The sequence below is a fragment of the Phaseolus vulgaris genome, chromosome 3 (assembly GCF_000499845.2).
Source record: "Phaseolus vulgaris cultivar G19833 chromosome 3, P. vulgaris v2.0, whole genome shotgun sequence".
Taxonomy (NCBI): domain Eukaryota; kingdom Viridiplantae; phylum Streptophyta; class Magnoliopsida; order Fabales; family Fabaceae; genus Phaseolus; species Phaseolus vulgaris.
This window is the reverse complement of record NC_023757.2, coordinates 3,352,402-3,461,723: the sequence shown is the minus strand read 5'-3', so window position 1 is coordinate 3,461,723 and position 109,322 is coordinate 3,352,402. Positions and strand designations below refer to the sequence as shown.

Here is a 109,322-nt window from a genome sequence, read left to right as displayed (position 1 = left end):
ACTTCCTAATTTGTATTATAGAAAATGGCAAGATGATAAAAGATGCTTAATATTCTCCAAAGTGAGTTATTTTAAGATAATTTTTAACAAATATAAACTAGATGTTTACTTGTAATTCTATTCAATGGCAAGTTATCCAAAATATTAACGATGTTAGACAAAAACTTTGTCAAGGTAATTTTTTTATAAGAGGTTTGTCACGGTAATTTTTTTATAAGGTAAATTTTTTATAAAAACATATAGATTTATACATATGGTCCAGTCATCCAGAGAAAGAGGAGTATCAATCCCTTTCTCTATAGAGAAAATTACTTTTGGTTGCTAATGTTGCATAGGAACCGTGGATCCTAACCTAACATGGAGCTTTGGTGAGCTTCATGAAAGATGACACAAAGTGGTAGGTATTTCTAGGTAGGAGTATGGTAAGGTGTTTCTTTTTTTCTATAAGGGTTGGATCACTCTGAAGTGTTTCCCATTTATTCATTTTTTATTGTTGATAAAAAAAAATGAAAGATGACACAAAGTCTTTAGTCTAAGAAAATACTAAAGATACCGGATTGAGATTCCAAGACCCTAGTGTTATGACTCTTCTCATATCTTAGAGTAAAGAAAAAAAGACATTCGTAAAATCATTTTCATAGAGGAATTGCTTTCCACGATCCAAGAGATTTTTAGGCAAGATCCAGCTTTTTGCACACGTCCATATGAGTAAGAGATTTTTCGTCTTTAAATAGTACTATTCTTCCATGAATGTGATTTTTACAATCTTCAGGACCTGTGAGATACATATCTTTATCAATCTGAATATATATCAAACATTCCTTAATGTAAGGAGAAGGCAAAAAGAGGGATAACACATTAAGGCTTTTGCAAAAGTCTTTTTTTTTGCTGCTTGAGTCATCACTACAAGAAAATCATGAAATAAAAACCAATTTTAGAAACAAAAAATAATTAGTTGTTATAGTGACTAAATTAGAGACAATTTTAGAGACAAAAAAAAAAATTGGTTTCTAAATTACTACTAATTAACAACCAAAATTTTAACTATCAATATTTGGTACATATATTATTGTTAAATGATTTCAAAACTGCGTTGAAACAACAACATCCTTTCTTAAAACCTAAACTTTGGCAATGACCAGCCTTATAATCAAAACTTGAAATTATGAACAATAAATACAAATCAAATTCAAACTATTGTACAAATAAATTCATTTTTTTAATTTTTTTGTGTTCATACCAGATGAAAATAAAACAATGAACATAGCTGCAAGGATCAGATTTAGTAGAATCATCTGAGAGATTTGAACGAACCATTCTTGTATCTGTAGAAGTCTGAATCTTGTGTATGGGTTTAGGGTTTAAACTTTTGTGTTATCTATCTCTCTATTTGTAATATATGTTTTCATATTAAATTTGTCTCTCTTTATAAGAATATCATTTGTAATTTATTAATTAACATTTATTGAGTATAATATCATATATTAATAGGCAATAATATCAATAATTATACATAATTTTTATTTACATTGATTAAGTATATAATGTATTTATTCACATATTTTTTATAATTTATTATTTTCATAAATTTTGTATATAATAGTTAAACATTTCTAAACTTGCACACTATAAATAATTACAAAAATTAGTATTAATTTTTTTTTATATAATTTATTAATGGACAGAAAAGTATTACATAATATTTTTAAAAAAAACTACCAAATTAGTATATCACAAGTAATTACAAAATTAAAGAATGTAAAAGTGTATATAATATTTTTTGAAAAACTTCCTAATTTGTATAATAGAAAATCGCAAGATGATAAAGATGATTCATATTCTAAAACGTGAGTTATTTTAAGATATTTTTTAAATAAATAAAGATTTAAAAGTTTATAAATATAAATTAGATGTTTACTTTTATTGTATTTAGAATTATATTTTGTTAAATGTAATATTACAAATTATTTTTTATAATTTATTAATAGACATAAAAGTGTTTATAATATTTAAAACAAAGTTTCAAACTTTGCATACTATAAATAATTACAAAATTAATATTATAATTTATTATTGGACATGAAAGTTTTGCATGATATTTATAAAAAAACTACAAACCTATTATAATAAAAATAATTACAAAATTAATATTAAAAATTATTTTTTATAATTTATTAATGAGTATAAAAGTGTATATAATATTTTTTGAAAAAATCCTAAGAAAATAACAAGATGATAAAAGATGATTAATATTATTAAAACCTAAATTATTTTAAGATAATTTTTAAATGAATAATATTTGAAAGTATATAAATATAAATTACATATTTATTTTTTTATTTTGATTTAGAATTATATCTCTATGTAATTCTTTATTCTAAACTCTTCTCAAGCCCGTGGTTATTCGATCATATTATAACATAGAAGAATAAGCGAGATAATATAATATATTAATTATAAATAATAATATCCATAATTTACATAATTTTTAATTAATATTTATTGGGTATATAATATATTTATTAAATGTAACATTAGCAGTTAATTTTTATAATTAATTTATTAATAAACATAAAGGTGCATATAATAGTTTTTTTAATTTGATATGAGATCTCTAACACATTAAAGAAGGCTCTGATAAGTCCAACAAATTGTTAGGATTGACTTTAAAAGACTTTGATACATATTATGAAATGAATTTTAAGCCTAACTCAATCTCATAAAATCAGCTTATGAGGTGAAGTTTGCACTCATTTATATATAATTAAATGTTTTCAGTAGTCGATATGGAATCTCCAACCATTAACAATTATTTTTTATGATTTATTAATGGACATAAAAGTATATGTTATATTTTCTGAAAAAAAATACCAATCTTTTATACTAAAAATAATTACAAGATTACAATAAATAACGATTAGTATTATAAAGCCTGAATTATTTTAAGATAATTTTTAAATAAATAAAGATTTAAAATTTTATAAATCTAAATTAGATTTTTATTCTTTATTCTATTCAAAATAATATCAATAATTACATAAATTTTTAATTGATATTTATTGAGTATATAATATATTTATTAAATTCATATTAACAATTATTTTTATAATTTATTAATAAACATAAAAGGGGATATCCATTTTTTTAAAAACTACCAAACTAGTATACTATAAAGAATAACAAAAATAATAATAGAAGTTATTTTTTTATAATTCATTAATTGACATAAAAGTGTTCTATAACAATTTTTTGAAAAAGACTATCAAGCTAGTATACTACAAAAACCTATAAAATTAATATTAGCAATTATTTTTATAATTTATTAATGGACATAAAAGTATATATAATATTTTTTGAAAAAGTACCAAATTTGTATAATAGAAAGTGATACTACAAATACCTACAGAATTAATTTAGCAATTATTTATTATAATTTTTAATGGACATAAAAGTGTATATAATATTTTTTTTAAAAACGACTAAATTTGTATACTAGAAAATAATTATAATTTTATAAAGGATTATTAATATTATAAAACCCAACTTATGTCATGAGTTCTAGATTTTGAATGTTTTAAACTTATTTTGAACTCATAAAGTTCAATTATGCTTAGCTGATAAATGTGTTTAGTCTTTGATAGAATTTGTTTAATGTTTAATGTGTTTTCCGAAAGTTGTATGTTTATATATTTATGTGGACTCATGTATGATCTGAATATATATATATATATATATATATATATATATATATATAATAATGTGAATGTAATGTATGTGTATAATGAAATGATTATATACAAGTTGGTTATGTTATAGAAAGTTTTTTTTTTAAAAATGAATTATCATAAATTTGTAGTATTATGTTAGTTGTCTATGTTTATGACCTGCTTTGAATGTATTCGATACATGAGCATGCAGGTTCACATTTAGAAGTAATGAACATTTTTTTTACAAATTACATTTTTCGTATTAAATTTGGTCATATCTTTAGAAACTCAAGGTTATGGGTTTAATATTTTTTGAATTTATGCCAGCTCATAGTCTTTAAGTTATTTAAAAGAATTGGTGACTTAAAAATGGGTAATAATGATTACAATAAAAGTTTAGTTTATTTTTAATAAAAACACTTCAATTTTTATTGTACTGGGACGAGATCGAGATGATCGAGACTCGACCTTCCTAGCCGATATGATCGAGATTCTCATGGACAACTTGATCGACTGACACATTTAATCATTAACGCTCAAACCAGGTCAGTGAAGCTAAATTACCATTAAGAATTAGGTAATGCAACCATAAGTTCCACTAATCAGGCTCAATAAGGTAAGTTTATTAAAATAATATAAATAACACATATTTCAAAGAATAAGGTATTACATTATCACTTTACACACCAGAGTGTCGAACACCTTCTTTACTAACTTAAGCATCAGAGTGCCTTCTGCACGTACCTCCCCCATTTGGCATTCGTCCGAGACTGAGAGCCGAAGGAGTAATGCGAAGACCAGAAGGATCACAGCAAAATCCTAACAATCTGCCCAAAGAAAAGAAGAAGACGAAACCTTCAACAGTTCTTCAGGTTTCATCTCCATAGTAGAAAAATTTATAGTTTAATTAAGTTCAATTAATTATTATTTTTTGTTTAATTTGTTTCAACATTCGTATCTACAATCTGAAGAAAGGGGAGGGGTGAAAAATAAAAAGGAATTAATTTTAATTTTATAGCTTGAAATAATTTAAAAAATAAGATTATTATTTTTTAGTTTTACTTTTTCTTATTTCTTTCCTAATTAGTCAGGATATAAAAAATGAACAAATGTGGAGTAACCTTAAACTTGCAACAGTCTTTAAAAAAGATAAATATTTTTAATTTTTTAAGACTTACTTAAACTCTAGTTTTTTTACTTACTTAATTTAATCTTATTATTGATAAACTAAATATTAATAATTTTAATTTATATATAATAATTTATAATCAACACAGTAATAATTTATAAAATTTAGATATATAAAAAGATAATATTGTTATTTTAAAAAACAGGGAATATGATTAGCCTTTTTATGATAATTATGTTACATTTTTTAAATTTAAAACTTGACTAGTTTTTTTTGGATTAAACTAGTTTATATTATATATATAATAATTAAATTATCAAGTCATTGTTGAAGGTAGTCACTGAAATCTGTACTTTAGAGCAGACAGAAGCAGAAGTCTAATTCATCAATCAGCCTAGCCACATGATTAGATAGCCACAAGACAAATACCTCAACCTGCTCCATGCTAGTAAATTTCAAAGCCTTAAAAATCCCTTCTTCACTCTGTGATGACATTTCAACATCTATGACTTCACCAACTAACCTCTCTTCCACTGTAGTTCATTTCTGTAAGATTATCCTCAGACCAAACCTTGCACATGGAATACTTGTAAGCATCACTACTTTCAAACTTCTCTTTTGAGTTAACTTGTAATGGTTCAAGTTTAGCACCATCAAATGATTCTACCTTAGTATCCCTAGCTGATTTTCATGAACACTATGGGGTTAAATGTATGTAGTTGCTTCAAATAAGATAATATTTGTTATTAGTTTTTACAAACTAAATCATCTCTTTTTATCCTGTGCATGGAAATGTACTATTTGTGCTCTTCATCTTTCACAAGATTTCTCCTCTATGGATACAGGGACCATTTTTGATAGATTTCTAGAAATGAGAGACTAAAAAGAAATATTTTGCTTTTGGAGTATGAAAAACTAAAGCTTTGACAAACACCTAATTAGCCTATTGTTGTAATAGGTAAAAACTAATTTGAAACTACCACTTTTGTATCTCTGCATCGTGGATATATACAAACTTCTCCATTAATCATATGTGTGAATTGATAAGAAAACTATTTGGAGTTTGTGTTTCTTTGTTGAGGTTGTCAATTTTATTATACATGCTAACAACACAATCTTTTTGCAGAATCTCCCAAAAATGTTCACTAGAAAACATGGAGATGGAATGTCAAATCCTGTGTTTCTTAGATCTCCTGATGGTACTGAATGGAAAATATACTGGGTCAGGAGTGATGGTGAGATTTGGTTTCAAAATGGATGGAAGGAGTTTGCCACATACTATTCTCTAGATCATGGCCATTTGCTGTTCTTTGAATACCAGGGAACTACTCATTTTCAAGTACACATATTTGACAATAGTGCCCTTGAAATAGACTATCCTTCCCACACTACTCATTGTAGAAAGGAAAATCTTGTCCACATTTCTGATGATTCTAATGAACTTTTGTTGGAGCAATTATCATGTCAAAATACTAGAGTGAAGCCAACTCTGTCTTCTCCCCAACCTTGTAAGAAAATGAAAAATAGCATAACTACAAATGTTGTGAGAAGCCCCAACTTGGTACATTTGCATCAGCATGTCCAAACTAAAAGTCCTAGCATTCAAGAGGAAAAATCTATAAAGCAAAAATTACATGGTATGTAGTTCATGATCAGATCATTTTGTGAATCCAATAAATTTTGGAGACCTATTTTTTCATTGCTTATACCATGTTAAATCTTTCAGAAGTTGAAGGTAAACACGCTTTTAACAGTGAATGCTCAAAAGTGGAGCAGTTAACATCTACGGCTTTAAAGAAAGCCATAACTTTCAGACCTGAACACCCCTTTTTCCTGCTTGTCATGAAGGAGTCATTGATTAAAAGATATTACCTGGTGAGCATCTTATTAAATATGTGCTTTGTTATGAGTTATCTTCTTTCATAAGGATGTTGCAGCAGAAGTGTAACCTGCAGTTCTTGTTCTTTTTTACATTGTAAAAAACTTCCAGAAAATACCACCACATTTTGTAGAAAAATATTTGAAGAACACACGTGAAGTTGTCAACCTTGAGGTATTGGATGGGAGAACATGGCCTGTTATTTATTCTGCTCCTAGAATTAGTGGGGGATGGAAGAAATTTGCATCAGAAAACAATTTGAATGTGGGGGATGTTTGTGTTTTTGAGATGATCAAGAGGATCCAAGGCCTTGCTTTCATAGTTTCAATCTTTCGAGGTGCAGAGGAACCAAGTTTCCCCATTTCACAAGGTAATAATCCATTTTTATTTATCTTCACAATGAGACTTTAGACTTAACTCATCATTCATGAGGGATTCATAGTTTTTTTACTTTTACTTTAAAGTGAAGAGTTATTAGGGAGTTTACAATTCTGATGCAATTTCACAAGGTACTGAAATGATTTAAAAGTCATGTCACTTTGACATCACTTCTTCATACTGAACACCACTTCTTCATACTGAACACCACTTCTTCATACTGAACGACTTATGCATTTTGATAATTTTTAAAGTTTTATCCATTTTGTTAATTAAAAAGTGAGATTACATCAGAATGGTAAAAATATGAGTTATTGACTATTTTTCATTATTTATAATCCGTTCCTTTAAATGATTGGTTGAAAAAGAGAATCCTCTAAGTTGAATCTATTTCTTAGGTAGCAGTTATTATTTATCTCTGAAAACAGCTAAAACTGATCTTTCACAATGCTGCTTAGTGTAATCCTTCAAGAACTAACTTGACATGTGGAAGTTCTAGTCAAAGATTTTCAGTTGGAAAGTGACTTCAAGTCAAAGATCTTAACCAGAGCTCATAAAGAAGCTAGCAAATTCAAATCAGAAAATCCTTTTTTCATGGTTACTTTACCATCAAAGGAAAACACAACCAGATACCTGGTAAGTTAGGCACCTAAATATGTGAACAGGTGTAAAGTTTTTTATATAATACTAGCTAGCAAGTGTTATTATTCTTTCATGAACATTTTGATTTTGTTCTAATAGTGGTCTACATCTATATACTTGACTTGATGCAGTGTGTGCCTATCTACTTTGCAAGGAAGTATCTTATAAAGTTTAATCAGAATGTGATGATGATACAGTTTAGAAACAAATTGTGGCCTGTGAAGTTTGTGTGTAATTCTTCATCTTCAGCTAAGTTCAGTGCTGGTTGGGCCTTATTTGCAAGAGAAAACAACCTGAAACCTGGAGATATTTGTGTCTTTGAGCTAGTCAATAGAAAAGATGCAACACTAGTTGTTCATGTTTTCAGAAGTCATGGTAATTAAGGGGTGTAGATTTTGTTTTATCAGTTTATGGCTTTTGAATGGTAGTGTTGATGTATTTGCTCATATGGCTTTTGTTCTTCAATGTTCTTAACTTCCTAGAAAACTTTTTTTTTTCATTCTGCAGTTTTATTTTTCTTTAATATTTTAAGAAATATTAAGAGATTTTAAGTTAAAAAGATTCAAATTGTGTTGTAGTTGAATTAATGATGTAGGGAGTCCATTTCTTTGGCTGCATTTGACTCTCTTAATTGTGAGATTTCAACATAAAACCAATGGATACTAAGTACACCACTTTGAAAATAACGTTGACTAATTAAGAATGATGAGAAAATCTATCTCAATAATCAAGATTAGACAAATATTTTGAATAAAAAATTATTTAGATAATTTTTATTTAAATTGGTATATTTGGAAGAAGAAAAACGTATTCATGGGCCCGGTCTTCCAAATATTAGTGGCATCCTATAATATTCAGATTGTTCTTAAATGGAGTGTTTGTGATGATATAATATTCAGATTGTTCTTAAATGGTATGTTTGTGATGGACATACGTATCACTGTCTATATTTGTATGATACTTGTAAGACATTTATTGGTAAAGTATTTAATTCAAAAAATATTTGTTGGATTTTTGATAATTTTATCATGGTTCTAACACAATTTTAAGAAGGATAAATACAATAATTTTCTAAAAATCAAATTTATTGTATAAATTCTTTTTTCTAAAAAATAACTTTCAATATATATATGGGCTAAATAGGTGGCATCCTAAAATTTTGAATCAAACAAAATGGTTATAGAAAGTGTCGTTTCTATTTTTCTTCTTCAATCAATTACGAAAGTTAAAATAAAAATATAATATTAGTCAGATACAACAATTTAAATTTAGCCTAAATTAAATATATATGTATTATTAGTAAATTTTATGTTAAAAACAATTTAAAACCCAACATAAATTACTTTACATATATTTAAAAAATATTTTAACTAATTAATAGTATAAAATCATCTTCATTATAAAGTAAATATTGATTATTCTTTATTTTAAAATTAATTAGCTTTAATTATTAACTTGTATATAGTTAACAATTTTATTATTTTAATTCTTATAATTAATTTTCTTTTTAACATTTCCACAAAAAATTTAGAAGGCAAAACTAACATATTCTGTTATAAATTAAACTGGTGTTATTTTTTTATCAAATTTAATGTTTAATATCAATAATATGTGAATCATTTAATAAAATACAAATTATGAAAAAGAAAAAATTTCGAATTTTTTTTTTTTAAATACCAACTATACCTATAATAAAGTATGTTAGTTTTGTACTCTCTTTTTTAACTCTTTTAATCTTTACTTATATTATTGTAAATGAGAATAAAATGGAATAAAAATAATATCTCAGATTAATAAAAAAAAATATTGTAACTAGATGAACCAAACCACAGAGTAATTAATTAAGCAAATTGTAAATCAAATCACCTTCATTACTCTCTTCGTGCTCCAGCACCTGATGAAGTTAGAATTGGACACAGCTGCTGCATAATCGCCATAGCCGCAGAGAGAGAGAGAGAAATGGGAAACAAAGAAAAAGCTAAGGAACGAAGAGAAAAGCGATTGCAAGAGATACGCCTTCAGATGACCATTCCCTATTCTGATCATCAGAGGTTCATTTTTCCTTTTCTTTTCCTCGTTTTTCATTTTTCTATTTTGCAATTGTCTTTCTCTTTTTTGTTTTGGATTTTGAAACCCACAAATTTAGTATCAACTCGCTTGTCTTACGCTACTAGCTCACTTCATTTCTGCAAACAGAACCCGTTTTGTTTTTGGTTTTGATGTGCATTTTATTTGCTTCTCTTTATTTTATTGAACTGAAATGTAACTTATCCTACAATTTTGACTACTCCTAACCATTCTTCAAATGTTGAAAAACCATTTTGCATCCAACTCAACTTTTTTTTATCATAATTGTGTTTGTGCACCATCTATGGCGACACCTTAATCTTGAGGGGAACCATGAATAGAAAAAACAGTAGCTTTAGAGTAAACTATACCTACTACTTTTGAAATTTTGTGAATTGCACAAATTTCTCATGCACTTTCTTTCTACGGGATCCAAGTATGAGTTAGAGTCCTATATTGAAGGTATTGTTATGCTTCTTATATGGGTTTAATCATGGTTTATTCGCGAAAGAACATAACAAGGAGTATTAGCCTAGATAGAGTATCCCCTCAAAAGAACTCAACATTTTCTACCCTTACAGGGAGTGGCAATCTAAGACTCAAGATCAGTGGGAACAATCATTTAAAAAATAATAAATATTATTATTTCATAACATGAGTTTGCATACTCTTATATCAATATATAGGTCTGTCACTTGGTAGTGAAATCATGTATGAATTAAAAGAGTGCAAAAGATAAAACTTAGAATATTTAGTTGTAATTTTAGAAAAAAGAGAAGGTGTAACAGTACCCTATCTCCTTAATTGTTTGAAAACATTACATGGACTCCTCCTTATGTCTTACGCTAACCCCTTATCTTTATAAAAATATTACACTGAGCTCTATAAGGAAATTTGTTGTTAATGTAAAAAAAGAAAAGAGAGTTTGTATAATTTCAGGATCTCTCTACTCTAAAGTGGTTGGTGTAATTTACTCTGCTCTTTATTGTTTGGTGCTATAACAAGTCAATCTCACTAAATGGGGGTAGAACATACACTAATAAGTGTATTTCACTAAATAATAAATTTGGTGCTAGAAAAATGTGTTGATAGTGTTCCAGAGGACTAGTTACGAATACAAAAGTTGATGCTTTTTTCAATGTTTTGGTGCATGCCAATATGTCTAGATGACCTTTGCACAGACCCCTTCATCCATGTCTTCATTTTCATGCACCTTCAGACCAGTGAGGAGAAAAACTGGTCTTTGGCTACAAGTGCAGGTCCAAATGTTAGATAAACGAACACAACCTGAGAGTGTTGCCACTTGGCAAGCATTTAACCCTCAGCATGTGTTTTGATGACAAATTGTTGTTTCAGCCTTTAACCATCCATAGTTTATGGAATTACAGATATTCTTCTGATCTCCATAGCTTGTTCTAATTGTTGTTTATTTGAGTTTTCATAGGTGGTGGTCTAAGGAAACTGTTGCTGTTGTTACCGGTGGAAATAGAGGAATTGGGTTTGAGATTTGTAGACAACTTGCCGTTCATGGATTGACTGTCATACTGACATCAAGAGACTCTAGTGCTGGTATTGAATCTATTCAATCTTTGCAAGAAGGCGGTCTTAGTGTGGTTTATCATCAGCTTGACGTAACGGACCATTCATCCATCAACCAATTTGTGCAGTGGTTGCGGGAAAATTATGGTGGTTTAGATATTCTGGTCAGTTTGTGGCATGTGCTTTCAATATAGTTGGTCTGATTTTAACTAAATTAGCATGTTCTGTTGGGATCTATCCTGCTGTTGCATCTTCCTGCGCTTATCTTTACTGTTTATATTATCAAATTATTTTTGTTTCAGATTTTGTTCATTGTAGATCTAAATATGCTAAACATGAAATTAAACACAATAAGATGGTTAAAACTTTACAAGGAAATACGCATGTAGTTTAACACATTCTTATTTATGCTTCTAAACAATATCATTGACCTGTAGGTAAACAATGCTGGTGTTAATTTTAATCTTGGGTCTGATAACTCAGTCGAAAATGCTCATAAGGTTATTGAAACAAATTATTACGGCATCAAGCACACGATTGAAGCTATTATTCCATTGATGAAGCCATCCCTTGCTGGTGCTCGCATTGTAAATGTAAGCTCACGTCTTGGTCGACTAAATGGAAGACGGAATGTAAGTAAAGCTCTTTATTTATACTGTTTGCTAAAAAAAAGGCTTTTTTTTATCTTAGATTCTCTCCCTTTCTAGTACTCTCATGTCTTCTTATTGGGGTTAAAATCTTTCCATGATTTTCACACATAAATCATGTTCTGAAATATAAAATGCGCTATGTATTCCTTCTGGGGTATTAATCAAGATTGCCTGCTGACATAAATTGCTTAATTGTTGTTTAAGTTGTTGGTTACAGTAGCTGAACTGAAGTGTGAATTGCATATTTTGGATCAAAATTCCTGTGATCAGACCTATATATCCTTCCTTATTAATAAAAAATGAAAAATACTTTGAATTGCTGCAATCCTTGTTGCCATAAACAACTTATGTTTGTGGTAAAATATTTCTCTTTTTATCTCTGAAATTGTAATGGACAAATGCGCCCTGTATGACTTCTTTTGGATATAAATTTGATAATGTTTGGTTGAGTGACAGAGAATCAGCAATGTAGCCTTAAGGGAGGAGTTGAATGATGTGGAATCCCTTTCAGATGAGCTTATTGACAGGGCTCTATCTACTTTTCTACAACAAGTTGAGGATGGAACATGGACTACAAGTGGGTGGCCTCAAGTGTATACCGATTACTCAGTGTCCAAACTGGCTGTTAATGCCTATACAAGGCTTATGGCCAGGAAGCTTTCTGAGAGACCAGAAGGTCAGAAGATTTATATTAATAGTTATTGCCCAGGTTGGGTGAAGACAGCTCTTACAGGTTATGCAGGGAATAACACTGTTGAGGAAGGGGCTGATACTGGAGTGTGGCTTGCCCTTCTTTCTGTCCAAACATTCATGGGAAAGTTTTTTGCTGAGAGACGGGAAATTAACTTTTAAGCTGTTGCTTCTTCGGATTAGAACAATTAACTTTTATACTGACTTTTGGAAAACTTCAAAGGAATATAAACATGGAATTTTTCTGTTGGCATTAGTTTGATAGCAGCTGTATGTAAGTTACTCCTTACCCATGTAGCCACTTTAAAATTCGTATCTGCACATTGTTGATAATTTAAAAAAGAAGAACAGATACACATTCTGAATTCTCAATACATTTGGGCTCACTTTTCTTCTTCCTATATTTGAGACGTGAAAACTTTCCTACTATTCCTGCTTCAAACGTGCTTCCCTGTGAGGCAGAGCTCAATTTTCAGTTTCTGGATCATAAAATGTAACTTTAGTTGATAAGCTTATTATTTGGCTTAATTAAATTCTTAGTTAGTCTCCATAATATAGGTATCTTGACTTTAGTTCCTACTTTATATGTTGTTTCGGATTTGTCAAATCTACACCAAAAAAACTTATATTCTACTATTTAAATTTTTTTAAATATAAGAATAAATTTGTAAACTTACATTTTATTTTTTTTTAAAAAGTTTAAAAAATCCTTCAAAATTATCACATTACTGATAAACTTTAATAATTTTTTCTCACAAATCCAGTTTAGCATACTCCAATTTAAATACATTCATTTTCTTCGTATTTTTCTCTTAAATCCTTACAGACCTACCTCTTTAAATCTTCGTACATCTCCTTTCCAATTTAAACACAATCTTATTCTTCTATTTTCTTATAAACTTAGCTTTCATTATCTCTCCTTTCCAATCTAAACACAACCTTATTCTTCTATTTTTTTTATAAACTTAGCTTTCATTATATAACATGTCCAGAAAATTATCTTATTAATGATGTTATGAAAGTGTCTCATTAATGATGATGCTTTGAAAATTGTGGTATGGATATATGTAGTCATTAATGATTAAATTAAGAAAGTGGTATATTTATAAGATTGGATGCTATTTGTGGAGACTAAAATAAAAAATATTTTAACTTTTTTATATTTACAAAGGTTGATGTGTGATGGAAGGAGTTAAATAGATGAAGGATTATTAACCTGTATAAAGAAATACGCTAACTTTAGAAATGGAAGTTAAATAGTTTTAAAATATTTTGCAGACTTTTCATGAATAAGGGTCTTGATGGGAACCTAAACAAATCTTTGTATGGTCTAAAACAATCCTCAAGACAATGTAATAAATATAATACTTGTGTCTATTTCAAGTTTATAGCGGATGTTATATTATTATTATTATATGTAAACGATATTCGGATAGCAAGTAATAATAAGTTTGAGGTACAAAAGATTAAAACTAAGTTAATAACAAGTTTGAAATGAAGAATCTAGGAGTTGTTACGAAGATATTAGGAATTAAAATCACAAATGACGTGACTTATTTGAGCTTGTCTCAGGAGAGCTATCTTAGAAAAATCGTTGATAAGTTTAACATGACAAACTTAAAACATATTTTTACATTAGTTGCTTCTCACTACAAACTAAGTAGTGAACGGTCTCCTAAAACGATGTAGGAACAATACTATATATAGAAGGTCTTCTTATGTTAATTTCGTTGGTTGTAGCATATTGTTGGTTGTATTATATATGTTATGGTTTGCACACACCCTAAAGTGTTGTGAATGTTATAAGCATATTTATGTTTAACCTTTTATAAGAGCATATTAACAAGCTCTTAATTGGATCTTAAATTGTTTGAAGTGTCACTAAGAAGAGTCTTGGTTTATGTCACAAAATTAAAGAATTTCCAATAGAAATTTTTGTTGACTCAAACTTTACTAAATGTTTAATCCTAGAAAGTCTCTTACTAACTGTATTTGATGCTTATGGTCTAAAAGTCAATCTACAAACAATAGTATTTTTGTCAAACAACCGAAACAAATTACATAGCCATTATAGAAGGGGAATTGGTTTTCTGACTTTAAAGTATAATCAAGAAGATGAAGACAACCAAACTGTCATATAATAAGGTAGCCAAAAGATTTATTTAATAACAAAATGATAAAAATGAATAACTAAAAAACAATGGTTTCATCGTTAACCCTATTTGCATTCTGAATCCTCTTTCTCTTATTCATAGATGCAAACAACACAAACTGCAATACCTTTTCTTCCTCTTACTCTCAAATCAATCTCAGCATTAAAAGTCAACGCCCTTTTCCTCTTATTCACTCTCTTTCTTTTTTTCTAACCTCTTTTCGCGCTTCACTTTCAGTGCTAGATTAGACGAACATGAATCTTTTACCCGGTGCTGTAGCTCTCCTCGTTTTCTACACGCTGAAATTTCTCTACACAAATTTGTGGGTCCCACGGCGAACGGAGCGTCACTTCAAGAGGCAAGGGATAGGAGGCCCTGGCTACCGTCCGATCGTGGGGAACTCATCGGAGATCCGGCGGCTCTACGAGGAAGCGAAGTCAGAGGCGACCCCTTCGTTCGAGCACGATAACATCTTGAGACGCGTGGTTCCATTTTACGAAAGGTGGTCTCGCGCGCACGGGAAAACTTTCTTGTACTGGTTCGGTTCAACGCCCCGGTTGGCGATAACTGAACCGGACATGGTTAAGGAGGTGCTCACCAATACGCGCGGTGAGTATGAGAAAGTTCCGTTCAACCCTCAGTCGAAGTTGCTCTTTGGACAGGGCCTTGTGGGCCTGGAGGGTCAACAATGGGCTTTGCATAGAAGGATTATAAACCTGGCCTTTAACGTTGAGCTTGTTAAGGTAACTTATTATTCTTCGGCCACTTCCATACCTATTTTTAGATATTTATAAATTGAAAAAGGTTAAATTGCTCATAGATTATAAACATTTTAATTGTATAATTCAGATATTTATTTTGAATTATTTAATTTAAAATTTAAAAATATATTCTATGCTATACAATTCAAAATATATTTTACGGCTGAATCCATTTTGAATTATACAATAAGAATGTATTTTTCGATTATTAACCTGAAATATATTTTGGATCTCTAATCTAAAAACTTAAAATATATTTTTTAAAATTTGTAACATATTTTGAATTATATAATTTAAAATTTATTTTTATTTTACATTATTTGGATTCTATCTTCATATCTAAAAATATATTATAGATAATATGAATATTTTAGATTTTTTCAACATTCAACATGAAAAAAGTATTATTAAAAAAAATATAAAAAAAAATATTGAGAGACTATACCAAAATCCATATGTTAATAAAAACGATACATAGGTATACTATACCTATTTATAAAGAATTCTAATAACATATTAGATAAAAACCTATTATACCAATAAAATGATTCTCACGTATTTCCTTCACGGAAAATATGATTAATTCTAAACCTGATTTTCCAATTAAGACAAATATTATGTGAATTACAAAGCATGGAGCATTAGTCCTAAACTAAACATATGTGAAATACTATAAATACTTTTCTCCTTCATTTCCAATTAAATTTAGAGTTTTGCTGCTAACTTACATTATTAAAAATTAACACGCATCAGTGATAGAATAATAATGTCAAAAGTGTGGGTATGTGTGTGTATATAACTGTACTTTGGTTTTTGGTGATTATGAAAAAAAGGAGAAAACAGTTCAGTGTAGGGAATAATAAGTAGTTTGAAGTGATGAATCATGAAAAAGGAGAATATTAATTAAAGAGTGAATGATGAAACTGTTGCAGGGATGGGTGCCAGATATTGTGGCAAGTGTGAGAAAAATGATGGAGAAATGGGAGGAGCAAAGAGGGGGAAGAGATGAATTTGAGATAGAGGTGCACAGAGACCTTCTTGATCTTTCTGCTGATGTTATATCAAGGACTGCTTTTGGCAGCAGTTATGAAGAGGGTAGGCATATTTTCAACTTACAGGAGCAACAAATGCACCTTTTTTCACAGGCAGTTAGAAGTGTCTATATCCCTGGATTCAGGTTACTTTCCCAACACTTTAATTATATATATATATATATATATATGCTTGTAAGATGAAAATTACTTTCAATTATCTTTTGGGATCTCCAACACAATTTTTAAGTTGTTCCATTTAAAAGCTTGCTTTAGCTGAATTTAAGATGAGAAAAAACTGCATATAAATTTATTTGTTCCACGCCATAAATATTTGAAAACACAATTTCGTTACAGATGCCTCCAAAATGAAGTTTATGTTGTAGCTGGTATTTTTCCCTCTTCAGACATAATCATTGAGTTTAAGTGTTTGACAATAGGTATTTGCCAACTAGGAAGAACAGGGAGAGGTGGAGACTAGAAAAAGAAACACGTGAATCAATTCTCAAGCTTATTGAGACCAAGAACAATACGAGAGAAAATGCAAGAAATGTACTGAGTTCTTTGATGTGTTCCTACAAGAATGATGTTGGTGGAGAAGAAAAGTTACGGGTGGAAGAAATTATAGATGAATGTAAAACCATCTACTTTGCTGGAAAGGAAACTACAGCTAACTTGTTAACTTGGACACTTCTTCTATTAGCAAAACATCAAGAATGGCAAAGTAAGGCACGTGAAGAAGTTCTTCGTGTCATCGGACACAATCAACTTCCTGTTGCAGACAATTTAAGCGACCTTAAGATTGTAAGTTCATCTTTTGTTTCACTTGCCTTCTAGAGAATCAGTACAATGCATCTCTTTATTGTTAAAAAGAATATTATAATGCATTTACTCTGTTAAATACTGGTTAAATCATAGATGGTTGCTCTTTAGTCAACTGATCTACAGTCAAGTTTCAATCTAGATGCTACATAAGCATTATAAACTGAACCAGAGATGCAGAAAAGTTTGGCCATGGAGATAGAAACAAAAAGAAACATAAAATGAAAATATATGATTTGAGTGCAATCAATTAGGAATGTAGCTAAGATCTGCAAAATAGTGTAGTATATTGCTGGAAACAGAATGAACCAAACAATTAAGATCATGGGATAATTGGTATCCTTGAGAGCAAAATTCTGATCCATTTTCATTGATTATTGTTGGTTGACATTTCCCAACAGGTTAGCATGATAATTAATGAAACACTTCGGCTCTATCCTCCAGCAGTGATGCTGATGAGGCAAGCCTCTAAAGAGGTGATGCTTGGAAGCATTAATGTTCCTGCCAAGACGCAACTCTACTTGGCATTGACTGCTGTTCATCATGACAGAGAAATCTGGGGTGAAGATTGCCATAACTTCAATCCAACAAGATTTAGTGAGCCTCGGAAACATTTAGCTGCATACTTTCCTTTCGGATTAGGCCCTCGAACCTGTGTTGGGCAAAATTTGGCAATGGTTGAGGCAAAGATTGCTCTTTCTTTGATCATTCAAAATTACAGTTTTGTGCTATCTCCAAACTATGTGCATGCTCCTGTACTTTTTATCACTCTGCAGCCTCAGAATGGTGCGCAAATCATTTTCAGAAGGATTTTAGATTGATGATTGTTACTTCGTTTTCCCTTTTCTTTCCTTATGTGATTTTTAACCCTGCACGTGAGAAACACTGTAGCTGTAACATTTTGCTCTTTTGACTTGTAAACCTCATGTAACCAGCTTTGATAACCAGTGTGTTAGATATTATTAGATATAATTAGATATTATTTGATATTATGAGATATTATAGATATTGTTAGATATCTCATATTTATGTAATGGGCTTAGCCCATATGTTTCTTTTTCCTATATAAACATAACCCTATGTGTTCAATATACACAAGGGATTTACCCTATTCTTTCTTTTCCTTTAATATGGTATCAGAGCATAAGGTTAGAGTTTAGGGTTTAGGGTTCAATTTTTATTGGTGAATCCACTATTCACTGGAATTTTTCCAGCCACCACCCCTACCTTCGCCGGACCTTCGCCGGACCTTCGCCGGACCTTCGCCGGACCTTCGCCGGACCTTCACCGGAACTTCGCCGGACCTTCGCCGGAGACACCGCCGGAATCGCTGTCGGAGCCTTCATCTTTGTTGCTCCCGCCAATTAACCGGTGACTGGATTTGTCCTTATCTTTTATGGCTTCTTCCGCTTCCGCTGCCACTATGGCTTCTTCTTCCGTCATTATGCCGGATTCATCTATTTATACTAATTACGTCAATGTTCATCTTTCCATTGACAAATTGGATGGAACCAATTATGACACTTGGGCATCAGATATTAAATTATGGCTTAAGAGTCAAGGTTATGTTGATCATCTTACTCATCCTACTCTTGCTGAAAATGAGGTTGTTCGTTGGTCGAAAATTGATGCTCAATTATGCATTGTTATCAAATCGACCATTCACTCATCTTTAAAACAAATTTTTCGTACCTATGAAACATGTTCAGAAGTTTGGGAACAAGCAAAATTATTATACACCAATGATACTCAACGTCTTTATGGTGTGTGTCAAAATCTTCTCACAATTATTGCTCCCAAACGTCTTGATGGTACAATGGCAGAATATCTAGGTAAACTTCATGCTCTTCTTCATGATTTTAATGAGTTATTACCTCCTGCCTCTACTCCTTCTCAAGAACTAGAACAAAGATCCAAGTTCTTCATGTTATTGGGTTTACATGGTCTTCCTGATGATTATTCTCACGTTCGTGATCAAATTTTGGGATCTCCTATTGTGCCCAATTTTACTTCCACTTGTTCTACCCTTTTGCGCGTGCCAGGTAAACACACCGCTGATATAACGTCTCATGTTGATGACTCTTCTGCTTTAGTATCTCAGCATAATGATCGTACTCGCGCTCACAAGCCGGGCAAAGGGCGTCACAAGTGTGACCATTGTGGCAAACTTGGCCACAAAATTGACAGATGTTATGCCTTACATGGTCGTCCTCCTAGATCTGTTGCGGTTGCTCAAATTACCCCTGTGCAACCTTCTACCATGGACCATACTTCAATTGATACCCCAAGCCAGCCTGCTATTTTCAATGAATTTCTTAAATGGTATGAGGATCGTCAGAACCCTAGTTCCACGGCTTCTGTTGCACATTCAGGTACATCTTTTGTTGGCCTCACTCACTCCACTTCCCATGGCCCTTGGGTTCTAGATTCAGGTGCCACTGATCACATTACTGGTAATAAATCTTTTTTCTCTTCCCTATCTACTACGGGTTATTTACCTTCAGTTACCATGGCCAATGGATATAAGGTACCATCACATGGTGTTGGTACTATTAATCTTTTTTCATCTTTATCTATTGATAATGTTCTTTATGTCCCTGGGTCTCCATTTAACTTATTATCCATTAGTCGTCTCACTCGTTCCCTTGACTGTGTTATTTCTTTTACCAAAGATTCTGTTACTTTACAGGACCGGAGTTCGGGACGGATGATTGGCACCGGATGTGAGTCTCATGGACTTTATCAACTACAGATCTCTGCACATGTTGGCGCAATTATGGATTCTCCATCTCTCATTCATGCTCGGTTGGGTCATCCTAGTCTTGCCAAGATGCAACAGCTTGTTCCATGTTTGTCTAATGTGTCTACTTTATCGTGTGAGTCGTGTCAGTTAGGGAAACACATTCGTAGTTCTTTTCCTCGTAGTGTCTCACAACGTGCTTCATCTCCTTTTGCCTTAGTTCACTCTGACATTTGGGGACCAAGTCGTATTAAGTCTAATTTAGGATTTCAGTATTTTGTTACTTTTATTGATGATTATTCAAGATGTACTTGGGTATTTTTAATGAAAAACCGTTCTGAGTTGTTTTCTATATTTCAAATATTTTACAATGAAATTAAAAATCAATTTGGAATTTCCATCCGAATTTTGCGCAGTGATAATGGACGTGAGTATCTTTCTCATTCTTTTAAAAATTTTATGGCTTCTCATGGTATTCTTCATCAAACTTCATGTGCTTATACACCTCAACAAAATGGGGTAGCTGAGCGCAAGAATAGACATCTTGTTGAAACAACTCGTACTATTTTAATCCATGGTGATGTTCCTCAGCGTTTTTGGGGTGATGCCGTTCTTAGTGCATGTTATCTCATTAATCGCATGCCATCTTCAGTTTTAGATAACAAAATTCCTCATTCTATTTTATTTCCACATGACCCTCTCCACTCTTTACCTCCCAAAGTTTTTGGGTCCACATGTTTTGTTCATAATTTTAGTCCTGGTCTTGATAAATTATCTCCTAAGTCACACAAATGTGTCTTTTTAGGGTTCACTAGATCACAAAAAGGATATAAATGTTTCTCACCGTCTTTAAACCGTTATTTTATTTCAGCAGATGTCACCTTCAGTGAATCTTCCCTTTACTTTAAGTCTTGTCCTTCTCCTTCAATTTCTTCATCTAATCAAGTTAATATTCCTCTTGTTGTGCCTAGTGCACCTAACAATTCACCACCGCCGCCAACTCTTCAGGTGTATAGTCGTCGTCAACCGTCTCATCGTCCATCAGCAGACTCTATTCTGGTGCCAACACCTCATCCCCCTCCGGCTCCTATAGTTGAACCTCCGACTGTTGAACCTGATCTTCCTATTGCTATTCGTAAAGGTATACGTTCTACTCGTAATCCCTCTCCACATTATACTGCTTTGAGTTACCATAGACTATCTCAACCCTTTTATACCTGCCTTTCGTCTATTTCTTCTGTATCCATTCCAAAATCTGTAGGTGATGCCTTAGCCCATCCTGGTTGGCGTCAGGCCATGCTTGATGAAATGAATGCGCTTCAGAATAATGGAACTTGGGAACTTGTTCCTTTACCATCTAGGAAATCTGTTGTTGGTTGCAGGTGGATTTTTGCTATCAAAGTTGGTCCTGATGGTACTATTGATCGTCTCAAAGCTCGTCTTGTGGCTAAGGGTTATACCCAAATTTTTGGTTTAGACTATGGTGATACTTTTTCTCCAGTAGCAAAGATGGCCTCTGTTCGCTTATTCATAGCTATGGCTGCTCTTCAACAATGGCCTCTTTATCAACTGGATGTTAAAAATGCTTTTCTTAATGGGGATTTGCAGGAAGAAATTTATATGGAGCAACCTCCCGGTTTTGTTGCTCAGGGGGAGTCTTCTGGATTGGTATGTCGTCTTCGCAAATCCTTATATGGCCTCAAGCAGTCTCCTAGGGCTTGGTTTGGAAAATTTAGCAATGTTGTTCAACAATTTGGTATGACTCGCAGTGAAGGCGATCATTCAGTTTTTTATCGTCACTCGAGTGCTGGGTGTATCTATCTTGTAGTATATGTTGATGACATTGTTCTTACCGGCAGTGATCACCATGGCATCTCACAAGTAAAACAACACCTTTGTCAACACTTTCAGACCAAAGATCTTGGCAAACTCAGATATTTCTTGGGGATTGAGGTAGCACAATCCAATACTGGTATTGTTATCTCTCAAAGAAAATACGCATTAGATATTTTGGAGGAAATTGGGTTGATGAATTCGAAATCTGTTGATACTCCCATGGATCCCAACGTCAAGCTTCTACCCAATCAGGGGGAGCCTCTTTCAGATCCTGAGAAGTACAGGAGATTAGTTGGAAGATTGAACTATCTCACTGTTACTCGTCCTGATATTTCCTTTGCAGTCAGTGTGGTGAGTCAATTTCTTAATTCTCCATGTGAAGATCATTGGAATGCAGTCATTCGTATAGTGAAGTACATTAAAGGCTCTCCTGGAAAAGGTTTGTTATATGGTCATAATAACCATACCAAAGTCGTTTGTTATTCAGATGCTGATTGGGCAGGATCTCCATCTGATAGAAGGTCAACTTCTGGTTATTGTGTCTCCATTGGTGATAACTTGATCTCTTGGAAGAGCAAGAAACAAAGTGTTGTGGCAAGATCTAGTGCAGAAGCAGAATATAGAGCTATGGCCTCGGCTACTTGTGAGCTTATTTGGCTTAAACAGTTACTTAAAGAATTGCAATTTGGAGAGGTTACTCAAATGACACTGATATGTGATAATCAGGCTGCTCTTCATATTAGCTCAAATCCAGTTTTTCATGAAAGGACAAAACATATTGAGATTGATTGTCATTTCATTCGAGAAAAGATTATATCAGGAGATATCAAGACTGAGTTTGTTAATTCAAATAATCAATTAGCAGATATTTTTACTAAACCCTTACGAGGACCTAGGATTGATTACATTTGTAACAAGCTGGGTACATATGATCTATATGCACCAGCTTGAGGGGGAGTGTTAGATATTATTAGATATAATTAGATATTATTTGATATTATGAGATATTATAGATATTGTTAGATATCTCATATTTATGTAATGGGCTTAGCCCATATGTTTCTTTTTCCTATATAAACATAACCCTATGTGTTCAATATACACAAGGGATTTACCCTATTCTTTCTTTTCCTTTAATACAGTGAAACTTTTTCAGGTTAAAGCAGCATAAATTTAGTTGCATCCTCAAATATATACAGATTTGACTTGTGTGTTTACTCTTTCATTTCATTTTACTTCTTTGAAAATCGTGCATTGGGATGTGAAAAGAACAGGAATAGGTCCTACTTGAATTGCACAAATTCTGCAATCTTTGAATTTTGGATTAATTTTCTATGTTTTGTCGTAGTTGAGTAGTGTCTTGTCATTTTTAAATTTGGTCATATTCTTGTCTCCTTCTCATTGTATCAATGTCTCATAGTACTTTAATGTTTTGTGGGTTGACAATTGGATAATCTCAGATTTTTTATAACTATTAAACCACATAGTTGAAGCATAGCAGTATAAATTAAAATTAGAACGATACAGATTGAAGTATTAGAAACCTTTAACTAATCTATGTGGCTCAACCAAAAACTAGATAAATTACCCGATTGACTTTGTGCAAGCCATGACAAACGTTGAACATGTCACAACTAAACTTGGACACTTGTAGGAACACCATATAAACTCTTTGTGAAGTAAGACTCGAGAACTTGGTCTTTAAAAGAATGAAAAATTCTAATTTAGTTTAAGACTTTTAAGTGGGAGATGGAAATCTTACAGTGTAAATAAATAAGATAAACAATATATAAAGAAAAAAAATAATCTTAAACTCATTATTTTAATGTCTTTATTAGAGGTCGTAGTCTTTTATAAGAATTTATTCATGACTCATTAGTGTTGAATTTACTTAAAAACTAAAAACTTAAGACTTATCTAATCAATCTTATCATATAATTTGTATGACTAGTTACATTAAAACATTAATTATTGTATTTGATAAAAAAAAATCAATTCTACACCATGTAATAATTTGAGATTAATAAAACAGATATGTTTTAATATATGTAATGTTGGTAATTCAAGTGAGAGTAATATTGGTCAAATTTGCACCAAAGGATACAAACTAGTCAGACAAGTGAACTTCACAACATATTCCTTTTCACACTTCCTATTTCTACATAATGAGAGACTCACGCTCACAATTGTGTTGAAAATAGGAGGTTGATCAAGATAATCAAGATCAAGTGGGTTGAATTATTGAAGATGTTTTGATGATGAATCTTGATACTATTGAAAATCTTCTATTGTATGTTAAAATTGCAGTCCTTAAGTGTGTGTTGCATGTAGAAAATGTATGAATTTAAGTTCTAGAAAGGAAAAATGAAACAACCTCAAGTGATTTGCAATTTTTTAAAAAAAATAAGCAAATATGATGTGTAATACTAATTATCATCATGATGATAATCAATTATCATTAATATTAATTGATTATGGATAAGTCAACACAAGTTATTTCAAAACCATACTTTTATTACATAATTGATTATCTTTCTAAATAATTAATTAAGTGTTGATTTTGTTGGATAGTTTTAATTAAGTGTTGATTTTGTTGGATAGTTGAAGCTGAAGCTTGCATTTGATGAATCCAACTCACTTGAAGAATAAAGATCAATCTTTTAGAGAAGATGTTCTTATATGTGTTTTTGTACTTTTGTATATGTCTATTTATGTTTATCAAGGTAAATAATCTATGAAAATCCAAGAATTATATTTTGAAATATATTTTTTAACTGTTCAGAATTTAGTGTTGGTATGGATTTGAATTTTGTTTTAATATGTTAAAATTACTTAAAACCTCAAAAAAAAAATTTAGAGATCTTTAATCTATTAAAACTTTTTATTTAACTGGTTGAAATCTCTTTAAAAAAAAATTGTAGAGATCTTTAATCTATTAAAACTTTTTATTTAACTGGTTGAAATCTCTTTATTTTAAAGATGTTGTTATCTTTTATGTTTTTAATATATTAAATTTTTGAATTAATCCATTGTTTTCACTTAAGTGAAATCAAACAATTGAATCGAGTTTTTAATCATTAAAAACAGCAAAATATAGTTTTAAAATATTTTTCTATGAGGATTATAAAATGTATGTTAAAAACTTTTCTAAAAAGAATCTTTTAAATTTTCATAAAGAGAGAAAATTAATTTTTTGATAGCACAATTTACTTTGAGTGGATATTTTTTATTATTGGAGCTTTCTTTGGTTACTTTCCTTGATTGTAGAAAATTTACATGAATTTTCAGAACCTGACTTTATTTGTTGTAATTCAAGTGTAGTTGTTCTTTAATTCAATTGTTTATGAGAATTTTGTATAGAAATTGGATAGGGTTTCTTTGTTGCTTGTTGTAAATACTTTTTTTATAGTGATATCTCAACTCATGTGGCTAAGAGACTGGATGTAACTTTTGAGGAAGAGTGAACCAATATAAAAATTTGTGTGTGTTTCTCATGCTCTCTCTCTTTACATTCATGTAATCAAATTTTAAGTGTTTCTTGTGTGTTAATAAATTTAATTGATTAATTGAATAATATGATAAAAAGTAATTAATTAAAATTTCTAATTTTTATTGGTTAAAAATATTTTCAATTTATTGTATTGATTTTTCATAAGATTCTCATTTTAGTTCATATTTTAAAGAAAATTTAAAAATTTCAATTCACCCCCCCCCCCTTGGACTCAGCCTACATTTCTAACAAATTTATATTGGTTGCACGTTTAATGGATTATCACTTAACATAATTGATTATTCTTTTGAAAGTAGAAAAACTTTTCTTGTGCATTTAATCAATTGGGAAGGAACATAATCAATTATTTTGTTCAAATCTTATTTCTAGATCAAGCGAAGAACAAAATAATAGATTATCACTTAGCATAGTCGATTAAGTCAAAATTAAAATGTCTTTATAGATAGCTTTTAAGATTGCCTTTGGACAAGAAATATTTTTCAAAGCTCATACACTTTGAGATATTCATAAACATTGTTAAGAAAAGCTTCAAGAACATCATTTTCTAATAAATAATTGAAAAACTCTTGAAAGGGTTGTGGATTCAATATTTTTCTTAGACTCAGTTGATTCAAACCTTAGTACTAATCACAAACAAGTGATATCTTTCTAGTTTCTTTTATTGATTTGTATTTCACCTGTATTGTTGTGTTTCTAATAAGTTTATGCACAAGGTATATAGTATCTCTTAATGGTTGTTCAAGAGGTTGTTAGTTTCATTATTGGGAGTTTGCTTGCATGTTTCACAATTGTGTTGTAGTTGTAATATTAATATTTCTTAATAGTGAAAGCAATCATTCTAAAGTTGAGTGATTGTTATTAGATGTTGAATCAAAGATATCTTAACTAGTTTAAAAGATATTGTGTAATATCTTTATCCCTATATTTTTTTTTCTTGTCCAAAAGATTTGAAGTGATTGCTAATGATGTCATCTTAATGGATTTGATGTCGAAATATTGACATTTTCCGTGAGATTCGAAACAAGGTTCCGAAGATGAAATCTCGTTCCTCTGACTTCGTTTAGGAGAATATGTTCCCCTCAGACCTCGATTAGGGGGCATGTTCTAGTACGTCAAATAGTCTCACATTGCTTAGGAGTTGAGGTTAAGGGCAATTTAAATATACATTTCTCCTTTAACCCTCTAAGCCGCCTTTTAAGGACTAAATCATGACAAAGTTCCAAAGCAGACAATACTTCAGATGTGGTGATTGACCCTAGTGATGACATCTCAACAGACTTGAGATCAGACCATTAACACACTACAAGAAAATCATTAAATAAAACTAACTTTAGAGACAAAAAAAATAATTATTCATTATATTGATTAACTTAGATACTATTTTAGAGATTAAAAAAATTATTGATATCTAAAAGTAGTTTCTATTATTAATAAAATGTATAAATTAGTTTCTAAATTAGTGTCTAATTAGCTATGAACTAATTTATATTCTAAAATTATTAACTAATTAGTATATCTTCCTCTCTTAATTCTCTGAGACATCTTTTAAAAACAAAATCGTAATGAAAATATGAACTCTAAAATAGACAATAACAATGATATATCAACGAAATTAAAGTCGGAATAATTGTATTGTTATTGAATGTAATGTTTTAACTAATACTTAAAGCAAACAAGTAGGTAATCTAGTCAAACAAGAAATAATTTAAATGCTCATTATAATTTTAAGAAATACATGATATAGAGTATAAATAAACATTTTTATTAATTTCGAAAACAAATTTGATGAAATGTGTGGGACTTGGAAGAAGCAAAAGGGCATTTGGAGGGTAATTTCGTATAAAACATTTAAGATGATGACGTGTGGTTTACGCGCGAGAGTTGAAGTGAAATTTGTTGGTATTCCCACCTTTGGACCTTACTTAATAAAGCTTTATTGCATTGGAAAGATAAAATAAAAAAAATGAAGAAATGATGGTTGGATCCACAGAAAGTCAACGGGTTCAGTGGTGGTCCCCACTGCTTTTCTTCCTCAGTGCTCTCTCCGCGTGTTCTTCTCATTGACTGTGTCACCATCGGCGCACTTTTTGCTATCTTCCGCCCCACTTTCATAACCTGCACTCCACCTTATTTTATCCCTAATCACTTCCCCCTTTCAAATTATCCTTTTTCTATCTTCCAACTTTTTTCTTCTCCATTCAAAAACTTAGATCATCTTTTTCGTTTAAGTGTTTATATTTTTTCAGCTATTTCTTAAATATAAATAAATAAATAATTGTTCTAGGAAAAAATATCTTTACTATTTTAGTTAATTAAGATTATTCTTACCGAATATAACTTGGAGTATGCGGATTGTACAATTTTTTCTATAAAGAATTGCTGAGTTTTATGGTTATAAATTGAGTAGTAGTACATTTTTTTTTTACTAATCAAGAATTAAGAGTTATAAGGTAATCGAATATAAATATAAGTTAGTGAAAAAGTAATTAAACAATAAGAATATTTTTTGAAGGTATTTATAGGCATGTATAGTATTTAGGTACTGAGTTTTACATTAATCAGGTAAGTTAATTTTTATTACTAGCGACATATATCATAAATGTACACGGTTAAATATACAGATGGTGACTAAATGCTCCATGTATTTTAATATTAGGTAATACAAATATTTTTATTATCTTAGATCTTAACCAATTTTATTTGTACTTGTAAAGGTCCTAGACGGTACCTATTAATGATGGGATAATTGGTTCTTCTCCTTTGGTCGTGTTTTTCTTCTTCTTCTTCTTGGGTTCAGGTCTTCAACCTGCAAAATATTCTCCGACACTAAAGTGGGTTCGATATTTAGGTGCAACTAATGTAGTAATAAAGATGTACATTCGTTCTTGTATATCATGCTTATTTATATAGTTTGTAATACACTTTCATTTAATGTGTTTCATCATAAAATAGAATTACTTGATTTGTTGCATATCCTTTTTTTTATGTACTTACATTAACTGACTTTGATACCAAGTATTAATCGGTTCATCTGATCCGACCAATACATTATTTATTTTTTAAATTTATATTTTTCCTAACAATCTTCATTACTCATCTAAATTTTTTTACTTATTTTTTACTATTTGTTCTCCTAAATCTCATAAATCCTAGATCATAAAGTGACTTGTTTAATCCCTTAAACACAAGAGATGTTTTTAAAGTATAAAAAAAAAACAATTCTCCTGTATTTTGATAAAATTACACAAATTAATATGATTATTTAATCCAAGTTAAGGATGTAACTATCTATTTATGTGTTTTGGCCATATGTTTTCAACAAATCACAAAATCAGGTCAAATAAGTGACAATATGCACAAGCTATAAACACTAATTTCTTTTATGTTGTGGAACACATTTAGGTGACGAGTATTTAAACATATATAAAGTGATTGAAGCAAAATAAATCATTTTTATTTTTAATAAAAAAATATTAATACCAAGACTCATTATTTCATCATCCACAAATATTATTTATTTTACCCTTTTATCCATTTAAAATAATTAAATCTTCAAATTAAGTATGATTTGTCGTCCCCTTCTCTTTTTTAAAAAACAAAAACAACTCTCAAATCAAGTTTTTTTTTTATAACTATCCATAGGAAGCCAAAATCCTTTCACAAGTTTGGATCCTAAAGACGGGTTATAATAAGACTTTCTCATTTTTCACAAGTTTTTCACCCTCCTTAATCATTCACATAATTAAAAGGTAAAATTTTAAGAATAAGAAAATGTTTTGAATTTTAAGTTGATATATTTAAACTAACTTTTATATTCTATTACTTTTGTTCATACATATATATATAATTAGAAGCAATATTCATTTTAAACTCCATTTTACTTAAAAATGATATTTCATTTCAATAAATGATGTTCTTCTTTTCAACTAGTTGAGTTAACTTAATTTAATTCTTTAACTCAAATCCAAACACACATCAAATTTCTCTTAATAACTAACTTTTTGTTTGTCATTGTTCTTTTTACAAAATTAAAAATAATGCAATTTACTAGTATATTTTACAGCATATTCTAGATATCCAAATCACAATCATTACATTTTAAAAGAAGGTTAAAAACCATTTTGAATGAAATTGATTCTGCAAGTGATTATAGTTGACAATACAATGTATTTTACTTACATGTTTGATCATAAAATAATTATGCACTAATAATATAAACCAATTATTTTCAATTATTAAAAATAATAATTTATATACGTTTTAAGATACCTTTTAATAAAGTCAACAAATGTATTATTCATCATAATTTTTTAATGAAAAAATATAAAATTATTATATATTACCAGTGAATTATTTATTATGTTTATAAATAAAATTTTCACCAATTCTTTTAAATTGTGATTTAAAGAGAATATTCACATGGATAAATTTTGACTCTCGTATCATTTCTATTACAAGAGTAATTATATGATATTTTAATTTATTTTGTAGTTTCATTATTACATTCTTTTTAATATTTTTTGGTAACTTTCAAAGTAACAATTTTATTAAATTCTATTTTAACAATATTTTTTAAAAACTTAGATATAAAATTATTTTTTATTCTGAACTTTAATAAATAAAATTTTAAAAAATTATTAAAATGAGAAAATTGTATTACATCATCATCCGTCTAATCAGATCTTAATTAATATCGAAGTAAATTAAGATAATACAATTTCTATTAATTCAAATACACTTAAATTATGTGAATGATTTTTATTTTTTTTTAACGTGACACAATTTATCCATTCTAATAATTTTAATAATTAATTTTTAAAATTATTCTAGGGTAAAAAAAGGGATTGAAGCATGGTATAATTGGGAAGAGCACATAGGAGAGAGAATAATAAAATGAGGGATTTGGTGAGAATTGCAAAACTCCACTTTCCCCTTTTCTCATACCACTCTCTCACTTCTTATCATTATTCTTTTCACTCCCATTTCCTCAACGCGCACACCACCACTCTCACTTCTCTCTCTCTCTTCTCACTCTCTCACACACACTCCCCAACAAAAATCAATAAAATACAAAAGGTTAGTTACTCTTCTCTTCCTTCCACCATCTTCCAACCCCAAGCCATGGAGGGTCTTCCACAAGGCTACCGTCCCAACGTTGGTGTCTGTCTCATCAACTCCGATGACCAGGTTTCTATCCCCTTTTTTTCATTGTGTTTTTTTTTTTGCCAAATATTAATGCATTCCGTTAATTTGTTTTGGTTGTTAAATCTCCTGTTTCGGTGATCTCTACGGTCTATGGAGATTAGTGTCATAACCTTCGGTTATGGAGAAAGCTTGTCTACAGAAAAAAAAAATATCGTTTCTTAGTTGTGGGAGACAGTGGTGTGTTTCTGATCTTAAATTTGTGTTATGTTCATGTGGGTTTTTTTTTATGTGGATTTAAATTAGCGGTTTAAGAGCTGGAAGAGTTAAATTTTTGCTTTTTCTAAAAAAGGATTTTTTGTTCTGATGTTAATTTGTGTAATTTAATTCGTCTACCGTAAAGAAGGACCCAAGTTAGATTAATATCTTAGAGAAACACTCTCCGGTTGATTTGTTTTTATTTTTAAATTTTTTAAGCAAAGTGTTTTCGTTTTCTAGATTTGAAAATTTTTGAGTTATTCCTTGGAGGAACTAAGATCCTTTGCTTTGTTCTGTTTTCATTCACACCCTTTCCTTGTCTGATGAGCATTTTTAAAATGAGCAAGTGAACTGGGATTTTGGATTTGATGTTTTTGTGGGTTTTTATTGTACCTTTTTGGGTTTTGTGTATTTAGAGATTTTGCCTTCAGGGTTTATTATACTGTATGATTTTAGCTTGTTCAGTGAGTCGGAGACAAGAATGTTTTGAAAGTAAAATACTTTGTTTCCTTTCCAACATTGTGTTCAGCAATTTTGTTACGTGATGGTTGTGTGTGTGAGCAAGGGGAATTGATGTTTTGTTTTTGTTTTTCAGATTTTTGTGGCTTCTAGGTTGAATGTCCCAGGAGCATGGCAAATGCCTCAGGTGAGCTTAGGTTATGTACTATACATTCTTTTTCCTTTGCCTAACATTTTTTTTTCCTTAACATTAATTCGTGTGATTTGTATAACTTGAAGAAAGATCTTTGATGAGAAGGCATTGTGTAGTGCAGAACCTTATTTTTTTGGGGGGAGCATCGTGTAGTTTTTATTTTCACATATATACTAGTCTGGTCATGCTGGTTTTTTAGTAGATGAGTACTGTTGCGAGCAATCATTACTGTTACCTTAGTGGTGAGAGCTTGCTAGTGCTTCTCATTAATATCCCTGTCTCTCTCCTGTTGAAGTTGACAACATAGCAATGTTTACAATGCTAAAGACACTGTTGTGTCACATTCCCATATCTCTTTACCATAAAGGAATCTTTCTATATGTGCTGTCATATTGCTTACATAAAAAAAAAAAATACTTAAATGCATTATCATTATCAGTCACCATCCATTTTTCACGATACAAAAAAACTCCTTATGTATCTAGGTTTATCTTGGCTATGCAGTATACTGAAAATCTTGCTTCCAGAAAGAACTTGTATTGTACTATTATTGAAATTATAGAATTTCGGAGGATAAATTAGAGTAAAAGAGTAAAGGGAGACTAAATAGTTTTCTCAATTTTTTATATTAGGTTGATATGATGCCCTTTAACTTATTACTAATAATTATGCCATGTACTACTGTATAAACCCAGCCCAATAAGGTTAAAAACTTAAGTGCTCTAAATTTTTTGGTTTTGGCACCATTAACCGGAATTCAAAATCATAGTCTAGTGGATTCTATGTGGAAATTTTTAATCTTTGCAGGATTATTAAAAAAGGACCTTTCTACTGCTTGTAATAAATAAATCATTTTCTATCACTTTATGGTATTAAAATTTTCAGTCATAATTGACTGTCTTTGGGGTTCTTAGGGGGGAATTGAAGAAGGCGAGGAGCCCAAATCTGCTGCCATTAGGGAGCTTCGAGAAGAAACTGGCATAGTATCTGCTGAGATCATTGCTGAGGTTTGTGCAAAATCTTTCCTTTCCTCATTTGGATTTAGTTTTTTCTGCAAAAGCATCAATTCATATATTACCTAAGCTTTATGTATAGGTCAGTGATATCTTAGAACGTTCAATTAATTGAGTTGAATGCAGTTTTACCATTGTGTAACAAAATGAACAAAAACAATGTCTGTTAAAGCATGAAACAATTCAATTTAAACACCCATCATTTTGATAACTGGGTGAATTTAATTTTTCCTTGCAATTGACCTAGCTTGTGCATTGCAGGTTCAGAAATGGTTGACATATGACTTCCCTCCTGCTGTGAAGGCTAAAGTCAATCGCCTTTGGGGAGGTGAATGGCATGGACAGGCGCAAAAGTGGTGTGTATTTCATTTTACTTATTTCATGTGCTTAGTTCAGTGCTAACTTCTGAAAACCAGTACTTTCTATTGGTTCTTCAGTTGAGTGTTTCAATGCATATATCCTTTCAAAATTATTCTTTTTCTGACATTGGTTATGAACATTGGATAGGTTTCTTATGAGATTAACAAAAGATGACAGTGAGGTCAACTTGGCCAATGGGGAAGCAGAACCTGAATTTGCAGAGTGGAAATGGGCAGACCCTGAAGAAGTTATTGAGCAGGTTGGTTAGAAAAAAGCTAGATTTGAAATAGGTATAATTTTTCTTCATTTTGAAAAACTAACTACTGATAACTGATTACAGGCAGTCGACTACAAGAGACCAACCTACGAAGAGGTTATAAGAACCTTCAAGCCTTACTTTCAAGGGAGTGCAATATCTGGCAAATGTAAATCAACAAAGTGGTGAATGTTATGAGTGTGCATTGTAGTTCAATCCATTTTCTTATCTAATTTCAGAGTTTCGATAGCACTCAGCTATTTGTAAAGGGGGATGATAGTTAGAACTGTCTATTAGGTACTTGCCTTCTTGTAATAATAAGCTATGTGCAAATGCCTAATTTCTATTTTAAACCTTGCTGCAAGGAGGATTGTGAATGTGTATAGAATAATTGTTCAATAAAGTAGGAAGTATCGTGCGGCAGAATAGTGTTCGTGACTAAGTGTCAAGGTATTACCAGTGGTTTTATGATTTCTACTTTGTACATAATGTAAGATTTGGTTATGGCATAAACTAGTACTGTTTAGGTTAGTTTTGGTGTTTAGATTGGTTTAATGTTCTGGTTTAGGTGTAGGGTACTGGTTTTGGTAGCCATGTTCCAATTTAGTACTGATTTGGTTTAGCTTTCTTGTTTAGTGTCTATAATTTTGGTGTTGTTTTGGAGAGTTTTTCTGCTTTAATATTCGTTTTGGGAGTTTGGACTTTCTCCTCTCCTAATCAATCAAATTACGAAAAGGTCAATTGAGTAGTTCATTCATGAAGAAAGCCAACGAGTTATGGTTAAACCAACTGTACCAAAAGTGGGCAAATTCTTCTTGCACCATACCAATACCAATTCGAACCTGTACCTTGTCATTTTTTCAAAATTATCCTCTATTTCGAATTTGAAAATTTGAAATTCAAAAAATACAATTTAAAAATCAAAATTTTATTCTGGAAAAGTAAATTCAAAATGCAAAAAATACATTTTGGAAAAAAAAAATCCAGAATACAATATTTAGAAATACATTTTGAAAAAAGAATTTTCAAAATTCAGAAATATGTTTTGGAATGTCTATCAAAAACTTTTATAATATATATATATTGGAATTGTATTCTCAAAAAGGGGTTTTGCAAGTATTTTTTTTATTCACACTTTTTTTCTTTCTTTCATTTAAGGTCATTTTCATCATTTTGTAGGGGTTGTTTAGTCATTTCATTGACAAATTGGGTGGATGGTTTCAATTGATATGGTTCAGGTAGAATTTGCCCCCAAAAGTGTCACAATGTTTTGAACATTTAAGCTCTCAAACCCTTCTCCATAACAAGTATATATTGCATTTAGTTTTTAGAGAGGGTTATCAAGTAGTTTATAGTAAAAATATGGTCTACCATTTTTGCAAATCAAAGTAGATAATGTTTTGAATTTAAGGTTTAATAGATTGGACACTTTGCATTCCGTCAGTGATAGAAACAATTAGGTCAATTTTTTTGGCACCTTAATACATTTTCCTCATTATAAATGTGAAAAAAAATTAAATTGTCAATGGATTGAAAATATTAGGAATTGCATAATCTTGAACTTTATATTATGCAATCTCAAATTCAAAAATATATTTTGATTTGTAAAATCTAAAAATTTATTTTAGATTATAGATTGAAAAAAATTCTAATTTTACAATTTGAAAAATGTATTTTAGATTGTGTAATGCAATTATATGTTTTCAAATTATTTAATCTTAAAATGCATTTAAGATTATGTAATGAGAAATGGGTTGTTTGTTCCTGCACCTCCCTATTGGCACTTCCATAGGTTACGCAAAAAGACAATTTATCCTTAAAAAATACATTTAGGATTCTACAATCAACATTTTTTTTTCTATTTACACCTCCCATATTATAGAATCTGAAATGTATTTATGGATCTGAAAATATATTTTGGATTCTATAATCTAGAGTATCTTTTTCCTTTGAATAAATACATTATGGATTATAGAATCTAGAATGTATTCTCAAATCCATAAATATATCATGGGCTGTACAATTCATAACATCCTCTTACTATAATGTGTATTTTAGATTGTAAAATTCAGAATGTAATTTTAAAATGTATTTCGTATTGTACAATCCATAATACATATTATAGTAAAGGATATTACGAATTTTACAATGAGGTATACACACACAAAAAAAGTGTATGAAAAATAAATATTAAAAATACCACAAAATTTATCTTAATCACCAACTGTTGACCACTACCAACCATCGACTACCACAACCAACTAATACCACTTGAAAAATGAAGAAGTTACCACACTCTCCCAAAAACCCTAACATACACTCATAAGGATAAGATTGAAATTAAAAAATAGAGATATAAAAAGAACTTATATATGAGACGTCGAAAGAATTTGCCTGAGAAAACTTAGAATTCCAAAAATAAATTTTGTATTATATAGTCCACAAAATAATGTTGGATTATACAATATAAAAATTTATATATTTAAAAATATATTTTAAATTGTATAATCTATAACCTCTTTATAGCCTCTTTTAGAATGCAACAAATAAAAAAATTTAAATATAGATGATTTTAACTTTTTTAACACCCTCGTATAAATGCGTGAAGAAAACAAATGGGACTAGAAGAAGAATAGCCTTCTTCTCATTCTATTTACCTTCTTACTATAATGGTGGTGAACCATGCTAGTGAAAAATTAATGTTTTTAGACATTTAACCAAATATTTTTTCAACTTAATAGGAAAAATGCGCAACTTGCTTCACACTATTGTTTCCAAGAATCTTCTTCAAAATTGTGTAGAACTATAATTGTGTTGAAATAGAACTATGCAGGAATAGGATCATGCAGAACAAAATTATGCAAAAATATGCAATAGCTCTTCCTTAATATCAAGGAGAAGAAGCATTTTGCTACAGAGTTTTTGGGTTGTGACAGAAAATTTTGTAGGTACTTCAACCAAGTGATTCCAAGTCTCACATAACTTGGAATATGTTAGTTATGTTGGTCTTGAAGAAAGCGTTAAGTCTTAAGTGATGATGTTTTGATGATAAAGATGTTGTAGATTTGTTTAGAATTTTTTAAATTTTACTGTAATTATTGTTTAATTTTTTCACACAAAGATATTCAAAAGATCAACAACCATTTTAAAAATGAGTTATGAAAATAGAAAAAAAAATGTTTTAAAAGGTTTTAAGAACAAAATAATTGATTAAGGTTTTTAGATTAAATTATTTTTGATGATGTTTAAAATAGTATAATCAATTATTTGTTGTTTAATCGATTAAAGTAGAAAAAGTTGGAAAATTTGATATCAAGAGTTTCATAAACTAAAATGTGTCTTAATCGATTAAACCACAAAATATTGTAACTATTTTTCAAAAGGATAATCAAACAATAACTTATACAATTGATTAAAAGCATTAGTTTTAATTTTAAATTAGTATTTTCAAAATTATATAAATAGAGTACTTGGTTTATTATTTTTAATATACACTTTTACGAACAAAAGTAATGTTAATTGAGTTTTCTAAGCATTTTTCTCATACTCATTTGTGCTTTCAAGATTTTTAAATTAAGATTGTACAATTGTTGAATCATATGTGCTTTTCCTGTGAAATTGTGGTAATATCTTTTTGTATTTTCTTGTTGTAACTAGATTGTTCTAGTGTTTTTTCTTGGTGATCAAGGGTTGATAAAATATACATCCTCTTATGTCAAGGTTTTTTGTTTGATATCCTTCTGAAATTATCCAGGAGTTGATTCTTCTGTGATAACTTTGTGAAGTTAGTGAAACCAACAATTTTAAGGTTGAATTTTTTAGACTGGATGTAGGATCTTGTTGATATGAGTTAGTATAAAATCTTTTGTGTAATATGTTAGAACAAAAGTTCAACACCTTGCATTTTTTATGAAGTGCTTAACCTAACAAGGTACGTAGCTGCATTTAATAAGATAAATATTAGATTATACAAGTGCATAATTTGACAGATGATCAAAGCATTGAGCAAACTACCAACTGCATCTAATAGAAGATTGATTAATATTAGACGATAAGTAGAGACTAAGACTATAAGATGACTTAACTCTAAATATTCCTGGAGCTTAAAGTATGTCATTCAGAGAATGTCTTCAATGTTTGTCATCAAGATGGATCGCACTAAAGCAACACATCTTTCAAATATCTCTTAGGTTTCGATCAAAAGTTACAATATCTGCCAACTCTCCTGACACGAGCTATTTTCTCCTGACATAGTGTACACTTTTATCATTGTTTAATGTATTGGCTTTTATGTATTTGCACTTAGAAAAAATTGCAAAATTTTTAGGACTACTTATATGAAGTTAAGAAACATATAAATGGACTAAGCAATACTCTAAATAACTTAGAAGATTCATAAAAATCAAAGCTAAGTAAATCTTTGTAAAGACCAAACCAAATTGGTAAAAAAATTCAAGCAAAACATGTTATAGAAATGCCTAGAATATTCAATTGATTCAAGAAAATTGGAAAAAGTAAATGAATAAATTAAGAACAAAATTAGGAATATAACATATAAGGAAAACAAACTAACCTAAACTTAAAGAAAATATGAACAAGACGAAAATTAAGACAAGAAAGAAAAAAAAGATTTGATGTCTTGAAGAACTCCAACTAGGATTTGATACTAAAATGGTGGAAGACACATTCTCCTCCAAACAACAAAAGAATCTTGGAGAGCAGCAAAAGACTTTTGGAAAGTAGCAAAAGAATCTTAGAGAGTGGAAAATTCTTAAACTTTCCCGAAGTTTCTTAAGAAATACAAAACTTCTTCTTATAAGGAAGAATCATTGAAGAAGAATCAAGACAAGGTTACTCCCATGTTTGACCTAAAAGAATAAGAAGAATGCAAAAAAAGCTAATTTAATTCTTATTCAATCAAAGGTAAGTGTTACACGAACCGATGAATCTTATTTATAGATGTCTTGCCCCTTGGTACTCTTTGACACAAAAAAGGTGGGACTTAAGATGCACAAAGTGAGTGTCCCATTATAGCTCACTAGTGTCTCAAATAAGCCTAATTTTGGCTTCTCTCAAGTGATGCGAGACTCCATGCTTCATGTGCCTCCTCTCCATGACTTAGTTAATTTCGCTAGGGCTCCTCCATTATAGCTCACTAGTGTCTCTACAAATCCTACACAAATACAAGGGTTTATACACCTATACAATTTGTACAAACTAAAAAAGAAAGAAGAGAAATCCCAGTAATCTACACTCTAAAGTAGGAGAGTCAACTTCTTCGAAGGTCCTTCTTTTTCTATTATGGACCTCGTCAAAGGCCCAATATATTGTCTCACAAATGGTTCTCCATCAAAATGCATTTTCAAAGTATCGAAACACTGCAAAATTATTGTGCTCAAATCCTTCTTTTCCCTTAAGTTTTGTAAGAACACTATTTGTGTTCATTCAACAATCTAAAGACAATCATTACATTTGTCATAAGGCATTATCTACCTTTCTAGTGAGCAAAACCTATGACCTTTTAGACTATACCTTTTTATAAAACCTTTGTGTTTTAGCTAGAAGTGGTTGCGTCCAAAGAAAACTCAGTTTTATCTAGGAGTGAATACATTTAGTCTTAGTCAAATGAGAGTGTTATATAGAATACACAATCTTAGCTATAAGTGATTGTTGTTCCAAATGACACTCTGAGTTATTTTACAAGGAATGACTAAGGTCTAAAATAATACTTGGATTGTTATCCAAGAGTGGTTAAATTCCAAAAAGTACTTTAGTTGTTTAACCATGAGTGACTAAGGTCTAAAACAATACTCAATTTGCATATTTGTGAAATTAGTCTACTTAGTGGAACTCGATCAGTTGATTGACATAATATGCTTTTATAGGAAAACTAGTATACAAATATCAAGAGTAAAATACTCTATGTTATTTTTAAAGGAATGACTAAGGTCTAAAACAATACTCGAGTTGTTATCTCAAAGTGGTTAAGTTCCAAGAAGTACTTGGTTTAACGAAGCAAACACTTGTATCTTATACACAAACATGATTATGTTTTATACTTTGTCATTTTTAGCATTTAACCAAATTACAAGAGTTGAACTTTTCTCTGACAATCTTGTAAGAGTTATGATTAAGATATGAACAATAAATAATGTCAAAATTAGATTGTCACTATAATAACGAGTTAATTTTTTATATAAGAATGCTACTTGGATGTTGATTGATAAACTTAAAAGAGAAAACTTGTTTACAAAAGTCATTCAATGATATCTTAAAAGCCATATCACTTTTAAGACTTTCTTTACAAATTTTATTTTAATACAAAAGTCTTAAAAATTCATACTTTCATTAATATTTTATTTCACTATTGATAAAAATATATGTATAAAATAATAAAATAATATTTTAATTTTATAACTTATAGTCTTAATTTTTTTTTTGTCATATTAGCATATTTTAATGAAAAGATCTTATAAGACTAAAATATTAATTTTATAACCTAGAGTTGATCCCCAAATAAAAATACTTTCATAACGTCGGAAAAAATTGTTAAGAAAAGTATTATCCTTGTTAGATAAGATTTTATGACAATAGAATTTTTGTTTTAACACATTGTTCTTAATATATATATATATATATATATATATATATAAATTAACAAATTTAAACTAATAAAATAAAATATTAATAACATTTGTCTAATTTTTGTGTGAATATTATATTTTTTAAAATAAAAAACTTTTAAAAATAATTTTTAATATTTGTTTTCCCGTTCGCTCAGTTTCACAACAGCTAAACAATATACAGACACTACAATGTTTTTCTTGCAGTTCCGTTTTAGTTTCTGAATTTCTTCCTCACCGGTCAGGTCCGACGCTGGACGCGACGGCTTCGACAACACCGCAATGGTAATTTTTTGGTTTCGCATTCTTATTTCTTTCATTTACCTTCGGTATACACTTCGTTTACATCGTGTTCCTGAAGTCACTGATTCCTGCGTCTTTTCAGTGTATTTGTGGCAAGCAAATCGCAACTGTTGTGGTCTCTCAAGGCACTTTCCTCAATAGAAGAATGAGGTGCGTTGCGTTATTCTTCGCATTTTAACCTTTTAAAGGCTTATGTTACCGAAGTTGAGGCATGTGTCCTTGTTGTTGCAGGTGTTGTAATTTTCTACCTTGGAAGATGTGTTACCGGCTAAAGCATAAGTTCGCAGAGAAGAAGTTTGTGCGAGGTGTCGGAAGCGGTTCCAAGTTGCGGAATAAAGTAGGAATTATCCAATATGTAGTGTTTCATGAAATTTTGAAGTGATTTTATTATTATTTTCTGTTGAGTTTCCAGTAAGTAGATTTTGGTAGAATGTGTTTTAGTTCTCTGTATCTTCGGTTAAAATTGGTCTAAGCTTCTATTATACTTTTAAAATGGTGATTTTGGATTTCTTATAATTGTTGAATTTTGTCTCACTTTATGAACCTAGAATATTAGGTTGAAGGAGGAAATTCACACATTACAAAAAGTAAAATAATTAAAATCGAGGACTAAAATCATAGTTTCTAAAGGACAGGGATTAAACCTATTTTGACCAAAGATTGAAGGACCTATAATACAAATTATCTTTGAATTGTTGTTAATGCAAGTTCAATTTGATGTTATCTGATTGATTGACATTGAGATGCCTGAAGAAGTCCTCGTGCGTATAATACATTTAAGGATTTTTTTTATGCCGATTTGATAGTTTACTACTTTGAATGTCTCACTTGATAAGATATGTTTATAATTTGTTTATCAATGCTTATAGCTGCCATATGAATGTACCATTGATTGAAATTAATTATACTTACAGGTAGTTGCTCTTATAGAGTACAACCTTTCTGACCTAATTGGTAATGGAAGTGGTGAAATGAGTCCGAAAAATGCATTAGATGATGTGGACATGTCCTTGATATGTAAGAGGTTTCCATCAATTACTTTGGGTAGTGCTCCTCGAGTGGATTTGTATGATGGGACTACATCATGTTTTGAAACAATGAACACTTTAGCAACAGAAAATTTTGAAAATTGTTTTTCTGATTCTTCAGAGGCAAGATGGGTGCAAAGTGCTTCTGAAGAATGGCCTTCTCTGTATGTCAAGCATTCTACTGTAGCATCTTCCACATTAGGAAAAGATAATTCTTTTCCTTCTTCTTTGCTTCCTGATTTAATGCCTTCAATACAAGCAAATAAATCGGATCAAATAACCAGGGAAGATTGTCAAATGAAAGTGGGGATGGAGTCACAGCCAAATCCTACACTGAGTGAGTTATTTCTTGACAAGTCTATAAATTGCATACCTGGATTAAGTAAGAGGCATTACCAGAAGCTGGAGAACTGTGGGTTTCACACGGTGAGTTCCTGAAACTGTGGATTTTGGAAAATGTGTAGTTCTTTGGATTTTCTGTTTTGAAAGGCTGGCTTGGATTCACATCAATGCCTCTCTTTATATGTAGTTACGGAAATTGCTGCTCCATTTTCCACGATCATATGCTGATATGCAGAATGGGCATGCTAAAATTGATGATGGGCAATATTTGATTTTTGTTGGAAAAGTCTTAGCTTCAAGGTGACTCTATTTCATTCATTGACAAGATTTATGATAATTTGTATCCTTTTCTCTTGGTATAGGGTTCTCTTGGTGCTTGATTTGTCACTTGAATTAAATATTGTTGTGGCTGATGTATGCTCGCACATTTGTCATTATTCAATTGTTTTAATGTCTTTGCAGATGCTTATAATGTGTTGACTTGATATAAAGTACTTTTTATTCCATGTGTTCCATCTTCCCTCATTTTATCTGCTTAAACAATGATTGTAGTTAGGATATTGTTATAGGACTAAAACATTCTGCAGTAACCATAGGTAACTTGATCATGAAAGTCTTGATTTTAATTTGATGCTAATATGCTATTAAAACATATGGTTTTATCATGCCTTTCTAAAATGGTTACTTATCACATATACACCTGCATAAGGCTAGGGAACCACTAAATCACCTCTTCTTGCTTTATTCCTGTTCTGCTTAAGTGGCTTATGCATCTTCATATAGTGAATTAGTTAAACTGGTTTCTTAATCATACTTTGCAACTTTGAAATGTTAAAACTTATAAATCGTTATTTTCATTCTTTTTTGTTAGAGATGGAACCTTTCAGCAGCCTTTACCTTAGTTAGTTCATGACATGGTATCAGGTCAACCTCCTTGACCAAGTGATTAAGATTTTAATCCTTGCTCTGCTTCTGAATAACAAAAAATGAATTTCAGTATATTGTCAAAAAGTTGGTTAGCACACTGTCTATTCTTCAAATCCAAATGGCATTTGTGTGAGGGCTGTGTAAAGGATGACATAATGCTGCTAATGTGCCTTCACCTAGCAACTTAAGCTTTTGAGGCACTAAGGCGTTGGGCTCATGACATCACTGAACTGAGTCTTGTGACCTTCATTTGCTTGTTATCATGTGAAAATTACATTTAGAAACAAGTGGGGATTTATAATGTTTTAAGTTGATAAGTTTTAGTCCTTCCTTTGCAGGGGAGTCAAAGCTAATTATTCATTTTCATTTCTTGAGGTGGTTGTGGGCTGCCAAATTGCTGAAAGTGAATGTGGTTTTGAACATGTGACCAATGATGCTATCGATGTGCAAGAGAAGACAATTTATTTGCATCTGAAGAAATTTTTTCGTGGTTCACGTTTTACCTTCAAAGGTTTTCTTCAAAGCCTTGCAGAAAAGTATCAAGAGGGAGACATAGTATGTGTTAGTGGCAAGGTGAGTTTGTTCTCTGCCTCTTTCCCATCTAGTTTATTTCTTTTTTTGTTAAAACTTATGCTAGGCATCACTAATCCACCGGTTAACTTCCTTTAAAAGAATCTTCTTATTATTGCAAGTTTTCAATATGTTGAGGGATGGTATTCCTGAACTTCTTACTGATATCATTGATAAGGGTGTTGAAGAAGGTGATGATGTATGGACTATGTGGTATAAGCATCTATATTCCGTTCTTTGTGTGGGAGTATGTTTGATCATGTTTGGTTGCCTACCACCTCATTTGAAATAAAAAAAAATTGCTTAGATGAAAGCTTTGAAACTTTTATTATTTGGAAGGACTTATTTACCATCTTTTTGGACGTATTTTGTGGCATAAATACTTGTGTAATTGTGTGGGAAAACTTACGAAAATAACTTATGATGTGTCATAATATGTTATTTTAGCTTATTTTAATAAGTTATCCTATATAACTTATAAAAAACAATTTACAACTTATATGAAAATAGTTTAACCCTATTTTCTCTTTGATTACAAAAACAAATTATACATAAGTGTTTACATGATTAGTACTTAAGCAAAAACTTCTTAATGAAGTTGTTTACCCAGACAAACCCTTAATATTAGATTTCATCTTAAAACAAATTATCATTTCTTATTTACCCTCAACACCCTCTCCATTGATACCCGTTAAAGTATTTGTTTTGATAATGTTTAGATGGAAGGGTTTTGGGTAGAGGGACTAAAATATTCTTTTGTCAAAATTAAAGGAGTTAAAAAATTCAATTTTAATTTTGAAGGACCAAAACAAACTTATCCCAAAACTGAGGGTGTAGAAACATATTTCAGCCTTTTTTATTAATTGAAGTTTTTTCATTATTATTCTGAAAATGGGGATAGGTGGAGAATTATCTTGAGGTGGGGAGTAGTAACACTGATAGGGGATAAGGGAACATTGGGAATGTGAATATGGGAGCTGGAAGGAATCCTTGACCCTGCCTTGCATGGGTGACATACCCTGGTCATGCTCAAATATCTTGATGAATTTAGTAATGGTTTAAGTAACGATGAAGGAAAAGATAGTTTTTAGATATAAAATAATAGGATATTAATGGGCTTTGTGCATCATGATTTGTTATGAAAGACAAAGCATGAAGTCCTGTTTATACTAGGAATTAGATTAAACTCTAGACTCTGAACCATGATCAAATACAAGAATAAATAACTTATTAAAGATAAAATGAAATTCTCTAGAATAAGGTAAAGCTCTAACAAGATAAGATCCCTAAAAATAATTATTGCCAAGTAACCTTAATTATTATGCATCATTCTTGTACTAAGATGTTCAATATATATATGTGTGTGTATGTGTGTGCTTGTGCATGTGTATAAATCTATATTCTAACCTGTCTTATTTTTTTTAACTTTGTATTATATTAATTAATATGATTGAGTACATTTTTCTTTTGTCTCACTTATTTGCATACTTGCACGAAGATAAAACCTTATTCCTTCACTTGTACAATATACATGAATATTCTGTTTTAATTTGATTTTGGAATTTTGTAAGATTGCACATGATTATTGCTTTTTAAAATAGGTCAGGACTATGCGTGCTAAAGACCACTATGAGATGAGAGAATATAATATTGATGTACTTGAAGATGGAAAAGATTTGTCCTTTTTTGCAAAAGAGAGGCCATATCCTATCTATCCTTCAAAAGGGGGTTTGAACCCAAATTTTCTTAGGGACACAATTGCAAGGTTTGTGGCTTCCAAATTCTTGTTAGTCAGAATCTTATTTGTAATTTCTTTTATAGAATAATGTGTCTTGTTTAGGAATGATAATTACTCAACATGATAAGGAATTTAGCGTGGGTCACTTTTTTAAGTGCTTAATTTTTTAGTTGTTCATATATAGAACTATTTCTACCAAGATTTTTTTTTTTTTTTATAAAACTCAAGTTAGGATATTTCTACCAAAATTATTTATACTATTTTTAATCTATCAAGATATAGTTTGAATATGCTATATCTTTCACTGTTGAAACAGAGAAATATATGCAAGAAATATTGAGACCATGTGTGTGCACTACACATCAGAATTCGTTTTATGTGGGCTGATTACAACAGATACTTATAGGATATTTATTTTGCTATATACATGAGATGCCTCTATGTCAGATTCTAAATATGATTCTAATAAGATATGCATTACTAATATCCTAATTAAATAAAGAAACAAATCATAAAATATAAACAAGAATAAATCTTAGAGATCATCTAGGATATTCTGAAATATTCTAAGGCTTATATTATGTCTAAAAATTCAAATAACAAATACATAAAATCAAAACATATAAGAGTATAGAGAGAAGGAGAGATTGAGAGAAGAAAGATAGAGAATGAGTAATCTTTATTATATGATTCAGTGCAGGATGTACAGGGAAGGCTGGGTATTAATAGTACCCAGTGCAGTAGTAATACAAAGTAAATGTAAACAGTTAAGACTGTTATATACAGTTGATACTGTTATACCTAATAACAGTTACTACTGTTATACCTAATATCCCCCCCTTAAATTGATGGTTTAGGATACACCATTAATTTATGCGAGAAGGCTGAAAACGGGCCAACACTTAAAGGTTTCGTAAAGACATCAGCGATCTGTAGTGTAGCAGGGACATGTAGAAGTTGTAACTGCTTTTTGTTGGATAGCATCACGAACAAAATGAAGGTCAAGTTCAAAGTGCTTGGTCTTGGAGTGCATAATGGGATTGGATGCAAGGAGAACAGCGCCCAGATTATCAGATCGAATGGTGGGAAGAGTAGGAGGAAGACGAAGTTCAGTGAGCAGATTCTGTATCCACTTGAGTTCAGCAAGCGTGGCAACAATGCTGCGATATTCAGCTTCAGTGGAGCTGCGAGAAACAACCTTTTGTTTCTTTGAAAGCCAAGCAACAGGATTCGATCCAAGATAAACAACAAAGCCTGAGGTGGATTTCCTGTCATCAGGGTCAGAACCCCAATCAGCATCAGCAAAGGCATTTAGCGTGAGTTGGGATGGGCGCCGAAGATGAAGCCCATGAGTGGTACTGCCAGCAAGGTAGCGGAGAATACGTTTAACAGCATTCCAGTGGTGATGTTGAGGGTTGTTCATGAACTGGCACGCTCTGTTGACGCTATAGGCGAGTTCTGGACGAGTGATGAGTATATATTGAAGCGAGCCTACCACTGAGCGATAGAGGGAAGGATCGTCTACAGCAGTGGTAGCGTCTTTTGTGAGACGAGTTGTGGAGAGCATGGGTGTTGGTTGAGGCTTGGAGGAGAGCATGTTGGTTTTATGGAGGAGATCTTGAATATATTTGGTTTGAGAGAGATGTAAGCCTCCATCCAATGTCCAAGTGGCTTCAACACTGAGAAAATAGTGGAGAGTGCCAAGATCTTTTAGAGGAAAATGTTGACTGAGGGAGTAAATCAGACGCTGAATGGCAGTGTTAGAATTCCCTGTAATTAGAATATCATCAACATAAATTAGGACAAAAAGAGTAACGTTATTGTGGAGGTGAAGAAAGAGGGAGGTGTCACTTTTAGTGGGATGAAAACCAAGAGAGATTAAAGTGGTACTTAGCTTGTGAAACCAGGATCTAGGTGCTTGTTTCAACCCATAGAGAGCTTTGTTAAGTTTGCAAACAGTGTTGGAGTCACCAATTTCAACGCCAGGAGGTTGAACCATGTATACAGATTCCTCAAGATCACCATACAAAAAGGCGTTATTAATATCAATTTGATTGACAGACCAGTTTAATTGAAGAGCTAGAGTAAGGATAATACGTATGGTGACAGGTTTTATAACAGGACTGAATGTTTCAAAATAGTCAAAACCTTGTTGCTGATGAAAACCTTTGGCGACGAGGCGAGCTTTATTTCGCTGAAAAGAGCCATCAGCATTGTATTTTATTTTGAAAATCCATTTGCAACCAATGGGTTGAACCCCAGGAGGAAGAGTGGTGAGGGTCCAGGTGTTGTTCGTGGTTAGAGCAGCAAGCTCTTCCTGCATGGCAGAAAGCCATTGGGGAAGATGTAAGGCTTCTTTGGTGGATTTGGGAAGAGGCAAAACAGGTGCAGCAGTAAAAGCACTTGGACCAAGTAGAGCAGTTTTCGCGCATGTAAGCATGGGGTGAGTGTTTTGAGGAGCAGGATTGAGGGGAGTGAAAGTAGTGGAAGACAAGTCAGAGTTAGATGACATAGAAGCAGTGGAATCAGGATGTGCATGGGAAGAATCTGAGGTGGTTGGTTGTGAGTCAGGAGGTGCTCTTTGAGATACAGAAACAGGCGGTTGCTGAAAAACAGTTAAAGAGGGGGAAGAATCGGAGTGGGGGCTATTAGTGGGTGAAGAAACAGAAGAGAAAGGGTTAGATGAAACAGCATAGGGAAAAACAGATTCATTAAAAGTAACATGACGAGTAATATACATACGCCCAGTTGGAGAGAGGCACATGTAACCTTTGTGATTGGAGGCATAGCCAAGAAACACACACAAAGATGAACGAAAACTCATTTTATGTTTATTATATGGGCGAAGAAGAGGATAACACGCACATCCAAAGATTTTGTAAAAAGAATAATCAGGGTGTGAGTTAAACAACAGATAATATGGACTTTGATTGTTTAAAACAGATGTGGGTAACACATTAATAATGGAAGCAGCAGTAGTGAAAGCATAGCCCCAAAAATGCATGGGTAATTTTGAACAAGCAAGTAAAGTTAATCCTATATCAACAATATGCCTATGCTTACGTTCAACAGAACCATTTTGTTCATGAGTGTGAGGGCAGGTTAGACGATGAGATATGCCATTAGATAACAAGAAAGATTTAAAACAGAGAAATTCTTTTGCATTGTCAGTTTGAATGCTTAATAGAGGAAAACCAGTTTGTTTTTCCACATATAATTTGAAAGATTTGAAAACAGTAAGGGCTTGAGATTTAGCATGAATTAAGTAGAACCAAACATATCTAGTATAGGCATCCACAAAAGAGATGTAGTAAGTAGCACCATTAGTTGCAGGGGTAGCAGACGGCCCCCAAATGTCAATGAAAACAAGCTGTAAAGGTTTAGAGTATATAGTTTGAGAAGCATTAAAAGGAAGCTGATGGGACTTGCCAACAACACAGGACTCACAGAATGCACGTTTAGCAGTAAAAGGTATATTACAAATCTTCATAATTTGGTGAATCACTCTTGGTTGGGCATGACCAAACCGGGAGTGCCACAAATGATAAGCAGAAGAGCCAGTAGTAATAGCAGTATTGTGAGCAGAATAGAGTGCAGTTTGAACAAGATTTGGAAACATATAAAGACCATCTTTAAGCTTGCCTTGGAGCAGGATTTCGTTGGTTCCCTGACGTTTAACAAGGCAAACATCAGCATGAAACTCAAAGTAAACGTGGTTATCACTTGCAAACCTAGAAACACTTAACAAATTTTTAGAAATAGTAGGCACATGCATAAGATGTTGTAAGGAGAAGGTATTATGGGTATTAAGATCTGTAAAACTGGCAGATCCAATAGAAGTAATAGGAAGTTGGAAACCATTACCTACAGCCACCTTTTCCGAACCTGTGTAAGGAGTGGTTGTGGAGAGATTGTTGCTGTTGGCAGTGAGATGGTGGGAGGCACCACTATCAGGATACCAAAGCGGGTCATGGAGAGTATTGGGAGTTCTGAGGATCGAAGGTTCATCATCACCAAGAGATCTAGAAAAATGGGCAGTATTAGCAGTAACTTGAGATTGGGTAGAAGAATCAAATCTATGCCAGCAGTGAAGAGCAGTGTGGCCATATTTTCCACAAATTTGGCACTGCACCTGGGTTGAAGAAGAATTAGATGGTGTTTTGGGGAAGTTCTTGGATGGTGTAAAACGTGGTTTTGAATAAAACCGTTGTTTAGCAGGAGCAGCGGGGCGGAAGGAGGAGGGATAATTTGTAGAACTGGAGTTGTAATGAGAGAAAGAATGTGGGACAGAAGCAATATTGGCCTGCAAAATGTGATCAACCGATTGTTTATTCCTTTCAATACGATTTTCTTGGGCAAGAAGCAGCGCTTCAATGTCTGCTACTGTGTATGGGTCAAGGCGAGATGTGACAGAGGTGATAAAAGGGTCGTATTCGTCAGATAGCCCATCAAGAACAGCTTCAATGTGATCTTCTGGAGAAATTGGACAACCCACAGCAGCCAATTGGTCCACGGTTTTCTTGATATCAAGAAGGTAGGCAGAGATGGAGCGATCCTTCTTGGGTGTACGCAGTTGCTGTTTGTGCTTCTTTATTTGAGCACGAGTTTGAGATGCATAATGGGTCTGGAGTTTTTCCCAGACTTGGTTTGAAGTGTCCAGTCCAACCATCTGAGTTAGGATACCTGCAGTCATGGATGCCAATAACCAGGCCAAGATTGCCTGATCTTGACGATCATAGTGGATGTATTTTGTATTAACAATTGGGGAAGAGTCTTCGTCGGCAGAGATGAAGCGCGGAGGAATGCAAGAACCATCCAGAAAATAAAGAAGGTCAAGGCTGCGAAGGGTAGCATTAACCTGCTGCCGCCAGACAAGGAAATTGTCTGGATCCAGTTTCAGAGGGATGGGGGTATGAAAGATATGAGGGAGAAGAACCTCGGGCTTGGAGGAAAAATTTTCAGAATTGGGTTCAGTGGTAGATGATGAGGCCATTTTTGGCTCTGGATACCATATAAGAGTATAGAGAGAAGGAGAGATTGAGAGAAGAAAGATAGAGAATGAGTAATCTTTATTATATGATTCAGTGCAGGATGCACAGGGAAGGCTGGGTATTAATAGTACCCAGTGCAGTAGTAATACAAAGTAAATGTAAACAGTTAAGACTGTTATATACAGTTGATACTGTTATACCTAATAACAGTTACTACTGTTATACCTAATAAAACACCACAAATTTTAAGTTCAAAACATAAAATAACAACAAAACATAAAAAAATGGTCTATATGTATTTATTGTATTTCTTTCGACCGCCATGCTTCCACCATAACCCGTTATGGTTTCTGTTATAACTTTATAGAAGATTTCTTGGGTCTCCGATATGATCCATTATTCAATATCGATAACACTGGTCTAAGCTTTAAAGATGATGTCATCTTGTGTTTTCCAACCAAAAAAAGGGGTTGCAGAAGTCTTAAAAAAGATGGAGTAGAATTTTGGGAGTGTGAAATCGAGGGTAAGAGAAAGTCAAGGATGTTGGGTCCACTGATATGCTGGAATCAGAAACAAATATAAAATCAGAAGTAGTGGCATCAGAGGACTAAAAAAGGATTGCTTCCCATCAAAAACAGAAATTTCAAAAAACAATTATGCTTCAGTGCAAAATATAGAAACAGGGCATTGTAATGAGGGAGAAATGGAAGAGATTGTAGGTGAAAATGCACAGGTTTAATCATGGTAGGTAAATCAAATTTCATCAGTCACTACGGGGAACAAATGTTGAGGGTGGAACATAATGGGCGAACGGATGTGATCACTGGTTTGCGGTGGCCACAAAACCTGGTATGTCAAGTTGTCCAGTCAAGAGACTGCTACCAAAGGCATCAAATAGTCTTCCAAAGATATGATCATACTTTTTGTACTGACCATAAGAAGATTTAGAGCCAATAGACTAAGATCTTTACAAGGAGGAGGGCAATGACGGGAGAGTGACCAATGGAGGAGATGAGAATAAATTTCTGAATCTTTAGTCAAACTCAACCCAATTCAGACTTTGAGTACCAAGGGGAAAGTTGTCATATTTAAACTCATGATCTGCAATCATGTGCAGCAATAAAGTTCACAAGGTAGATAAAGGATATGATTACTATAGCAGTGGTGATGCTTTGTTCATGGCCAAAAATGACTCAGAAAACAAAGCATTAGGGAATAATGGAGGCATCCCGAATAGGTACCCATTATTGTATCCTATTAGCACAACAAACATTGAATTACAACAAGCTAGGATAATCATCTTATCATATCCTTCTTGGCTACCAAACGGGTCCTAAAGGGATTGTTTAGGACCATGTTGTCTCTTGTACATGTGCAGGTTGTCCAATGGGTTGACTTTGTCCTACCTCTGTTTAAAACCTTAGTCTTAGATAGACCTACTATAAAATTCAAAAATCTCAATTTTGTTCCGTTCTTAGTTGTTACTTTATTTTCGCATCTTTGTGGTCTTATTACTAAATTTTTCCTTGTAGATTATGAGGGCAAGGTTATTAGATTGGAGAGTCTACATGGACACATGGGAGCTTTGTAGACTCCAAAGGGTCTACTTCATTATAAAAATAATAATTATAATTATAAAGAACAAACCAATTCAAGTCTTCTAAAAGAAAATAATTAAGAATGCAAAATACATCTTTCAAAGTTATTCTTTGAGTACCTTGACTCTTGTCTCTCTCTTTATATACATATATATTATAGATTATATATATATATATATATTATTACATATTGTTGAAAGGATTAGTGACAAAATAGGTCATGGATGATGATACCACTCGGGCACCATGTCGAGAAGAGACACAATCTGAGAAGAAATATAATAAATTCCATGTATTGTATAGACACATGAGTATTCTTATTTATAATAAAGAAGAGATACAATAATAAGGAGCAAAATTAATGTCTAGTAATGAGAACTATTTGCTAAGATATATCATTATAAAATTATATCATATCTCCCTATTTAATATAATAAAATCAATTCTATAACATAATTAAATTATATCTCTAACATAATTAAATTATATCTCTAACACGTATCATATTATTATATATATATATAATTGTTTAATAATATTTTATATTCTTTTTATTTCTTCTTCTTATTATTATTACAATAGCATAATTTAATTATTACATTTTTATTTGTGTATATTATATATATACACACATATACCCCGTTTCTATATTCTTATATTTTATTATATTATCTGTCATACATTTATCTATACTACATCATGTATAATTAATCATTAAAAAAACCTCCCCAGCAAAATAATATTTATATATATGATTAATTAACTTTGTCTGGGTTGGACAGTGGCTAATCCAAGGTGCTGGTCCCACTGTAAAGTCTGACCCAAAGAGGTAAGAAGTCCTAGTCTTTTTTTTCCTCTTGCTCCCATCGGCTGGCACCTATCCACAATCTTCTTTCAGAAAAATCTCATGCCCAATCTCTCTCTTTGCCAAAGTTGTCGCTAGTAGCATAGTCAGAAGCACAGCTGGAAAACCTAGGAGAACAAACACAAAGGGAGAATGGAGCTTTCCCAAATCAACCTCTTCTCAGAGGGGAAAAATGCAGTGGCCAAGTCGTAGAGGAGAACTCAGTATAGCTGTGATGCAAAGGCTTTAATGCAGTTCCATCCTCTTGTGAAAGCATAATCACCGATGCAACCACCTGGAGAATAAACGCTGTCCCCCAAACCAATGATCTTCCACAACAAAAATGAAACAGTGTTGTTTTGTTAGTTTTTTTCTCACGTGGACTTTGATACTAACTTGCAAGTCTACGTGAGTTTGACCGAATAAGCTTGAGTCTACCTCAGAAGCAAGTTTACATGCGAGTTGACCTGCAACCAACAAATAGACTCGTGAACTTGTCTATGTCTATGAGTTGATTCTAAAGTTTGATAAACATGATGAGGGCATGTTTCCACCTAAAACAATACCTTAACTTCTTTCATTTCATCTGCCCATCTTGAATCCTATAATTTACATATCTCTTTTTATCCGTTGCTCTGTATGGTAGATCAAGATACTTGGACAATGTGACTTGTGATTTGGTATGATCTCAAATTCTTATCTCTAAGTGGTTGTAGCGTGTCTCTCATAACATGCATTCTACACAACCTGTTTTATTTATGCTTATATGGAAACTATGTCATCCAAAACTTTTCTCTATTTGGAAATATGACATGTGGATTTGTTTCTATTTCTATTTTGAGTTCCAGTTTTCTTAATAGTATGGGTTATAACAATCCTCTTGTCTAAACAAAGGAAACAAAATGCAGTATACTAATTTGTTACTCTTTTATCTTCTTCAGAGCTTTACAAGCCTTGCCTGGTAATGTAGATCCAATTCCTAAAGATATCACTGAACAATTTGGACTACTAAGTCTTCATGATGTAAGGGTCTCTAACTTTAAGAATTCTTTATTCTATTTATGAAATTATTTGCCTATCTGCCATATGAAGCAGTCACCTATGTTGATAGTATAGACTTTTTGTCTGCGATAAACATTAGTGCCTACTGCTTGCTGATGAACTGCAAAAGTGTTGGGGTGTTAGGCGAATTTGAAATTTAGTGAGTATCTGAGTTAGAAATAATTACAGAGAAAGAGGATTGAAAAATTAAGGAAAGAGTACACTTGCAAATAAACTTGCCGTGGCCAGTTATGTGCTCTATATTTTAAATCTTTTATATATTTGTCTTTTTTCTTTCAAAATTTCTCTGTTTCTGATAGTTCCCTTCTCCCATGTGTGCATTTATTAAGGGGAAGTGTTCTACTTTATATTTTGAGGTGCAAAGTTGATTTTTGAAGTAGAACTGCACAAATAAAGGAGACGGGTTGGCTTGGACTTGGTGGTTGTGTGCATTTATGATGTCATGATTTTTTTACAATTTAATTGCAATTTTAGTATAATTATTTTCTGGTTATTTCACTTGGTTATTAGGACTTGGAACTAGCATTGGACTTTGGAATTGTAATTATGATGTTTGAAAATCCATGATGCTCATCCTAGGTCTCTGGAATTAGGCATGTTTTCCTGAACCTAGGAAGGACTTCTAACTTCCACAATGCCCCTGCTTAACGGTGTTATTTAGCCTTGAGTCTTTTATATCAATCTGTTTAAACTGCACTTGTGAATCTACGATAAAATTCTCTAATAACTATGTTAAACTGTGTACTAGTTTTTGTGCTTTATATGCTGTGTTATGGTTTTTTTGGTTGGATCACATTGAGGAATGCCCATATGGGTGGTCTCTTTCTCTAAGATATAAAATGCTCTTTCATTCCTATTTTTCTGAAACTTTATCCCAACCGCGTCTGCATATTTTTACTGAAATTTAAAATTTTTAAATGATAACCATGTAGGCATATTTTGGAATCCACAAACCGAAGGACATAAGTGAAGCTGATTTGGCCCGCAAGAGACTTATATTTGATGATTTTTTTTACCTGCAGGTGAGTTATTTCAGATTTTATTTGTAGTATCATCAATTGACAACTCTAAAATTTTTCCATTGTGAGAAATACTAGCAGTACATTCTCTAACACTCTTATAAACATTATTATAGGTGAAGTTTTTGTTAAAATTTAATAAATTGTATAGGCTCTGTGGAACCTGGTCGAAGAATTTGTCCAGATTCATTATATATTTTTTTATAACGATGAATATGCAGATTCATTGTGTCCTATTTAAGAGCAACAAATCTATCTGAATTTTCAGACAGGATCTTCCACATAGGTGGTCACTGTTTCCAGAGGTGGTCATGCTTTCCAAGGTGATTCAAGAGCCTCCATCTACTTCAAAGACAAACCCGTTCACAAAGAAACAACTAGAGCACTTATACAGACCATCTTCTCAAATAATGACAATCAACTCTTCTTGCTCCTTGGTCCCGAAAGGTCTTTATTTGATTACCACCCTTTCCACCTAAAAATTCTCAAAATCCTTGGATTATGGTCTCAGGAGCAACTAATCACATGACAAATTACTTAAAACTGTTTACCTCCTTATAGTCCTCCTGCAGAGAATAAAAGAAATCAGAATTCTTGATGGAACTCTCTCTACTATAGCTGGAAGGGGATCTATCCACCTCTCTCTCACCTTTAATAACTCTCCAAAATGTTTTTCATGTTTGTTAGAGATCCCATATTGGCTAGAGATGTAGGCCAAATTATAGTATATAAGTTAATGCAAACCTCACTTTACAAGTCGGTTTTGTGTAACTGATTTAGACTTAAAGTTTGTTTTCTAAGAATGTTCCCAAGTTGTCTTGTAACCTATTGTAAATAAGGGGATTATTAGGGTAAAAATATTCTAATATCTCTAGTAGTTAGAAACAATATCCCTAGAATCTACACATTCATTTTAATTGATTTTTGCTTTCTTTTTTAAGAGAATGTGGTTGTTACAAATAGTGTTGAGAATGTAATTATTATGATTGTAATCAATAAAATATTTCTTTTCTCCCTCATTATTCAAGTTGGTATCGGAGCTCCCGACCTTGGGGCTCTGTTTTCATTGCCGCTGTCGACCTTCCCCTGCTTCCGCTGTTGCTGCTTGCCATCCTTCGCTCACTACCACCCTCCACCTGCCACCCGCCACTTGCCACCCACCACCCTTTGCTCGCTTTTTGCCCGTTGCCGCCACCCTAGAAGGTAGTGGTGGGACAGAAACTTTTCATTTTTCTCAATGGTTGACGCGAAATGTACTCACGTAGGTCCTAATGATCTTCCAAATTGGTGGGTGCCTACTTGTTTGATGGCTATAATTATTGCAGTGTAACTACTACATTTGGAGGATTCTAAAAGGATTGTCAAGATTAGACCACATTGATGGTGGAGGATCTGGGTTATATGACCCTAATTTTGAGATTTGGAATAATGAAGATTCACTAATCATGACCTAGATGTGGCTTTCCATGGTCCTTGAGATAAGTTGAAATTATGTTTTATTCCTCTACTAAAGAAAAATAACATTTTTTTTTAAAAAAGGATTTTGCTGCTTGTTATGACAGTGAAAGGAGGGTGTTTAATACCAAACAAGGTTCTCTCTTTATATCGGTATATCATGGATTTTTGAATGGGTTGTGGATTGAAATAGGTCATTACCAAAATTTGAAGATGTGCAAAACAAATGCTGTCACATGCTGAAGCCATTGAAAGAGGAATAATCTTTAAATTTCCACATGGTCTGTACCATGAATATGACCCATAAATACTACCTTAGAACGTAGAAGCAAATCAATCTAGTAGTCTTCCTTAACCATTTCTTGATATCAGAGCTATAGGGGGGAACTTGATTGTTTAAGAACAACAAGGATTGAATCAATGTCCTTTGGACTGTATACCTTGTCCATGAGAGGCAAGAGTTCATTCAATATAGTTGGGCATGTTTCTAAGGATGTTTGAATTCTTTATTCAGGAGCAACAAATCACATGACTCCATTTCCTATGTTTTTCAATTCATATATTAAAATGAATAAAAGAACAACTCATTACAGTTCTAAATGGTGATAAAATATACCCATATTTGGATCTAGAAATATAATGTTAGAATCATCTATTGAATTAAAAGATGCTTTTATCTCTCACAATTGACCAATAGTTTTATCTCTATACAGAAACTTACAAAAGACTTGAACAAGTCATTAATGTTTTTCTCATCTTACTGTGTCTTTCAGTACCTTGCCACGAGGAAGATGATTTTAATTGCTAAGGAGTAAAGTGGGTTGTTTGTGTTAGAGTCCAAACAAAACAAGGGAAGTCTTAATGTAATAAGCAACAACAAAACCACGGGCAAATTCCCAAATATGGCTTCGTCATAGAAGATTTGGATATTCCTTATTCAGCCTTATCAAATCTTTGTACCCTTGTTTGTTTACAAAAGAGTATGTTGAGTCTTTCAATTGTGACATTCGTCAATTCTCAAAGCAGCACTATGCATCTTATCCAAGGAGAAATAAAAAGAATAATTTCCCCTTTAATTGAATTCAATTTGATGTTTGGTGACTTGTTTTGGAATCTCTCTCTAGGGTAAAATGTTTTTTTACCTTTATTGACGATTATACCCATGTCACATGGACATATGTTATGAAAAGTAAGTATAAGGTATTTTAAATTTTTGTTAATTTTTTTAGTGTTGTCAAAAATCAATTTGGAAAAGACATCAAAAGAATTAGGCCTGTTGTCAAAAGTGTTGTCTATTCCCAAAACGTATTGGGGAGAAACTGTTAAACTGCCACAATCTTGTCAACAAATTTTCCTCTCGTGTCTTAAATGAGATTAGTCCTATTGATTCTCTATTGTCTTTTGTTCCATCTTCCTCCTTAGTGTTAAGTGTAGCTCGTCGAGTCTTTGGTTGTGTTGTTTTTGTTCACTCTTATAATCCTAAATGTGTCTTTATTGGTTGTCCTTTACAAAAAGGGGTACAAGTGGATATCACCCTTAAATTATGTCTGTATCACAATGAATATCACTTTTCTTGAATATGCATTCTGTTTTGTTAGCTCTTCGCATCAGTTGGGAGAAAGCACTTGAAGCGGAGGAACTCTCCTTTATGTCATTACCATATTTGTCTTTGCAAGATAACCAAGTGAGTGAGCCACCACAAATGGGATAGAACCAATTGATAGTAAAGAAGGAGACAAATTCTTTGATTTTTTTTTCAAAGAATACAACTCACTTTGACTTCGGAGCAAGAAAAGTTGTCTGACATGGAGGTGAGCAGTCCTAAAGGTAATAGTGAGGAGTTAAGTGTTTTAAGAATTTACTCATTGCATTGAGAAAGGGAAAAAGTCTTCCGAAGTGAGAATGCTAAAGAATATTTCTCTATTGAACTTTCTTCCTTAACCTTGCAAGGTATTTACACCAGTCCACTTGTCCTCACACAGCACAACAAAAGGGCATGGTAGAGGAAGAATACGTCTCATTGAAATTGAATGCTCTGTAATGTCGAATTCAAATGTTCTTGTACATCATTGGGGAGTTGCAGTTCGCAAGCCTGTCTTTGATAAATAGAAAGCATTCTTACTCTCTTGAAAATCAAATTCCTCACTGTACTATTTTTCCATATGATTCTTTATCTCATATCTCTCCTAGGGTTGTACTTGTTTTGTTTGTAATGTCTCTCCATGTTTAAACAAAATCTTTGCAAAGGCTATTAAATGTGTTTTTCTAGGATATTCTCACGTTAAAAAAGGATACAAATGCTACTCTCTCAGCTACAAAAAGATACTACATGTCCGTTGTTGTCACCATTTTTAAGGACTCACCTTTTTCTTGTCCTCTATGGAAGTTCCTAATATTTCTTATGCAATGGGAGTTGTTAGTCAATTCATGCATAATCTTCACATTAATAATTGGAATGTTAAAATTTTGCATTCCCAAATATATAAAAAAGGATTGTTGTATGAGGACAAAAGAAATACTCAAATTATAGGGTATTGTGATGCAGATTGGGCTGACTATCTCATTGACAGAAGATCCAACATATGATAGTGTATTCATTTGAGGGATATTATCTCTTGGAAGAGCAAGAAACAAAATGTTATAGTCTGATCAAGTGCAAAAGTTGAATATAGATCAATTGCACTGGCTACTTGTGAACTTGTGTGGATTGAACAACTCTGTATAGAGTTGAAATTTTATGAAGTTGTATTGTGATAATCAAATAGCTCTTCATATTGCTTCTAATCCTGAGATTGATTGTCATTTTATCATGGAAAAGCTGCTTTCCGAGGAACTGTACACTGGATTTATAACAACTAGCTTGCAGATATTCTCAATTAGTCCTTGAAAGGGCCTAGAATTCAATTAATGTTCCAAACTTGGTGCATACAATTTATATGCTTTAGCTTGAGGGAGAGTGTTCAAATTATGTTTGTTATAATAGTGTACAACTTACATTAAGTTGTTCCTGGGTAGTGTACCTTGTTTGAGGATAAGGTACATAGGTTTTAACCTTCCTCTTTGAGACATACTTTTACTCATCTTTTTATATATTTACATGTCAGACAAACTGTTTCTGAGAATACTCATAGAAGAGCAATGGATCTTAAATAGAATGCAAAAACTTCCTAATTTATGATAGACACTGTTGTGTAATTAAGAGATAATTATTTCATAATTAGTGCAGATTCCGTTTTCTATTTATTAGGACAAATTTGATATCTTTTGGTGATTTGATTTGATTTGCATAGCTTTAATTACCTATTATTTCTTTCCTTAATTAGGTTGTAAATAGTCTATAAATTTAGACGGTAATCACATTTGTAAATACATTCAGAAATCCATTCAATCTTTTTCTTTCAACTGACACAATCTATCCCTGTAATTTAGGATGAATGACCCTGTACAATAAGTATAAAATATACTGTCAGCCTATTAATCCTCCTAATTATCCTTCTATTTATGGAGTCACTGGAGTGTAATTAAGTCTCGTAATTATGTAATTAAAACTGTACAAGGAAATATTCTTTGCAGCATAAATTAAGGGATTACGTAAATTCAAGCTTATTATTTTCATCATGTAGACCATTTCACAACCAAGCCATGGCAAGTTAGGGCCAATTGGCTTGATGAATACACAAGAGGATAATGGTAGCTGAATAGGACGATAGTTTGCTTGCTGACTATTTTGAGGGGCAGAGGTTGGTTATAAGCCATTGCAACTGAACAGAACAAAAAAGAAAGAAGAAATGAATGAAAATAGGATGCAGAACTGGATTTTTTTCAGCATCAGAAGCTCTGCTTGAAATGTTGCGGAAACATGAATGTTATGGTTCCAGAGTAATGAAAGAAAGATTTGAAACCTAAAACAACACTGATTTGAGGCTTATTCTTCAGTCCTTCAGGCTACACTGACTTGCATATCCGAATGCAGCAAAACAGCAAAATTGTGCGTGATTCTAGCCTCGAAAGATGTATGATTTGGGGCTTTTTCAGCCCTTCAGGTTACAAGCCATTGATGACAGTGGTGTTAGACTGGTTGGATGGTTAAGCCCAACAACAATGGACGGGGGACAAACACAAATGTGGCAGTTAAGGTGGTTAGGATTTACATGTAGAAGTAAAGACTAGGATAAAAAAACATTAATATCATTTTGAAATATTTGTAAAGGCATTGAAATAGTATAATTTTATTTCCAGTGTACAAAGGGTATATTCATACAGCCTTGATCAATTGGTCATTAAAATCATATGCTCTATGGGCATCAAGTCAAACCTGATTACAACTAACTCTAAATGTCACCACATCAATCACAATAAGGAATAAATTAAATTAAAGGGATAGAAGAAATAAACACATTAAATACATGCTGTGCATGTTAACATAGTATATTTTGGTTGATGTAGCTCAGTCAGTTTGCTTGTTTGGGTTTTAGATTTTGAACTGATGTTTAATATAAATTTAGATGAAGTTGACAACTTTTCTTATAAGCCTAAGTTTATCTTTACATGTTCCGGATTTCTAAAATGCTTAAGTTTTACTTTTGGAAATTTGAATGCTGGGTGTGTGCATTGTGCAGTAACTGTTTGACCTTATCACAAGTGGTTTATTATCAGGTTTCTTGTAATACTTTATCACCCTTTTTAAATGCTTCAATAATTTTCTAACTACATCTCTACTGTCATTTGTCAGTTAGGACGCTTATTCCAAATGCTGGAAAGTCTTGGTACACAAATAGAAAAGGATGGATTGCTTGATAAGTATAGAAGACCAGAAAATAATGCTGTGGGCACTGAGGAATGGTCCTCTCTCACCAAGAGGGTTATGGAGGTCCTTCCATATACTCTTACAACCAGTCAACAACATGCTGTTTCAGAAATTATTTGGGATCTAAAACGACCAGTTCCAATGAATCGGCTTCTTCAGGTTTGGATTTGTGTTCTCTTGATGTGGCTTTAGTGCCTCCTCTAATTTTTGTAGAGATAGATATGGTCTTCAACATTACATGCTTTCTTAGTGGGTTTTGGTTTGGTCTCCTAACTTAGATTCAGGTTTTGGTTTCTTAGTGGGAATATTCCTGGTTGCTATAAATGTCCTTACTCCTTAAGATCATGGTCTTTTTAGTGGGGCATTGGGATGCAATGTGACCTCGGCCTAGACATTTAAAACATTTAATGTCACAAGTGTGAGTGAGTGAGGAATGCAAATCTTTTTTCTTTCTCTTTCTCTCTTGCTAGGCTCTTAGAGGGTTCTTCCTTATACTTTCCTTTTGAAAAGCCACCCTCTCTTGGAACTAGAGTATGAACTTTCCCTTTTGCTTGATCGTTTTTTCAAATTTTGTTGCTGAACTCTAATGCACAGTTGGACACCTCATGAACCTAACAATGATGGTACTCTCTACTTCCCTGATCTGGAATCTCATCATGTACAAGTCCATCTTCTGCCTATGCTTTTCTACACTCATGTTTTTCTGATGAAGTCGTTAAAGTGTATCCATAAGCTCCTAGTTATTGAAGGATGAGACATTGTGACACCTCATGGCACTCCTCAGTTCATTCCAATATTGGATGGAAGGGTCATTGTAGAGGCGTCTCTCTCTCTAGGAAAGTCCACCAGTACATGACATATCCCTGAAAATTTAGGGTAGACAATGGTACTTTCCTTTCCTCACTTGGTGGAGGGAGAATAGTTGTTCTACCTTTAAGCTTCAACGACAACTTCGACGAAACCTTTGGCGACGACTGTGGTAGTGTGGTTCCGTTTGATGACAGATTGTGGCGGCTCCAACAGTTGCGGCAACCGTCAACAATTTGGGTGCACTTCAGGTAACTCCAATAATTAAAGGAAAAGGGTGCACTTTAGGGAACCCTAAAAAGAATCGTAACTAAGACGGTAAATAAGAGATGCGGAAGTTGGGCTCCCAAGATCTGGAGCTTTGATACCAACTTGAAAGGATGAATCTGATAGAAAGAAGATTTTCATTCAATTGATTAATTTGAAACATTACATCAACCTCTATATATAGAGAACTCTTACCTTGTACTAATAATTATAGAGAGAACTCTAGAATCTTCTAACAAGTTCTAATAGGTTCTAGTAGTACACATAATACAACATCTTTTAACCTGGCCAACTGTTCTAATCCCAAAACCACCTCAGCACCTCCCAATCCAAATGGATAGACATCTTGTTGGACTTCAACACCATTTAAGTCCAGTTGATCTGCTTTACAAACTCCACTATAATGCACCTTATGTCCATCTCTCACTTCCACAGAATAACTTGAAGTTTCTATCACAAGTAATTGCATCTTATCTGCCACCTTGGTTGAAATGAAATTATGGCTAACACCGCAATCTATTAGAACCATCACCTTACAATTCCTCAGCTAGCCCACAACTTAAAAGATTTCTTAGTGGTGAAAACTATTGTGTTGTGCAAGGACAAGTGTGCCTTTACTACTTCATCAACTACTTCTATTATGCCTTCCTCAAACATCCTTGCTTCCTACTCCTTCCTAATATCATCACATTTAGCTACTTATTCTTACATTCATGTTTAGGCCCGAAATTTTGATCACAAAGGAAACATTCCCCCTTTCTCACTTTTTCTTATACCTCTGCATGAGTCAACCTTTGATATGGATTCCTTAACATTGTTAAGAAAAGTCTTATTATTAACAAAGGCTTGAGGTGCAATAGTTCTTGCCTCCAAATTCTTGGGTGTGGCAGATACCCATTCTTTTGTTACAAATCTTTCACTAGGGTAGGTTTGGAAAGATCCATTGCTTCTTCCTTCTTGAATCTCTTCCCTATTATTTACAAGCCCAATTATTCAATTCTCCTTGCTTTGTTCATAGCTTCCATAGTTTCTGAATTTCATACAACCTCTACTCATCTTCTTTCAACCCATTTATAAATATTTATAGCAAATACTACTCTCCCAGACCTTGAACAGATCCAACATATTTATCAAACTTAGTAACATATTCTTGCACCAAATTATCTTGCTCAAGTGCTAATTAAGATTGGAAGGGGTTACTCAGATGCAGGTTGCAATCTCACAATTGATGCCTCCTTGAATTCTTCCCAACCCTAATGCATCACCTTCTAATTCCACCATAACTGCCTCCATTATCCCAGGAAGAACGACTGCTCGTATACGAAAATCATGTTCAAGCTTTGCTACCCACCTAAACACATCTTCTCCCTGAAACGTTGGAGTGTCAAGCTTCGACCATTTTTCTCTTCCACCTGAATCTGCAGTTATATCATCTCCTGATCTCTTAATGTTATTTTCACTTGTTGATTCGTTCTCATTTATTTATTTTATCTGAGAGCGCCTTTCCCATGTCCCCAACAATTTTTGCAACATCAATTCTAATGTCATTAATTGTGATTCTTGTTCTTAAAGTCTTGCTGATATGGTTGATTGGTTCTCCTCCATGATTTTCTCTAAAGTTAACTTGTGCATGATTTTATTTTAAAGGGAGAAGATTAATTTATTTTACCTAATTCATTTTACTTTTTTCACGTATGTGTTTGTTTGTTGAGATGTTTATTAAAATGGGTCTTTTATATTGCTACTTTAGGGCCATCCTGTATTTCTTTCTGTCATTTATTGGAATATTAAATGAAATGACAAGGAAGCCTTTGAACTTCATTTGTTTCTTAAACTAGTTTACACAATAGAATGTGTACTCTAAATAGTAATAGCTCATTTTCTTGTAAATTTGATTTGATTTGTTTGATTGGTTCTCCTCCATGATTTTCTCTAAAGTTAACTTGTGCATGATTTTATTTTAAAGGGAGAAGATTAATTTATTTTACCTAATTCATTTTACTTTTTTCACGTATGTGTTTGTTTGTTGAGATGTTTATTAAAATGGGTCTTTTATATTGCTACTTTAGGGCCATCCTGTATTTCTTTCTTTCATTTATTGGAATATTAAATGAAATGACAAGGAAGCCTTTGAACTTCATTTGTTTCTTAAACTAGTTTACACAATAGAATGTGTACTCTAAATAGTAATAGCTCATTTTCTTGTAAATTTGATTTGATTTGTGGTTTTTTTTTTCCAACATTCATTTTTCACTAAAGGACTAATATTTTGTCAAAATGGAAGCACTATATATTGACGTGTTGTGGTGAATAGAAAAACAACATGACATGTTACAATCTGATGTTATCTTGTGACTTCTTTAGGGTGATGTTGGATGTGGGAAGACTGTTGTAGCTTTTCTTGCATGCATGGAGGTTATTGGCTCTGGCTATCAGGTTGGTGTGCCTACCATATTCTGGTTCCTTTATGTGTCTTTATTTCCTTGATTTCTCATTAATTTTTGGATGTTTAGCATATGGTAATTGTGTTTATTACTTATCATTAGGGGTTTTATGCATTACACAATTGTTTTAGCGTCTATTTTATATTATAAAAATTATGAACATCTATCCCATTGGGAATTGTCCACCCAATATCCATTCATATAGTTAATCGTTATTAGATGTAACAGGCTTAACCCATATCTTTGTATTTTCATATTTATAATTACATAATCCCCATGTGCACATAACACACTAGGGGGTTAGGCTTGTAGATGCCACATTACGTTGATGCACAACATAATAAAGTGATATTCAAAGGACAAGGGTCATCCTTGTTAACACTACCATCATCTCTATCACAGGGCCAATTACTATCACCTTCATTGTTCCAACAACCACAACATATGTTAATCCATTTTATACTATACTAGTGGATCAAATTTCTTAAATATGATGTAATTAAAATGGTGAATTTTGTAAATACATAATTGTATGAATTATGTACATGATTATGAACCGAGAAATATGTATATAAATATTGTTAAGAATGAAGAAAATAAATATAGGATTGATATCCCTTGTGTAAAATACACATATAGGGGTGTTTATTTATAGATGAAAATAATAATGTAATAACAAAAGAATATAAACTATGGACTAAGCCTGTTACATTCAACACTCCCCTTCAAGCTGGTGCATATAAATCATATGTACTAAGCTTGTTACAAATATAATCAATTCTAGGCCCTTGTAAAGGTTTAGTGAAAATATCTACTAATTGATCATTCGAATTAACAAATTCAGTCTTGATGTCTCCAGACACAATCTTTTCTAGAATGAAATGACAATCAATTTCAATATGTTTGGTCATTTCATGAAAGACGGAATTTGAGCTAATATAAAGAGCAGCTTGATTATCACAAATGAGTGTCATTTGATTGACTTCTACAAATTGCAATTCTTTGTGTAACTATTTAAGCCAAATAAGCTCACAAGTAGCTGAAGTCATTGCTCTATATATTCCGCTTCAGCACTAGATCTTGCCACAACATTTCAAGTTTCTTATATTATACTAATATTAGGTTGTCTTGTCTCATGATAGGCTGCTTTCATGGTTCCAACTGAGTTGCTTGCAATCCAGCATTATGATCATTTGCTTAAATTGCTTGAAAACTTGGATGATGGCATGTGCAAGCCAAATGTTGCTTTACTCACTGGTTCAACCCCACTAAAACAATCACGAATAATTCGTAAGGTATGCTTTACTAAAATGAATGAAATGTCCAAATGATGTGAATCCAATTATTCTGTTCTTGAACTTGTGTGGTATTCTTTTAATTTTATCTGTCACTGTGTGAAGGGTATCCAGACTGGAGAAATCTCTATGGTCATAGGAACCCACAGTTTGATAGCAGAAAGTGTGGAATTCTTAGCCTTACGTATTGCTGTGGTGGATGAACAACATCGCTTTGGTGTGATTCAAAGAGGAAGATTTAACAGTAAGGTGATTCAAAGCTTTTTCTTCAAGATCTAAATATGGTTTTATTATGCTGCATAAATGATCATACTGTGAATGTCACTAGATGTGATCTTTTGCATCGGTTTTGTCATTGAGCTGTATCAAAATGATGAACAGAATGAAACAATTTAATTGATAGAAAGGAGTGAATGCAGTGCACAATTTGATGTTACATCGAACAAAGCAATAACAATAGGTCACACTCCATTCTGCATATCTAATATGCAGCATATTCCCTTACATTAATTAAATATTGATGTGGCTATATTTCAATTCTAGTTGCATAATTATATGGAATGTTTTGAGTTAGTAGCTTCCTTTCCAATGTTGGTTATATTATGATTATTTATGTATGTTGTCAGAATCCCTTGATTTATGCTGCAGATAATATTTCCTTGTACAATTTTAATTACATAATTAGGAGGATAATTAGGAGAATTAATAAACTGACAATATATTTTATATTTAGTGTACAGGACCATTGACATTGAATTATAGGGATAGATTATGTCTATCATAAATTAGGAATTTCCATTATTAGGTTTTTTTTATTCTATTTAAGAGCAATTCCTCTTTTAGGAGAAATAGTTTTTCTTGATATAAAATTTTGGTTTTCCCATTAATAATTAACTAGAAGGATTTGCATAGTCAAGTAAATATATAGATTATACCCATCATTAGGTTAATCCAAATGACAAAAGACTTATATTGTTTGAATATTTTGAATAAGGTATATGTTTTTTGAAATATTAGATATATGTTGATTAACTAAATTATGTAGTCCATTAAACAAGATATTTACTAAATTTAGTTCTTTTGGAATAACTCTCGAGAGTCCGATTGATGATCATACATGAATCTTCACAAGAGTTTTACAGTTGGGTAGATTAGAGAAGTGTATGTAACTATGTACATTCATGTTATGTTTTTGTGGAAATTGTGTGTTACTTGCCCCTGCAACTTGCATATGGCTTACATCTTTTATTCCTGAAATATTATTGCTCTTTTCTCTTTTTTATCTGAAGTTTTTAGTAATGTTCTCGATGTGGTCTCTTAACTTTTCTCTTCTAGTTATACTATGCATCATCAAATTCAAACATGGACGAGACCGTTACAGAGGATTCATCAAAGAGTGATGCTTTTATGGCCCCACATGTTCTTGCAATGTCTGCTACTCCTATCCCAAGAACACTTGCACTTGCTTTATATGGTGACATGTCATTGACACAGGTGCTTAATTTTTCATGTCCATGGTTTTGATGCTAGACAACTTTTAACTCCTTCTAGATGTGTTCTTTTTCCTTGTATGTTTTGAATTTGTGTCAACCTGTGCATTGATTTCTACTTTGCTTGGGAGAAACAATTATCAATCATCTAATTTATATTTAAAGGAGGTCACAACTATGGTGAGTATACAAAACTGTGTCACAGTAGATTCTCCTATATAACTGTAGGACTGAACCAAACGTCAACTTATTCTTTACCTTACTATTGGACGTGCTGACTGGGCTTATCAAAAGCTTGTATCACAATGCATGCCTTTTTGTAGGTCCATAGTTTTAGTTGGAGAATCAATAGAGGAAATAAATAGGAAGTTAGGGATGTGGAAACGAGCTTTGGAAGTAGGTCCACTAGGTAAACTTAGATTAATGATTTCCTCTCATTAGGCTCTATTTATCATGTGTAGAGAAAAAAGAACATAGGAATGAACCTGTATAAAATCATGTGTAGAGAAGTACTTCCTTGGGACAGAAGTTTGCCTACTCAAAAAGGGTTATCTTTGTCTTCCATATAAGATATGTTTTAGACCATCTTAAGAGAGATTGATAAAGATTGATTTTATGGCTAGTAGAGCTCGTATAGAACAAAACAATAGAATTGGGAATGATAAAGATAGTTCTACAGTGAACAAGGGCCGATATCAAAGACTTGTAGGGAAGCTCATTTACTTAGCTTGCACTAGACCAAACATAGCTTATGATGTCAGCGTGGTCAATCAATTCATGCATTATCAAATGGAATGACATTTACAAGCTTTTAATAAAACCTTCAATATTGAAGGCAAGGCTAGGAAGGGGATTATTGTTAAAAAAGGATGGAAAATTAAATATAAAAATATATACTAATGCAGTGTATGTTGGGTTTTATTACTAATAGGAGGTTTGTCTCAGAATATTGCATATTCTTGGGTGGAAATTTGTTGAGTTGGAGGAGTGAAAAACAAAATATAGTTGCAAGGTCTGGTGTGAAGGCTGAATTTTGTGTTATGGCACAAGGTGTGTTTGAATTATTATGGTTAAAAATTGCTTTGAATGATCTTAGAGTCAAATGTTAATAACCTACGAGTTTCCTTAGAGATGATAACTAAGCTGATAGTATTGCTTCCTTTCCAATTAAGCATGATCTGGCCAAGCACGTAAAGATAGATTGACATTTCATTAAAGAAAAACTAAATAATGGCATCATAACTACTTCCTACATCCCATCCGAATTTCAGCTAGTTTGTTTGCAAAAGGACTTCCCACAGAACAGTTTCATGATGTTATATGCAAATTGGGAATGATAGATATTTATTCACCAATTTGAGGGCAAGTGTTGAATTAGAAAGATATTACCAATTATTGTAATTATTTCGTTAAAGATATTGTAGAGATACATAGATTTTTTTTTAATTATTGTTTTTATTTGTAGGGTGGTAGAGTTCTATATAATGTAAGTTCTTGTACTAATTGAGAATCAATTTTCTTCTGCTCAGGGTTAATATTCTCAAGTTTGTTCTTCCTTTCCTTTTATTATTAGACCCTTACCTGAGGTGGTACCCCTAAATAAATCAATAATATGCCTTTTTAATTCCAAAGATTATAATGTTGCTTTAACTTCCTCCATCGATAGTGAACTTCTATAAAAAGTTGTATTGACAAATTTTCATAAACTTTTGGTAAAGAACTACAAAGAACAGCAAGTTGGTCCACTAAGAACAACTTGGTTGAAATTATCAATATGTTTGTGATTGGACTCACCTTCATGCATTTTGATAGCATATAACTTTATCTTCAAGAAGAAACAGTTATGTAGAGACTTTGTCAAGTACCAACTTTCAAGCTTTGCCCAAAGCTGGTTGAAAGTCTTTTCTTTTGAGACTTCTCTTAAAACATCATCACCTCAGATTAAAATAATGTGATATCTATCTTAACCACCCAAATCTTCTAAAATAAAGGAGTATTAATCAAATCAGATTTTTGAAAATTTTGATTTTGATATTTTCTACCTAAATGTACTTGTATCCTTAGTCAAAATTAAAAAATATACAGTTGTCATCGATCTCTCCAATGTGAAACCTGAAGGCTTGGTCAAGATATGAACTGACTTATAAATTATTTCTGATGGATCTGGATTACAAACCCCATACAGGTTACTGCAAGTATTCTATATTTCAGGGATTGTATTAACTATTTATAGCTACTGCCTGGAATTCGTATAGTCCAAATATATACTGACAACCTGATTAGAATAGACAAAGAAATATGGTACTTTGGAAATAGGGAAATGTCCACATTCATCGAACATTTATCTTTTGGTTAGATTTGACCTTTTTCTTATGAATATTAATCAGTTTCTGAAATTGCAGAGGGATCTAAACAGAGTTTCTGTGGAATATCATACTGACTGGGTCAAAGGACTCCTAAAACTCAGTCATACTTGTTTATGATATTATATTGTCCTTCCAGCTTTTCTGGTATTTCTTTTTTGATTTTATTTAAAAAAAAATGTTGTAAAAAAGAGAAGCCTGATATTATACGTTGACTGTTTTCCCTTTGATTTGTTTTTACCCATTTTCACACTTTAAATGTGTAAAATCATTTTTTGTGTTGCAAATGCTTTCTTCCAACACAGATAACTGACTTACCTCCTGGAAGAATTCCTGTTCAAACTTTTACCATTGAAGGAAATGACAAAGGATTTGAGGATGTCTACAAGGTGACCTTCTGAAATTGTACTTCTTTACGTCTTTATCATTCTTTTTTATGCAGTTTCTTTCCTTTCTCTTAAAAGTAATTGATAATTTCACCATATATTTGATGAAATCTAGATAATGGCTTTAATTAGGTTTGCTGAAAATGTTTTTTGAGAAACACTTAAGGAAACAAATAGTGGATGTGTACAGAAATATTCTCTTATTGAATAAATTCAAAAAACAGAAGGTAAAACTTGTGTTTGTGCAGATCAAATCCGCTACAAATTAGGAAAATAAATAACATATTATCTGGAAACAAATCTCTTATAAATAAGGTGGGAAAAAAAAAACAGAGATCTTTCTAAAGTGAGTCTGATCTGTTGTGATTCAGATCTATTCCCCTTAACTTGTTCTTACAAATCTGGACATGTGTAACATTATTAATTTATCCATATCTCCATAACTTATTTTAAATCATAAAATCCTAATATTCCTAATTAATTCACACTTCCCTTCAAGTTGGTGATAAGATATCAATCATGCTCTACTTGGTGACTTGATTTTCAAAGGGCTGTCTCAGTAGACCCTTTGTTAAAATGTAAGCAATTTGCTGATTGTGTTTTTCTAACTAACAAGACTCACATTGAAACTTGATTTTCAAAGGGCTGTCTTGGTTGGACTTTTTTCCGCAAATGGCACGATTTTGGGAATTAATTCCTTGGATAGCACCATTTGAGATTTAATTCTTGAATAGCAACATTTTTGTTCATGGTGAGAATTTGGCGAATTTTCACCTTTGCTTCTTATTTCCGCAAAAAAAAATTCCCAGAATTTTAAAATTATAATTTACACACTTTTTCTTTTAAACCTAATGACACACTTATTCTCTTATTTTTTTTTATCAATACATACCTATCATAATGAATAACTTCACTTATATTAATAATTTTTTAAACCATTCAATTAATATTTTTTTATGAAATACCCCAACAATTTTATTTAATATTTGCTATTAATTATTTTGATATGTTTTTAACAAACAAAAAATACCAATATTTAATTCTAGTACCAATATTATAATTTATTATAATTTTTTAAGCCAATTTGAATTTTATTATAAAACTATATTTACAAATTTATTAGAATTTATTCTCCACAATTCAAGTTTATTATATTATAACAACTACATTCCTAACTTGTTGAGTTTGGCACTAGATCTCAAGGTTAGACTTAGTGGGATAATGTTTCTTGCTTTATTTGTCCTAGGATTTTTGGGAATAGATTTGATTTACCCTTTTATGGGGTTAGGGATTACTGTGTACTTTTGGACACCCCACAATTCTTTGTATTTTCTTTCTTATGATATTTTGAGGTGTTGTGTATGATTGACATTGTTTGTGGTGCCAACATAGTGATGTCTTAGCATTCTCATTTCTATTGAAAAAACACAACATAAACCAATAGTTATGACTAAATTGTAACTTATGTATTTTATAGAGAAATATCATGTTATGTCAATTGATTACCTTGGCCTTCGATGTTTTCTATGTTTTAGAAAAAGGATTTATTTTTTTCAATTTTTTTCTTATGATATGAATGTAAACAATGTTTTTTATGATACAGATGATGTTGGATGAGTTAGAAGATGGAGGAAAAGTTTATCTTGTCTACCCAATTATTGAACTTTCTGAGCAGTTGCCTCAGCTTCGTGCTGCCACTGCAGATTTTGGAGTTATATCACACCGATTTCAAGGATATAATTGTGGCTTATTACATGGAAGAATGAGAGGTGATGAAAAAGAAGAAACATTGAGAAAGTTTAGAAGCGGAGAAATACATATACTACTTGCCACTCAAGTAATTGAGATTGGTGTTGATGTTCCAGATGCATCTATGATGGTTGTGTTGAACTCTGAGAGGTTTGGAATTGCGCAACTGCACCAACTCCGAGGACGAGTAGGACGTGGTACAAAGCAATCAAAATGTATATTAGTAACATCAACAGCCAGTAGCTTAAATCGTTTGAAGGTACTAGAACAATCATCAGATGGGTTTTATCTTGCTAATATGGACCTTCTCTTACGGGGACCTGGTGACTTGCTTGGTAAGAAACAATCTGGACATCTTCCTGAGTTTCCTATTGCCAGATTGGAAGTTGATGGAAATATTTTACAAGACGCCCATGTTGCTGCACTGGTAATAACACCCTCCGCTACTCATAGTTATTCTTGATTTATCTATTAATTATTTGTGGTGATTTATTACTTTTAATTGCACTGGCTGTCCAGATAGTGAATTAGTATTTGGCTGAAGTGCGTTTCATTAAACTTAATTTTAAGAAATAATCATTTATTGCTGATCTAAAAAATTCTTACTGCAAATCTTTCATTGAGCTAACTACCACTTGAAATTGGCTGAAGATATCTTCTCCAATAGCCAGACAATAAGAAATAGAAAGTGCAGAAAGAGATAAGAGGCATAGGTAAAAGAGAGAAAAATACTCCGCCAAAGTCAAAGCATGATACTTTGGACTTCCATTTTTATTTCCAAATTCTCTATTATCCCCAATTATCTCTTTCCCCATGTAATAGAAATGTTTTGTTTCTCACTACTCTGACTAACTTCCACTACCACATATCCATCTAATCACTAGTCTTTGTTGGTTTGGACCTTCCGGAATTCACATTATGGGGCTGTCCCATTTAAAGAATATATTCCTATCACTACCACCCCTGAGGGAAGTTGTCTTATCATCTAGACAAAAGTCACGAAATTCATGTTGTCAGTTCCCAAGTACCCTTTTTCAAAGGCTGAGGACACTTGAAATTTGTAAGAAAACAAAGAGTTATTTTATTGATAACTGTTGTTAATAGGATATTAAGTGTACTGTTAGAAGCTGTTAGAAGATCTAGAGATCTCTTTGTAATCAATACTTTAGGACTAGAATTCTCTATATATAGAGGCTGATGTACTGTTTCAAATTAATCAATTTTATAAAATCTTCTCTCATTCATATTAATCCTTTTCAAGTTGGTATTAGAGCTCTCAATCTAGGGGGCTTTGCTTCCGCATTTCTTCTCTACCGTCTTAGCTGCTTTTCCTTTTTTTTAAGGTTGCTTGAAGTGCACCCAACTTATGGTTCTGTAACTGTTGTTTCCAGCTCTAGAAATTAGTCGTTTGGAGAGTTTCTTTTATATACAATATTAGAGGAGACAAAAACAACCTAACCTGGTCCAAGAACAACTCCAATCATCTGAGTCATGGATAAATGTGCTTTCTCCTCACACCCTTGAATCTTTGGAAAATTCCTTGAATAATTATTGTGAACTTGTTCTTGATGACCTGCCCATTGCTTTGAGAAAAGGATCTCGGTCCTATACCAAGTATCCTGTTTCTCATTTTGTGACCACTAATCACCTTTCTATGTACCACTACAGTTTCCTCTCGGCCATTGATACAATTAGAGTTCCCACATTAGTTCAAGAAGCATTAAAGGATGAGAACTGGGTTCAAGCCATGAATGAAGAAATGGGGGCCTTAGAAAAGAACCACACATGTGAAATTGTTGACAGCCCACTCGATAAAAAGGCAATAGGATGCAGATGGGTTTATAATGTAAAGTATAAATCTAATGGTACATTAGACCCTTACAAAGTAAGGTTGGTTGCTAAAGCATATACTAAGACTTATGGTGTTGATTATAAGGAGACATTTGCTCCAATGACAGATAACTACTGTTAGAATCATTCTCTCATTGGCAAATTATCTTGGTTGGAATTACAACAATTTGATGTGAAAAATGCATTCATGCATGGAAATTTAGAAGATGTGCAGGTTGAAGAAAGCCTTGTAAGGACTTAAGTAGTCACCCTGTGTTTGGTTTGGTAGACTCACTCAATTTATGATCTCCATGGGATATCAACATAGTAAAGGTGAGCATACCCTATTCTTCAAGCATTCCCCAGAAGGTAAACTTACTCTAGTCTTAGTCTGGTGATATGATTGTTGCAGGAGATGATGAACATGTAAAACAAATCTTGAAAGAAAGGCTTGTTGCTCAATTTAAGATGAAGGATCTAAAAAAGTTAAAGTACTTCCTTGGATAGAAGTTGCTTACTCAAAGAAAGGCATCTTTATCTCCCAAAGAAAGTATGTTCCTGATCATCTCAAAGAAACATGTAAGATTGATTGCAAGACCACTGAAGTTTCTATAGAACAAAACCATAGAACTAGGAGTAATGAAAGCTTTTCTACTATGAATAAGGGTTACTTAGCCCACACCAAACCTTACATAGCCTATGTTGTGAGAGTAGTTAGTCCGTTCATGCATGATCCAAGGGACAAACATAAGTAATTAACAAAATCCTTCAATAAATGAAGACAAGTCCAAGAAGGGGATTTTTGTTCAAGACGAATGAAAAATTAAAATTGGAGGTATACTAATGCAAATTATGTAGGGTTTGTCATAGGTAGGAAATCCATCTCAGGATATTGCATGTTCTTTGGTGGAAATTTGGTGACTTGAAGAAGTAAGAAACAAAATGTTGTTGCAAAGTCTAGTACATAGGCTGAATTCCGAGTGATGACACATGAGGTGTGTGAATTCTTATGGCTGAGAATTATTCTAAATGATCTTAAAGTGGCATGTGAAAAGTCTATTATTCTTTTTTGTTATAATACATTAGTTATTCCCATTGCTCACAATCCAATTCAGCATGATAGTACCAAACACATAGATATAGATCAACCAGTTATAAAAAGAAAAATTGGATAGTGGCCTTATCACTATTCTTATGTCCCATTTGGGATTTAGTTAGCATACTTGTTTACAAAAGATCTTCCCATTGAACGATTTCATAATCTCATATGCAAGCTCGGAATGATAGATATTTATTCACTAGCTTGAGGGAGAGTGTTGTTAATAATAGGATATTAAGTATATTGTTAGAAGTTGTAAGAGGATTCTAGAGATGTCTTTATAATCAATACTTTAGGATTAGAATTCTCTATATATAGAAGTTGAAGTACTGTTTCAAATTATTCAATTGAATAAAATCTTCTCTCATTCAGATTAATCCGTTTCAAGTATAACAATCAAACTAATTACATTCTCTTCTTCTCTATTTATAATAGTCAAATCTTAAAAATAAGGAAATAAAAAATATTCTAAACTGAATTGGAGGATTCTAAAGATATTTTTTCTAATCATAAATATTGAAATCTACTATTTACAACACTCAAGTTGGTAAATGAATATCAATCATTCCCAACTTGCTTACAAAATCCTTGAATTTGTCCCAAGAAAGTCTTTTAGTGTAAATGTTCGCCATTTGAAATTCTATAGGGACATGGGTGTTAGCCACTAGACTCCTATCAAGATTATCTTTGATAAAATGCGTGTTGATTTCAATATGTTTGGTCCTATCATGTTGGACTAGATTATGGACAATGCTCATGGCTGACTTGTTATCATAGTACAATTGTATATGGATGCTAATCTTTATTTTAAGGTCATCAAGTATGATCTTCATCCTAAGTCCTTCACACACACCTTGGGGAAGGGCTTGAAATTCAGCTTTTGCACTGGAACGAGATACTCTGACATGTCTTCCACAATGAGAAATTATTCTCATTGAACTTCTCTATCTCATATTTTGTTGTCATGGCTTTAAAGCAAACTTATGCTCTTTTCACTATGAATAGTATTGTCTATTGGTGACTGTGAACCAATACACCATGTAAGTTCCCAAGAAAGAAAGGTGGATCACAAATAAACACACTTAACATGTATTTCCTTTGTTAGAACTTTTCTAAACATGCACTTTTACACTACCACACTCTGCATAATAAGAATAATTCTTTTTTATGTGAAAGATCAGACTAGCTGCAATCACATGACATACTTCAATTTTTTGTTTTGTTTTCTACAACACTATTCTAACAACAATAGAATTAGGAACCAAGCTTTGATATCATTATTGGGTATCATAGTAACAGTGGAAAGAAATAAATGAAATATATTTCTGAGATATCTTACAAATGTGATTACAGTCTCTATTTATAGACTGTTTTACAACCTAATTAAAGAAAGAAATAATAGGCAATGAAAGCCAGAAATAATGAGTGTTTAAAGCTGTACAAATCAAATAAAATAAAATCACTAACAAATCTGTCCTAATAAATATAAAATGGAATCTGCACTTAATTATAACATAATTCTCCTGATTATGCAACACTCCCCCTCAAGTTGGTGAATGTATATCTATCATTCCCAACTTGCAAGTAAGATCTTCGAATTGTTTTGTGGGAAGTCCCTTAGTAAACATATCTGCCAATTGGAGTCTTGAAGGGATGTACTCAGTGGCTATAAGATCATCATCCAACTTCTCTTTAATAAAGTGTCGGTCTATCTCTACGTGCTTTGTTCGATCATGTTGAACCGGATTGTGTGCAATACTGATAGCGGACTTATTATCACATGCCAAACCCATAGGAGCTTCATATTTTATTTTTAGGTCATCAAGTATGATCTTCATCCATAAGAGTTCACACACCCCTTGAGCCATGGCTCTAAATTCTGCCTCTGCACTTGATCTTGCAACTACATTTTGCTTCTTGCTCCTCCTATCAACAATCGATCCTGCATAGTCAGCATCAGTATATACTTTCATGGATAAGTTTTCCCCCTTTTTGAATAGCAATCCTTTTCCTGGAGAGGCTTTTAAGTACTGAATAATTTTATCTACTGCCTGCAAGTGTCTTTCTCTTGGATCATGCATAAATTGACTAACCACACTAACTGCATAGGCTATATCTGGCCTAGTGTGTGAAAGATAAATGAGTTTTCCCACAAGTCTTTGATATTGTGTCTTCTCCACTTTTGGGTTTTCCTCATCATTCCCAATCCTATGATTTTGCTCTATTGGCACTCCAGTGGGCTTACAACCCAACTTACCAATCTCTTTGAGAAGATCAAGGATGTATTTCGTTTGAGAAATAAAGATGCCCTGTCTCGAGTAAGCAACCTCTATCCCAAGGAAGTACCTCAGCTTCCCAAGATCATTCATTTCAAATTGAGCAGCTAGTCTCTCCCTCAAATTTTGTTTTTCAATCTCATCATCACCTGTAATAATCATATCATCTACATAGACCAAAAGTAGAGTGAGTTTACCATTCTGAGAATGTTTTATAAACAGAGTATGGTCACCTTGGCTTTGTCGGTACCCCAAAGATACCATAGCTTGAGTAAACCTTCCAAACCAAGCACGAGGTGATTGTTTAAGACCATATAGGGCCTTCTTAAGTCTGCACGCCTTATTCCCTTCATTAACAATACCATAACCAAGTGGAATCTCCATGTATACTTCTTCCTCCAAGCTTCCATGCAAGAAGGCATTTTTAACATCAAATTGATGCATTGCCCAACCAAAGTGTGCTGCCAGGGAGAGAATAATCCTGACGGTATTCATTTTTGCCACTGGAGCAAAAGTCTCCTCATAATTGATCCCATAGGTTTGAGTGTACCCTTTTGCAACCAACCTTGCTTTATACCGATCTAGTGTGCCATCAGACTTATACTTAACTGTGTATATCCACCTACAACCCACTGCTTTCCTATCTTTTGGTCCCTTTACAATCTCCCAAGTCTCATTCCTTTCTAACGCGCTCATTTCTTCATTCATGGCTCGAATCCAGTTCTCATCTTTTAAGGCTTCTTGTACCGATGTAGGGATTTTGATAGAATCACTAGCTGAAAGAAAACTCTGGTGCTGCATAGAAAGTTTTTTTGTAGACACAAATTGGGATATAGGATATTTGGCACAAGATCTTTTTTCTTTTATCAAGGCAATAGGTAAATCATTTAGGTTAGGTTCAAAAGCAGTATTTAAGGTGTCCTCAAGAGTCTCACTGGTATGAGTTCTTACCTCCGGTTCAGACAATTGAAGTTGTTGTTCGACCAGGACGGGTTCTTGTTGCCTTCGCTGATATTGTTTTCCAAAATATTTGTCTTCATTATTCTTCTCTGGTAATGATGTTGGTGCAGGGTCTTTGTCATCCTCCCTAAGAACGAAATCCTGCAACAAAGGAAAAGGTGGCAACTCAAGGTCCTCAGCTTCTTGAATACTCTCCCCCTGAAGCTGAGAACTAGGAAAGAAAGACTCTGTTTCATGGAATGTGACATCTTTGGAAATATAAACTTTACGACTTTGAGGATGATAACATTTGTACCCCTTTTTGTTGGGGGCATAACCGATGAAGACACATTTGATGGCACGAGGATCTAACTTACCCCGATTAGGATTATGAACATGAACAAAAGCAGGACAACTAAAGACACGATTCTGAAGACTATTCAACATGGGAATAGAAGGATAGAATGTGGTCATAACCTGAATAGGAGTAACACCCTCTAGAACCCGAGAGGGTAATCTATTAATCAAATAAGTGGCAGTCAGGACTGCTTCCCCCAGTAAGATCTAGGAACAGATGTTTGGAAAAGTAAAGTTCGAGTAACCTCAAGGAGATGACGATTTTTCCTTTCAGCAACCCCATTTTGTTGAGGAGTGTCCACACAGGTTAATTCATGAACAACTCCATTTTCCTCAAGGAACTTGGAAAGGTTTTGGTTCACATATTCTCTTCCATTATCAGAACGCAATCTCTTAATTGGACTTTCAAATTGTGTTTGAATCATTTTGTAAAACTTTACAAACAAGTGAAAAACTTCAAACTTATCTTTCATGAGGAATATCCAAGTAACCCGAGTACAATCATCAATAAATGAAACAAACCATTTTGCACCCGAGATATTAGGAATAGGTGAAGGTCCCCATACATCTGAACTTTTATTACCATTGGGAGGAAAAGTTGTCCGATGGTGTTTAGCAAACTGACAAACCTCAACCTCATGAGCCGGTTTTATGGGGTTGAGTTAGGCTTAAAGTCCACTTTGTAATAAGCCTAACTCAATCCCATAAAACCGGCTCAATGGGGTGAGGTTTACACCCACTTATATACTATGAAAGGCTCTAATCTCTAGTCGATGTGGGATCTCCAACACACCCCCTCACGTCGAGACTGCCAACTCGTGCGTGGGACTATATATTATGGGTGGTCCGATAGCGGCCCGATAGCGGGTGGCACGATAGGCCCAACACAAATACTCGCTAGGATAGGCTCGAAATGGCTCTGATACCAAGTGGAAAGAAATAAATGAAATATATTTCTGAGATATCTTACAAATGTGATTACCGTCTCTATTTATAGACTGTTTTACAATCTAATTAAAGAAAGAAATAATAGGCAATGAAAGCCAGAAATAATGAGTGTTTAAAGCTGTACAAATCAAATAAAATAAAATCACTAACAAATCTGTCCTAATAAATATAAAATGGAATCTGCACTTAATTATAGCATAATTCTCCTGATTATGCAACAGTAACAAAAGGTGAAAAGAGGAACAAGACAAACAATAAGCAATAATGTAATCTTACAAAAGAAAATTACGATACCCTTCTCTCTAACACCAAAAAGAAAACAATAAGATTCTCTTTTGAAAAAAAACAACCACCATAAAATCCTTCCTTTAAGAGAAATTATTTTATTTTTCTCTCAAACACTAAAGCAGTAGAAAATAAAGGAAAATATGCACTGTTTGTTTTTAAAACAAGAAACATCAAACCTTCTCTCTAACACCAAAAAGAAAACAATAAGATTCTCTTTTGAAAAAAAACAACCACCATAAAATCCTTCCTTTAAGAGAAATTATTTTATTTCTCTCAAACACTAAAGCAGTAGAAAATAAAGGAAAATATGCACTGTTTGTTTTTAAAACAAGAAACATCAAAATCACTTTGATGGTCTATGTCGACATGGGTTTCAGTTCATTCCAATTACCAAGTCCCACTGTCCATTATAAAAGGTTTTACCAGCTGAACTAGTTTATGCTATATTTCATTGGAGCTGGTTATAGTGATATACTTTTCTTTTCTTTTAACTATAACAAAATTAATTTCCATTTGTCCAAAAATGACTGATTGCAGAAAATTTTAAGTGCGTCCCATGATTTGGAGCAATTTCCTTCACTTAAACTGGAGCTTAGCATGAGACAGCCACTTTGCCTACTAGGTGATTGAATCTTGATATTCAGAAGTCACTGTGCAATCTTGATAATGTAATTAATTACTGGTTGTGTAAACATGATTTAGCTATGTGCATTTTGTCCTACATCACAAAATGAATCAATTGAAATCTCTTTTCATTCCAAAAGCAGCTACCTTTAGCGATCTTGAAATCCCGTTGTTGGCCTGGTCAAGTGGCCATAGTATGCCTCAATATAGCAATCTTTGTAATATTAAGATGAAAGGAAGAAAAAAGGATTTAACAAAATCTTAGAAAGCTCATCCTTATTTCTCTATACTTGTTTTTTATCTTTCTTGCCATTTCATTTCTTGCTTTTCAACATTTTACAATTGCAATCTTATTGAGGAACCATGCCGTTAGGGGTGTAGTAGCATTTCTTATATCTACTACTCATCGTTACCTCTTTTAAAAGTGTTTTACATGCAGAAGTTTGTCTACTTGCAACGTTGTAAGATTAAAGAATGCTAGTTATTTGCACCTTTTTCTAAATTTAGTTTCATGTGGAGAACTGAAAAGCTACTGAAACCTACTAACTAGAGCAAGAGTTGAATAATTTAGAGAGTTTCAGATGAAATTGATCTACTAAGAGAATATAAATATAATTAGAGAAATTTCTTCTACGAATTTTTCTTGTTTAATATATAATATAAAAAATATTCTTAAAAGGTTTGTGATTATGCATAATTGTTGTGATACATGCAAAAAGGAAGACTTTTTACTTACTGCATTCCCAATTCTTATCTAATTATAGAATTATTATATTTTACAATAATTACTTATAAAGTCATTTCCTGAATGATTAAATGGGTCAGTGTAAAGTTTTACCCAACTTAAACCTAATGTTTACTTATTATCCAAATATAATTTTTTTTTTCCAAAAAATTGTTAACCAAAATAAAAGCCATAAAAGTAACTTGTATAGCTTTTGAAGAATTAAATTCAAAATTCAAGATTATTCTTCTTATTTCAACATGACTCAGCGGAGAAAATATGTTGGCTGGGTTTGAATTTAGGATTTTCCTACACTCTTAGAAGCAAAGTTGTGGATATATTCTCTTTATTAAAAGGAATAATCAAATTACTTTTAACAATTTTACAATTATTGTTTATTTGTATCTTTTAATTTGACGATAAAAAGAATTATTTATTAAAATCATTATATTAAAAGAAATTAAAAATAAAAATAGACTAACTACTTTATATCTTCGTATTTCATTTCAAAATCTACCTTAATTGAAAGGTTTTATCATGTAAGTCATATCTGCATGTTTTATTAATATATAAAGTTATTTTATACTTCAATAATATACATTAAAAGTAATATAATATATACTTTTAAACATTTAAACAGTGCAAAATTAAGATTTTTTTGTCATAAACTTGTAGTGTAATTTGAAAATAATAATAACAACAACAATATGTAGACTTTTGCTTCCTACACCCATAATTTCTAACTGCATTCCATAACTTAAAATATTCATTTTGACCTTGTGATTTTATTTGAAAGTTGCAAAAAGATCTTATGTATAGTAAAGCACCCAATTTATGAAAATGTCGTTAGATAAAACGGAAGTATATATAAAAATACATTCTCCACCCCTTTTTCGGAATATGTTCCAATTTTTTTAAAATTTTTTTTATCTTACAGAATTTTTTATTTAGAATGGAATTTTGATTTTTATTTCCAGATTTTTGTTTCCGAAATACAATAATTTTTAATGGATATAATTTTCTGGAATGTGTTGATTTCAATTCTGAATTTTTATTTTAAAAAAATGATATTTTTAAATTTTTTAAATTATATTCGGTGCAGGTTCAAAATGATTGGTTGTAAGAAATATTTACCAGAATTGTAATATTTGTTTTTGCAAAAAATCTCTTAGGAAAAAGATATTTGTTTTTGGATTTTTTTACTTTTTTTTCGTATCCTTTATAAATTTGTTTTGACTTTTAAAAAAATCATTGCTTTCTTTCATTTTTAATAGTTTTTTATTAAAAAAAGGTAGATAATTTAAATAGGTAACAAATAATAAAATAACAAAGATTTTAAACATAATTGTTAAATTTTGATAGAACGTATTTATTTGATTGAATACTACATTTAATCAAATTATTTTGCTATATACATATTAATAAAAAATCAATCAATTTCATTAAAAATAATGATATATTATTCAACCAATAGAAAAAAAATATGATCTATTATTCAACAACCAATAAAAAAAGTATGATTTATTATTCAACCAATAAAAAAAGTATGATATATTAGTTAACCAATAAAAAAAGTATGATTTATTATTCAAGCAATAAAAAAAGTATGATCTAGGAATTTAAAAACTGCAAAAGATCGATATATTTATTGACTAGTTAAATTTTCCTAGTATTCTTTATAAAACTGTTATATTTATTAATATTTTTAAAACTGTTATATTTATAATAATAGTAATGATACTTAATAATATTAAAAATAATTATGATAATAATTATAATTTTATTATTAATTTTTTATGAGTTAAATATATTTTTTATTTATCTAAAATGATCTGTTCTTGCATCAACAATGCAACTTCTGTTGCGAGAAGCAATTTGGAAGTTGGCTCTAAGTCATCTGGTTAGTACTTTGGATTTTGTTTTGCTATCATGTTTTGTTTTTGTTTTACCTTTTCCAAAACTATGAATTTTATAATATAATGTATTCTTGAATTTTCAGAAGCATTCAATCATTCTCTTGACTCGAGTAGTCTCCAAAATATAAAGCAAGATGAATACCAGAAGCAGGAATCTCAGGAGAATTACAAATATTTATTCTGAGTCTACTCTTCCAGCTCTTTAGATAAAAAGCTTTACAAGATTTTTCCACGGGGAAGATTATCAAATATTTGCACGCAAGAGTTGTACAGTGGCGTAGGCATTGAGACTATCTAAAGTTTACTTATAGTCTTACCATTTTCATATACAAAATGCACTCGTAGTGAGCCACTCATATTATATATATTATATATTGTATTGTAAATTGAGACTCTTAAGTATGTTAAATTTTCATTTGTTACCATGAGAATCAAAGATTAAAACCAAAAATTTATTCATGAGTGATTTCAAGATGTATTTTAAATGGCACAATTCAAGATATTTTTTTAGGAAAAAATTCAACACCCATAATTTTGATTAAGTGCTAAAAATAATTAATTGTAAAACATGATCATGTTTCGTTTGTCAACGATAGTTTTAGTTCAACAACAAATCATTGAGATGAGACGTAAGGATTTTGTTTGTCAGTATGTTGTCTTCTTTTACGTCTAATAAAACATGATAATTCTTAAACGATATGTACATAGATTTAAGTTAACTTCGTACTACACGAACCTTTATATGCTTATTTTATGTTGTATGGAATGTTCATATGTTTTGTCTGCCAAGAAGATTTTATCAAGCACAAGTCACATTAATGATTTTTTGGATGAAAAGTTAAAGTTGTTTTTTCTTCCATAACTCTCTAAAGTTAACCATTGTCAACTCTAAAAAGACTATCTCCTTCGAACAACTATGTTATTTAAATAAATTCAAAGTAAAAACACTAATATATTAGTACATCCAACTGCTTTTAATGCATCCTTCAAAATCAAGATCATCAAACATAACAAAAACATTCATGTGAGTTAAAGTCGATCGACAGCCAAAATCAAACTTGCAATTGCTATATTCTTTAACATCCATTTAAAGATGCATTAAGAAGAAGAATAGAGATTGACAAAGAAGGGCTCCTGGCCAAAGAGCTCAAGAGGCTACTGTCCGACCCGATCCGCCTCGACCGCTACATCCGGTCCAGCGTCTTGCGCCTGCTCAAGTCCGACCTTGTGGCCTTCCTCTGCATCAAGGTTCCTTTTTCGGCTCAATCTTTCTCTTCTTTTCATTCTTTCCAATGGTGAAAGGTGATGAAAATTACGAGTCACAAAAACCATGCTTAAAAGGATAGAAAAAGACGATGTCTTAATGATCAAATTTATACTTTGAAGAACAGTAGAACAGTAGGATTTTTTTTTCTTTTCTTTTTAGTTTTGTAGCAATTGTATGAGTATACAATTGTATTTGGGTTAGTTTTGGGACTTAAGTAGTTATAGGTGTTCTAATAAAAAAAATTAAATAAATACATTTGAATATTTATTGAATTTATTTAGATAAATAGAAAATACAAAAGATACTTATATCTAAATACGTTTGTATATTAAAAGTACTTATATCTAAATACGTTTGTATATTGTATTTAATTAAGTATACAAGAAAAGTAGTTTGAAATGATTGAAAAGGAAAAGGAAAAGCAGTCCAAATATTTAGTAAAAGCAGTCCTTATGGTTTGTCCCAACTGTGTATAAAAAGAAAAGGAAGAAAGAACAACTAATAAATTTGGAACAACATTTCATTCAAATATGCATAGATGAGATTCATTTAGTGATGAAATATAGAAACATACCTTCTTCATAATTAGAATGTTTTTGACCGTTTCTTTTGAAAGATTTACATATTTAAGACTTTAAAAGATTTTGTTGGTATTAATTTCAAACATCTTTTCACAGTCTTACATTATTCAGTCTGGCTGGCTTTGCAGCACCAGACCAGCAGACCAAAAGTCCCCATCAAAGTAAGGTAAACGAGTCATTACCTTGGATTCACAGTTTTCAGTATGAAGAAAGAAATTGTTCTTACAACAAGGACCAAGAACACTTGAAATGGGTTAATCAAGACTAATCCTTCAATCTTGGGTTGAATACTATCTTGGGCCGGGTACTCCTCTCCTTGATGGAAACTCTTTGCTTCTCCTCTCGGCTGGTGCTCTCGGCTGGTGCTCTCGACTTCTCCTCTTGGCAGGTGCTCTCGGCTTCTCCTCACAACAGGTGGGGGGTACCTGCAAGTCGCTCCGATGCCAAAGTCAGAAAAGGTTTAACGTTCATCAGATAAAATCACTCTTACCTCTTTCTATCTCTGAACTCCTATTTATAGAGTTTCTTTAATGGGCTTTCCCTTTACTCTTGGGCTTTCTTTCTGCACCTTTTTTATTATTTGTGCACCCCTCTTGCAAGTTTTTATCTAATTGGGCTTTTACAACTTTTATATTTGTTTTATTCTTGTCTTTATTGCTTTCGGTCAAAACCTCTCGGTTTTAACTTAATCATCTTAATTGTTATACTATGTAGTTCTCGGCATGAACCTCTCGGTTTTACCCTATCAGTACACTAGCCCCCCAAGACAGAAATATTTTAAGGTCTTATAAAATATTCATGTCTTAATAAATTATAGTATATTTGACATTTGATTTGATTTGATATTGAATGCCTCGGTTTTTGTGCCTTAACTTGCTGAGTTAAGTTGATTTGACGTGAACTTCTTGTTGCAACCGTTAGATTATACCTTTTTGAATGGTTTCAGATTGCTTGCAACGTTTCAAATTCTAGGGTGTAACTTTGGGTTATAAATAGGGTCTTCTTCTAAATTTTTACGAATGTGTTTCGTTGTGTATTGAGAAAAGCAGCTTTCTTTCAATCTGTAACCAGTTCGTGCAAAGGTAATGTCTCTTTCAAGTTTTTCTGCTTCTGATGATTTTTCAAGCGCGGGTGGTGAATCAACTGGGCGAGTGGTGCGAGAAGAGGATCGCCAAGACTCGAAGTCTTCATCTGCTACCCCTTCTTGTATGAATGATTCAAATGGAGCACCGGCTGTTGATGCTCCTCAAGAATTCGGCATTGTATTGCCTCAGAGAAGTCTTCGTCCAGGTTACCAATGGGTTAATCATAAAGTCCGAGAGTATTTGTCCAAATATCGTTCTGCTATCGAACTTCGTAGTTTCCTTTCCCATTCTCAAATTTATTATTCTGACATTGAAAATGATATTATTTCTTTTCGGCGTGTTGGGGATGCCGACAATGTTTGTCATGGTCGAGAGGGTGATAGTTATGAGTTTTTTTATTTTTATGCTTGCTTTTTTAGAGATCTTCATATTCGGTTGCCTTTGAACAACTTTCAAATAGGTGTCCTTAAATTCCTTAATGTCGCACCTACTCAGCTTCATCCGAATGGTTGGGCTGCGATGCAAGCATTTAGCATTTTGTGTAAACTGTTATCGCTTTCTCCTAGTCCTGCTTCCTTCTTGTATTATTATAGTTCTCGGCCTGGGAAGCGGCCAAGGTGGTTATCCCTTATTAGTAAATCCAATGTTTGTTTCCTTAAACCTTTTACATCGTCATACAAAGATTTTAAGGGGAGTTTTTTTAAGATTTTAATAGAGCCTGTAGGAAGAGAGTATTTTTTTGATGGAGATTCTCCAAGGTTTCCTCTGTACTGGACAAAAGATCCTGTGAAGTTTAACTCTATTTCATTTCATTCAATGGGTGTGGCCGATCGTCATGTTATCGAAGTTTTTAGTCGGCTCTCGTACCAGGTTCCCACTCGCGCCTTGCTACAACTGTATACTTCACCAAATCCTCGAGAAGACCTGTTTGGTACGTGGTTGTTCCACATTTTTGCTCTTTATAGGATAAAGCATTTAACTTAGCTAAATGTTTTATTGATTTTCAGCTTTGATGGCGAGCACTAATCCGAAAGCTCGCTCGTATTTTTCGAAATTGCTGAACAAGGTGGGTGATGTAACTCCCCGTCGTGAAAATGTGGTGAACCCTGTGGTGGAAGAAGTTGTGGAACCCATTGTGAATGTGGAAGTGGTTGAACCAGTAAGTAATGCTGAGGTTGCCGGTCCTTCAAAGAAATCGAAAAAGCGTGATAGGAATAGCAAGAGGTCGCATTCGTCCTCTCGGCGGCATCGTCAGAGTGAAAATGTTTCTTCCGAACCTCTCTCGGAAATGATATTTAGTGCTACAACGAAATATGCGAAGTTTGTTCAGACATCTTTTGGTGAATCGTCTTATAACATGCTGAAGACTATGGATGCTGCTTCTTTGGCAGATTCTGTTATTGAATTATCAAGCAGAAATCTTTTGATTGGAAAGATGTTGAAGGAGAAGAATGGAAACTGTGTGGCGTTATCTGAGTTTGACAAATTGAAGAATGACTTTGATGAGTATAAAGAAAAAATGAGCTCTTTATCGGTGCAGTTAGAAGATATTAAAAAGCAGAAAAAGGAACGAGAAATTGAAATAGAAGGTCTTGGGAAGAAAATTTCTGATTTGGAGAACGAAAACTTGAAATCTGTCGAAGAGAATGTTCGACTGTGTAAAGAAAATCAAGGCTTGAACGAAAAGGTATCGGCATTATCTTCTGCGAATGATTCCGACAAGAACACCATCAAAGCTATGGATGAGGAGATACATCAGCTGAGGACTAATGTTTTTGAAGCCGAAAGCTTTATTTTTGAACAACATAAGCTGGGTTTCGAGAAGGCTCTTCAACAAGCAAAATATTTCTATAAGATTCCTATTGATGAAGGGAATTTTGATGTTAAAAAGGACTTTTATAATGGTGAATTAATTCCTGTTAATGAAATTCCGGACAATGACGCCAAAGATATCAATATCGAAAATTAGGAAGATGTAGATGTTAATGTTGTTTATAGTTTTAGTTTACATGAGGAGGCTGCTTTGGTTTTGAAATGTTGAACTTATGTGTAAGTTTTGAATCCTTTTTGTAATGTCTGCTTGGGATCTTATCAGAAACTAAAGAATATTATTGCTCTAGTTATTATGTTATTCACTTGGTATTATGTGGACTCTTACTTTCGGCTGTGCTAATTGTTTAGAACTTCTCGGTTTTGTCTTCTCGGCTATATGATAAACCTTTCGGTCGAACGCTGTGAGGATTGTACCTTCGATTATTTTAGTTAAACACTTTTAAATGTTAATTTAGAAACGTGACATGAGTATTATCATTAATCATTAAGTTTATTTTTCGGTTTTTTATTACCTTGGGATAGTTGCTACCTTTCGGTTTGTACTATTTTTAGAGTAACCGAAAACGTAGACCTGCGCGGGTAGATCTAACTCTTGTCTTTAGTTGCCAATGTTTGAATTAGACGCTATGATTCTCTCGGTTTTATATCTATTGCTTGGAGATGTCTCGTGAACTAATTGAAGAAAGAATCGAAGACTACTTTTCGAGAGGGATTTCACCTGGAGTGAAAGCATCCAGGACCGAAAAGAATTATGTCAATAATTTTTTCGGGAGGGATTTCACCTGTAGTGAAATCATCCAAGCCCGAAAAGAATGATGTAAATTTTTTCGGGAGGGATTTCACCTGAAGTGAAAAGCGTCCAAGACCGAAAGGTAGTATTATTTCGGAAGGGATTTCACTTGTAGTGACAACATCCAAGACCGAAAAGAAAAGCATGAGTCAAATATGATGTTACTGGATAATTCTTCTTGATTAGATAACTAGTATGTATACAAGCTTCTGGCTTACATCTTCTGTTTCAACTAAAATAGAACTTTAAATGACTCGCATTCCATGTATTCGGTATCACTTTTTCTTCTAAAGTTTCTAATCTATAAGCTCCGTTGTGTAAGTTTTCTATTATCCTGAATGGTCCCTCCCAGTTGGCTGCCAACTTTCCATGTCGTGGATCTTTCCGAGCATCAGTACGCATTCTCCATACCAAATCCCCTTCCTTAAAATCCCTGAACTTCACTTTCGCATTAAACCTTTTCATTGCTCTTCTTTTTACTGCTGCTTCCTTTATCTTTGCTCGTTCTCTGAGTTCTTCAATAAGATCAAGGTCAGTTCTTAAGCATTCATTATTAATATTCCAATCTTCCATTTGCCTTCGTAGTGTTGGTTCAGTAACTTCTACTGGTAACATTGCATTTGTTCCATATGTGAGATTGAATGGTGTTTCTCCTGTTGATGTTTGTGGTGTGCATATGTATGCCCATAATATTTTTGGTAACTTTTCGGCCCATAGTCCTTAGCACTTCCTAACCTCTTCTTTAACTGTCCGAGAATAACTTTGTTTGCGGCTTCAGCTTGTCCATTTATTTGTGGATGCTCAACTGACGTGCTTGTTGCTTTGATCCCCAAATCTGCATAAAATTCCATAAGTTTTTTGTCAATGAATTGTCTGCCATTGTCAGTTATAATGGTGTGTGGGATTCCGAATCGACATATTATATTTTTCCATACAAACGATTGGACCTGTTGAGCTGTTATCTTAGTTAACGCTTCCGCTTCTATCCACTTTGTAAAGTAGTCAACAGCTACTATCATAAACTTGGTTTGTCCTCGTCCAAGTGGGAATGGTCCAAGTATATCCATTCCCCATTTTGCAAATGGCCATGGGGAAACAATTTCGTGCAACTCTTGTGCTGGTATGTGATTTAGACTTCCGAATTCTTGACATTTTTTGCATGCCCTGACATAAAATTCACAATCTTCTCGGATTGTTGGCCAATAGTAACCGGCTCTACAAATCTTTGTTGCCATTGTTCGAGCTCCGCAATGTAGCCCACAAATTCCTTCATGGAGTTCTTTAATTACATATTCAGCTTGTTCATTTGAAAGACATTTTAACAAAGGCACAGAATATCCTCTTTTGTATAATTCATCACCAATCAACACAAAACTAGCTGCTTTCTTTGCCATTCTTGCATCCGGTTCAACTCCTTGTTCTTGGCTCTTTATTACTTCTATGTAAGTCTTCATCCATTCATCTTTTGAGGTTGTGATATTCAAGCATTCTTCCATACTCACTGTCGGCTGACTAAGAGTTTGCTGTATGATGGAGTTGTGTTGGCCCTGTCGTTGTTGGCTTGCTAGCTTGGATAATGAGTCTGCTTTCATGTTTAGTTCTCTCGGGATATACTTCATTTCGGCCTTATTAAAACATTGCATAATATTTAACACTTTATGACAATATTTCATCAGTAATGGATCTTTTACCTGATACTGTCCCTGCACCTGTCCCACCGAAAGTTGAGAGTCACTTTTGCAAATGACATTTTCAACTCCCATGTCTCTGGCTAATAGTAACCCTGCAACAAGAGCTTCATATTCGGCTTGGTTGTTGGATGTTCTGAACTCAAATCTTAGCGCCATCTCCACCTGGAAGTTATCTGGTCCTTCAAGCACTATTCCTGCTCCGCTGCCTCTTTTGCTTGATGCTCCATCTACATACAATGTCCAGTGCTCCTGCTGTGTTGCTGTCGGCATTTGAATAATGAAATCCGCAAGGGATTAGGCTTTGATAGGTCCTCTTGGCTCGTACTTGATTCCATATTCTGATAGCTCCATCGACCACGTCACCATCCTACCTGCAAGTTCGGGTTTTCTCAAAATTTTGGATATTGGGTAATCTGTTCTCACAATTATTTGATGATTCTGAAAATATGGCCGAAGACGTCTCGCAGCATACACCAGGGTTAAGGTTACTTTTTCAATTTTGGGATATCTAGTTTCGGCACTCTGTAGGGATCTACTCACAAAATATATTGGTTTTTGCTCTGGGGTTTCTTGAATCAAGGCTGCTCCTATGGCTTCAGCTGAGGTGGCTAGGTAGACTATGATGGGTTGGGTTGACACTGGTTTAACCAAGATTGGTGGTTCGGCCACTATAGTTTTGATTTGAGAAAAGGCTTGCTCACACCGCTCATCCCACTCAAAGGTTTCGGATTTTTTTAGCAAGTTTACTATTGGTTTGGTTTTTTCGGCAAGAATTGGTAGAAATCTTGATAATGAGTTGAGTTTTCCCACTAGTCTTTGTACCTCCTTCAAATTCTTTGGGCTTCCCATCTTCATTATTGCTTCGCACTTGTCGGGGTTTGCTTCAATGCCTCTGTTTGTCAACATAAAACCTAGAAATTTTCCACCTCTTACCCCAAAAACGCATTTTTCTGGATTAAGCCGAATTTCGTATTTTCTTATCTATGCAAACACCTCCTCAAGGTCTTCCAAGTGTTTCTCTATCTCCCCTGATTTCACAACCATATCATCAACATACACCTCCATATTTTTTCCAATCTGATCCTTAAACACCTTGTCCATCAACCTTTGATATGTTGCTCCAGCATTCTTCAAACCAAAAGGCATGACTTTATAACAATAATTCGCAGTGTCTGTGGTGAAAGCCGTTTTTGGAACATCTGGCTCATACATTTGTATTTGATTATACCCTGAATAGGCATCAAGAAAGCTCATCATCTCTTGTCCAGACGCCCCATCCACTAACCGGTCTATGTTGGGTAGTGGGTATGTATCTTTCGGGCAAGCTTTGTTTAAGTCTGTATAGTCTGTGCACATTCTCCACTTTCCATTTGGTTTTTTGACAAGCACTACATTGGATAACCATGTTGTGTATTGAGCCTCTTTTATGAAACCAGCTTGCATTAACTTCTCGGTTTCTTCTATTGCCGCTTTTCGTCTTTCTTCTCCTAACTTTCTTCTTTTTTGAGAGACCGGTCGTGCTTCTTGACATACAGACAATTTATGACAAACTACTTTCGGATCAATCGCAGGTATATCAGATGGTTTCCAAGCAAACAAATCCTTGTTGTTACGTAACACTGTGATGAATTTACTTAACAACTCTTTGGGCAAACTTCCACTTACATAAGTGCATTGCTTCTCGTCTTAACCCAATACCACAGCTGTGGTCTCTTCTTTTGGCTCTATCCTTTCGTCATTTATTCTTGGGTCCAAGTCGGCCATTGCCACCATTCTTTCAGTATCATGGTTTGCTCTTAAATTCATCTTTAAGCCTGCTGCATAACATTCCCGAGCATCCTTTTGATTGACATAAACCGTTGCTATCTCACCTTTTTCTGTTGGGAACTTCATAGCCAAATGCGGTGTTGAAACTATTGCTCCCAGTTTATTCAAAGAGGATCGTCCTAATAACACATTATATGATGTAGTAGCATCCACCACCAAATATCTGATTTTGATTTTTTTAGTTTTATTGCCTCTTCCAAACGTGGTCATCAAATCAATGTACCCCTTAGTGTTAACTCTCTCTCCCGAAAAGCCAATGATCTGCTCTCGGAAAGGTACTATATCTTCTTCTCTTAAATGTAATCTTTTGAAAGTATCCCAAAACAAGATATCAACTGAACTCCCCTGATCAACTAAGGTTTTCATAACAGCATATTCGGCTATTTCTACCGTTATCACCGTAGGGTCATCGTGATCGGGATCAATCTCTTGAAAATCTTCATCTGTGAAAAGCATTGGTGGCAAGGTTCTTCTTTTGAAAATATGATTAATTGTTCTGATGCTTCTCCAATGTTGTTTTCTTGCTGATGAGGATTCCTTTCCTGAAAAACCTCCTGAAATTGTGTTTATAAATCCTCTGACCGGCCTACCCAGACTTCGTTCCCTACTCCGCCTTACTGACTGAGTGTTTTGATGATCCCTATCACTTCTTCTTTCTAGCCTTCCATCTCTTCTATCACTTCTTTTTTCAACTCTTTTTTCATCTCTTCTTTCAAATCTTTCAACTCTTCTCTGGCCCATTTCTCCCCCTCTCGATCCTCTCTCAGGACTTAACCTTATTCTCACATTTCCTCCTTGGACGAAGCGTTTCAACTGTCCAGCTTGAATTAATTCTTCTATTCTATCCTTCAACCCGATGCATTCTTCTGTATGATGGCCATGATTTTTATGATACTCGCAATGCTTGGTATGATCTGCTCTTTCTGGTGTTCGTGCTTTTCGTAGTGGTGGTATTATTTCTGTTGCCATAGCTTCTTGTAAAACTCTAGCTCTGTTTGCATTCAAAGGTGTGTATTGTTGGAATTTTCGACTTCTGAATTCTTCTCGGGCTCTTCTTGCAACAGGCGGGTGTTCTTTTTCTGTCACCCTCTTCTCGCCTCCATCAACCCTTACTTGATTTCGAAACTCCCTTAATTCTTCCATTTGCATAAATTTTGATGCCCGTTGCCTTAGTTCATCCAGATTGATCGTAGGTTTCTTGCAAAGACTATCGGCAAATGGTCCCGGTTTTAATGCCGTTATCATATGATGCATGGTGACCTCTGGACTAAGATTTCGGATTCCCAAAGCAACCTTTCCAAAACGTTCCATGAACATTCTTAAAGACTCTCCTTTCTCTTGTCTTATGTTCACTAAGGCGATTGACGTTAAATGATGGGGACGACTAGTTGCAAATTGAGCACCGAACTTTTCTATCAACGTATCAAAACAATCTATACTCAAAGGTGGGAGGCGTGTAAACCAGCTCAATGCTACCCCTTTCAGAGTTGTAGGAAATACTCTACACATAACAACATCATTCCATGTATACAAGCTGATTTGAGTAGTATATATTGCAATATGCTCATCAGGATCCGTACTTCTATCATATTTGTCAATGGTTAAGTTCTTCCAGTTGTCAGGCAACGAAGTATCGACTATAACATCATAAAACGGATGTTTTCTGGAAGATGTTCCTGCACAAACCCCAGAGTTTTCAAGCCATCTTCTTCTGGTTTGAGAATTTTCATTATATATCCTCTCGTTCACTTGTATCCCCGGTTGGACAGTTTCGAAAGATGAATTCAAAACCGTTTCCTCTTGTAACTTTCTCCTCATGTGTGCGTTTTCGGCTCTTAACATACTCAATTCTTCTTCATTATTCTTTTTTAACATCTCGAATTCTTTTTGTAATTGGATTGGCATGTTAACATTGTCTTCCCGATCTCCACCTTGTTCTCCTCCTTGACTCATCTTGTCTTTAACCCTTCTCAATTGACCCTCGGCCCCACGGTGGGCGCCAAAATGTTCTTACAACAAGGACCAAGAACACTTGAAATGGGTTAATCAAGACTAATCCTTCAATCTTGGGCTGAATACTATCTTGGGCCGGGTACTCCTCTCCTTGATGGAAACTCTTTGCTTCTCCTCTCGGCTGGTGCTCTCGGCTTCTCCTCTCGGCTGGTGCTCTCGGCTTCTCCTCTCGGCAGGTGCTCTCGGCTTCTCCTCACAACAGGTGGGGGGTACCTGCAAGTCGCTCCGATGCCAAAGTTAGAAAAGGTTTAACGTTCATCAGATAAAATCACTCCTACCTCTTTCTATCTCTGAACTCCTATTTATAGAGTTTCTTTAATGGGCTTTCCCTTTACTCTTGGGCTTTCTTTCTGCACCTTTTTTATTATTTGTGCACCCCTCTTGCAAGTTTTTATCTAATTGGGCTTTTACAACTTTTATATTTGTTTTATTCTTGTCTTTATTGCTTTCGGTCAAAACCTCTCGGTTTTAACTTAATCATCTTAATTGTTATACTATGTAGTTCTCGGCATGAACCTCTCGGTTTTACCCTATCAGTACAGAAATAATCGTTAAACTAACTCTTCACCAGCCTTTCTTAGTGCTGAATGATACCTGATGAATTAAACAAATACATAATATAAATTACTTATATAACATAAGAGTTTTATAGTAGTAAACTAAAACACACGCAAGGAGAAGGAGAAAGAAAGACATACCAATATCGTAGTTGATCTTTCTTCGGAGTTTTTTTGAAATTCAGGACAATAGAATATATAATCTTCTCCCGGACAGGACCATATATAGCAAGTTGTAAAACTTCGTTTCCTGCAAAAATCAAGATATCCAATCTGAGGAAAGAAAGAAGAACACATACCAATATCTTGTGGTAAATGAAGGTACGGAGAGATTATTATTTAGCTGAGATCATTTTTTTCAGGTCTTAAATACTTCACCCAATGGAGATATGAAATATAAAGAGAGCTTATTTGATAACTACGAGTCAGACACTTGAGCAAACATTGCAAAGAGGCATACACCCACTCCATCAATCTTTTGAAACAGAAGAATAACCTGAAACACAAATAAATGTTCTTTTAAAATAGAACAGTGTAGTTTAAAGTCGTTAACCACTTTACTTACTTTTGATGTGTAAGAAAACTCTGTAGGATAATTATGTCGAGAAATTTTTTCTTCACTTCAATTTGTTTGTCCACATATAATACAACCCTAACAAAAACCTAGCAATTTGAGTCCCAAGAAACGAATAAGAGAATATGTATGAACATTCTCAATTAATATATAAGAATTTGAAAAGGATAGTAATTGTTAAAGATGAATAGTCTTTCTTACCTCCTCTAGCTAGACACTTAAAAAGTCTCTCGATCACTAAGCATGGTTCTGGACAAGTCTTTAGCATCGAAGGTATCAAAGGTACGCACATCATTGATGTTGTCACTTTTTGCATTTACTACATTCAACCCACTTCAACAAACAACATTAATGAAAAGTGTCTAAGTTATCTACATACATACAGATTGATTATTAAATTTACTGCTTCTTCACATTCTCTGCTATATCTCTCTTGGAAACAGTCAGTTGTGTCATTGAATGATGTTTTCACCGAGACCATTCTTATAGCTTGTAGAGCAAAAGCAATTATGTGTATCATCTTCTTCTCTTTCACAGTAATAATGTGCATTACGCTTGATGTTGTTGTTGCAAAAAAGGGTCAGGATATAATGGAGGGAGAATTAGGGAGGAGTGATGCTTACAAATGCCAATTATGTTCAATGGCGAAAGCTACACTTTGTCCCCCGCCAATTTATTGCTTTTGTTGCATGCACATTATTATTGTAAAAGAGAAAAAGAAGAGGATAAGCATAATTGTTTTTGCGCCACATGCTATAAGAATGCCCAAGGTGAGAACACACATTCAATGGAACAACTATTTCCAAGAGAGATCTTGACAAGAAGAACAGAAAATGTGAAGAAGTAATAAATTTAATAATGTCCTTGTATTATACTTCATAAGTATGTAGATAACTTCAAAGTCACTTTTTTGATTTGATTACTGTTGTTTGTTCTAGTGGGTTTAATGTGTGTAAAGACTTGTCCATAACCATGCTTAGTAATGACATAGAGGAGAGGAGGTAATAAAGACTATTCATCTTTATTAATTATTATCCTTTTTAGATTCTTATGTATTAATTTAGAAAGTTCATATTTTCTGATTCGTCTCTTGTGACTCAAATTGTTAGGTTTTTGTGAGGTTGTCTTATATATCGAAAAGAAAATTGGAGTGGAGAAATTAACATCTTTGAGAAGCATAATTATCCTACAGAATTTTCTTACATTAACAATGAACAAATTGACTTTAAACTACACTATTATATTATGAATCCCTCCGTAGCTTGGTTTACCACGAGATATTGGTATGTGTTTTCAAAAAATTTGTTTCTAATTACTTGTATGCATTCTTCCATTCATGTGATCTATTTGTCTTCGGATTGGATATTGTATTTGCAAGAAACGAGGTGGTGAAGAAGATATTCATATGTTGGTTTATGTAACATGTACGATAATGTACTAGAGGAGACCGTGAAAAGATGTTAAAATTAATACCTAAAAGATTTTTAAAGTCTATAGGATATGTAAATCTTTTAAAATGAATTGCCAAAGACATTCTAGTTAAGTTAAGCCAAATCTTTTAAAATGAATCTTTTGTATATTTACATAAGTGAATCTCATTTATGCACGTTTGAATGAAATGTTGTATCAAATTTATCAGCTGATCTTTCCTCATTTTCTTTTTCCCACCCTATACATAGCTGGGACAAACCATATCACCTCTCAAAAAAGATTTTATGGTAGTTCAACTTCAATATGTTTGCATCCACAGAGTGTGGGAAGCGATGATTTTGCAGGGAGTGCAAGATATTTCAGGAGTGTGAAGGATGAAGATACCTTAAACACTAAATATTTGAACTGCTTTTCCATTTTCAATCATTTCAAACTACTTTTCTTGTGTGCTTATTTAAATACAATATACAAACTTATTTAGATATAAGTATTGCTTCCACACTTGTCTTCTTTCCCCACTACATTTTATTACATATTGCTAAAAGTGGCTTACGTCATTTGCTTTTCATATGTATATTTCAGATGTTACATTGCTAATTCACACACTTTTGCCAAAGGCGAGAAGCACAAACTTTGTGAGGTACTTCCTAAGTTTTTAAGTTCATATGATTTTCTCATCAACCCTCATTGAGTTTTTAAAACACCATACATCTTTCAGCATGTCTCATTCCCTATGCATGTCAGTTACTTTTACCTCTCATAATCTACCCTTTTTTTCTCTAATTTTACATATAGATTTATTCTTTGCTATATATTTTTCTTCAATTTTCAGAGATATGAAGAAACAAGTAGAATGGCTTGCATCCCAATCTGAATCACCACGTAGAGCTGCAATCTTGGAACACAACAAAGAATTCGCAGTTGATTGAGATTTTTTATGTATATGTTGAACAAATGAAATGTTGTACATGTATAATGTCTTAATTTTAATAAAAATGACTTCATATATTTTTAATACTCTTATTTATTTCATTGTATTCAATTTTGTTCCTTTGTTTTAGTTATATAAGTTCTTTTGTTAATAGATTTACTTATCGGATTTTTCAATTGTTAATACTAAGTAAATGATATGATATTATAAGAAAATTATTAAATATCAATTAATTTAAAGTTTAAAAATAATTAATTATTAATTAAAATAATACTTTATAAATTAAAAATATTGGTATTTAAAATAAATTTTATTAATAATAAAATATTTATAATATAATTAGATATGATATTTTTAGTAATTAGTAAAGGTAGAGAAATAAACGTTTATTTAGAGACAATTTTTTTAGTATCTATATAAGATAAAATTAAAAATAATTTTTTAATTAATTTTAGAGAGTATTTTTTTTTTCAATAAAAATAATAAAATTAAAAATTAATTTTTTAGTTTCTAATTATCATATCATTAGATATTTAAATTTTTAGTCACTATTATCTATATTTAAATACAAAATTTTGAAGTAATTAAATTTTTAAAAATTATAAAGTAATTTTTTTTGTGTCAAAGAAATTTTATGCAAAAATTAAATTAAGTTATTACACACAAAAAAAATTCAGAATTTTTTGAAATGATGAGATTAATTTAGAAGTATCTTTTGTATTTTTTATTTATCTAAATAAATTCAATAAATATTCAAATGTATATTTTTTATTAGAACACATATAACTATTTAAGTCCCAAAACTAACCCAAATATAATTGGATACCTGTACAATTGGTACAAAACTAAAAAAAAAAAAAAATACAATATCACTGCCCCCAATTTTAGGGGAAAAGACAAAAAGGCCCTTAACGTATTATTTTTTTATTACAGATTTTATTATCTGGAATGGGCTTTTTGATGATTTTTTGTTCAGAATTTTATTTCTGAAACATAATAAGTTCCTGCACCTCCATATTTTCTTCTGTCACCTCCATACATAACATGAAAATACATTTTTGTCCTTTTTGTGTCACCCTCATAGAGTAGTTTCTAAATTATGTAATTCGGAAACTCATTTGAAAAAAAGACTTCCGGATTACATAATCCAGAAGTTAAATAAGACTTTCAGATTATGTAATCCAGAGAATAATCATGCATCTGAAAAATGGCTTCCGGATTATGTAATCCGGTAACTAATTACAAATTTAAAAAATGACTTCCGGATTAAGTAATCCAGAATATTATAAAGGGACATTTTTGAAAATTTGAAAACTTATGGAGGTGAAAGAAGAAGGTATGGAGGTGCAGGAATAAACAATCTAAGTTCTTCCATATCTATCCTTCCAGAATGTATTATTTTTAATTGCGAATTTTTATTTTTATAATAAAAGATATTTTTGAAATTTTAAAATTATGTTGAGTGGAGGTTAAAAATATTAGTTGTGAATAAATATTAATTTTATTTATTTATTTATAAATTATAATTATTTTTAATTAAAATATTATTTAAATATTTAAAAAAAACTCATATTTATATTATATAAAATTATTATTTTTATCTTTATTTTTTGTAATTAATAATTATTATATAAACTTATTTCTTTATTCTTAAAAATATATTTATTATTATTATTTATATCTATAATTTATTATATATATAATATAATTAATTATGTTATTTTATAATAATTATTTTTTATATTTAAATTATAATTTTACTTAAATAAAAATAAAAATAATTTAAGTTTAAAATAAAAAGGATAAAAATATAATTTACAATTAATAATTAAATATATATAGATATATAGAACTTTCTTCGCCGCAAATGTAAGAAGAAAGTTTAGAAAGTAAAAACTTTTTCGATTTCTATGTTTTAATCTATTTTATTGGTTTGATTTTTGCATTTTCTTCGTTTAACAGTATATCTTCCCTTTTATCTCCTCAAATACAAACGCACCCTAAAGAACTGCATCGTCAAGTTTTTCAAACTTATTTGTTCTATGAAATAAGTTAATAGATGTTTCTTCACCCTAAAGAACAGTATATTTCTTCACTTTTGTTTAATTTTTTAATAGATGTTGAGGTTATTATTAATTGTGCATCTCATTGTAGGTAGGACTGGATCCCTCAGCTCACACAATTCATTTATATAAAGTTTATATTTTATTATTAAATTTGTTAAGATTCATGATTAAGTATTATGTTGGCTATGTTATGTAAATTGCATGACATTTATAAATTTATCATATGATATCACATTTGTAAATTATCATATTACATGACATTTTGTAAATTACATTATATTTGGAAATTTACTATATATAATTATTTTTTTGTTTATGTTTTTCACAAATTTATTATATATAATTATTTCTTTGGTTTATGTTTTTCACAATATATCAATAGTCTACACTTAGATAATTTATATGTTTCTCATTTATATTCATATTTATTTAATTAAATTTTTAATATTAAATATAAATATATGTAAATAATAAAAATAAAAAAATGTGGATACATTCACACGTACATTTCCGCTAGTATATATAACGTTAATTCTAAAAAGATAAGTTTTTAATTATTTTAAAATAAAAATAAATTATTCAATAAGTATAACATTAAATAAATAAATAAATTATTTGTTTTATTAAATAATGAATAATCTAAATATGATAAAAAAAATTCTTTTGACAAAAAATTATTATTACAATAACTATTAAAATAAAAATATTATTAAATTATAATTTTTTTTATTGAAAGTAATTGTGTAGGTTGTTTCTTATGAAGAATTATTTGAATTTTTTAAAAATATAGTGATCTAAAGGATAAAACTGTAAAAAAATGGGGATTTGATAATATTATGGAAAACGAATGTTGTTTTGTTACTATGGATGCTCCTAGAGACAAGAGAATCCAATTTTTTTAGCTTTATTTTTTAATATATTAATTATTCTAATCGGTATATTTATTGACTAGTCAAGTTTTTTTTAAGTATTCTTTGAAAAACTGTTATATTTATTAATATTTTAAAATTATTATATTTATAATAATAGTAATGATACTAATAATTATAATAATTATAATAATAATAATATTAAAATAATTATAATAATATTATTTTTACTAATTTTTATGGGTTAAATATATATTTTTTTATATATGACAAAATTGATTTTTTTTTTTTAACTTTAAACCATCTAGATATCTGTAGTGTAGTATGAGAATGAATGATTGAAATAAGTTTGGAATATGAAATGATGGTTAGTTATTTTTTAAATTGTTAGTTTTTGTTTTAAATTTATTATTGGATTGATGTGAGAGAATTTTTTATTAGAAGAAATAAATAAATCTCAACTAATTCTACAAATTTAAGTTATGTTGTATTAAAATTTTAAATAATATATAAATTGCAGTTATCTTAATATTTGTTCAAAATTGATGGTCTTATGCACTCCCAACCAAGTTTGATTGTTGGCTTCTTCTTCCTGCACCCCACGTTTTTCTTTTTCATCCCACAATTTTGAATATCCAAAATTAACCTTGACCTATTATTTGAGAAAGGGCATGTGGTGAACTTTTTTTGTCATGGTTCATCTTCGTCATTGAGTATCAACCATTGATGGAAGGTTTTTGAAGTTGTTCCGAACAAAGTGGAAGAGTAGACTACATTGTAAGTGTTGCTTGGATTGTAGAAATAAGAAATAAGTTACTTTTTTTAAGCACTGGTGGTGGTTATAAAGATTTCGTAGTTACCGAAAATTAAAATCAGAATCTCACATCCAAGTTTTATTTTCTCTCCCTTTATTAATGTTATGTAATTTATTATTTTTCTCATCTTTTATCCATTTCTTTATTTTTTTTTCTCTATGAAGCCTTTTTGCTGTTTTGCTTTTCCCAAATCAGAATTGGGTTCTCTTTTTGATATTGTGATTGATTAAATAAAATCAACAATTGGATTTTATAATTAATTTGTCTTTGCTTTTGGATATGAATAAATAAACTCTAAATCCTAAATCTCAATATAATATTAACTGTGGTGGTATTTCTTGATTTGATGGAATAAAATGTATATTGATTGAGGTGAATATTTACTGCATTTAAAATTTAAATAACTAACAAATTACGTATTGACATCAAAATTTGAAATAATATGACAACAACATTTATAATCTTATTTTTGTCATCCTATATCTAATCTTATAAATAGATGGTTTCATTCCTCCCAAGAAACAAAGTTAGAGATATCAGTTAACTCGCATTCAGGTTTTAATTTTTTCTCTCTTTATTCATGTTATATAATTTATTATTTTTCTCTTATTTTATCTATTTCTTTATTATTTTCTTCCTTTATATAATTTATTAATTTTCTCTTCTTTTATCTGTTTCTTTATTCTTTTCTATATCAAGCCTTTTTTTTCTTGCTTTTCTTGAAATTCTGACATTAATTTGTGTTTGTTTTGGGATGAATGAATGAATAAACCTAAAAAATATAAATATAATATTAGTTGGGTAGTATTTCTTGATTTTAAAGAGAATTTTTTTATTGGATTTTAGAATTAATTTGTATTTGTTTGGAGACAGATGAATAAATCCTAAATTCCCTAAAGTCTAAATATAATAATATCTGTTAGTGTTTCTTGATTTTAAAGAGATTTTTTTATGATGAAATGTATAGTGCTTGAGGTGACGATTTATATATTATTATAGATTTATATATTGTTATAGATTTAAAGAGAGTTATTCTTTATATATTGTTATAGATTTAAAGAGAGTTATTCTTTATATATTGTTATAGATTTAAAGAGAGTTATTCTTTATATATTGTTATAGATTTAAAGAGAGTTATTCTTTATATATTGTTATAGATTTATATTATTAATAATATTGTCATTATTATTAGTAATAATAATTATATTAATAATAATAGCTTGGACTTTTAATAAATTTAAATAACTAAATCAAAATTTGAAATCATATAACAACAACATTTATCCTAATCTCATTATCTAATCTTATAAATAGATGATTTCTTTCCTCCCAAGAAACAAAGTTAGAGATATCAGTTAACTCGCATTCAGGTTTTAGTTTTTCTCTCTTTATTCATGTTATATAATTTCTTATTTCTCTCCTCTTTTATCTATTTCTTTATTCTTTTCTTTCTTTATATAATTTATTATTTTTCTCTTCTTTTATCTGTTTCTTTATTCTTTTCTACCTTTATATAATTTATTAATTTTCTCTTCTTTTATCTGTTTCTTTATTCTTTTCTATATCAAGCCTTTCTTTTCTTGCTTTTCTTGAAATTCCGACATTAATTTGTGTTTGTTTTTGGGATGAATGAATAAACCTAAAAAATCTAAATACAATATTAGTTGGGTAGTATTTCTTTATTTTAAAGAGATTTTTTTTATTGGATTTTAAAATTAATTTGTATTTGTTTGGAGACGGATGAATAAATCCTAAACTCCCTAAGTCTAAATATAATATCAGGTGTTTCTTGATTTTAAAGAGATTTTTTTTTATGATGAAATGTACAGTGCTTGAGGTGACGATTTACTGGGTTTAAAATTCATGTGTTTGTTCATAGTTTTATTTTTTAATTTTGTGATGATGTGGTATTTGATAACAAAGGATTAAAGAAATTTAATTCTGGTAAGTTATTTGTAAAAGGTTTTACGATAAATGTGATTTGCAAGACTACCAGAATAGTTTTTTTTTTAAAGAAGAAAAAAGAAAAGTTCTTCTTGCAGAGAGACCCACTGTCATAGAAAAGAAAAGAACCTTTACCTGAATAGAGCTAAAAATTTCTTGATTAAGATTTTTTTTTTGTTTATGTCGGAGTTATTTGCTAAAATCTGGGTTGACATTGCTGGATAGTAGAAAAAACTATAATAATTGTTGATTTTCATGGTGTCAGTCAATAACTACTTGTTGGAATCTTCTGCATTTGATGAGTATGCAATCATAATCATAACATAGATTGTATTTTCTAACACTCAGTTGCTTACAGTTGCTGCAGAATAGATTGTTTGTGATAAAAGCAAGATGATGAATAATATAAGGAATGAAGTGAGAATGGTGTACGAGTGGCGTAACCATCCCGAGATCAGCCAGTGCCGTAATATGATAAGAAATGAGCTGTAAGTTTACATTAACTTCAACTTTATAAACTTATTAGTGAATTCTCTTGATTAAGGCTAACTAAAGTTTATTTATAGTTTTACAAATTTCATACACAAAATGCATTGGGAGCAAACCTGCTCTTATCGTGTTGCAAATATGATGGAAAACTACCTATTTGTGGATGCTTCTTCACTGGTATGTTTTGAAACTCTCTAACCATGTTAGCTTTTCATTTGTTACAACAAGAGAATCAGATTTCTTCTTACATGTTTGTCATAACAGGAGGAGTATATGAACAGAGAGACATTGATGCACCGGTTAAAGGCAAAACTCTACAAATTGCGTGAAAATCAACGTGTAGAGAATTCTAAGATGTTGCCCTCCTCTTCTGGTTCATTGCATTCTTGGCCTAATGGAAGTGTATCAGGAAGAAGCAATTTGGAAGTTGGCTCTAAGTCATCTGGTTCGTACTTTGAATTTTGTTTTTGTTTTACCTTTTCCAAAACTATGAATTTTATATATAATGTATTTTTGAATTTTCAGAAGGGAATTACAAATATTCTGAATATAGTCTACTCTTCAAGTGTTTTACTAAAAAAGTTTATAAGATTTTTCCACGGGAGAAGATTATCAAATATTTGCATGCAAGAGTTTGCTGTGTTAGGGAGGAATGTATATGTACTTGTGAATGGAACGAAAGACTATTATCTCATTTTGAAATTTGTACAAATGATGATTGTTTGATATGTGAGCGTTGGAAAGAAGAAGCTCATATTATTTCTAAGGGTCATTTGAGCCCGGTTAAAAGAAAAAATGATTGCCCTTCTGAAGTCATGCTACCACTAACCAAAAGAAGAAAAGTGGAGTCTGAAACTGAGTGCAAGGTGGAACAAATTACAACCACAGTGTTTGATTCTGGAAGTAATACTCAAATAATGAATGGTACATTTGGTCAGTCTCTTGAGAAGGAAACAAATATATGTGAAGGTATAGAAGAAGCTGATAACATGTTAAGTTCAGAGGAACCAACAAAAAACCATGATGACCTGATAGTTAACGAAGATGCTATGGCTGTATCTGATTCTCACATGGAAACTTCATCAAATACAGAGGAAATAGAAGGCAAAAGTGGATTCAACCAAGATGAATTCAATGCTACAGAGGAAGTCATTGAGCCAAAATCTCCAGAAAAGGAAATGAAGACCACAAATCCAACCGCTAATACTACTGTTTCCTCAACTGAATCTTTAGCAAGAAGTAGAATAAAGGAACACATCGAAAGTCTCAGAAAGCAATATAATAAGGTCATTATAACATCTTCTACTATTTTTTCATTACCTTGATCTTAGGAGGAGTATATACAAGCTTACCCTTTTATTAAACAGGTTATAACTGAGGAAGAATCAGGAAGTGATGCTTACAAATGCCAATTATGTTCAATGGCAACGCTACACTATGCCCCCCAGCCAATTTATTGCTTTTGTTGCGGCAACAGCATTAGGCGTAATGCACATTATTACTGTAAAAGAGAAGAAGAGGATACGGATAATTGCTTTTGTGCTACATGTTATAAGAATGGTCGAGGTGGAAACATCACATGCAATGGCACAACTGTTTCCAAGACAGATCTTAACAAAAAAGAGAATAACAGAAAATGCGAAGAAGCGGTAAATTTAATGATGTCTTTATATTATACTTCATCAGCATGTACATAACTTCAAACTCAATTTTGATTTGATTACCGTTGTTTGTTCCAGTGGATTGAATGTAGTAAATGCAAAAGGTGGCAGCATCAAATATGCGCACTCTATAACGACAAAAGAGATTTGGATAGCAGTGCTGAATATGTATGCCTTTTATGCTGCATAAACGAAAAGAGAAAAGATGATGCGCGTGTACCTTTTGATGCTAAAGACTTGTCCAAAACCATGCTCAGTGATCACATAGAGGAGAGGCTTTTGAAGCGTCTAGCTAAAATTGGGCTAAAACTTCCAGAGGTAAGAAAGACTATTCATTTTAACCTATTAATATCCTTTTCAAATTCTTATGTATTAATTTAGAAAGTTCATATTTTCTGATTCGTCTTGTGCGACTCAAATGGCTAGCTTTTTGTTAGAGTTGTGTTATCTGTGGACAAGCAAATTGAAGTGAAGAAACAATTTCTCAACATCTTTGAGAAACAGGATTATCCTGCAGATTTTTCTTACACATCAAAAGTAAGTAAAGTGGCAATAAATATATTGACTTTAAACGACACTGTGTTATTCTGAAACTGAAACAGCAGTTATTTGTGTTTCAGGTTATTCTTCTCTTCCAAAAGATTGATGGAGTGGATGTATGCCTCTTTATCATGTTTGCTCAAGAATTTGGCTCAGAATGTGTTATCCAAATCAGCGTTCTCTCTATGTTTCATATCTTGATTCGGTTAAGTATTTAAGGCCTGAAATAATGATTTCGGCTAAAGAATCTCTCCGTACCTTGGTTTATCATGAGATATTGGTATGTGTTTTCAAAATTTTTTGTTTCTAATTACTTGTTTTGTTTGGTATCTTTTAAAACAATGAATATCTTCCACTCATGTGTTTTTTCTTTCCTCAGATTGGATATCTTGATTTTTGCAAGAAACGAGGTTTTACAATTTGCTATATATGATCTTGTCCACCCATAAAGGGAGAAGATTATATATTCTATTGTCATCCTGAATTTCAAAAAACTCCGAAAAAAGATCAACTACGACATTGGTATGTCTTCTCTCCTTGTGTGTTTTAGTTTATTATTATAGAACTCATTCTCATTTTATATAAGTAATTTATATTTATGTATTTGTTTAATTCATCAGGTATCATTCAGTACTAAGAAAGGCTGGCGAAGAAGATATCGTGGTTGGTTTATGTAACATGTACGATTATTTTTTTCTTTCTACTGGAAACTGTGAATCCAAGGTTACGGCTGCTGGTTTACCTTACTTTGACGGGGACTTCTGGTCTGGTGCTGCAATGGATGAAGCCAGCCAGATTGAACAATGTACGGGAGGAGACCGTGAAAAGATGTTGAAATTAATACCGAAAAGATCTTTAAAGTCTATGGGAAATGTAAATCTTTCAAAAGGAACGGCCAAAGACATTCTAATTATGCAAAAGGTATGTTTCTATATTTACAAATCTCATCTATGTATGTTTGAATGTTGTTCCAAATTTATCAGCTGATCTTTCTTATTTTCTTTTTATACACAGCTGAGACAAACCATATCACCTTTCAAGGAAGATTTTATGGTAGTTCAACTTCAGTATGTTTGCATCCACTGCCATAAAGTGATAGAGTGTGGGAAGCGATGGTTTTGCACGGAGTGCAAGATATTTCAGGAGTGCGAAAGGTGAAGATACCTTAAACACCAAATATTTGAACTGTTTTTCCCTTTTCAATAATTTCAAACTACTTTTCTTTATATTTATTTAAATACAATATACAAACATATTTAGATATAAGTACTGCTACCATTCTAGTCTCTTATTTGTGATCTTCTCTTTTCCATATCTTCTTTCCCCGCTACATTTATGTTACATATTGCGAAGTATTTAGTAGCATGGTAAGAAACAAAAGTGGCTTACATCATTTGTTTTCATATGTATATTTCAGATGCCACAGTGCTAATTCACACACTTCTGCCAAAGGAGAGAAGCACAAACTTTGTGAGGTACTTCTTAAATTTTAAGTTATTTTCTCATCAATCCGAGTTTTTAAACACCATACATCTTTGAATTGTGTGTTCTGTATGGAACACATCCTTCCTGATACAAGAACTAAGGAGAAAGATATTATCTTTGATAATGGGTTATTTGGTAACCGATACAACTTTCTTAGCTTTTGCCAAAGGAATAGGTTTCAGTTTGATTCACTCCGGCGAGCCAAGTATTCCTCAATGATGATCCTCCATTTCTTGACCAACCCTACGACTGAAACTTGTTCAGCAGAATCTCCTTTGGGGAGTCAAAAGTTAAAGCAGATTTTCCCTTATAATTTCCATGTATGGTTGTTGAGCCAAGCTTATTATCATGCAGTTGCAGGAACGGTTGTTGGATGTTATGAAGCACGCATCCCCGTGTCATCCAACTCAAAGTAAACCATGCACCTACCCATACTGTCTTAAAATTAGAAAATTATTTGGTCATGCGAGTAGGTGTAGTGTTGGAGTTTCTGGAGGATGTCAATACTGTAAGAAGGTTTGGCAGGGAATAGCTTTACACGGAGTTGTACAGACTCAGCATGTCTCATTCCCCGTTGCATGTGTGTTACTTTTACCTCTCACAGTCTACACTCTTTTCTTCTCTAAATTTTGCATATATATTTATTCTTTGCTATATATTTTTCTCCAATTTTCAGGGATATGAAGAAACAAGTACAAGGGCTTGCATCCCAATCTGAATCACAACGTAGAGCTGCAATTTTGGAAGACAACAAACCTTTCGCAGTTGATTGAGAATTTTTATGTATATGTTGAACAAATGAAATGTTGTACATGTACAGTATCTTAATTTTTAATAAAAATGACTTCATATATTTTTAATACTCTTATTTATTTTATTGAATTCAATTTTGTTCCTTTGTTTTAGTATTAGTTCAATCTACTTATTTTAAAAATAAACTGCACCTTTTATCATATTAAATGGAACATTTTGATCTTGGTACCCATTTGATGGGTGCAGAAAAACTTTATCGGAGTATAGGAAGAAACACCAAAAAAAGGTGGTTTTCTTAATAAAATAAATAAATTTATCCTATTTTATATACACTCGTTCAATCTACTTATTTTAAAAATAAACTGCACCTTTTATGAATGGAAATGTTGGACCATTTTGATTAAAGTCAATTTTCTAAAATAAGTATTTCTTTTTTTAAAAAAACTCTTTTTAAAGATTATTCTCTTGCAAGTATCATTAAGAAATTTTGACACACCCTCAAATTCATTATTTATTTGCCCATAAAGAGAAAATTATTATTATTAAAAAAAACAGAAATGTGCTTATTTAAAAAAGCCAACTTTTTTAAAAATATAAAGACAACCAAACTCACAAGTGGTTTTCTTAAAATTTGCTTATGATAAAGCTTAAACAAAGTGGTCCAAAAGTTGTGCAGAAGTCCAGCTAACTAAGCAATAACATTATATTATCTCCATCATTGTGCAGCTAATGATCTTCAAACAAGTCCTCTGGAGGGTCGTAGATGATCATATCTGGGAAAATTTCTAAGAACTCATGTTTTACTTTCTCTCTTAATTCTGGATAAGGAATGAGCCCTTTTAGTATCACACGAAAAGGCAATGAAAGAGGAGGCTCAGGAGACTGTCTCATTTCTTCATATATCTCCATTGCTTCTGAGGGCAAACCGTTATCCAGAAAAGCTCTGATAATATCCCCAAATGTATGCTGATCAAATAAAACCTGTTCATCTTTCAAATCATCCCAAACTCTCTTAGCTTCTTCCACCCTTTTGTTTCGTGCAAGCATCATCACCATGTCCCTATAAAAAAACATGTCCGGCCTGTACCATATTTCTTTCCGGACTATTTCATACAACTGAGAAAGGAATCAAGGATTTCTCATTAAATGTTCATATCAATGAGATAAAAAAATAGTTAATAAAACACAAATTAGTACTCTAAGAAATGAAATGTATGATCAAATTTTAGCTTTTGCAGTCTTTTATATTGGTTTTTTTTGGGGGCTCCAATGTTACATTATATGTTCAGCACACATTATGGTTAAACAGTTAACTTTCAGTCATAAAATACAGTAACTTAAGGGCATGAAACAAAGCAATTCAAAAGGATTTGATAAATTAATGTCCGGGTGCCGAAGGCTCTTCAGTATGCAAAATTATGAAGAGTTTCATTGTACAGAGTCTTTCTTACCTTTACAAATGCAAAGAGGCTGTTTCATATTTGAGATCATGACCAATTGATCATAAGGCACGATTTTACTATTACGTCAAGATTCACCCTTAATGGAGGTGAATATATTGCTCAAAGGATTTTTTTTTTCTTCAGAAGATAGCGCAAAAATAACTAACAAAAAAATTAGTTGGAATTGAAAAGACGATCTTCATAATTTCATTGAAATTTTGTTAATGTAGGTAGGGTCAGCCATCCACCCCAATGCTTAAGTGTTTACATCTGCAGCAGTTTATCTTCTTGTGATACTTAGGCATACCCAAGTACACTTTGTAAACTCTAATCCTAAACTTGAGTTAGTAAAA

General features: G+C 32.2%; 8 protein-coding genes and 1 long non-coding RNA gene across 12 annotated transcripts in view; 6 read left to right on the top strand and 3 right to left on the bottom strand.

Moving 5' to 3' along the window:
- Window positions 1-5,243: 5,243 nt before the first annotated feature.
- LOC137805759 (B3 domain-containing transcription factor VRN1-like) lies at window positions 5,244-8,210 on the top strand. The gene is made up of 6 exons (XM_068605684.1): window positions 5,244-5,425; window positions 5,963-6,473; window positions 6,563-6,711; window positions 6,827-7,085; window positions 7,593-7,729; window positions 7,867-8,210. The coding sequence occupies exons 1-6, from the start codon at window positions 5,279-5,281 to the stop codon at window positions 8,116-8,118; spliced, it is 1,455 nt and encodes a 484-aa protein (XP_068461785.1). The 5' UTR covers window positions 5,244-5,278; the 3' UTR covers window positions 8,119-8,210.
- Window positions 8,211-9,579: 1,369 nt separating this feature from the next.
- Window positions 9,580-13,082, top strand: LOC137806297 (uncharacterized). Its single transcript, XM_068606323.1, has 4 exons — window positions 9,580-9,786; window positions 11,247-11,505; window positions 11,779-11,973; window positions 12,448-13,082. The coding sequence occupies exons 1-4, from the start codon at window positions 9,695-9,697 to the stop codon at window positions 12,841-12,843; spliced, it is 942 nt and encodes a 313-aa protein (XP_068462424.1). The 5' UTR covers window positions 9,580-9,694; the 3' UTR covers window positions 12,844-13,082.
- Window positions 13,083-14,851: 1,769 nt separating this feature from the next.
- Window positions 14,852-18,559, top strand: LOC137806296 (cytochrome P450 734A1). The gene is made up of 4 exons (XM_068606322.1): window positions 14,852-15,577; window positions 16,528-16,772; window positions 17,067-17,430; window positions 17,850-18,559. Exons 1-4 carry the CDS (start codon window positions 15,089-15,091, stop codon window positions 18,267-18,269), a joined length of 1,518 nt encoding a protein of 505 aa, XP_068462423.1. The 5' UTR covers window positions 14,852-15,088; the 3' UTR covers window positions 18,270-18,559.
- Window positions 18,560-30,425: 11,866 nt separating this feature from the next.
- Window positions 30,426-33,639, top strand: LOC137806295 (nudix hydrolase 25). The gene is made up of 6 exons (XM_068606321.1): window positions 30,426-30,722; window positions 31,531-31,581; window positions 32,502-32,594; window positions 32,862-32,956; window positions 33,108-33,219; window positions 33,301-33,639. The coding sequence occupies exons 1-6, from the start codon at window positions 30,429-30,431 to the stop codon at window positions 33,403-33,405; spliced, it is 750 nt and encodes a 249-aa protein (XP_068462422.1). The 5' UTR covers window positions 30,426-30,428; the 3' UTR covers window positions 33,406-33,639.
- A 6,348-nt stretch (window positions 33,640-39,987) lies between these two features.
- On the top strand, window positions 39,988-79,972 carry LOC137806294 (ATP-dependent DNA helicase homolog RECG, chloroplastic). 3 transcript variants are annotated; one of them, XM_068606319.1, is made up of 18 exons: window positions 39,988-40,124; window positions 40,225-40,292; window positions 40,374-40,479; window positions 41,057-41,596; window positions 41,700-41,812; window positions 42,778-43,012; window positions 44,611-44,774; window positions 53,122-53,203; window positions 54,175-54,264; window positions 60,449-60,682; window positions 63,962-64,033; window positions 65,184-65,336; window positions 65,442-65,585; window positions 66,672-66,830; window positions 69,495-69,578; window positions 71,179-71,344; window positions 71,441-71,751; window positions 79,599-79,972. In XM_068606319.1, exons 1-18 carry the CDS (start codon window positions 40,122-40,124, stop codon window positions 79,689-79,691), a joined length of 2,817 nt encoding a protein of 938 aa, XP_068462420.1. In that variant the 5' UTR covers window positions 39,988-40,121; the 3' UTR covers window positions 79,692-79,972. The 3 variants fall into 3 exon arrangements, with proteins under 3 accessions (XP_068462420.1, XP_068462419.1, XP_068462421.1); XM_068606320.1 differs by having other exon boundaries at window positions 40,045-40,124; window positions 41,057-41,159; window positions 41,292-41,596; window positions 71,179-71,751; XM_068606318.1 differs by having other exon boundaries at window positions 71,179-71,751.
- An 11,286-nt stretch (window positions 79,973-91,258) lies between these two features.
- Window positions 91,259-93,352, bottom strand: LOC137808829 (uncharacterized). Its single transcript, XM_068610108.1, has one exon. It carries the CDS (start codon window positions 93,350-93,352, stop codon window positions 91,259-91,261), a length of 2,094 nt encoding a protein of 697 aa, XP_068466209.1.
- A 9,835-nt stretch (window positions 93,353-103,187) lies between these two features.
- On the top strand, window positions 103,188-106,447 carry LOC137808828 (histone acetyltransferase HAC12-like). Its single transcript, XM_068610107.1, has 9 exons — window positions 103,188-103,265; window positions 103,353-103,533; window positions 103,614-104,374; window positions 104,456-104,737; window positions 104,828-105,067; window positions 105,176-105,286; window positions 105,370-105,422; window positions 105,910-106,210; window positions 106,304-106,447. Exons 1-9 carry the CDS (start codon window positions 103,188-103,190, stop codon window positions 106,445-106,447), a joined length of 2,151 nt encoding a protein of 716 aa, XP_068466208.1.
- A 1,699-nt stretch (window positions 106,448-108,146) lies between these two features.
- Window positions 108,147-109,322, bottom strand: part of LOC137806292 (pentatricopeptide repeat-containing protein At1g62350) — a 3,254-nt gene continuing 2,078 nt past the window's right edge. For both annotated transcript variants that reach the window (XM_068606317.1, XM_068606316.1), the window contains one exon: window positions 108,147-108,643. In XM_068606317.1, coding sequence (XP_068462418.1) covers window positions 108,254-108,643 — 390 coding nt within the window. In that variant the 3' untranslated portion in view covers window positions 108,147-108,253. The remainder of the gene's footprint in view (window positions 108,644-109,322) is intronic.
- The window catches only part of LOC137806293 (uncharacterized), a 1,677-nt gene continuing 1,529 nt past the window's right edge, over window positions 109,175-109,322 (bottom strand). Inside the window, exon 2 of the long non-coding RNA XR_011080324.1 lies at window positions 109,175-109,322. This exon is cut by the window's right edge and continues 1,065 nt beyond it. This is a non-coding gene — a long non-coding RNA (uncharacterized lncRNA).

Coding starts and splice junctions, on each gene's coding strand:
- LOC137805759 (XM_068605684.1), top strand. CDS start 5,279: ATGCTAGTAAATTTCAAAGCCTTAAAAATCCCTTCTTCACTCTGTGAT. Junction 6,474..6,562: donor TATAAAGCAAAAATTACATG/GTATGTAGTTCA, acceptor TAAATCTTTCAG/AAGTTGAAGGTAAACACGCT. Junction 6,712..6,826: donor TGATTAAAAGATATTACCTG/GTGAGCATCTTA, acceptor AAAAACTTCCAG/AAAATACCACCACATTTTGT.
- LOC137806297 (XM_068606323.1), top strand. CDS start 9,695: ATGGGAAACAAAGAAAAAGCTAAGGAACGAAGAGAAAAGCGATTGCAA. Junction 9,787..11,246: donor CCCTATTCTGATCATCAGAG/GTTCATTTTTCC, acceptor GAGTTTTCATAG/GTGGTGGTCTAAGGAAACTG. Junction 11,974..12,447: donor GACTAAATGGAAGACGGAAT/GTAAGTAAAGCT, acceptor GTTGAGTGACAG/AGAATCAGCAATGTAGCCTT.
- LOC137806296 (XM_068606322.1), top strand. CDS start 15,089: ATGAATCTTTTACCCGGTGCTGTAGCTCTCCTCGTTTTCTACACGCTG. Junction 16,773..17,066: donor GTCTATATCCCTGGATTCAG/GTTACTTTCCCA, acceptor GTTTGACAATAG/GTATTTGCCAACTAGGAAGA. Junction 17,431..17,849: donor ATTTAAGCGACCTTAAGATT/GTAAGTTCATCT, acceptor ATTTCCCAACAG/GTTAGCATGATAATTAATGA.
- LOC137806295 (XM_068606321.1), top strand. CDS start 30,429: ATGAGGGATTTGGTGAGAATTGCAAAACTCCACTTTCCCCTTTTCTCA. Junction 31,582..32,501: donor GAGCATGGCAAATGCCTCAG/GTGAGCTTAGGT, acceptor TGGGGTTCTTAG/GGGGGAATTGAAGAAGGCGA. Junction 32,595..32,861: donor CTGCTGAGATCATTGCTGAG/GTTTGTGCAAAA, acceptor TGTGCATTGCAG/GTTCAGAAATGGTTGACATA.
- LOC137806294 (XM_068606318.1), top strand. Junction 40,293..40,373: donor TTCCTCAATAGAAGAATGAG/GTGCGTTGCGTT, acceptor TTGTTGTTGCAG/GTGTTGTAATTTTCTACCTT. Junction 40,480..41,056: donor GTTCCAAGTTGCGGAATAAA/GTAGGAATTATC, acceptor TTATACTTACAG/GTAGTTGCTCTTATAGAGTA.
- LOC137808829 (XM_068610108.1), bottom strand. CDS start 93,352: ATGAGTCAAGGAGGAGAACAAGGTGGAGATCGGGAAGACAATGTTAAC.
- LOC137808828 (XM_068610107.1), top strand. CDS start 103,188: ATGCATTGGGAGCAAACCTGCTCTTATCGTGTTGCAAATATGATGGAA. Junction 103,266..103,352: donor TTGTGGATGCTTCTTCACTG/GTATGTTTTGAA, acceptor TTGTCATAACAG/GAGGAGTATATGAACAGAGA. Junction 104,738..104,827: donor ACAGAAAATGCGAAGAAGCG/GTAAATTTAATG, acceptor TGTTTGTTCCAG/TGGATTGAATGTAGTAAATG.